Source organism: Dasypus novemcinctus, chromosome 8 (assembly GCF_030445035.2).
Source record: "Dasypus novemcinctus isolate mDasNov1 chromosome 8, mDasNov1.1.hap2, whole genome shotgun sequence".
NCBI classification, from domain to species: domain Eukaryota; kingdom Metazoa; phylum Chordata; class Mammalia; order Cingulata; family Dasypodidae; genus Dasypus; species Dasypus novemcinctus.
Genome location: NC_080680.1, coordinates 108,952,690 through 109,096,868, shown reverse-complemented (window position 1 = coordinate 109,096,868; position 144,179 = coordinate 108,952,690). Strand labels below are relative to the sequence as shown.

The 144,179-nt window shown below is 37.4% G+C and overlaps 1 protein-coding gene across 1 annotated transcript; it reads right to left on the bottom strand.

Annotated features, from left to right (window-relative positions):
- Positions 1 to 31,172: 31,172 nt before the first annotated feature.
- Positions 31,173 to 142,169, bottom strand: SHOC1 (shortage in chiasmata 1). The gene is made up of 23 exons (XM_058302542.1): positions 142,082 to 142,169; positions 136,616 to 136,800; positions 129,277 to 129,442; positions 128,659 to 128,755; positions 127,181 to 127,331; positions 115,050 to 115,151; positions 107,589 to 107,831; positions 103,447 to 103,860; positions 83,561 to 83,680; positions 82,428 to 82,604; positions 70,885 to 70,989; positions 67,446 to 67,624; positions 66,166 to 66,238; positions 61,439 to 61,505; positions 60,411 to 60,583; positions 58,233 to 58,350; positions 57,140 to 57,251; positions 54,202 to 54,323; positions 52,568 to 52,661; positions 50,463 to 50,594; positions 48,691 to 48,840; positions 47,108 to 48,059; positions 31,173 to 31,541 (listed from the first exon to the last, which is right to left on the bottom strand). Exons 1-23 carry the CDS (start codon positions 142,144 to 142,146, stop codon positions 31,441 to 31,443), a joined length of 4,098 nt encoding a protein of 1,365 aa, XP_058158525.1. The 5' UTR covers positions 142,147 to 142,169; the 3' UTR covers positions 31,173 to 31,440.
- Between the last annotated feature and the right edge of the window lie 2,010 nt (positions 142,170 to 144,179).

Genomic DNA, 144,179 nt, shown 5'->3' with positions numbered 1-144,179 from the left:
TACAGAACAATTGACCCATCAAAAACAAAATAAATTCTTCTCAAGTGCACCTGGATCATTCTCCAGGATAGAGTATATATTCGGTCACAAATGAAGTCTCCCAAAAATATTTTCTGACCAAAATGGAATGAAGCTAGAAATTAATGGTGGGAGAAATGGAAATTTCACAAATATGTGGAAATTAAGCAATATACTCTTAACCAATGGGTTAAATAAAAATCAGAATTGAAATTAGGAAATATCTTGAGGCCAATGAAAATGAAAACATAACATACCAAAACTTACGGGATGCAGTAAAGGCAGTGCTGAGAGGGAAATTTATAGCTCTAACTGCTTAAATTAAATCAGACAACTCAAAACTGGAATACTTAGAAAAAGAATAGCAAAACTAATCCTATAGCTAACAGAAGAATGGAAATAAAGATTAGAGCAGAGATAAATAGGAAAAAAAATAGAATCATCAAAACCAAAAGTTGGTTCTTTGAAAGCATCAACAAAATCGACCAATGTTAGCTATACTGACAAAAAGAAGATACAAATAACTAAAATCAGAAATCAAAAGAGGGACATTACTACCAACCTCACCAAAATAGAAAGTACTGTAAGAGGATCCAATGAACAACTGTATATCAATAACTTAGATAACCTAGATGAAATGGACAAATTCTTAGAGATGCTGACTACCTACATTGACTTGAAGAAATAGATCTCTGCAAACCAATTAATAGTTAAGAGGGTGAATTAGTAATCAAAATATCCACCCAGCAAAGAAAAGGCCAGTACCAGATGGCTTCACAGAGGAGTTCTTCCAAACATTACAAGACTTAATTCCAGTTCTGCTAAACTCTTCCAAAATCAAAGAGTCAAGACCACTCCCTAGTTCATTCAATTAGGCCAATATCACCTTTTTATCAAGGGCAGATGAAGATACAAAAAGAAGGGAAGCAGATATGGCTCAACTGACAGAGCGTCTGCCTACTATATGGGAGGTCCACAGTTCAAACCCAGGGCCTCCTGACCTGTGTGGTGAGCTGGTCCACGCACAGTCCTGATGTGCACAAGGAGTGCCCTGCCACGCAGGGGTGTCCCCCACATAGGGGAACCCCATGTGCAAGGAGTGCGCCCTGCAAGGAAAGCCACTCTGCGTGAGAAAAGTACAGCCTGCCCAGGAGTGGTGTTGCACACACACAGAACTGATGAAGCAAGATGCAGCAAGATGATGCAACAAAAAGAGACACACATTCCCAGTGCCGCCAACAAGAATGCAAGTGGACACATAAGAACACAGCAAATGGACACAGAGAGCAGACAGTGGGGCGGGGGGGGGGGGGGCGAGTAAATCTTTAAATAAAAAAGATACAACAAGAAAACTACAGACCAATAACTCTTATGAATAAAGATGCAAAAATCTGTAACAAAATACTAGCAAACCAAATCTAGCAGCATATATTAAAAGAATTTTACACTGTGATCAAGGGGGATTTATCCATGGCATGCAAGGTTGGTTCAAGAAAATCTGTTAATGTAATACACCACATTAACAGAATGAAGGAAAAAACCCACAAGATCATCTCAATCAATGCAGAAAAGGCATTTGACAAAACAGCACCTTTTCTTGATAATAACACTTAGAAACGCTAAAAATAGAGGGAAACTTCCTTGGATTAATGAAGGGTATATATGAAAAGCCCACAGCTAATATCCTACTTAATGGTGAAAGACTGAAGGCTTTCTCTTTGAGATAAGGAACAAGACAAGGATGCCCACTGTCACCACTTTTTCAACAATGTACTGGAAATTCTTCCTAGAGCAATTAGGCAGGAAAAAGAAATAAAAGGCATCTGTATTAGTCAGCCAAAAGGGGTGCTGATGCAAAGTACCAGAAATCTGTTGATTTTTATAAAGGGTATTTGGGGTAAAAGCTTATAGTTAAAGGCCCTAAAGAGTCCAACTCAAGGTACCATAGGAAGTAATTTCTCACACAAAGTCTGTTGCTCTTGTTGACGTGAGATGGCAGCTGATATCTGTGAGGGTTCAGTATTCTTTTTTCCTATTATGACTCAGTGGATCCAGCTTCTTCCAATCTCAGCTGTAGGGCTGACACAGGGCTTGTTGCTCTTCCTGGGGCTCATTTCTTTCTGGGCTCAGCTGCTCTGGTCTCTTCACAGGGTCAGCTGTAGACTATCAGGCTCATCTCTCCTCTGCTGTGTCTTTTTCTGTGTATCTACTTCTCTGTGTGTCTACTTCTGTGTGAGAGTCTGTTTTATCAGCTCACCAAAGGGGCTGGGACTCAATGCTGAGTCACACCCTAATGACATGGTTGAATCAAAACCCTAATCTTAATTTAATCAGACATCTCAGCTGAATCTAATACAATCAAAGGTTTATCATGTCCAGTGGAACAGAACAGTTTACAAACATAATCAAGATCTTTTTTTTGAATTATAAATATCAAACTTCCACAATATCCAAATTGGAAAGGAAGAAGTAAAACTTTCCTTATTTGCAGGTGATATGATCCTATATAAAGAAAATCCTGAAAAATTCACAAAAAAGCTCCTAGAGCTAATAAATGAATTCAGCACAGTGGCACAGTACAAAATCAATATCCCCAAATCAACAGTATTTCTATACACAAGCAAGAATAATCAGAAGATATCAAGAAAGAATTCCATTCACAATGGCAACTAAAAGAAATCAAATATCTAAGAATAATTCTAACCAAGGATATAAAGGACTTGTACACAGAAAACTACAAAACATTGCTAAAAGAAATCATAGACAACCTAGGTAGATGGAAGCACATTCTGTGTTTACTGACTGGAAGACTAAAGATGCCAATTCTGCTCAAAACTAATTATAGATTCAATGCAATCCCAATCAAAATTCCAAAAACCTTCTTTGCAGAAATGGAAAAGCCAATCATTGTATTTATTTGGATGAGTAAGGGTCACTGAAGAACTAAAGCCATTTTGAAAAAGAAGAATGAAGTTGAAGATCACACTTCCAAATCTCAAACTTATTACAAAGCCATAGTAATCAAAACAGTATAGTACTGGCAGAAGGACAGGTATAGATACCAGTGGAATTGAATTGAAAGCTCAGAAATCACCCCTCACAATTTCGGCCGACTGATTTTTAAAAAAAATTAATTTATTGAAGTATATCACTTATACAAAAACATACATAAACAATAAGTGTATAATAATAGTTGTGAACTTACAAAGCAAGCATATATAATATCATACAGGACTTTCACAACTCACCCCACCACCAACATCTTGCATTGTTGTTAAACTTTTTAAACTAGTGATTAAAGAGCATTGTCAAAATATTAACCACTAACCAAAGTATTTTCCCCCAACCCACCTTATTATTTTTATATCATTTATATATGAACATACATAAACAAGTGTGTAGTAAAAGTTGTGAACTTACAAAGCAAACATGTATGACATCAAACAGGGGTCCCATACATCAACCCTCCACCAACACCTTGCATTGTTGTGAGAGGTTTTTGTTAAAGATTATGAAAATATTGGTCAAAGTCTTACTACTAATTATTGTCCTTATCTTACATTTGGTGTGTTTTACCCCCAACCCATCCTATTATTTTTTAAATATATTTTTAAAGACAGAGTTGTAAACCTCTAAAACGATCATGCACATGTACAGACTTCCCAAACAACACCCCTTATCAAGACATCATACTGTGGTGGGATGTTCGTTCCAGATAAGATAATATCATCTGATTGTTAGCACATCCATAGTGTACACTTGGCTCACGTTTTCCATCCTGCCCCATTATCAACACAGAGCATCTTTAGCATAGACACAAGATTATATTATTACCACTAACCACAGTCCATAGGTCACTCCAGTTGTGTTTTTCCCATGCTTTTCCACATTCCCACTACCCTGCAGTAGTGATGTACATTTGCTCTAACTCACAAAGGACACTCTTGCATCTGTACTATCAACCACAATTCTCATCTGCGTCTTGGTTTACTGTGCTATTCATTTCCTAGTTTTTTTCTCTAGCATTCTGTCAGTTGGCATTTACATCCCTAGACTACCATTTTTAGCCACATCCCTATTTATAAACTAGCTGTTACTATATATATGTATTACCATTCACTCTATACATTTCCACATTTTTACTGTAAAGCTAATTAAAACTTCTACATACATTAAATAGCAGTAGTCCATTTCAGTCCTCCTCTTACCTCCTTTAAGAATCCACCACCTACCACCAGGTCTTGAAGCTATTTTCCTACAATTTCTCCCAGAAGTTTTATGCTTCTGCTTTTATTTTTAGGTTTTTGATTCATTTTGTGTTAATTTTTGGATAAGGTGTGAGATAGGGGTCCTTTTTCCTTCTTTGGGCTATGGATATCCAGTTCTTTCAGCAGCATTTGTTGAATGGACTGTTCTGCCTGAACTGTGTGGATTTGACAGGCTAGTTAAAAATCACTTGACCATGTGTTTATTATTTGTATTTAGTTCATATTAATGAGACCATGCAATATTTGTCCTTTTGTGTCTGGCTTACTTCACTTAGTACAATGTCTTCAAGACTCATCCATGTTATCACATATGTCCCAATTTCATTTCTTCTTATTGCAGCATAATATTCCATCATACATATATACCACATTTTGTTTATCCATTCATTGGTGGATGGACACTTGGGTTGTTTCTGTCTTTTGGCAGTTGTGAACCATGCCTCTATGAACATTGGTGTGCAGATGTCTGTTCATGTCATAGTTCTTAGTTCTTCTGGATATATTCCTAGTCATATCATATCATATGACTCATGGAATAAAACCTAGAGTACAGGTTATAAGGAGGTAAGAGGAGGTTGAGAGGAACTATGGATGCTTAATGTACATAGAAGTTTTAATTAACTTGACTGTAAAAGTGTGGAGATGGATAGAGTTGATAGTAACACATTATAGTGAGTAACAACTGGTTTATAAATGGGATTGTGATTGAAAAAGGTAGTCTGGGGAAGTAAATGTCAATAGAAACCTAAAGAATAATCTAGGGACTGAATAACACGGTGAACCCAGAGGCAGTTGAGAATTGTGCTTAAGGGTACAAATGCAAGAGGGTCCTTCTGTGAGCTAGAGCAGATGTACGTCACTATTGTAGGGTGATGGGAATATGGAGAAACATGGGAAAACTACAACTGGTGTGACCTATAGACTGTGGTTAAAAGCCATACTATAATATTCTTGCATCAATGCCAAGCTGTACTGTGTTGATAATGGAGGTGTATGGAAAAAGTGTGCCAAATGTATGCTATAGACCATGATTGGTGGTAATAGTCTGATGATATTATCTCATAATCTGTAACAAATGTTCCACCAAGGTGTGGAGTTGTATGGGAAATCTACACATCTGTATGATTGTTTTGCAAGTTCACAATATCTGTAACAAAAAAATATTTTTAAAAAATAGTATGGGTTGGGGGAAAACACACCAAATGTAAGATAAATATAGTTGGTAGTAATATTTTGACAATGCTTTTGCATAGTTTGTGACAAATGTTTCACACCAATGCAAAGAGTTGGTGGAGGGGCGATGTATGAGACCCCTGTGTGAAGTAATGTTTGTTTATTTTGTAAGTTTGCAATCTTTACTATGCACTTACTGTTTATGTGTGTTCATGTATGAATGATATACTTCAATAAAATTTTTTTTAAAAGTGAAAATTTTAAAGATCACTTGACTATACATGTGAGTGTCTGTCTGAGCCATCAGTTTGGTTCCATTGGTCTATGAGTCTGTCTTTATGCCAATACCATGTTGTTTTTACAACTGTAGCTAGGTTATATGATTTAAAGTCTGGAGCTGAGGGTTCATTTTTCCTTTTTATGATGTTTCTGGCTATTCAGGACCCCTTACCCTTTCAAATAAATTTGATAATCATGTTTTCAATTTTTAAAAAATGCTGTTGGAATTTTTATCAGGATTGCATTGAATCCGTATATCAACCTGAATAGAACTGACATCTTAATGATGTTCTTTCAGTTATTTAGGCCTTTTTTGATTTCTTTTATAACATTGAGTTGCAGTTTTCTGATTACAAGTGCTTTACATCGTTGGTTAAGTTTATTCCTGACTATTTGAGTTTTATCTGTTATATTTTATTTTTACCACTTTTTTGACACTTTTAATTACTTTTATTGATATAATCTTCATTTCTAGACTCTCTTCCAGGCCTCTCTCTCCTGTCTTGTCTTTTCAGGATCTAACACACCATTTACTATTTCCTGAAAAATCTGGTCTCTTGCTTAGAAATTCTCTCAGTTTCTGTTTATCTGTGAATATTCTAATCTCACCCTCATTTTTGAAAGACAGTCTTGCTGGACATAAGATTCTTGGCTGGAAGTTTTTCTCTTGTAGCATCTTAAATATATCAGACCACTGTCTTCTTGCCTCCATGGTTTTTGATGAGAAATCAGCACATATTACTGGGTATCCCTTACATGTTATGCATTGCTTTTCTCTTGCTGTTCTCAGAATTCGCTCTATGTCTTTGGCATTTGACATTCTGATGAGTATGTGTCTCGGCATTGGTCTATTGGGATTATTTCAGATGGGAGTACATTGTGCTTCTTGGACATGGATATCTATGTCTTTCAATAGGGTTGGGAATTTTCAACCATTTTTTTCTTCAAATATTCCTTCTGCTCCTTTTCCCTTCTTTTCTCCTTTTGGAATACCCGTGATACCTATGTTTGCACACCTTTTGCTGTCATTCAGTTTCCTGAGAACTTGTTCAATTTTTTCCCTTCTTTTCTTCATCTGGTTCTTTCATATGTTCACTTTCAGAGGCCACTTCTTCAGGCTCACCAATTCTTTCTTCTGCCTCCTCAAATCTGCTATTATATGATTCCAATGTTTAAAAATTTCATTTATTGCACCTTTCATTCCCATAAGATCTGCTATTTTTCTATGTATGCTTTCAAATTCTTCTTTGTGGTCATCCAATGTTTTCTTAATATCCTTTATCTCTTTAGCCATTTCATTGAATTTATTAAGTAGGTTTGTTTGAACATCTATGAGTAGTTGTCTCAATTCCTTTATGTCATCTGGAGGCCTATCTTATTCCTTTAACTGTACCATATCTTCTTGTTTCTTGGTGTGGATTATAATTTTTTATTGGTGTCTTGGCATCTGGTTTACTAGAGTTTTTATTCTCAGTGCAGTTTTCTCTTTAGTTTAGGGCTTCCTATCCTTTCTCTCTTGCTGGTTGTGCCATAGGAGCCAAGGATTAGTTGGTGCTATAAGCTGTGGAGGCTCAAGCTGCCCTCATTGCCCAGGGACCGATGAAGCTTCTCCCAAATTTCTCTTTGCCAGGGTTTGGGACAGCGTCACAGCTGTGTGGAATGATCCAAGTCATGCAGGCCTAAACTCTAGTTGCCCAGAGAGACTGATGAAGCTTCAGGTCCCTTTTTCCCCTGTCTGGGGTGGGGATGGGGCTGCAGGTGTGGGCAGCAATCTATGCAGTGCAGGTCCGAGATGACTGGTTGCCCGCTAGACTTCTGATTTTTCAGTGTGTGCCAGCCAAAGGTACCTGCAGTTTCCTGGATAGGTTTGTGCAGGGTCTGCCAGCTACTTTCTGCCAGAGGTGGGGCTGAGACCTAGACTAGGGCTGCAGGCCTATATCAGTGAAAGAAACCGGTTCCTACCTTCACTGTGATTTTCAGTCAGCCTGTCTTCTGCTCAAACTGGGGGCAGAGTCAAAATTTCTGTCAGCCTCCGGCCTCTTTCTCACTTGGACAGATTCACACCCCAGCTCTTCCCAGGATTATACCTTTGCCAGCCGAGCGTACCAATCAGTACCCCAAAATGGCAGCCAACCATCTCCTCCTCCCCTGTTTTTGGGAAATGGACCTTCCAATTCCAGCCACAGAACAGCTCCTAGGGTGGCTCGTGCTGCCAGAGTAGGATAATCACTGGCCTCCGGAGCTTGGCAGGTAATTTCCTGGAAAGGCTGGCGCAGGTCCCTGCAGCTTCCTCCCTGCTGGAGATGGCACTGGGGCCTGGGCTAGAGCTGCAATCTGACCTGGATAGAAAGAAGCTGGTCCCCACTAGCCCTGTGATCCTCAGTTCGCCCTGCTTCACCTCGTGCTAGGCACGGAGTTAAGATGGTGGCTCTTGGCCTCTTTCTGACATGGGCAGGCTCAAACTAGCTGTTCTCAGAATTATATTTCAGCCCACTGAATTTACTACTCAGTAGTTGAAGTGGTGCCCAACTGTCTCTTCCTCCCCTGTTTTTGTGAAGTGGAGCTTCCAATTCCAGCCATGGAACAGCTCCCAAGGTGGCTTGTGCCTCTAGTAGAGGATAGGCACAGGCCTCCAGGGCGTAGAGCGCTCTACTTACAAGACTTCTTTGCAGGTGGGCACTCTCCTTCCATTCCTTCAAGGATGTGGCCGGATGCTCTTCTGGCCTCTTGGAGCCCCCAAGCAGATGCTTCAGCCAGCTCCAGATAGCTCTGGGTGTTTACTAACTGCCCTGTAGTAGGAACTTACTCTAGGAGCTCCTTACTCTGCTGCCATCTTAAAAAAAAAAAATTTTTTTTAACTTCTCTCCCCTTCCCCCCCTTCCTAGTTGTCTGCTCTCTGGGTCCATTTGCTGTGTGTTCTTTCTTCTGTGTCTGCTTGTATTGTCAGCAGCACTGGGAATCTGTGTCTCTTTTTGTTGCATCATCTTGCTGCGTCAGATCTCTGTGTGTGGCACCACTCCTGGGCAGGCTGCACTTTTTTCACAAGGGCAGCTCTCCTTATGGGGCGCACTCCTTGCCCATGGGGCTCCCCTACACGGGGGACACCCCTGTGAGGCACAGCACTCCTTGTGTGCATCAGCAGTGCATGTGGGCCAGCTCATCACACGGGTCAGGAGGCCCTAGGTTTGAACCTTGGACCTCCCATGTGATAGGCAGATGCTCTATCAGTTGAGCCAAATCCACTTCCCCTCTGCTGCCATCTTGCTGGTTGTCTCCACCAACTGATTTTTGACAAGGTGGCAAAGACCACTCAATTGGTAAAGAACAGCCTCTTCAATAAATGGTGCTGGGAAAACTGGATCTCCATTTGCAAAAAAAAGAAGGACCACATACCTCACACCATATACAAAAATCAACTCAAAATGTATCAAATTGCTAAATATAAGGGCTAGAACTACCAAACTCCTGGAAGAAAGTGAAGGGAAGCATCTTTAGGTTTTTGTGTTATGCCATGGTTTCTTAGACTTTACACCCAAAGCATAAACAAGAACAAACAACAAGAACAACAATAACAACAAAGGGACCTCATCAAAATTAAAAACTTCTGTACCTCAAAGGATTTGAGAAAGTAAAACGACAGCCTACACCATGGAAGAAAATATTAGGAAACCACATACCTGATAGCAGATATGTGGAAGGACCTGGGTTTGTTCCCTGTGGCCTCTTGGTGAAAAAGACGTAGAAAAATCGTGCCTGCATGGCAAACCAGTGCCCACATGAGAGCCCGCAAGTTGAGCCAGTGTCGGCATTAGTGCCTGTTCGAGTGCCCATGCAGTGAGCCAGTGCCCTATGCAAGTGAGTCACACAGCAAGTTGATGATGCATCAAAAGAGAGACAAGGGGAGAGTCAAGGTGAAGTACAGCAGAAACCAGGAACTGAGGTGTTGCAATTGACAGGGACCTCTCTCCCCATTAGAGGTCTTCAGGATTGAATCCTGGTGAATCCTAGAGAAGAGTAAATGAGAAGAGAAGACAACACAGACAGCAAAAACAGTAGGGTGGGAGGAGGGGAAAAGGGGGAAATAAATCAATAAATCTTTTTTTTAAAAAAGAAATTCTTAAATTTAACAACAAAAAGCCAAACAACCCAGTTAAAAAATGGGCCAAAGAGTTAAGTAGATATATTTCCAGTGAATGATTTACAGCCCCTTTTCTGGAAAAAGAATCCACTATTAGTAGAAAGTTGATAAAATACTTGTCAGAGGGTTAAATAATTATTTATTATAATTAATCAAATGAAACATTTGAGTTGTTTTTACAAGAAAATGGACATTTCTACAAAGTAGATTTTTGGGAAATGAAGCAGGCTAATAAGATAGGGAATTATAGACGGATCTGCAACCTGACAGAACACACGTGGACATCAGAAACCCACAAGATGGCTGCTGGAGGAACCCCACTCCTGGGATTCTGCTACCCAGAACAAAAACTTCCTGAGAACAAGGAAAAGCCTGGATGTTCCCTAGCAACTTTATCATTGGGTCCTTACTAAGGAATTGATGGGTGGGGTAATCAATCAAACAGCTAACAGCTGTAACCCCCTCCCCTGCCATTAGCAAAGGGGTGGAATAAATAACAGTTTAAAAGCCAGGCACAAACTGGAGCTTGGGCTTTTTTAGTCCTGCTTTCCTGCCTCTGGACCTGATCCCTGCCCTCTGTGCACTGCTTTTGCCATTTTTCCTCTGCCATGTGGCCACGCAAGTAACCCTGGGGGATTTATAATCTATAATGGGGAATTATAGCTTGTAAATCAGCCCTCTTCATCCCTTTACATCTCCTTCCTCACTACCTGGGACCCCTGCTCTGTTATTTTCTGTTATTTTCTCCCATTTCTCTTCCCTCCCTACTTGAATAAATTACTGGCCTAACTTAACCGGCATGCTTTTGAAATTCATTTCTGCAGCATACCCAAGAACCTAGATAGAATCTGGTAACAGAAGCAGTACAAATTTATAAGTTTTTTACTTAACCCCACCCTGCCACATATTTAAAAATATTTTAAGATAATATACATGTGTTCTCTGTATTTTAGCTTCTGTGAGGAGGAAGAATGGATACTCTTTGTCTACCACTCTCACCTTTTAGACCTCTGGAAATAATTGCTATTGTGGGAATGGACTCTGCAGTCCTTAGGTGAGCAGGGACTTCTCTAGAAGGCCACTGCCACTTTGTCTGCTTCTAGGTAAACCCTTCACTTTCCTTAGTGGGTCTTTGTTTCCTCATGTCTAAAATTAGGGACCGACCATGTTATCTGGTTAGTCTCTCTCAACTTTTAAGTTCCACAATGCATAAGCAGTAGATGAGAAGACATTTTTGGTAAAGTGTAAAGTATCACACAGATGGTCAGCTTACCTCGATTACAATGGTACCCAGCCTGCCTGTCCTGGGATCACTGAATGGTGGAGGATGTCATGGGGGCTATAGGCTAACACCTAGTGGTTTCTTTTAAAGCCAGAAACAAGAGATATTCCTCTTGAAGAATATCAAACAATAGTACGAGATGGGTGTGTAGGGCATGAAGGAGGAGACAGAGCACACAGTTACCCATAACTGACGTAGTACATTAGGTACCCCTCATTGGGTAACCCCAAAGCGTTTTCCAACTATTTTAGGCAATATTTCTAGTCCACTCTCTGCTTCAGAATGTTTTGTACCTTTTCTCTCCTTTGCATATCATAGCCACCATAAAGTACTAACGATTTAGTCCTTTTGAATTTGTTCCCCTTCATTCCTACTTTCACAGCCCTATCCAGGCCCACATTCCGGCCATACCTTCCCCTCTCCCCAGGCACACACCAAAACAACCAAACGTACTAAAGTTATTTTGTCTCTCCAACTTCAGTCCATTTTGTACACTCATCCCTGATTAATATTCTTAAAATGTCTCACAATGTGGCTGCTCCAATGTTGAACATGAACTTTTCCATTTCTTTCTAAGTTTCTGTGACTTCTGGCCTTAGCAGCTTTGTATTTTCTCTTACTCCCCAGAGCCTTCTCTTCCTTAACTCATTTTCACTCTACACATGTGCTTTGCCTCCTCCTCTCCCTGTGTTGGAATCTCTTCTCCTTTTCTGTGCTATCGTAGGACATGTATTATTCCAGGTCCAGGTCTCATCATCTACACGGAGCCTCTCCCAGTCCTTCCAATCTTTGTCTTGGCTCTGAATTCTTTGCCACATCTTTTGTGACACACAGCCAGTCTAGTCTGTACTATCAGGCAATCCTACTGATTGTTTCCAATGTGTACTTTTCATCTTCTGACTAGAATATATGTTAATATATATTTGTGGTAAGAGAACTTGCCCCAGAGAGAGCTTTCAGACTCATGAATCTGTTCTGTCACTAGATTAGAAAAACGTAATACCCCAAAGTCCATGAATACATAACTCACAAAATGAACAGAAGAAATGTTCAGCCTCAATTGTTAAGATATTAAAAGGACTTGGGATTCCATTTTTCATCTATTAGATTGGGAAAGATAAAGGCCCTCAATAAGGAGCTGTGAGGATGCAGAAAAATAAGCAGTCTTTCTGGTCGGAATATCAATTGCTACCACGTTCTGGAGGATGATTCAAGAAAAAGTTGAAAACTGCTTATACTCTTAGGAATTCTACTTTTAGGAATGCATACCAATCAAATAGAGATGCCCAAAGCTGTATGTTTAAGGTGGCCATCATGGTGTTAAATATTAAGGTAGTAGAAAAATTATGATCCAAGCGGCCATTAAAAATAATAGTTGTAGAGCATATCTGGCTTTTTGACTGCTCTCACTCCCTTCTGGTATCACCATCCTGATATTCCTTTGGAAAAGATCATTCTTCCGCTCTCAGAGTCCACAGGGCTTGGGTGGGTGTTTTAGTTTCTTAGCTGCTTAAACAAATACCATACAATGAGCTGGCTTAACAACAAGAATTTAATGGCCCATGGTTTCAGAGGCTAGAAGGCTTGCTTCCCGGTCAGCAATCTTTGGGTTTCCCTCGGCTTTTCCATCATGTGGAAATGCACATGGCCAGTCTACTTTCTCCTCTGATTCTGTTGACTTGTGACTTCTGGCTGCTCCGGTGGCTTCCCTATCAGTCTAACTTTCCCTCTGTTTATAAAGGTCTCCAGTAATCTGGATTGAAGCCTATTGGGATTCATTTAGGCCACACCTTAAATGAGCAACATCTTGAAGAGATCTCATTTACAATGGATCCACACCCACCAGAAAGTGAGCCAAGACCGAAAAAATGTCCAAATGGGGGTACACAATTCAATCCATCACAGTGGGTGTCTTGAGTTTGGGTTTCCCAAAGAAACAGACTCTGAGACGGAGATTTACATGCAGCAAGTTTATTGAGGTGTGTCCTCAAGATCAGTACCTGGTGGTGGAGGGAGTCTATGAAGCAGGAATTGGGCAGAGGGAGGAGCTGAACTATGATGCAGTTGGTAATAAAGGCTTCAGATGATCCCAAGGGGAGCTCTGGAGCTGTGGTGATCCTTCAAAGTTGTCCTGATTCTAGGTCAGGGGGTTGGGGTTGGGGTTCATCCCTTATGTACACACCCCACATCAACCATTGATGAAGGCTGACACTAGGAGAGGGTGTGACCTTGGTTGGTGGATCTTTGCTGAGAGCTATTTCCAGAGAGGAACTCAGTTGAGAGGCATCAGCTGCCACCACCCTCAGCAGATGGGGAAATGAGTACCTCAGACCTCAAACCGGGAACTTGGGAGTGACGGCTAACCAGCCCCTCCTCCTGCTCTTGGTTTAGGCCGGCTAACCCCAGCATTGCTATTCCACCCACCCCTATCCTCCAATAGTGATTGGTCAAGGGTGGGCACATGACTCCTTACTAGCCAATGAGATCCAATATGGTGATCTTTGCTGAAATAATTAGGAAGAAAAGAGATGCTCTTAGTTCTGTGCCTGCTGGACTGGGACAATGAGAACACTGGGACTTCCTTCACAACACTAGAGAGAATCCATTTTCTTTGTTGAAGAAAAGGAGGCTAACAGAAAAAGCAGGCCAAGAGCTCCGAAGCTGTTGTTTGAACAACTGGTTCCCCAATGTAAAGTCCTTAAACTTTTCAGTTACAGCAAGCAAATATATTACCTTCTTGCATTACTCAATTTAAGTGCGTTCTGAAAAATACAATGGTTTATTATATTATAGAATATTATAAAGAAATGTTCATGATATATTAAGTCAAAAAAGATCAACGTAATTTTACACAGTCTGGCCCCAGTTTTGTAAAATAGACTAATGTGAACATTAAAATAAAAATGGAAATGGAGCGAATAGAAAAAATAGCTATAGTTAAATGGGTATGAGTGTTGTGAACTTAATTTTCTTCTCAATGTTCCGCAAAGATGTCAGGTCTGGGATTTTACCCTACTTGAGAGTTAATAAGTGAGCCCGTTACTGTTTCATGGAAACCCCTGCCCTTGCCCTTCATCTCCCCCAGGATAAGGCCTGAGGCCTTCACGTCCAGACCCTTATTTCTCCAACTCGTTGCACACCTTGGCTCCAGCCCCAGAGAAATGGGTCTCTGATTTAAGAAGAAGGTATCTCCGCTGCCGGCCGGCTCCAACCCTACCGACCCCCCAACTTGGGCTCCTCTAGAAGCCCCTGCAGAAAAGCGGAGGGGGGCGTCCTTTGTGGCCCCCTTACGCAGCCATCCGTCCCCGGCTCCGATGACACAAGCATCGTCTGTATTTAGAGCAGGGATGGTCCGCGAATTCAGGGCTCCCCGCCGAGCGGAGCAGCGGGCGGGGCCGGCGGGGCGGGCGCCGCTGCTTCCCCGCCCCGGGGCGGCGCCCAGCCCGGCCTCGCCGCCCAGCCCCGGGCCCCGCTGCCACCCCGGAGCGCCGAGCCGCCGCCGCCATGTCTTCCGGGGCCAGCGTGAACGCCCTGCAGCGCCTGGTGGAGCAGCTCAAGCTGGAGGCCGGCGTGGAGAGGATGAAGGTGAGGCGCGCCCGAAGCCCTGGTCCGCCGCAGGCGGCGCGGAGCCCCGTCATCCCGCCCCCTCGGCCCCGCGGAGCTGGAGGCCGGCGGCCCCCGCGGCCATGGCTGCTGAGGGGGGCGCGCGCCCGGGGCGGCGCGGAGGCGGTGGGAGGCGGCCCGCGGGGCGGCGGCCGGGCCCGGAGGCGCCCGGGACGGGCGGGGGACGCGGGCCGAGGGCAGGGGCCCGGGCCAGCGCGCCCCCGGGGGCGTTTCTGTCTCGCCGGGCGCGTCCTGCGGTCCTGACGTGGACCGGGACTGGGAGGGAGCGGGGCCGACGCGGGGAGCCTGGCCTTGCGGGCGGCCCGCTGGTGGCCGATTGAATGGAGAGGGCGGGAGGGAGGAGGGAGGATGCTCGGGTTCCCGGCGGGGGGGACCCGGGGTGGCGCTGCCGTTCGCTTAAGGGAGGGGGGTGCGTTTTGAGGGGAACGATGGGTTCGGTTTTGGACGCGTGAGTTTGAGGAGAGCTGAGTAGGTATTTGGCGCTGTGGCCTGAATCTCAGGTTAGGGAACGAGGCTGAAAGGGCTAATTAAAATGTATGGGAATGAAAAGGGGGTGAGAGACCCGAGCACGGAAGCCTGGGATGAGGCACAGCAGACGCCGGAGGGCGCAGGAGAAAGGGCGATGGCAGCTCGGAAGGAGGGGTTTCCACACTTGTGGGGCCTAATCGACACGTCCATTGTTTAGTCAGCTGACTAAAAAGAGGCTTGTATCATTTGCCTAGCGCATTCTGTGTACAATGTATGAATGAATCTCTATTGTGATGTTCTGCGTACCTCAGTAGTGCCTTTTCCATGTAGGTTCTAGAAATACGGCGATTCTGGTGGGGAAGATAAATTATAAACAAATTAACCAATAAAATAATTTCAGGTAAGGGTCATGAAGATCACAAATCAAAATGAGGGGGAATGCAGAGAAATTTCAGTGCATAGAAGATGCTAGTAGGATAGACTTTTTTTTTAAAGGAATCTAATTCTAAAGGGGAAGAAGCTTGTTTTCTTGAGAAGTGAAAAGCCTATTTTTAGTTTGAGGGGAAGGAACACGCCATATTTTTAGGTGAAGGGGAAGAAACAAGTGGAGAAGGAAATTTGAAGGTAAAGGAGACAGAGGGGCTGCTGGAGGCTTGGAATTGTTTGAGGACGGTTTAGGGGACAGGAGGGAAGGAGGTAAGGATATGTGTAAAGACCTGTTTCTAAATATGGGCCTAAGGACTTGTATGATAATGATTTTCTTTGTGAAATAGGAGGCTAAGTTTTCTTTTAGGGCAGGGAAAAAGAAACTAGTAGAGTCAGAGGGGTGGAGAAAGTTGGGAATAGTGGTGTTGGGAATGGGAATGCACCCCAACAGGCAAGTCCATGAACTTGTTGATTCTGAAGATGCAGCTGCCCTTGGATGGGAGACCGATTGTTCTTTTTTTCCCCCTCTGGCAGCATTTGGCCACCCAGGAATCTGTGCGCTGAAGGGGGGTGGTAGTTGATCCAGGTGGTGGGTTAGCAGGGGAGGTATGCCAGAAAGGTGGAGGTGGGGGCAGAGGGCCAGAAAGGGGCTGAACTAAGACTGAATAGAGAAGGAATAAAGCCAGGAGAAGGCGATGGGCGAGACAAAGGGAGGAGCTAGGGCCTAGAAATCTCTGTGAGTTCGGAGAGCTGGTGTCCTGAGAATAAAGGAAACCGACAAGTAGGAGAGATTACCATCAGAAAGTAGGATATTGGAGTGTAAAATTTCAAAAGTGGAGCAGTGTTGGCTGTGGCTATTGATTGGCCTTGAGAAGAAGGTCGCCTGAGGAGAGAAGGTCGGGGAACTGAAACGAGGGTGGTTGAAAATGTTCGAGATGATGTTGGAACCTGAGATAGAGAGGAACACTGTGAGTCAGATACCTGCCTACCCTGTGAAGCAGCTAGGGAAGATACCATCTACATTTAAAAATAATTACACGTGATGAAACTGAGATCCAAAGAATGTGAGTGAATGGCTCAAGGTAGCACAGATGATAAATTTTTTGAGGGGCGTTCTTGCAGTCTGGAGTGCTTGGTGGGACTTCTTTCAGGCAACACCTTAAGGAGTTACAATATTCCAAGGTTTGGGCTGCCTCATTTCAGGCTCAGGGTTGGATGCTCCTGGCCCTCTCAGAGATGTTTCTGCTGTGACAGTCTAGCTAGCTGATAAATACATTTTCTAGTATATAATGGAGAGTATCCCTTCCCAATGATTGGCATGCTTGAAATCCTTCCAGGGATCCCTCTTTTGGAGAAGGCTCTCAGAAGTTGATGGGTGAGCATGGCTTAGACCAAGGAAAGTCACATGGTTTGGGTGGGAATTATCCCACCTTCAAAGGAAGGCAGCAGATTGCTCTGAGTGTTTGGGTTAGTGTTCTCCCAGGCCAGTTTCTCCCTTGATAGCACTGGAGAAATGCTACCCATTTTTGCTCTTCTCTTATTTTCTTTAGATATCCCTTTGCCTTAACTTTTTGACTATGTTCTTTAGGCAAAGGTCCAGTTAGTCCCATATCTGCAGGGGTCCTGGAAGATAGTCTCCCACCTCCACCCCCACCCCCACCCCCGACTGGAGCCTACCTGTTCCCTTGATGCGGGGGTAATAGACATGAGCACAATAAAAGCTTTTTTCATCACAACAATTCCAATGAAAACATGAAAATGTCAGAGCTTCTTTTGAGAGGAGAGTAAGCTTAAACAGTAGTCTGGTAATATTATATTATGTGTTTATATCTGCATAATGTAAAGTAAATTTCTTTGAACCAGAATTCCTGAAGCATTCCAGGAACATGGTAGCAAGTGTCACATAAGCACTTAATTTTCAAGTTATTTAGAGACTTGGAAAATTAACACATACTAGTAGTAATATATGAATAGCAATTGGAATCATTGTACAAAATAATGGTGAATTTTTATACGAAAACACCTTATCAAGGCAAGAAAATAGAAAGTGAGGCAAGCCTTCATGTAGAAATAAGTATCAATGGAGGATAAGACAATAATAATATTGTTTCAGTTTTTGCTGCCTAACAAACCACCCCAAAACTTAGTGATTTAAAACACCATTTATTAACTCACATTTCTTAGGTTGGCAATTGGCCAGATTCAAATGGACAGTTCTGCAGATCTTGGCTGGGCACTCCTGTGCTTCTGCAAGCAGATGCTGGGTTGACTGGTGGCTGGATGATCTAGGAGGGCCTCACTACATGCCTGGAGACTGACAGGCCGGCACTTGGGGGCTGGATGACTGGTTCTACTCCCTGAGATCTCCAGTGTGTTAGCTTGGGGCTCATTCAGATGGTGGTCTTAGAGTTCCAACTGCAGCAAGAAAGGAAGCTGCAAGGAGTCCTGAGACCATGACTGGGCTTGGAACTGGTCCACCCTTCCCCACCTTTTTCTTTTGTAGGTACCAGGGCTGGGAATTAAACCTGGGACCTTGTATATGGGAAGTTGGCCCTTAACCACTGAGCCACATGGGCTTCCCTGAGTTGGGTATTTTGCTGTTTTTTTGTTGTTTTGCTGGTTGTTTGTTTTTGTTTTTTCAGGAGGCACAGGGATCCAAACCCAGGACTTCCTATGTGGAAGGCAGGCACTCAACTGCTTGACTGCTTGAGTTACAACCATTCCCTGGCTCTTTTTTTCCCCTGGATTTTCCAATCTATTGTCTTTTTTTTTTTTTTTAATAGATTTAAAAAAAATTTTAAAAGATACATAGATCATATGAAATGTTACCTTAAAAAATATAAGAGGATTCCATATACCCCTACTCTCCATCCCCCCACTCCTCCCATATCACCAAGTTCTTTCATCAGTGTGGCACATTCATTGCATTTGATGAATACATTTTGGAGCACTGGTATACAGCATGGATTATAGTTTATATTGTAGTTTACACTCTTTCCCAGTCCATTCAGTGGGTTATAGCAGGATATATGATGTCCTGCCTCAGTCCCTGCAGTATCATTCAGGACAACTCCAAGTCCTGAATATACCCCCATATCACATCTCTTCTTCCCTCTCCCTGCCCTCAGCAACAACCCTGGCCACTGTCCCCACATCAATGATACAGTTTCTTCCATTGCTAGAGTTATTAATAATTCTATTGTAGAATACCAGTAAGTCCACTCTAATCCATATTTTATTCCTCCATCCTGAGGACCTTGGGATGGCAATGCCCACTCTGCCTCTAACTCCAGAGGGGGCTTAGATCACATGGCTGATAGATGGAATTCTCCTGCTTGCAGTTGTAGACTCTCTCGGTTCCCTGGTGTGGTGGTTGACCATCCCCATCTCCTTGTTAGACGACATGGGCAAGTCCAACAAACTGGAGAGTAGGTGCTACAACTTAGCTGAAGCTCGAGGCCCAGCTGCACATGGACAGTGCAGAGATTCAAGTCTCTTGAGCATACACCAACATCGGTGCCAACCACAGGTTCAGTAAAAGTGGTAGAAGAGGCATGTGTAGAGAGGTTACATCTGAGTCCAACACCATCACAATCAGGAGCACAAATTGCAAAGTAGGGCCCACTGGCAAGGCACTGAACTCCAGAGCCATGTGTCATGACCGTAGGACCTGGGTGTCTCCATAGCCCTCAGGAGCACCACTGTTTGGTGTTGTGTTTACTTTGGCTGTCTCTGAGATCCTCCTGAGCTGTGCAATAAGTGCGACCCCTTTGATGACCTCCTGACTCACTTTGAAGTCTTTTAGCCATATAAACTCATTCGTCTTTACCGTTTCCCCCTTTTTATTCAATGTCTTTTTCTAGTTGCATCACTAGCTGGTGCTTGGTAGAAATTCCCTCAGTGCCAGGGAGGCTCATCCCCAGGAATCACGTCCCACGCAGGGGGAGACCTGGTCCATTATTTTTGCCACATTCTACTAGTCAAAGCAAGGCACACATTCCAGAGAAGACTGAAGGGGTGAGGAAATAGACTACCTCTAGGTAGGAAGAGTGCAAAATGGTGCAGCCATTTTTGCATCCTGCCACAATATGTTGCTAATTATGATTTTAAGTATTTTACATGTATTAATTCACTTAATTATCATGTCAATCCATTGAGGTAAGTACATTTCACAGATGAGGAAACAGAGGCACTGTAAGAAATTTGCCCATGCTCACAGAGGTAGTAAGTACAGAGTTGGATTTGAGTCCAGGCAATCTGGTTCCAGAAGCTACCTTTTTCGCCAATAAGTTGTACTGCCTCAGATAAGTGGTGGAACTTGCCTTGGGCAGACTGGATAAGACTCCAGCTCAGTAAATATTAAAACAGTTTGCTCAGATGACAAAAGTGGATGTATCAGTGCATGTTTTTTATGTAAGTGAAAATTTGTTAAGAGAACACCGGAAGTAAGCTGTCTTCAGCACTTCTAGTCTTAAAACTAGGATTCTAAATGGATCAAAGATAGGGCTTTTTTTTCCTCCTTTTTTCAAGAAGCTACTTAACCAAGAATATCCCAAATTGACATTTGTAGAAATTGCAACCTTTCCTTTTTGGAGTTATTAGAACTTTCAGCAAAAAGTGTGACCTTTGCCAAGAGTTTTCTTGTTTCCAGAAGATCACACAGCTGTTGGGTGGATCTGTCTGGGAGCAGCCTGGCACGCGCCATCCCTGTTGTTTCAGGTGTCGCAGGCGGCGGCAGAGCTCCAACAGTACTGCGTGCAGAATGCCTGCAAGGATGCCCTGCTGGTCGGTGTGCCGGCCGGGAGCAACCCCTTCCGGGAGCCCAGGTCCTGCGCTTTGCTCTAAGACTGGTAAGTGGCCATACACTATGCCACCTTTGGGCTGTCACAGGATTTCCCAAAGGATTTGGGCAACTGAGTTGAATAGCTGCTGTTCTTGGGAGCATTGAAAAACAAACTAAACAGCAAAATGTACAACTTTGTTTGAAGGGGCCTCTAGTGTATAGTTAGTTACAGCACTAACTGTAAAATACATCTAATTAGGAGAGACTCAATTCCCTTTGGCATTGACTCATGAGATGTGAATACCTAACTCAGTGTGCTTGAGCTCTTTTCTTGAGCCTGCTGGTTATAATTTCTTGACCCTGATCCCACCTTCTCTATCCTGATACTGTCCCAGAGTTGTGATTTGCATCTTGGTGCTGTCAACTACTTTTGCGACTAAAGTCTCCCTAAACAGGGAGACTTGTTTCTGCCACCAACTGTGATTTCTTTCCTAAAGGCTTTCAGAATATATCTCTGTATTTTAATGGGGGAAAGTCAGAGTAGGGTTAAAGACCTTTACAAATTTATTATTGAAATGAAACACATTTTGATGGCATGGTAGATATTTCAAGGGTTCATATGCTTTGTATTGGAGTCGCATTCACTTTTTCACTACTTTATTTTTTTTAAGAGGACAAGGGCATAGATTATTGGAGTCTTTTTGGGCCAACATATTTCAAATTGAGTATATGTTCCAAGGGGTGTCCATACAGTAAGTATTCATCTTAGGTTCTTTATCACATAGTTGCAAAAAGAAGTTGATTTTTCACATTTTAAAAAAAAGAAGTAATCCTACAATTGAGTACTATTGTAGCATTTATTGGAAAATGTCCACATTTATGGTATTGATCGTCTCATATGTTTGCATATCACTTTGCTTTTTACACAGCACTTGGATGCCTTTTGTATTAACCTGTCACTTTCTATCTTGAGACTACTGAAGTGCTCTATGAAATGATGCATAGTTGATATTATAACTAAATCTTACTAAAGTGAAAACCTACCAAACTCTTTCCAGGAGGGAAGAAATTCATTGAGGAATGCCTTGAAGCACAAAGTGATGAACGACTGTCTCCAAGTTTCAAGAAAACACTTCACTAGCCAAACAACTTTTAGATATTTGAGACCTTCTCTGTGTGCGGCCTGGTTCTACAGCCAAAATTCTACAGAAATTGATGCATTTCTGCTCAAATAAGGAAACTGGGTGAAAGAGTAGATTTTTAAAGTAATAATGGCCTGGTTCTTTTGGTGAAGTGCTTTATACTTAAACAAAACTCCTACCACCAAATATACCAGAACATATCTCTTTCATAAGTGAATTACCAGTGTTTCTATACCTGGAATACCAAGTATGTTTTAATTACTGGATGTTTACATTTTAGGAAGAAAAGCATTTTTGGTTTTAAAAGACTGATTATTTGTAATTTGTTGTTCCTAAGATTTTTATACTGTAACAAAATTTGTTTGTCTCATAAATTTAGTTTCTAAATGAAGAGATAAGCAACTATGAAACTGAGGGGAAGAATAGGCTTTATTAAGCAGATAATGTCTTGATTTTTCTAAATGAGAAGATTGTTTTGTTTTTAAACACTAAACATGGGAGCTGTTTCTGACAAACTTTTTTTTGTAAAGAGTAATGTATTATGTAAGAGGTTGCCCCATCCTGTGTATGAAGCAAATTTGATCTTTGTCTTAAGTTCCTCTCTTTTATGGTTGTGCTTTAAAAAATACTACATTATTTCATGTTTTTAATAAATGGTTAAAAACAAAGTAATGTGAAAATACAGCCTCAAAGAATACCTAATGTCACAGTGTTTTATTTTGATGTGCCTTCAGTTTGATTTGGGACACTTTTTAAAAGGCTACTTTATTTGTGTTTGTAGTAATCTCTGAAGAGCTTGGAAATAAAATTTCTGCTTACTTCATCATTCTCTGTGGCAAGAAAATTTTGTTTAAGGCGTAATGGATTTTTGTTCGCTTGTGAGATTGAGTGCTGGAAATAGGAAGTGAAATTTTTGTTTTTTTAAGTCCTTGTAGAACTGTGTAAATATCCTGAAAAACAGATGTGTACATAACATACAAAAATCCCTCAAAAAGAATGGGCTTGTAACTGTTGAAGTCAAACAAACCAAACTTCCAGCCCCTAAAGTGGTATACCAGGAAGCAGAAAGAGAAGACTTCATAGTCCCCAAGGAAGTCACACTTTTAGGGGGCTTAGGAGAATAATGGATAAAGAAGGACTTCTAGTGGACAGAGCTGAGGGTCATGGAGAGCGGAGGATCAGGGTTTTCTCCCAGAGCTGGAATCAGTGCCTAGTCGAGGAACCCCCCTGCCCCCACGGGATGTATCTGCACAGCTGCGTGGCTGAATGTCACCATTGCTGCAGTCCAATGACTGCCGAGCCTCTCGTTTCCCTTTCTGAATGGAAATGTATTTATTGAGGTCGTTAGTCTCTACCCCAGTAGTGTGCATCCTATGTTTGTATAGTGGGGTGGGAGAAATGAAAATCAGTAACTAAAACGTTCATAGATGAGACTTTGAGAAGCCTGAAGGAGAAACATGAGCATTACCTGGTAATCCTGGGTTTTGAGTTGGCCACAGTGACTGGATGGGACTTGGGTTTGTCTCGCTTGAGGTGGGAGTGAATGTGTTCTGCTCTGTGGACGAATGAAATGGATATTTGGTGACCAGATGATGGACTGTGGCAGAGATTGTCTTTCTCTTCACCAAACCTCATTTCTTTTTCTTTCTGGGCATCCAGCCAGACCACATTTCTCGGCTTACCTTCTAGCTAAGTGAGGCCATGTGCCTCAGTTGTGGCCAGTGGGGTAGGAGAAGATAAATTCTCACTTTTTCTCTTCCCTTGTTTGCTGTTTGACTGAAAGTAAGTATCCTGGGTAACTGGGAAACCATTTATTGAAGAAGACTGAGTCTCTGCATTTGTGTGAAGTAGAGAAACCCCAACCAAGCAAGTGATCTTAAATCATCAAATAAATTTCAGTGTTAAGCTGTTGAGATGTTTGGACTTTTCTGTAACAGCACCTAGTCTTACTTGTACAAATACAAGCTGGGAAGATATCCATGATACATTAAGTATAATATATATATAGTGGAATGCCATGTGTTTAAAAAGCAAACAAAAGTAAAACCTCCTCCCCGCCCTCTTGTTCTCTAGTTGCCAGGATAGTTGACCCTTTACTTTTCCTTGGATCATTTAGAACTTCCTTACCTGACTCTCTGGGGCAAACAATTCCCATGAAAAATTTCACAGGGAAATGCTCTCAGAGAAAGACACAATTTCCTTTGCAGGAGCTGACCTGGGCAGTTGGGGCTATTCCAAAGCTTTCATGGAATGGACTGTTTGGGAGACGATCTTGGAGTCTGGACTGACACCTGCCAGCAGGGCACCCTGCCTTTTGGTCCCTAGCAAGGGCTGAGCCAGAACGTGCAGGCTCCTTCTGTGGGCCAGCCCAACCTGCTGGGACAGTTTGCGCCAGGCAGGTGCTCTGCTGGGGCAGAGCTCACCTACTTTGTCCACTGTTCCCAGGCTCCCAACAAAAGACTTGCCTCCCGGGAAGCGGACTTGGCCCAGTGGTTAGGGCGTCTGTCTACCACATGGGAGGTCCGCGGTTCAAACCCGGGGCCTCCTTGACCCCTGTGGAGCTGGCCCATGCGCAGTGCTGATGCACGCAAGGAGTGCCTTGCCACACAGGGGTGTCCCCCGCGTAGGGGAGCCCCACGCGCAAAGAGTGCACCCCATAAGGAGAGCCGCCCAGGGCGAAAGAAAGTGCAGCCTGCCCAGGAATGGTGCCGCACACACGGAGAGCTGACATGGCAAGATGATGCAACAAAAAGAAACACAGATTCCCGGTGCCGCTGATAAGGATGGAAACGGACACAGAAGAACACACAACAAATGGACACAGCAGACAACTGGATGGGGGAATTAAAAAAAAAAAAAAAAAAGACTTGCTTCCCAATACTATCCCTGAGGGACAGTAGCAGGAGAGGCTGCTCCAGGACCAGGCGGGATGTGTCCTTAAACAGCAAGCATCAATGGAGAAATGAGGTCAGGAGGACTTGGATACTTGTACTCTATTTGGTGAAGAAAGAGAGGGAGTATTGATAGCTCGCCCTGAGGGCGGTCCTTGGTCTTTGTCCTGTGCAGAAATTCCTCCAGAAGTTGATCAAAGATGGGATGTAGGAGATCAGCGAGCTGGGAAACCATAGCTCTTACTACCAAAACTGGGCTTAAAGCTTATCTTGAGGGAGTAGGAGTAGCTCAGTGTTGAGTGCCTGCTCCCCATGTATGAGGTCCCAGATTCTATCCCTAGTACCTCTTAAAAAAAAAAAGAACTAAAGAAGTATCTACAACTGCAAGCAAGACAGTTCCATCCATCTGCCCCATGGGATCTAAGCCCCACCTCAGTTGGAAGCAGAGTGGGCATCACCGTCCCCAAATCCTCCTCAAGATTGGGGAATGAACAAACATAAGGGGGGAAAGCAACTATGGATTAAAGTAGACTTATTATTATTCTGGTAATGGAAGAACTTGTAGCATTAATATAAAGGCAGGGAGAGTGGAGGCACAGGGGATGTTGGAGGAATAGCTGTGGAGACTGGCGGAGTCTGAATGCAATTTTGGATTCCTGTACACGTTGTGTTTTCTTCTGCCAAGTTTTCACCTCTCACGAGGCCAAGTGGCAGAAACCTTCCTCCTGGTTTCTGACCTTACCCAGCCTTGAGAACCTCGCCTGTTGGAGGGAGGAACGGTCGTGTGCGTGGTGGTGAGCACTGCTCCCCCAGTCCGCACTGTCTTTTTGGTCCTTTCCAGCCGCAGGCTTGCAGGATCTTGTTTCCAGTCCCACTTTGGCTTAGTCTAGCGATCGGCGGTGGCCTCGGGCAGCCTGAGTTTTTACTTTATGTGCGCCCCCTCACATAGTGGTCAGTGGGAATATGACCACCACGAGGTAGGAGTGGGTGTTCCCGGATGGACAGCAGACCCGGATTCCGCTCCTGTAAACCTGGGTTACTATTTCTTCTCTGAGTTCATTCCTTTCTGGAAAAAACAAAACAAGAGGGCCTGCAAAGGGAGAAGAAGTTGCTTAGTTACCTAAGATCTCCCAGACCATCTTAGTGGCTTTGAGGAACTTGATTTACCTTGGCCAGTTTGTGGCCTTGAGCCCTCCTCACCCTCTGAAGTCTCCTAATCAGACTCCTGAAGCCGAGACGAGTCCGGTTGGAGGCTAGGACTTACTAAGCGTCAACTCTGTGTGCGCCCTGTTCTGGTGCTAGGAATAAATCAGAACAAAACAGACAAAAATCTCCATCATGGTATTTGCATCCTGGGGAGTCCTGGGAACTGGAAGGGGGATAGTGGGAGAATGACAGGCAGTAAGCAATACACAATGAAGTATTTTAGAAATTCCGTGGTAAAAAAAGAATAGGGTAAAGAGGAATTGGGACTGTAGGGGTGAATGCGGTTGTAATCTTAAACAGGGTGGTCAGATAGGTCTTATTGAGGAGATAACATTTAAACAAAAACTTGATGAAACAAGTGGCTATCTGGGGGAAGAACATTTCAAGCAGAGAGAATAAGCAAGTGCAAAAGCTCTGAGGCAGGAATGAATTTGAGGAATAATAAAGAGGCCAGTGTGACTGGAGGGGAGTCAAAAAACGAGAGTATAGGAAATGAGGTAAACCGGGTAATCTGGCCAGGTTACTTGGAGAGAATGAGGAGCAATTGGAAGGTTTTGACTAAAGGAGTGACAGGATGTGACTTACATTTTAGAAGTGCTAAGAGTGGAAGCAATTAGGCTTTTGCAATAGCTCAAATGAGAAGTGATAGTGGCTTAGACCAGCACCTTCCAGGGAGAGGAGAAAAACAGATTATGAATACTGGATTTGTTGATGGATTGGATGTAGAGTGTGACGCAAATAAAGGAATCAAGGATGAAAAAAATATATAAATATATAAAGGCAGTGGTCACCAGAGATTCTGAGGGGAGGGAAAGAGAAGAAAAACATGGGGCATTTTTGGGACATTGGAATTGTTCTGCACAAACAGTGCAATGACAGATATAAGCCATTATACATTTTGGTAAAACCTATAAAATTATACACTGTGAGGCATAAACCATAATGTAAACTGTAGACTATGGTTAGTAGCAATATTCAATATATATTCATCAACTGTAACTAATATACCACACTAATGAAAGATGTTTTAATGGAGGAAAAGTGGTGTGGGAGGGGTGGGGTACATGGGAATTCCCTATATTTTTGATGTAGTATTTATATAATCTAAGTCTTCTTTAAAAGGAAAAAAGGAAAAAAAAAAAAAAAGCTTATCTTAGTTTAGGAGCAATCCTGCCAAAGCTTTAGGAAAGTGGAATAGATTTTCAGAAAGTGGTGTCCACTCCCTCCACACCCAACCAGAAAACATTCTGTTGTATTTCTCCTTTCTGTAGCAGACAGTACCCTGCCCTGCCCCATCTGGCATTTATGACTGGAAAAAGCCACATAACATTATTGCTGTTCACACTTTAAATTCATGATCACTAGCTTAGATGGCCCTTAATATTGCCTGGTAATCATATACTCTATTTCCCTGATCTGTTCACTCGTTCATTCTTCTAGGTAGCTATTATATTTCATACCTTTTTTTTTCTTCAAACCTCCAATACCTCCTTCCTGATCCTCACTCTTCCTCACTTTCATATCATCAAAGTTGAAAATGGTGAGAGTCAGACATGGGTTCCAATTTTTCCTTGTGGGTTCTAGTCTGTCCTCACAATTTCTAGTTTATCTTTTTTCTCCCCATTTTGTGTCTAACTCTCCTTTGTGGCAGCTTTCTCAGATGACCTAAGATGACTTCAGACTCAAATCAGATGCAAAGACGGCAGTCTTGTATAGACCTTTTTTTTTTTAATTGCGGTAACATACATATAATATATATAAAACAAAATTTTTGATGTTAACCATTTTTAAGTGCACAATTCAGTGGCATTAATTACATTCACAATGCTGTGCTGCCATCACCTCCATTCAATTCCAAAAGCTTTTTATCACCCCAAACAGAAACTTGGTATACATTAAGTAATAGTTCCTCCAGTCCCTGGTAACCTCTAATCTATTTTCTGTCTCTGTGAATTTGCTTATTCAAGATATTTCCTAAAAGTGGAATCATACGATATTTGCCCTTTTGTAGCTGACTTCTTTCAGAGCATAATGTTTTCAAAGTTCATTCTTGCTGTATGTATCAGAACTTCATTCTATTTAAGTTGATTAACATTCCATTGTGTATATATACAATATATTTTTAAAAATCTATGTGGTAACACAAAATTTCCTGTTTTAACTACTACTGTATATACAATTTTGTGATATTAATATTTGCAATATTGTGCTCTCATCACCACCATTCATTGTCAAAACATTTTCATCACCTCAAACAAAACTCAAGAGATAACTCCCCATTCCCATCCCATCCCCTAGAAGCCTGTAATCTACTCTGTCTCTATGTATTTGCTTATACCAGGTATTCCATGTAAGTGAAGTCATACAGTATTTGTCCTTTTATATCTAGCTTATTTCACTTAACATGGTATCTTCAAGGCTTATCCATGTTATAGTATGTTTTGGATATTCATTCCTTTTTTATGGCTGAGTAATAATCCATCGTGTGTATGTATGTGTATGTGTGTATTTTCTATATGTCTGTCTTTATAAATCACAATTTGTTTATCCATTCATCTGTTGTTGAACATACTTGGGTTGTTTCCACCTTTTGGTGGAATGATGCTTTTATGAACATTGGTGTCCAAGTATCTTTGCATCCCTGTTTTCATTTCTTTTGGGTATATATCAAAGAATGGGATTGCCAGGTCATACAGTAATTCCTTCTTAATTTTTTGAGGAACCACTAAACTTTTCCACAGTGACTGCACCACTGAACATTCCAAAGAGCAATGCATAAGAGTTACACTTGTACACATGCTTGCCAACACTTATTACTTTCCATTTGAAAAATAATAGCCATCCTAGTGGGTGTGAAGTGGTTTGCATAGACTTTGAAAACTAGCCTCCACAACTGTATAAGGTCTAATACCTATAATAAATCCTTTATCTATATCATTCATAGTGGTTCTGCTTCTCTGCTCAAATCCTGATTGATAGAATAGAAACATTCAGAGGAAAACACCCAGTACAATCAGAAGAGAAATTCTGTATTTGTGCCCATAATCTCACCTTTTCTCCTGTTTCCATGGACAAGCACTTTGTGGTCCTAGCCAAGATTAAATCCTTCCTTTTCTGCACTATGTTGCATTCCCTCTCACCTAGCCCTCTCCAGGAAATCCATTCTCTTCATTTCTCCCTGCCTCCCTCACCCCTTCTCTTTTTCTCACTCTCTCCCACTTAGTTTTTTTTCCTCCTCAAGATTCTTCCCATCATCTTATAAGCATAGTAAGATTTCTCTATTTTAAGAATACTCTCTCTTGATCTCTTCTTCCTCCAGCTAATACCCCATGTTGTCTATTCATCTCTGGTTGTACTTTCTCAGTCTCCTTTTCTTTTTCCTCCATTTCCACCCTTGAACTTGTTCTGTATTCTCTACATTCAACAGTTTGGTAATCTTACCCAACTTCATGGCTTTAAATATCATGTATACATTGATTTATACCTCCAAACTTATTTCTCCCTATTAACCTAATCAAAAAGCCTACTCACTATCTCCACTGGGAAGCCTAGTCCTTGTCCCAAATCAAGTTCCTAATCTTCTTTCCAAATTATGATCCTCTTATAGTCTTCCCCATCAGTACCTAGCAATACCATTCTTCTAGTTTCTAAGGCCAAAAACTTTGGCACTATCCCTGATTCCTCTGTTTTCTTATGCCATACATCTAAACCACACATCTAAACTATCAACTGTACCTCCAAAATACATCGAAATTTATAAAGCAAAGAATGACAACCTTTTTATTCCAACTCTATGTTCCACTGTTAAAAGGTTGGGATGTATCTGTCTTTCAATCTAAATGTCCATTTGTGAGAGAATGGTTAAATAAATTATGTCACATTATATTAAGCAGCTGCTAAGAAGGATATACTTACCGTCAGTACTGCTATAATGTAACCTATGCCTTCCTAAAAATCACCAAGCTATGCAAAATCACAAAATGAAATCCACGGGATTTATGAAAAATGGGGTTAGGGACATAACATATGAAAACTTTGTCAGTGACATATAAAAATAATAAAATGGGGCCATAATTTTATAAATGTAAAATGGTTAAGAAATATATAAATACTATAATATATATAAGGAGGGTGTGGGACCACTTGGCCACTGTTGCAACTTATGAGTTATTGGGAGGTGGTGGAGAGTTATGTGAACTCCTCAGAGGGTTGTAACCCCAGACATGGATAGGTGTGGCTCAGAGTCCTCACGAAGTATAAGCACTTTGTGTATTCCTAACCATCTCATTTCAGCTGGGTATAATTTCTGTGTTCACACATGTAAGAAAATAGAAAGCTTGTATTATGCTCAAATAGTTCTCTAATGTATCAGTTGCTTTGGCACAAATTTGCATTTTCAAAGATTTTTTAAAACAAAAATGGAGTTGTATAATATACAGTGTTTTGAATACTGGATTTTTTTTCACTCATCATCTTATGGACATCCTTTCTTGTCAGAGGACATAGATCATTTATTCATGAACATACATAATAAGTATATAATAAAAGTTGTGAACTTACAAAGCAAACATGCATAACATCATACAGGGGTCCCATACATCAACCCTCCACCAACACCTTGCATTGTCACGAGATGTTTGTTACAAATTATGAAAGAATATTGTCAAAATCTTACTACTATACTCCTTATATTACATTTGGTGTATTTTCCCCCCAACCCACCCTATTATTATTTTTTAAATATATTTTTATGACAGAAGTTCTAAACTTACCAAAAAAATCATGCACATGGGCAGAATTCCCAAACAACACCCCTCTATCAACACACCACACTGTGGTGGAACATTTGTTATGGATTATGAAATAATATCATCCAATTATTACCAGGTCCATAGCGTACATTTGGCACACATTTTCCATACTCCCTCATTATCAATACAGTACATCTTTGACATAGATGCAAGAATATTAACATTATTACTATTAACCATAGTCCATAGGTCACGCCAGTTGTATTTTTCCCATGCTTCTCCACATTCCCATCACCTTGCAGTAGTGATGTACATTTGCTCTAGCTCACAAAGGACATTCTTGCATCTGTACCATCAACCACAATTCTCATCCACCTCTGGGTTTACTGTGCTTTTCAGTCCTTAGATTATTCTCTAGTATTCTGTCAATTGGCATTTACACCCCCATTTTCAGCCACAACCCCATTTATAAACCAGCTGTTACTCACTATAATGTGTTACCATCAACTCTGTACATTTCCACACTTTTACAGTAAAGCTAATTAAAACTTCTGTATACATTAAACAACTCTGTACATTTCCACACTTTTACAGTAAAGCTAATTAAAACTTCTGTATACATTAGTCCATCTCAGTTCTCCTCTTATCTCCTTTAAGAATCTACCATTTACCACCAGGTCTTGAAGATATTTTCCTACATTTTCTTCTAGAAGCTTTATGGTTTTTGCTTTTATATTTAGGTTTTGTATTCATTTTGCGTTAACTTTTGTATAAGGTGTGAGATAGGGGTCCTCTTCTTTTGGCTATGGATATCCAGTTCTCTCAGCACCATTTGTTGAGTGATATGTTATTAAATTTTAATATAGAAACACTGAGGACATCTAAGAATAATTGTGTTTTCTTTAATGTATAAACAAATCTTAATAATTTTGTTACTGGGTTGTCATAAAAAGCAACAGTATATGGCATGTAGCACTGTTCTTTTCCTTTTTCAAAAAAATCTCAGTCGGGTTTGTCCATCAACTCTACCAGGGACTTTTTCATATACCAGACGCCGTTTTTTGAATTGTGGTAGTTGTGAGTACATGAAACCTGTTAAAGAGAGAAACAGCAAAATCATTTTATTGCTGATAGTAATAAAGTGTACCTATTGGGTTGGGTTTTTTTGCTTTTCAAATGGCTCCTGTCTCTTAATCATGTATCTACAAAGTGTTAAAATTTTCAGGCTGGGATGAAATGATGACTATCTAAAAATTGCATTTTTAACATTAACGTACCTGTAACTAATGACTCAGTATAAAAATTTTTAAATATGCATTTTTATTGCTCATGACTTATACAAATACTTAAATCTTTGGATGATGAACTTCAATTTAGGAATATGTTTATATGCATAAATAACTGGGTAAAACACAGGGAATATTAATGATATGACCCTGGGCCCTCACTGTGAAGCCATGAGAGAGGCTGGACTGGCACCAGTAGTGTGCTGGTAAATGTTTAGCAATCAGCTCTCTGGGAATGGGGAGGAAGACCTGATTTGTAGTGTTTGCCCATTTCTGTGATGTAAATACCCCCATCATGGACAATTTCAAGTTACTAATGTGATGGCTTGCTACTGCCAATTCTAAAAATTCTTAAATTTATTTTACTATATATGCCTGGAGGCTCTCCCTTTTACTATATATGCCTGGGGGAATTATTAAGTAGGTGCGACCCAGGAAGGTGTGGAAGTTTGATATTATTTATGAATTCCATTCTAAAAATAGATATTGGACTGTGTTTGTAAACTGGTCTGTTCCTCTGGGCATATTAGATTGTATTAGATTCCAGGTTTCACTTTTACTTTATTAAATCAAGATTAGGGCTTTTATTTGACCATGTCATTAGGGCATGCATGGTTGAGTTCCCACCCCCTTGGTGGGGATAAAACAGACTCTCACAGGAGAAGAACAGCAAGGAAGAGAGACAGAGCTCATTAGACACGGCAGAGGCCCTGGGAAGAGAGATGAGTCTGATAGTCCGCAGCTGACCTTGTGGAGAGACCAGAGCAGCTGGACCCATAAGGAAATGAGCCCGGGGAGAGTGATGACCCTTCTGCCTGCCTATAGCTGAGACTGGAAAAAGCTCGGCCATGGAGCCTTAAGAGGAAGAAGGCTGAACCCTTGCAGACATCACTGGCCACCTTGTCAACACGTGGCAATAGACTTTGGGTGAGAAAATACCTCTTATGGTACCTTGAATTGGACTCCTTAGGGCCTGGTAACTATAAGCTTCTATCCCAAATAAATACCCTTTATAAAAGCCAACAGAGTTCTGGTACTTTATATTAGCACCCCTTTGGCTGACTAATACAGAAGGGTATCTATATATTATTAAATTATAAAACACAAATCCCAAGTTAATTAATACCAAATGTCCTAAGTAGGGAGTAGATGTGGCTCCAGTGGCTGAGCACCTGCTTCCCACATGGGAGGTCCCGGGTTCAGTTCCCAGTGCCTCCTTGAAAAAACAGAAACAAACAACAAGCAAAAAAAAAATGATAAACCAACTCAGGGAGCTGACGTGGCTCAGCAGTTGTGCCAGCTTCCCACATACTAGGTCCCAGGTTTAATCCCCAACCCCTGGTACCTCAAAAAAAATATGACATTGGTGTGGAGAAAGTGGCCATGGTGGCTGCTGGGGGTAGGGAGTGGGACGAAGAGATGTGATATGGGGGCATTTTTGGGACTTGGAATTGTCCTGGGTGGTGCTGTGGGCCAGTTACCGGACATTGTATGTCCTCCCATGGCCCATGGGGTGGACTGTGGGAGAGTGTGGGCTATGGTGTGGACCACTGACCATGAGGTGTAGCAGTGCTCAGAGATGCATTCACCAAGTGCAATGAATATCTCATGATGATGGAGGAGGTTGTTGTTATGCGGGGAGGAGTGGGGTGAGGGTGGTGTGGGGTATATGGGGACCTCATATTTTTTTTAATGTAGCATTAAAAAAATAAAGACAAAAAAAAAAAAAGCCTAAGTAGATTCACAGATGAAACCCTTCTTTCAAATTTTGTTTTATTAGAGAAGTTGTGAGCTTACAAAATAATCATGCATAATGTGCAGTATTCCCATACATCACCCCTCCACCAACACCTTACATTGTTGTGGAACATTTGTTACAGATCATGAAAGAACATGATCAGACTATTACTACTAACTATAGTTCATAGAGTACAGTTGGTATCTTTTTTCCATATACCCCTATTATTAACACTTTGTACACTTTGTATTAGCATTGTCCATTTGTATAGCTCATGAGGGAGTGTGCTCATATTTGTACTGTTAACCACAGTCCATCTTCTACCGCATAGTCACTGTGTTATGCAGTCCTATGCCTTGTACATTCTATCAAAAGTGCACAGAGTGGCCACAGATGAAACAACTCTTGAAGAGACTTCTCCATTTTTGAAGGTCTCTTAAAAATTTTGGATGGTGGTGATGGTAGCACAGCATTGTGAATGTAATAAATACCACCAAATTGTATATTTGAATATGGTTAAAAGGGGAGATTTTTAGGTTGTATATATGTTACCAAAATAAAAATTTAAAAAGCCATAAAAACTGTACAAAACAAACAGTGAATCCTAATGTATACTTATGGACTAAACAGTATAATTATAATATTCTTTCATCAACTGTTTTAAAGATACCGCCCTGAAGATGGCATTGGAATATGTTGGCAGGGCTCAACTCTGTCACACACACACACACACACACACACACAATGGAGGAAGGACAAAAATCTGTCCAAGGAACTTGCTTTGGGGCTCTGCAGACCAGGAGGGTGCTGTGCACCCTCAGGAAGGCAAGGGACAGAGAGACAAAGCCAAACCCCAAACCATGAGTTACTATTAACAACTGCCAGGGAGGGTAAAGGTACCCATCCCCCACCCACCCTCAAGGCAAAGAGCCTGGATAAAACCCGTGGCTCAGTGTAGCCAATTGAGAAGAGGGAGGGTGTGGTGGTGGGCAGAGAATGGTTTCTCTTCAGTGAATTTGGCCAGCAGGACCTGCTTTGAGTCTCCTCTCTGGTGGTACCAGAAACATAGGCAAGTTGAGGCTGAAAGTGGCACCTCCATGGAAAGATTTGCTGACGAGTGCCACCTGCTGGCTGGTCAGGAAACTGCAAGGAGAAAAACTGCTTTTAGGTATCTCTTGTCCTCTTGATCTGGTCTGCACCCCATTAGTGAGGCCCTGACCCTATTTTGATAACTTAAGCTAGGCAATGTTAAAGGCTTAGAATAAGTTGAACTAAAAATCAAAGAAGAGCCATGAAACAAAATCACAAGGTAAGGGAAAGAAATAAGAGTGAATTTACCACATATCTGATACCTAGACATCAGCAAAAAATTACAAATTATACTGAGAAACAGGAAGACATTGACCAGTCAAAGGATCAAACCTGAAATCCTGATGAGATACAGTATTTAAGACAATTAATCAATGATAATCACACTAATTGCTCCTAAATCAATTCAAAGAGTTGAAGAATATATGACTAAAGAGATAAAGGATATTAAGAAGAGTCTGGAAGGGAAGTGGATGTAGCTCAAGTGATTGGGCTCCTGCCTATCACATGGGAGGCCCATGATTCAGTTCCTGGTGCCTCCTAAAGAAGACAGCAAGCTGGCGCAGCAGGCAGGCACAGTAGCTGACCCAACAAAATGATGTAACAAGAGACACAAGAAGAAAAACATAATGAGAGACACAACAAAGCAGGGAGCAGAGGTTCCTGGTGCCTCCTAAAGAGGATGAACAGGGCAGTGAGCTGGTGCGATGGGCAGGTGAGGCAAACTGAAGCAACAAGATGATGGAATGAGAGACACAAGGAAAAACCATAATGATAAATAAATCAAAGCAGGGAATGGAGGTGGCTTAAGCTGTTAGGCACCTCTCTCCCTCCCACATTGGAGGTCCCAGGTTCGGTTCCTGGTGCCTCCTAAAGAAACAAAGAATATGTACAGACACAGCAAGTACAAAACAATGAGGGGTGCAGAGAGAGAAATGAAATAAATCTTTCGAGAAAAGAAAAAGAAGACACTGGGTGAATATAAAGAACAATTTGAAAGCCTGCAAAGGAAAGGAATAGAGCTTATGGAAATGAAAGACAGAATGGATGAGATGAAAATACATTAGATAGCTAGAGGACAGGCTGAAACAACCTAAAAAAGATCTCCTAGGGTTTAGGACACCAGCCAAGGGCCAATTAGGAGAGAGGGACAAAGGAGGGAGATCATGACAACAGAACTGTGAGTTGAAACCAGTGGCTGCTGCTGCTAGCACCATACCCCACACTAAAGACACTTCAAAATTCTCAGAACTCTAGGCCTGTCACTACAAAGGAAGTCCAGGGATCTACCACCCCAGGAAAGGGGAGAGAGGAGGACATAGCCTAAGGCTGACTCAGCTTCTGACCCAAAAATTTGGTCTGCTGAGTCCCACCAGCGCTTACAGGCCAGGTGGGACCACACAGTGGTTTGCTCTGGGAACTGGTGAAGAACTGGAGAAATCTGACCCTCAGTCTTCTCTTCTAGCTGGGACTGATTGTTGAGGAGGCCCATGAAAGGGGAGAGAGAAGGACACAGCCTAAGGCTGACTCCCCTTCCGGGCTGGGTGGGGCCACACCATTGTTTGCCTTGGGAGCAGGCAAGGGGCTAAAGGTATTCCACCCTCCCGATATCATTCTCTACTAACCAGAACTGATTGTTGAGAACTCAGAGTGGACTGGAAATATTTCCTAGCCAGGAGAAAGGAGGCGGCTGCCCAAGAAGGCTGGAGGATTGTCTCAGAGAAAGTTTGAATTACAAGGCTCCTAGCCACCAGACAGGAAACTCTATCAAATTGATCCAGTCTGTATTGCAAGAAATATACTCTGACCAGGCATCGAACTGAGCACTGACAAAGAGTGCCATCTTCTGGCTGACCAAGGAAGTGCATACTAGAAAATTAAAAATAACTAGGAGAGGCTTTTTCAGCCTCTACAGCCTCCCTCCCAAAGGCCCTAGGAAGTGAGTCTACAACCAATTACTGGGTACAGTGCCCAATTTTGAGTAACCACAGAGACAATCCTAACAATCCAGGTCAAGCCAAGAATCAAAGAGCAGGTAACACAGGTTCCTGCCACTAAATCCCTACAAAAGAGAAAAAAATTGAGCATCTGAGTAAACCACATCCTAATCAGATGCCTAAACATCAGCAAAATATTATGAGCTATACTAAGAAACATAAAAGACATGGCTCAAGAAAAGGAATATATCAAAGCCCCAGAAGAGACATAGAATTTGAGAGAACTAATCAGTGAGATGTACACAAATTTCCCAAATCAAATTAATGAGTTGAAAGACAATATGGTTAAAGAGATAAATTACTTCAAGAAGACATTGAGCAAGTGCAAAGAAAAATTTGAAATCTTGAATAGAAAAGTAACAGAGCTCATGGGAATGAAAGACACAATAGGTGAGATAAAAAACACACTAGAGGCATACAACAGCAGACTCAAAATGATAGAAGAATAAGTGATATTGAAGACAGAACAGCTAAAACTGAAGAGAGAAAAGAATGGAAGAAATTGAGCAGGGGCCCAGAGAGTTGAATGACAACACAAAACTCAACAACATACATGTCGTGAGAGTTCCAGAAGGGGAAGAAAGAGTGTTTGAGGAAATAATAGCTGAAAAATTCCCAACTCTCATGAAAGAAATGAACTTACGTGTCCAAGAAGTGCATCGTACCCCAATCAGGATAAATCTGAATAGACCTACTCCAAAACACATACTACTCAGAATGTCAAATGTCAAAGATAAAGAGAAAATTCTCAGAACAGCAAGGGAGAAGCAAACCATCATATACAAGCAACATCCAGTAAGATTTAGCACAGATTTCTCTTCAGAAGCCATGGAGGCAAGAAGATAGTGGTAAGATACAATCAGGATACTGAAAGAGAAAAACTGCCAGTTGAGAATTCTTTATCCAGCAAAACTAAGAGAGTTTGCAAAACAGAATCCACCTTTGCAGGAAATATTAAAGGAAGCCTTAGAATCTGAAAGAAAAAAGACAGGAAAGAGAGGCTTGGAGGGGAATATAAAAAGAAAGAAATAACAGAAAGGATAACCAAGAATAAAAAGACAGACAAAAATATGATATGACCTATGAAAACCAAAGAATAAAATGGTGGGTAAATAGTGCATGTACAGTGATATCATTAATGTGAATGAATTAAACTCCCCAATCAAAGGGTACAGGCTGACAGAATTGATAAAAAAACATGAGCCATCCATATGCTGCTTAAAAGAAACTAATCTTAGACTCAGAGATACAAAAGGGCTGAAAGTGAAAGTTGGAAAAAGATACTCCATGTGAATAGTAGCCAAAAAAAGAGCAGGGGTAGCTATACTAATATCAGACAAAACAGACTTTAAATGAAAAAAAAATTATAAGAGATACAGAAGGCCATTATGTATTAATAAAAGGGACAATCCACCAGGAGGATATAACAGTCATAAATATCTATGCATCTAACCAGGGTGCCCCAAAATACATGAGACAAACTCTGGGAACACTGAAGGGAGAAGTAGACATCTCTATAATAATCGTTGGAGACTTCAACACCCACTCACATCATTAGATAGAACAACTAGACAGAAGATCAACAAGGAACAGAGAACATGAACAATATGATAAATGACTTAGACCTAACAGACATATACAGAATACTGCATCCTAATTCAGTGGGTTATGCATTATTCTCAAGTTCCCATGGAACTTTCTCCAGGATAGACCACATATTAGGACACAATGCAGTTCTCAATAAATATAAAAAAGATTGAAATTATACAAAGCACCTTCTCAGCTCATAATGGAATGAAACTGGAAATCAATAATAGACAGGAAAAAAGTAAATTTGCAGATGTGTGGAGGCTGAACAACACACTCCTAAATAATCAGGGGGCCAAAGAAGAAATTACAAGTGAAATCAGTATATATATTGAGACAAATGAAAATGAGAACACAACTTATCAAAACTTATCGGATATAGCAAAGGCAGTCTTGAGAGGGAAATTTATAGCCCTAAATGCCTATTAAAAGAGAAGAGCTAAACTCAAAGATTTAACTGAACAACTAGAGAAACTAGAAACAGAGCAGCAAACCAATCCCAAAGCAAGCAGAAGGAAATAAAAAATAAAGATTAGAGCAGAAATAAATGAAATTCAGAACAAAAAAACAATAGAGAAAATCAATAAAATCAAAAGCTGTGAGAAGATCAATAAAATTGACAACCCCCTCGCTAGACTAACAAAGAAAAAAAAAAGAGAGAATATGCAAATAAATACAATCAGAAATGAAAGGGGAGAAGTTACAACTGACCCCACAGAAATAAAAAGAATCACAAGAGGATATTATGAGAAACTGTATGCCAACAAACTAGATAATCTAGATAAAGTGGACAAATTCCTAGGAATGCACAATCAACCTACACTGATGCTACAAGAAATATAAGAACTTAACAAACCAATCACATTTACCTATCATCAAAAATCTCAGCAAAGTAAAGTCCAGGACTAGATGGCTTCACAGATGAAATCTACCAAGAATTTCAAAAAGAATTAACACCAATCCTGTTTAAACTCTTCCAAAAAATTGAAGAGGAGGGAAAATTACCCAACACATTTTATCAAGCCAACATCACCCTAATACCAAAGCCAGATAAAGATACTATAAGAAAAGAAAATTATAGACCAATCTCTCTAATGAATATAGATGCAAAAATTCTCAACAAAATACTTGCAAATAGAATCCAACAGCATATCAAAAGACTTATACATCACAATCAAGTGGATTTTATTCCTGGTATGCAAGTCTGGTCCAACATAAGAAAATCAATCAATGTAATACACTACATTAACAAATTGAAGGAAAAAAAAACCATATGATAATCTCAATCAATGCAGAAAAGGCATTTGACAAAATCCAGCAAAAGATAGGAATAGAAGGAAAATTCCTCAATATGATAAAAGATATATATGAAAACCCTCCAGCAAACATCAAACTCAATGGAGAAAGGTTGAAAATTTTTCCTCTAAGATTGGGAAAAAGACAAGGATGCCCACTGTCACAATTTTTATTCAATATTGTACTAGAAGTTCTAGCTAGGGCATTCAGACAAGAAAAAAAAATTACAGGCATCCAAACAGGAAAAGAGGAAGTAGAATTTTCACTGTTTGTGGATGACATGATCCTGTACTTAGAAAACTCTGAAATATCCATGACAAAGCTACTTGAGCTAATAAATGAGTTCAGCAAAGTGACAGGATACAAGATGAACATGCAGTGGTTAGGGTGTCCGTCTACCACATAGGAGGTCTGCGGTTCAAACCCCGGGCCTCCTTGACCCATGTGGAGCTGGCCCATGCACGCAAGGAGTGCCATGCCACACAGGGGTGTCCCCCGTGTAGGGGAGCCCCATGCGCAAGGAGTGCACCCTGCATGGAGAGCTGCCCAGCATGAAAAGGAAGTTCAGCCTGCCCAGGAATGGTGCTGCACACATGGAGAGATGATGCAGCAAGATGACACAACAAAAAGAAACACAGATTCTCATGCCACTGACAACAACAGAAGCGGACAAAGAAGACGCAGCAAATAGACACAGAGAACAGACAACTGGGGTCAGGGGGGAAGGGGAGAGAAATAAATAAATCTTTAAAAAAAAATTAGTAATGTTTTTCTACATGTTCAGTACTGAACAATCTAAGGAGGAAATCAGGGGGAAAATTACATTTTCAATACCAAGAGAAAGACTCAAATACCTAGACCTTAATTTAACCAAAGAAGTACAGGACCTATATGTAAAAAACTACAAAACAATGCTAAAAGAAATTTAAAAAGACCTAAGCAAATAGAAAGACATTCTATTTTTGTGTATTGGAAGAACATATATTGTGAAGATGCCAATCTTACTCAAACTGATTTACAGATTCAATGCAATACCAATGAAAATTCCAACAGCTTACTTAACAGAATTAGAAAAGGCAATTACCAAATTCATTTGGAAAGGAAAGTACACCCAAATAGCCAAAAGCATTCTAAAAAAAGAAGCATGACATGGGAAGAATTTCACGGCCTGACCTCGAAACATATTATAAAGCTACAGTGGTCAAAACAGCATGGTACTGGCATAAAGCAGGCACATCGATTGGTGGAATAGAATCCAGAAATTAAATGCTCATCTATAGTCAACTGGTTTTTGACAAACCTACCAAGTTAGTGTTAATGGGACAAAACAGTCTCTTCAACAAATGATGCTGGGACAACTGGATATCTATAACCAAAAGAATGCAAGAGGACCCCTATTTCACTCCCTATACAAGAATCAACTCAAAAGGGATCAAAGACCTAAATATAAAAGCCAGGGCCATAAAACTACTAGAAGAAAATGTAGGGAAACATCTTCAAGACCTTGTAGTAGGTTATGGTTTCTTGGGTTTTACACCCAAAGCATATGCAATGAAAGAAAAAAATAGATAAATGGGACCTTCTCAAAATTAAACACATTTGCACTTCACAGGACTTTGTCAAAAGGATGAAAAGGCAGCCAACTCAATGGGGAAAAAAAAAATATGTGGAAATCACCTATCTGATAAGGGTTTAATATCCAGGATATATAAAGAGATATGACAACTCAACAACAACAACAACAAAAGACAAATGACCCAATTAAAAAATGGGCAAAAGATGTGACTAGACATTTGTCCAAATAAGAAATACAAATGGTAAAAAAACACATGAAGAAATGCTCAACATCACTAATGACTAGAGAAATGCAAATCAAAACTACAATGAGTTATCATTTCATACCTCTCAGAATGACTACTATTAAAAAGACAGAGAACTATAAGTGTTGGGGAGGATGTGGAGAGATAGGAACACTTATTCACTGCTGTTGGGAATGCAGAATGATACAGCCATTGTGAAGTACTGTTTGACAGTTCCTAAAGAAGTTGAATATAGACTTGCCATGTGATCCTGCAATACCACTACTGGGTATATATCCAGAAGAACTGAGAGCAGTGACATGAACAGACATCCTCACATTGATGTTCACAGTAGCATTATTCATGATTGCCAAAACTTGGAAATAACCCAGTTGTCCATCAACAGATGAATGGATAGACAAACTGTGGTGTATTCACAAGATGGAATATTATGTAGCTGTAAGAAGAAATGAAGTTGTAAAGCATATGAAAACATGGATGAACCTGAAGGCCATTATGTTGAATGAAGCAAGCCAGATACAAGAGGACAAATATCATATGATTGCATTATTTTGAACCAAATATATTGTATGATTTAAAAATATTTATATATATCTTGCAAATTTAATTGAGAAATGTATGGTTTTTTTAAAAAACATTACATGCTTCTAACAGCAGATTTGAATTGATGGAGGACAGAATTAGTGAAATCGAGGATGGAACATTTGACCTTGAAAAGATAGAAGACTAGAAAGAGAAAAGAGTGGAAAAAATGGGACAGGGCCTCAGGGAATTGAATGACAATGCAAAACACACAAAGATGCACATTATCAGCATCCCAGAAGGGGAAGAGAATGGAAAGGGGCAGAAAGAATATTTGAGGAAATTATGACTAAAAACTTCCCAATCCTTATGGAAGACAAATGTCAATATCCAAGAAGGACAATGCACCTGAAACAAAATAAATCTGTATAGACCTACTCTGAGACACCTACTATCCAGAATGACAAATACTGGAGATAGAGGATTCTGAAAGCAATGAGAAAAGCAATGCATCACATACAAGGGAACCTCAATAAGACTAAGTGCTACTCTCTCATCAGAAACCATGGAGACAAGAAGAAAGTGACATGATGTATTTAAGGTACTGAAAGAGAAAACCCGCCAGCCAAGAATTCTTTATCTAGCAAAATTGTCCTTCAAAAATTATGTTCAGGGAAGTGGATGTGGCTCAAGTGATTGGGCTCCTGTCTACCATATAGGAGGTCAAGGGTTCAATTCCTGGGGCCTCCTGGTGAAGGCAAGCTGGCCCATGCAGTGAACTGGCCTGAGCAGAGAGCTGGCCCATGAGGAGTGCTGGCCCGTGCAGAGTGCTGACCCATGCAGAGAGCTGGTACAGCAAGATGATGCAACAAAAAAACAGACACAGAGGAAAGACAATAAGAGATGCAGCAGAGCAGGGAGCTGAGGTGGCGCAAGAGATTGAATGCCTCTCTCCCACTCCAGAAGATCCCAGGATTGGTTCCTGGTGCCACCTAAAGAGAAACAAGAAGACACAAAAGAACACACAGCGAATGGACACAGAGAGCAGACAATGGGGGGTAGGGGGAGGAGAATAAAAAATTAAAAAATGATGTTCAGATGTTTTATCCACAATTTCATACTCAATGTATGTAGAATTTTTAATAAGGTTTATTGTTAAAGTGTGGAAATGGGTAAAGTTGATGTTTACACATTATAGTGAGTATAATTGATATGTCTGGTTTATAAATGAGATTGTGGATGAAAGGGGTAGTCTATGGAAGTAAATGTCAATTGAAAGGAAACTAGAGAATAATCTAGGGTATGTATAACAGTGATTTTGGCAGAGGATGAAGACTGTGGTTAATGTATAAATATGAGCATGTTCTTCTTTAACAAAGTGTTAAGACTGAAAATACATGGGGAAATTACAACTAATGTAATATATATGATAGTTAATAGTAATATTGTAATATTTTTGCAGCAATGGCAAAGAAGATATATCATTCTAAGAGACAACTATAGGAGGACATAAGGTAGTACAGGATTTTTCCTTTTGGAGTAAAGAAAACATTCTAAAATTGACTGAGGTGATGATAGCACAACTCTGATGAAAATGAGAGCCACTTAGTGTACACTTTGAATGGACTGTACAAAACATGGAGCAGTAGAACACAGAGAATCCAGTCATGAAAGAGAGACTGTGGTTAACAGGACAAATATGAGAACATTCTCTCATGAACTCTAATAAATATATAATACTAATACAGGGTGTTAATAATTGGGTGGGTTGGGGGAAAAATACACCAAATGTAAAATATGGGCTATAGATAGTAGTAATATTTTGAAGGTGCTCTTTCATAGTTTATAACAAATGTTTCACAACAATGCAAGGTGTTGGTGATTGGATGATGAATGGGAGCCCTGTATGATGATATGCATGTTTGTTTTGTAAGTTCACAACTTTTACTATGCAGTTATTGTTTCTCTATGTTCATGTATGATGAATGATATATTTCAATAAATTTTATTTCCAAAAAAAAAAAAAAAAGAAATCAATTCTGTTCCATTAGTCTAGTTGTCTATCTTTATGCCAATGTCACACTGTTTTGATTACTGTAGCTTCATAGTATAATTTGAAATCAGAAAGTCTTAGTCCTAGAACTTTGTTCCTTTTCAAAATAGTTTTTGCTCTTTGCACCCCCAATGCAGTTCCATATGAATTTGAGGATCAGATTTTCCATTTCTGCAAAGTCTGTTTCTTATGGAGATTGAATTGAATTGTGGCTCGCTTTGAGTAATACTGACATCTTAACAATATTAAATCTTCCTATCCATGAACATAGGATGTCTTGCTATTTATTTAAGTCTTCATTAAGTACTTTCAGCGGTATTTTGTAGTTTTCAGTGTACAAGCCCTTATCCTTGTTTAAATTTTTTCCTATAGTAAATTTTTACTCTTAATGACTACTTTTGAGGAATAGAAAATCTTAATTTAAATGTTTCCCAATCTGTCATTTGTTCCTTTATGTCTGGCATTTATATTGTCCTAATAAAATTTTTTATTTATTACATGGTCATAAATTTAAAAAAAGGTATCACACTAATGTAAATTGTTAATATTAGGGAAAACTGTATGTGTAAGGGGGTGTATATGGGAACACCATACTTTCCGTATGATTTTTCTGTAAACCTACAACTTTTCTAATAAAAAATTTTGTACAATGTTGCCAAGGTAGATAAAGATTCATCATGAATAAATGGAAGGAATAAATGATAAACTGACCACAATGCAGTTAAATTAAAAATAGGAAAAGTTCAAAAAGTTAGTAATTGAGAAAATCTTACTCTTGGTTCAAATAAAAAATTAAAATTACAAAAACAGATTAATTGGAAAAAAAGAAAATTAGAACACCATATTACAAAATGGTGTTAGGCTCTTTAGCATTCATTCCACAGCTTTTAGTATACACAATTTTAAGATTCTTGTTTTGTAAGTTTTTCCTAAGTAAACCTGTTCCTTAATCCATACCCATGATGTTGTGAAATTTTTCCTGAGCCCTGATGTATAATAGATGGTGATCCTGAAGGGACTCACCTCATAAGTCTGTATTTAGGGAAGCAGTTGTGGCTCAACTGATAGAGTATCCCCCTACCATATGGACAGTCCAGGTTTGAAACTCAAGGCCTCCTGACCCGTGTGGTGAGCTGGCCCATGCACAGTGCTGCTGCACACAAGGAGTGCCCTGCCATGCAGGGGTGTCCCCCGTGTAGGGGTGCCCCATGCGCAAGGAGTGCGCCCCACAAGGAGAGCGACCCCATGCGAAAAAAGCACAGCCTGCCCAGGAGTGGCGCCACACACAAAGAGAGCTGATGCAGCAAGATGACACAACAAAAAATGCGACACAGTTTCCTGGTGCCACATGACAAGAATGCAAGCAAACACAGAAGAACACACAGCGAACGGACACAGAGAGCAGACACTGGGGGGGAAAGGGAGAGAAATAAATAAGATAAATCTTTTTTTTAAAGATTTATTTATTTATTTAATTCCCCCCCTCCCTTGGTTGTCTGTTCTTGGTGTCTATTTGCTGCGTCTTGTTTCTTTGTCTGCTTCTGTTGTCGTCAGCGGCACAGGAAGTGTGGGCGGCGCCATTCCTGGGCAGGCTGCACTTTCTTTTCACGCTGGGCGGCTTTCCTCACGGGCGCACTCCTTGCGCGTGGGGCTCCCCCACGCGGGGGACACCCTTGCGTGGCACGGCACTCCTTGCGCGCATCAGCACTGCGCATGGCCAGCTCCACACGGGTCAAGGAGGCCCGGGGTTAGAACCGCGGACCTCCCATATGGTAGACGGACGCCCTAACCACTGGGCCAAAGTCCGTTTCCCAATAAGATAAATCTTAAAAAAAAAAAGTCTGTATTTAGGAAAGACACATTAGCCTGAAATGTCCTAGAATTGGATGCTTATATAGGTTAATTGATGAAATCATTAAAAAAGTGGGCTAAAAAAATGTTTAAATCACTTTTAGTAATTATGACGTAACCTCATAATTGTAAGAGTTATATGTCATTATAAGCACATTTAAAAGAAATATAATAGGTTCTTATAGCATAGAGATCACAAAAAAACATATACTTATAGGATGAATGGACTATTATTTTGAGGGTATGTTAATGGCTTTGGATAAATTTTCTGGGGATCCATGAGTATGAAGTCAAAATACATTAAATATTAAACAACTTATTTGGAAGTAATGAAATGGTGTAGAAAACCACAGCTTGTAAAGTCAAAATTTTCCATAGTGATAATGAAGATACTGGCATCAAAGACTCCTGTTTCTTTGAGTAAAATTATTTTATGGAATGTAAAAGTGGACAAAAGTAATATTTCTAAACTGATATATTATATATGTGATTTAAAATATGTATTAATAACTAAATGAATTAAATTGTAAGTAGATATTCAACTACTCCATCTATGCAAGTTTGAATATTCAATTTTGTTAAAAAGTGATTTCTGGAATCTTTTCTTTGAGCAAATGGGGATTATCTTACATTTTGGAGGGCCCTATATTCAAGAATATATAGTTGTAAACATCCTTAATTTGTTTCAGAGTGTAAAAGAGATAGAATTTTCATCCAATTCATTTTATGAAATTGGTATAACATTTATCACAAATTTGAAAAGACATGAATAACGGATACAACAGACCAATTTCATTATAAATACAGGTATAAAGATCATAAATAAATATTAATAACCATATGTTAGTAAATTAAATATCTCTGCCCCACAAAAGACTAATTTTACAAAATAGTCTTTTGAATTTTTGTTGATTGTAGCCTTCTGATTTAATTAGATTTGTTCTGTTTTTGTTGTTTGTTTGAGGTACTGGGGTCAGGGATTGAACCTGGGACTTCATATGTGAGAAGTCGGTGCTCAACCATTGAGCCACATTGGCTCCCCTGAGGTGATTTTTTCATTTGTTTGCTTGTTGTTTTTTTTTAGGAGACACTGGGAACCAAAGCTGTTCTGCCTCCCATTTGGGAAGCAGGCACTCAACTGCTTGAGTCACGTCAGCTCCCCTGTGTTTTTATTTTTATCTCTTGAAGTTGAATGTTTAGTTCGTTTAAAGTTACAAGAATTTGACATATTCTATTTTCTTTGTGTTTATATTCTCAACAGTCTATACTAAGAGTTTTGATTTCTTTTTGACCCAAATTTATTCAGGACAGGATTTTTAAAATACAGTAATTAAATCCATTTTTAAACAAATTTGGAAATGGTACTATCTTTTTAAATTATATTTGAGAGCAGTTTCAGTAACTATTGGATAGTGTTACCTGATGATTCCTTGTCTTCTGAATTAGATGAGGATTCAGCATGCCTTTTCTGTCTTAAACATTTTCCAGGTCTTTGATGGAAATAAAAGCTGTTGAATTTTTTCTGATTTACATTAGCATCAGAAGCACAAAATAAATCTAAACTGGGAATAGTGGGTAATTCTTTCCAGGATGTCTTTGCATTTGAACTTTCATATGTGATGCTTTCCAATTCATCTGATTGACATCTTTGCTGATTAGTAAATAAAGTATCTTCCTGAGAGTACCATTTGTCACATGTAGTCTGCTCTGCACCATACTGTAATTTGAATGAGTGATTCTGTTGTTTTGATACATTTTTCTTAAAGTTCCAATGAAAAGGAGATTGAAAGTTCTCTAGTGAAAAGAGAGGGGCAGATACTTCTTTATTTATTAATCCTATTGCTTCATGCATTCCCTTTTTCTGATAATTTAGAAAATTAGGGGCAAGTCTTTTTTGAGTATAAGTAGGTGATATTCTGGTTTCACAATCCATTTGCTTTAGACCCAAACAAAAGCCAGCTGACTCTGAATCATCCTGGTTTAGAAAGGATTTACAAGCTGCTTTCCTTGACTCTCTGTCAGTTAAAGGATTATTCTGCACCATGTTTGGGTTACACCTGGAGTCTTCCCAGTAGTTGGTCCAACTGTAGGAAGTCATAGGTGGTAAAATGCATGGCATTTCTCTTAGTTCTATAGGGGAAGACTTATAATTCAAAGTGGTGTTTGTTTCTTCCTCCACTGTCTCTCCTAAGTTTGAAGAGTGGTAATATCCATTACTTTTTTGAATGACAGAGTCTGAAGAACCAGAAGCTGAACTCTGAGAAATAAAGGTACTAGTCTGATCCTTGTTTTCCTGAGGCAATGAAATTTGAGGCGATTTTGGTATGGAAGAAGAATGGATCTTGAATAAGGAAGTAATGCCACAAAAATGCTAAAAATTAAAATAATTATTAAGAAACAATAATACAATATAAACATCAGTCAAGTAAATATACATAATGATAATTATACATTAGTAAATAAGGTAAAATGTAAATAAGTAGTCCATTCATAGTTTTACTTTGACCCATGCAATAAGAACAAAAAAGTTAGGCTTAATTAGAAGAAAAACACAATTTGCATCTATTCTCTAATTACTTACAATAGACTTTCAAGTCATATATGAGTACATTTTTCTTGATAATTATTTTTAGCAATAAGTATAAAGTTTCCTTTAACTGCTATTGTGATAGAAAGTTGTCAGGATTATTTGGAAGAGGTAAAATAAATTACATGTTACTAGAGTGCATAATTGAATATCTGTGGGCACAGTAATATTCCTAAATTGCCTAAATTGTGGTAAAATGACTGTACTGAATTATCAATACAAAGATAGCTTTAAAATGTACAATGTGATTGATAGCAAATGAGAATTCTATATGAAATTTAGTTCAAGAAAATTATTTCTTTTATGTGAAGTTCAAAACAAATTTAGATGCCCTTTATTTTGAAAAGCCTTCTGGAAAAGATGTACTCAAATGGAAAGGAAATAAACACTGACAAGAATATGGATCTCAACTAACCTTTAACACTTTTTCTGGAACTTCAGGTAGGAGTTCCTGAAGTTGAGGAATAGTTGCTAATAATATCCAGTGCAGTGAAGGTCCCTTATTTAACATAAGCTGAGCCACCAATGGATTAATACATGGAAAATCAAGTAAGTACATTTCTTCCTAGAAAAGAGTTTAAGGAATTCAGTCAGTGGTCTTTTGAAAGTTACCACACATTTTGTTTTACTCACTCTAGCAGATTAAATTTTTTTTACCATTGCACCTATTACTGAATTTGGGATACCTGGAAAGAAAATATGGCCAGGAAGGAAAGAAACTTTTTAAGTAGTAAAGATTTACATACTCTCAGAATTGGAAAGACCTTAAAGTTTGTTAAGTCTAATCACCCATCCAAAAGGATTCATTACAATTCATCTACTTCAAATATCACAGTAGTTTTATCTAATGGTAGATTTTCTAATACGAAAACTTTTGGGGGGCTTAGTTACATACATCAAGATATCTTTTGCTCTCCTTTTTTTTTTTTTCTTTCCCTTTGTGGACCATATATTATTACTGTTTGAGTAAGATGAACCACATTCATGATATCTAAGCAATGATATAATTCCAGGAAAGCCTTGTGAAGAGTTTAGAAAGAATTTCTATAAACCAGAAGGGCATCGATAATCTAAAAATGGATGATTTCAAAGAGATCTCATATATGTCCAGAAATACAGCAGCCATTACATGCCACAATTCCCTTTTTTTGGGGTTACTTTGGCTCTTTGAAACCTTTTTGACTTTCTCAAATGAAAAAATGTGAGTAGATTGAATATGCCTTGGTAATAGGGAAAGTGTACACACATACACTTTTGTCATAGTTAATTATACCTATACTTGTTGAAACTATGCCCTGTGTTAGCACATGAAAGTTGTGACAAAATATCTGTATTTTATTTTATCTATTTTATAATTTCATTTATTTATGTGAACAGGTAAAATAGTCACAGGGTTCAAAATTCAGAAGGTACTGAAAGTTATACAAAAAGTCTCATTCCCTCCCCATCCCCCCAGTTCTCTCTGGAGATAACCAATATTATTGTTTCTTATATATTCTTCTGAGAAATATTTTATTTATTTACAAACAAGTACATTTAATTAGCATATTCCCTCTATTTTGCACTAATAGTAGCAGACTGAATGCTCTGTTCTGCAACCTTCAATTTACACTTAACAATGTGTCTTAAAAAGATCATTCCATATTAGTACATAAACAGCTTCATCTTTTTTTAATGACTTCATGATAGGAATGTATTTTAAAATAAAGGAAAGAGAAACACTGGGTTAATATTAAACTTGGAAATATTTATGCTTATACAAAAATTTTTATAAAATTAACAAGTTTATTTAAAGATTCACAACCGTGTTTTTAATTTCAATTATGTAACTGAATTACTGAGAAATCATTGAATGATAGGATTTGTTATTCTCTTAACATAGTTACTATTTTATATGTTTAAATTCAAGAATTAGAAAAAAGTTTTAAAAATATTAGGTATTGAAGTCAGTAGGTAATCCTATATTAAGCTAAATTTGAATGGCCATTATAAAAGTTCCCATTAAAATCGTTCCATGAAATTGAAAAATACCCATGATCATTGAAAATGATGTAAGTAAATGTTATTGTGCATAATCTTGGAATGCAAGCATTATTAGAGCAAACATATGCTACCAGAAAGAACATTTCAAGTACATGTATTTATATTTGCTTTGCAAAATATAATTTATGTGTTTAGGAAATAAACCTTAGACGGTGAAACTTCGAGCCAGGATTTATCCAACCATTCATGAGGATCCCTCTTCGAGGTCATTAAAATGTGGTCAGCAATTTGTCGAATTATCAGTGCAGTCTCTTCTACTCCTGGTGCAATTATAAGCTAAAATATATATTCTTATATGTTAGGTTATAGGAAATAGTAAGATGTAAAATGTATCATTCAAACATAGTTTGTAGTTAGAAGGAAAAGTAGAAGTTAAAACAAACCTAGTTGATTCTGACTTTCAACACAATTTTAGATACAATTTGTTAATTTATCTATCTGAAATCCAGGACATTTTATTTATGAGGATAACCAATTTTCTTTCCTTGAAATATGACATCCTAATAGTTTCCAGTTTTTTGAACTAAATTGTTTTTCTTCACTTTCATTTTAAGTGCATTTGGCATATAGAATCTTTTAAATATTAATTTGCTGTTATATTTCATCTATATTAGAAGAACCAAAAATTTGAATATCACTAGTAATATTTAATTTTTGTATTGTCCAGATAAAATTAATAGTTCACATCTAAAAGTAAGACTTTTAAAAATATAGTGCAAAAATTTTACAAAGCAAAGTCAAACTAAAAAGAAAGGCTATTTTATACAATGAGTTTGATGCTGCATACAAGAAGAAAAATAAGGTTTTGATTTAATTTAGAGTAATGACCCCAGTTTTGGTGTTTGTTACACCCAATCTTGTCTTATTTGATTTTAAGATACCTCTACCAAAAATGTGTGTGTATGTAGGTATGTATTAAACGTAAGTCTAAAAACGAATTACTATCCCCTGTTTCCTGTGACTTGGTTTTTTCCTTCATGCCATTCTCTCTTCTGAAATACCAAACTTTGCCTTCCCCTCTCACTTTTGTCTTTTTTTCTTCTTCATCTTTTAGTGTTGGTTGAAGGAAAGCTAGTTTATGGTTTAGCAATTTAATATGGACAAAGAAATACTGTCCTAATCAATCATATCTTAGAAATATAAATATCCTGTCCTGTAGTGGAAATTTAAGAACAAAGACTATAACAAACAAATAATCATGAATTTTTTTTCTTTCACAAGAGTAGTAGATACAAAACTGTCAGTACACACTTGGTGAGGCCATGTCAGTCTACCTGAATACAGTATCACTCAATGTGATTACTTCCCAAATGTGTACTAACAGTTTTGTATCTATGTGGCATTTTGCTAAGTTCCAGGAATGGAAAAATGAACAAACATGTTTCCTTTCCTTCAGGAGCTTACAGTCTACAGTGTGAAATTCCCACAGCTTTAGCTCAGAAATGTAATTGGTGTCAATATATTATGATGAATTGGAGTTGGGAAAGAGTAGAAGTAGGGAGATTAGTTAGGTAGCTACTTCAGAAATTCACGTGAGAGATGATAAAGGTTTGAATTTAGAGAAGACTTTTTCTGAAAATTCTGCAGAGTTCTAAAGAGAATTTAGTTATTGATTACTTTGTTTCAACCCTGAAGACTGGCTTAATAGCGATGCCATAAACTACGCTTGGGGGAATATGAGAAGTTGTGTTTTTGACATGTAGATTTGAGGTTTCTATGGGATTTTCATGTGGCTGTTTCTAGTAGACTGCTAGATTATAGGTACAAACTTTAAGAAAAGCCAAGAATAGCTTAAGAATTATACTCAGAAATGAAGCTAAATCTGTGAGAATGTCTGAGTTCATTAAGGAAAAAATGTAAAGTGAGAAGAGAAGAATGCTCAGCCCTGAACTTGGAGGAACATCTAAATTTCAGAGCAGGACATATTCATATGTCATAAGATTTCCATTTTGGAGCAAATAAAAAAGGTACATCTTTATCAAGTGATATTTATTGTTATTCATAACCTGCCATGTTCCAAAAAAATCTAACTAATAATCAAGAGATAAAATAGGAGTTTACATTCATTAAACTAAAAGCTTTTAGAAGTTAAAATGGTAAGAACATTAATTATTAATTTACAAACTGCTCTTTATTTGGCATTTAAGCAGTTTGTAGTTTACCCAATTTTAATCTTTCTTTTCAGTGGGTTTGAATAGAACTTTGGTCTATGAAAAATATTTATGAAAAAACAAATAGGAAAAAAATACCTTTACATCCAGTTCTTCAGATTTTAGCCCGTATGAAACCAAAGCTGCATAAATTAGTGCAAGGTGATGAAGTGTCTTTTCTGTGAGATGGTACCTGAAAAGAATTATATTACTATACTTCTGCTCATTTGGCATCTGATTGTAGTTTTTAAAAAGTCATTTTGTTTTCCACATTTCATAATTCCAAAGACAGACTGCAGCTGAATAATTATATGCATAGAGATAACTGAAGCTATGGCAGTGGAAAGATTTCCACTTGATAGAATAGGAGAAAGAAGAGAACTCACGATAGATATATTTGGAGACTGGGACAAGGAATAAGAGGTAAAGATGGAGAAGGAGTAGTTAGAGCTGTGGAAGCATTAAAACATTAAAGTGACATGGAACTGAAAAGTGTCAAGAAAGAAAGCATTGCCAACAGCGTTAAACACTTCGGAACAGTGAAAAATAAATATTTTTGGAGATGATTGTAATGAAGTTATGAGTGATCTCTGAGATAGAGAGATCAGTGTAGAGGTAGGTAGAAAAGCCAGATTTCAAAGAATAAAAGGAGAAAGTGGAAGCAGTGGGTTAAAAAGATTTAGAGGTGATGAAAAAGAGAAACATTTAATGATAACTTAAGCCAATGTCTTGGCATGGATTTTTTAAAAAGATTTATTTATTTTTATTTTCCCCCCTTCCCCTCCTCCCACCCTACTGTTTTTGTTTTCTTTTGTTTTGTTTTGGCTGTCTGTGTTGTCTTCTCATTTTCTCTCCCCTAGGATTCACCAGGATTCAGTACTGGAGATCTCTGATGGGCAGAGAGGTTCCCTGTCAATTGTACCACCTTAGTTCCTGGTTTCTGCTGCACTTCACCTTGACTCTCCCTTTATCTCTCTTTTGATGCGTCATCATCTTGCTGCATGACTCACTTGCACAGGGCACTGGCTCAACACGCGGGCACTTGTGTGGGCATTGGCTTGCCGTGCAGGCATGCTTTCTTTTCTTCTTTTTCACCAGGAGGCCAAGGGATTGAACCCAGGTTCTCCCATATGGTAGGCAGAAGCTCTATCACTTGAGCCACATCTGCTTCCCAGCATGGATTTTTTTTTTTATTGACTTTGTAATAATATTACATCAAAAATATATATGTGAGGTCCCATTCAACCCCGCTCCCCCACCCCCCCCTCTCCCCCCCCAACAACACTCGTTCCCATCATCACCAGCATGGATTTTTAAACATTTTTTTCAGCTAATTACTTCAATGAAAGTATAGCAACATGCTATTTAGTTGGCATATATGATAAGATTTTAGATGAAAATGATTTAAGAATGACTTCTCTTTTAGCAGACAAATCCAGAATTACAAAGTAATAACAAGGGGAACACTTAAAGTAGCAATTCTTAATGAGTTGGGGGCAGGGAGGATGATTTGCATAGAATGTCCATGGGACTATATATCATCTCCAAATTCCTGATTATTTTCTGTGGAATTTGTTTTCCTATGGATATGTTTCCACTTCCCTCAGAATCCTTGACTTAAAGCAAACTAGATGAGCAAGCCAAAAGTTTACATGACTATGTCTCTTCAAAGAAAAGGACTGGATAACTTAAGAAATATGAACATGACTTTGGATGAAGGAGTATTTACATACTCTGAATTCAATGTTTCTTTGGAATATAAAATTATCCAACAATAGCTGTACTGGAATGATAATGCCATCAGTCTCATAATGATATTGTCAGATGCCTTCTCATAATTCAATTCTTCCAGGTCCTACAGAAAATAAAACAAAAAGATTCATTAGTCTGAACAGTTATGACATTATTGTTACCACATTTCAAGGATTCATGATATGTAAATGATAACTTGAGAAGAAGTCTAGGTATGGGCTACCATTGGATAGAAAAACTAAAATCACACTGGGAACAGTGGAAAATCCCTACAGTAGACATAAAACAGCTAATGATAGTTTCAGCAAGGAGGGCTCATAGATCTCCTGAGGGCCTAGATAAGAAAAATGCAGCCCATAGAGTATCCTTATTTGGGCAATGTCCTCTGTGGAGAAGGACATAGCTACTCTTAAAGATAACAGAAAATATGTTTAAAGACCTATGGGGCAGGGAAGTGGATTTGGCTCAACTGATAGAGAGTCCGCCTACCATATAGGAGGTCCAGGGTTCAAATCCAGGGCCTTCTGACCCATGTGGTGAGCTGGCCCATGTGCAATGCTGATGTGTGCAAGGAGTGCCGTGCCACACAGGGGTGTCCCCCACGTAGGGGAGCCCCATGCGCAAGGAGTGCACCCCTCAAGGAGAGCTGCCCTGCACAAAAAAAGCATAGCCTGCCCAGGAGTGGTGCTGCACACACAGAGAGCTGACGCAGCAAGCTGATGTAACAAAAAAAGAGACAGAGATTCCCAGTGCTGCTGACAAGAATGCAAGCTGACACAGAAGAACACACAGCAAATGGACACAGAGAGCAGACACAGGGCGGGGGGAGGAGGGGAAGGGGAGAGAAATAAACAAAAAATAAATCTTGAAAAAAAAAAGACCTATGGGGCAATCTGTACTGACTGCATGCCTATTTAAGGGCGATAGCAAAAGCAGCTAAAAGGACTTCCTGGGAATCTCTGCCTAATTGCCTTTCTCCCTTTTAAACAATGTTTAAAAACTTTCTTTTTAGATTTATTTTTTATAAGAGAAATTGTAGGTTTACAAAAGAATCATGCAGGAAATCAGAGTTCCCATATAACCCCCACATGCAGTTTTCCCTATTTTAACACTTTGCATTAGTGTGATACCTTTGTTACAATTTATGAAACAGTATTATTATAATTATACTATTAACTGTAGTCCATAGTACATTAGGGTTCACTATTTGTGTTGTACAGTACTCTAATTTAAAAATTTTTATTCTGGTAACAAACACACACCTAAGATTTCCCCTCATAACCATATTCAAATATATTATTCAGTGGTGTTATTTACTATCATAATATTGTGCTACCAACACCAACATCCATTATCAAAATTTTCCGTCATCCCAAATGGAAACTCTGTAACAATTAAGCATTAACTCTCCATTCCCTTGTAACCTGCATTCTAGTTTCTGGCTATGAATTTGCTTATTCTATTTACTTCATATCAACAACACAAGTAATTTCCAATAGAATGACTAATTCAGGAAGTGTCCTTTTTATAACAGTAACTTATAACTGTGGATTAAAACAGTTTTGCCAAACAGGAAAAAAAAAACAATTTCTGAAGAACTTTAAATATGTAAGTCACAATACCTCTTAAGAGCCCATCTATGCATAGGAGCTTGTAACATTTAATTCCTATATTGCAACATTTGTTCATCAAATCAGACTTGCACCTTATCATAATATTTGCCTTTAATTTATATACCATACCATCAAACCCAGTCATTTCTCTCCCACTCCTAATCCATCAAATTAATTATTTGCAATTGGTACTCTAATCAAGGAAACAGGGAGATTCAGGCAAGAATTTCTACATCTTGAATTTCAAACTATATGGATTTTTGAAGATAATTTTTTCATTTTAAAATCCAGCTTACTTGGAGACTCCTTGGCTAAGATCTGTATAAGGCAGACAAGCATTATTGTTTATATCAAATTCTCTACAATATCCAATCCTCAAAATGGAAAGTAATGAATATGACCCTCCTCAGTTGGATAAACGAACCTCCTGTTAGGCCTGCTTCTGGACCCTGCCAGATTCTCATAACATCATTTTATGTAAGTATAGTTACTCAAAATGAATGACATTTATTTTAATTTTATTAATCATCTAATTTAATCTTATTACTAATTATTAATTAATATACTATTCCCATTTAAGAAACATAGTGGCTGGAATTTGATTTTTAATATAATAGACCAATACAATAAAAATATTCCATATTTGCATTGATTTCTTAAAATATGTTAAACATTATAAGGCATCAAAGAAGCTTGGAAGGGAAGCAGATGTGGCTTAACTGATAAGAGTGTCCGCCTACCACATGGGAGGTCCAGGGTTCAAACCCAGGGCCTCCTGACCCATGTGGTGAGCTGGCCCATGCACAGTACTGATGCACTCAAGGAGTGCTGTGCCATGCAGGGGTGTCCCTCATGTAGGGGAAGCCCCATGCACAAGGAATGCGCCCTGTAAGGAGAACCATCCCATGCGGAAAAAGTGTAGCCTGCCCAGTAGTGGCGCCACACACACAGAGAGCTGATGCAGCAAGATGATGCAACAAAAAAGAGATTCAGTTTCCCAACGCCGCTGACAAGAATACAAGTAGACACAGAAGAACACACAGCAAATGGACACAGAGAGCAGACAACTGGAGGGGATGGGAAGGGGAGAGAAATAAATACAAATAAGTCTAAAAAAAAAAAAAAGAAGCTTGAGAACAGTTATATTCCAAAGTGATGATTTTAGCAGTTGAGGCCCATTTGCAATGTTTAGGAAGAAATCAGTAATAGATTATAGTGAAGCTCTCTCTATAAAAATAATAAATTACTTGATAACATATATATATTTAGTATATTGAAGTTTATATTTTTTAATGTATGGTTTTACCTGCAAAATTATGGCAGTGTGTTCATCAACTGTCACTACTACATAGCACTCAACACCTCCAAAGAGTTTTAATGACTCACTGCAGCATCTCTCCACTAGTGTGATACTGTAACTGTAAAATACAGTATTCTTTGGTGAAATATTGAAATGGCTAAGAAAAATTCTTCAAGAGAAGCTATATTACCTAACTGACTATTAAATTACTCGAATTACTGTGCTTTTTCTCTCATACATTAATTTATTTTATAAATTTAAGGAATGAAATTATGAGCTATTTAACATATAAAACAAATTAGTTGTGTATTGCCCTAACTATTTTGCTAAATTTTACTGCATCTAATACTATTACTAATATTACTATTACCAGTATATTCCAGTTCTTTAAATAATAAATGAAATCAATATATTGTGTTATGGGACCAAAACAATGCTGCATTTTAACTACCATTTATAAGGTCATAGTTTTCAGTGAATGCCCCAAGCCTTAAGATATAAAAAAAAAGCATGCAAAACTGCTCTGCATTTAACTAAGGTCACAGCACAAGTATCCTGCCTCGATATGCAGGCCCAATGACCAATATTCCTGTGAGAACTTGCATAGTACAATGAAGTATTTTATGACTTAAAAATGCTTAATGCTGGTGTGACCTTAGAACTAAAGTTTTAAAAACTTGAGAATTCACTTACAACATCATAGTCTTGTTTTCCAAAAAAATGTATAAAGTCCTCTAAACAAGAATATTCATTCTCAATATTATCAGTAACCCAAAGATGTGAACATATAATTTGCAGACAAACACATAAACTGTTCATATTTGCTAGTAATAAAAGAAATGCAAATAAAATATAAATTTAAACAATAAAAAATATCCTTTTGTCCATAAATTACCAAATATTATAAAAAAATATTCAATAGTTATGAGGGTATACTATAAAGAGAGAAGCATAAATTGATATAAACTCTCTGGAAAATCATTTTTGTGTGACATTATCTCAGGCTTGAATAACGACAAATATTGCTACATATATAGCATAATATTTAGCCTATTAAGATATATATACCTTTGCTATAGATACAAAATCAATAACTCACTTGGATTCTAGTAGCTGAAGTATTTCTGGAGTATTAAGAAGTCCTTCAGATGCAAAAAACACATATGGAACCTGAATTTCCAAAATAAAGCCACCAAATCTGTCCAGCAAGGTGCTTCCTAAACAAGAGAAAATTTATAGTTCCTTTTCTTCCCCCCTCATTTGCCAGCATCCTTTCTTTTTAGGTGTATGGTCAAGGAGTATAGTATTTAAAAATAGTTCATATTAACTGTAAAAAAAAATTTAGAAATCAGAATAACGATCTGAAGAAGAAAATAAAAATCATGTTATCCAACTACTAGAAATAAAACAGATTCAGCAGTTTAATATAGACTTGCAGACTTTTTCTATATTCTTGTTTGCCTCTACTCACACATGTATAATCACTTAAAAAGAAAAGAAAAGAAAAGAAAAGCAGAGCAAAGCAAAGCAAAGAAAAAAAAAAAGGATCACCATCCTACCTGAAATGTCAAAGTCTGCTTTATTCACATAAATATATATTGGATATTTTCTGTGTAAACGTATACTGATTTTTCACAATTTAAAATTATACACAATAACCCACTGGTAGAGCATTTTATAGACTAAAGGAAAAGAATAAATACCCCAATAGAAAAATGGGCAAAGGACATTAATACTTTTTTGAGAAAGAATGGCTGTACAAGATTAATTCACATATGAAGAGATACAGATAATCAAAGATATGCAAATTAATAAAACTATAAAATATTTCCTGCATATAATTCTGTCAAAAATTTAAAAGATACCTACTTTTAACACCTAGTTATAATAAAGATATGAAGAAAAGGATACTTATAATTTTTTGCATGAATATAAATTGGGACAGCATTTCTAGAAGGCTATTTGGCAATATTCTTTAATTCTTAAATGTGTGTATACTTTAATAAATCAACTTTATTGATACATATTAATAAAGCATAAATCCATCCAAAGTATACAATCAATGATATTTGGCATAATCACATAGTTGTGTGTTAATTGCTTCAATTATTATTAGAGGATTTTCATTATTTCAATAATAATAATAATAATAATAATAATAAACAAAAAACAGACAAAAAACTCTTCACCTCTCAATCTCTGTGCGTCCCCTGCCATACATAGCTTCTATTCTGTGTCCATCTCATGTTAATTTGTATTTATATTTTGTAAAACAAGTCTTATACATGCAATAACACCCATATTCGTATTTTATATGAGGTTTTACTATGTTATAGAGTCCCATGTGTGTATACTTCTGACACAGCAATTCATTTTACTTTTCGGAATTTGTATTTCTTGTAAGAAGTTCATAAAAATACATAAGAAATATAAATCACTACAACTTATAGTATAATAGTGAAAAACTGAAACAATTTTAACACCCATAAAATAGGGATTTGGTTGAATAAATTAAAGTTCATATTTGAGAGGATGGGAGAAACCTCTAAATACAAACTAGAATACTTACCTTTATTTTTTTTTTGTACCCATGATTCAAGTATTTAATCACATTTACATTCAATTGTATATCACAAAGATTCCAAGGAAACAATTGAGTTAGAATGTTTCAGAATCTACTGAGATGTCCCATTCATGTTCAAAGTGGACAGAAAGTAACTTATGACAAGGGATAAAGGAGAGATGCACTGGAACTAGAATGTATGGGCTTTTAAATGCAATGGATCTGAGAATTAGCAAACTTAACTACTGAGAAATCCAAAAGAACCTAATGCTCTAATAGGTGACTTAGACTTTTTTCCTAAGTATTTGTGGATAATTTTTTGTTGCATATTAAGATTTTTCTGAACCAGTCAACATATTATTACACAACCCCCCCAAAACCAATAAAAAATACTATTGCATAAAAATTTCAGATTAAGATTGGATATAATTATCATAAAATTATTCTTGTAGGTAAAATTTAGAAGTTAGATCTAGGGATGAAGACAAGTATAATTAGAAAAGCTCACTTTACAAATGAGGAATTTGAAGTAGGAGACAGTTAAAGGTCTGCCCAAGATCATACAATCAGTGGTGGGGTTAGAGCTTGAAACTCAAGTCTTCTAATAACATAGATTATTTTCTTTCAATAGAGCATAAGCAGAAAACAGAAAATTTTCATTCAAATGTAACAGAAAAAAAAAAAAAAAGAAAAGGATTTTGTTTATATCCTTACTCAGTGTGTCTGGAAGAGTTGCTTTCAAGGCCACAGAAGGAATATTCAACCTTTCACAGTGCTTAGTCCAACAGGAGTTTTCTACATAATTGTATTCCACCACAAATGAGAAATTACTCCAGGGGAAATCTGCTCCAATATATTGATTGTGCACAACTACACAGGAGGATGTACTAAAAATAAAAGAAAGCCAAGAAAATGGAATTATATATCTATTTACTTGGAATGCTGAAAGATGATGGATTTTTTGAGAATCTACAAAATAAAGTAATATTTGACAAATTTGAAATGGTTTTTTTTTCCCTCAATGGGCTTCATAAGTTTTTCCCTCAATGGGCTTCATAAGTTTTTCTTACTCAGCAATTCCACTTGTAGGAATTTTATTCTACTTCATGAGTGATTTAATAACAAAAAAAGATGGGCAAAGATAACATAGTTTATCTTTCCCATCTTCAAATTTCATATAACATAGGACCTACTGTAACAAAAATTCTCTACTCTTGCTTTTTATTTAGGGCAATATAGAAGTTAAAAATACTTATGACCAACCCTTATAGCCTTACTATTTGCATTATGTCTTCCATTTTTATTATTTGGATCCTAATATTAGAAAAAAAAACATATCTATATAAAATAAGGCAAAGTAAAGACATTTTCAGACAAGACAAAACTGAGTTTATTATTAGCAGGACTCACTGAAAGTTTCTAAAGGATATACTTAAAGAAGAAAAGAAGGAGATGTAAGAAACAATATGCGAAAAACAGATAAAAAGGTAAATCTAAATAGCCACTTCCTGTACTAAATAATAAAAATAATAATGATAACTTGGAGATGCAAAAACAAGATAGAACTAAAATTCTGGACAACAATAATATGTAATACACAAGGCAATTATCTGCATTAGAGTATTATATTTTCAGGAAAAAAGTTGAGATGGATTTTGTTAAACTTTTTATTAATTTTAAAGCTAAATTCTAGGAGAAATTGTGCTTTTCCTGTGGAATTAGGATAAAGAAACACATTTTACCCATTTAAAACACCTGTAGATGCCACAAAATCTTTTCTTTCCTTCGAATAGACAGTCAATGTTAAACCTATTAGAAAAATGAGTAATACAAAAAAGTTTTCAGTGTTCTTGTTTATGTACGTTTTTTGATGTGTAATACATTTCACTATTATAAAAATGAATTAAAGATCTGTCAATGAGGAAAGTGCTTAAAATATGTTTTCCTGGATTATTTTCCTGAATCTGGCATATCAGAAAGTTTGAACCTTAGGCAGTATTTCAGGAATGGGGGTGGGGAGAAGTATATAGAACATGGAAATCCTGAATTTATATGCGAAATAGTAAAATGGGAACAAAAACATGATTTTTAACCAAAATAACCAAATTAAACATTCACCAATTCTATTTAAATAATTTTATTTTGGTAAAAATTATGGTGTTTTACTTTTATTTTTCCAGCCCAAATTTTAGTGTATAACTAAATAGAAAGAGATGGTGTTTCAATATGGTAGGAATGCTTCCCGCCCCCTCCTTTCCATTAGGTGTATAAGAAGTAGAAGACTTATTGGACATCATCTGATCCTTAGATTCACTCCTGCTTCTTAAATATAATTTAAATTTCTTATTTTACTCATTTTTTAACAGAGTATAATAAATTCCAAAAAATTTCTGTACCCACACATACAGTTTACTTTCAGTAGACATCACTAATTTAAGAATAGCTAATTCTAGTTTGTACAAAATTTCTTAGTATACTTTTGTCAACCATAAAGTTCACAAAGGCATAATACAATAATGACAGACTAATGCTTAATAATTTCATGTTCATTTGACATGACAATAGTTTTGGTAGAAATAAGAAGGGTGTGAGTACTATTTCTTCTTTACAGCTTTTAAGGGGATTCAGATTATTTAAAACTTGATGTAGGGAAGTGGATTTGGCTCAATGGATAGAGCATCTGCCTACCACATAGGAGGTCCAGGGTTCAAACCCAGGACCTCCTGTCCCATGTGGTGAGCTGGCTCACGTGCAGTGCTGATGCATACAAGGAGTGCTGTGCCATACAGGGGTGTCCCCCGTGTAGGGGACCCCCACATGCAAGGAGTGTGCCTTGTAAGGAGAGCTACCCCACACGAGAAAAGTGCAACCTGCCCAGGAGTGGCTTTGCACACACAGAGAGCTGATGCAGCAAGATGATGGAACAAAACGAGACACAGATTCTGGGTGCTGCTGACAAATACACAAGGGACAAAGAAGAACATACAGCGAGTGGACACAGAGGGCAGACAGCTGGGGTTAGGGGTGGGGGAAGGGGAGAGAAATAAATAATAAGTCTTTTTAAAAAAGTTAAAATTAACACACACACAAAAACCCCTTAATCTGGTTGAATATTAGCTATGATCCTAAAGCAGATTAATTAGTTGTTAGTGCATTAGTAGGGTCTTGAACACACAATAGACAGATGGAACATTTTTACTTATAATATGACAGAAAAAAAGAAGGTCTAACTAATAGAAACTGATGATAGTTGCCAGCTGAAAAAGAGCAAAAGCATATTTCAGTTTATAGATTCAATATTTTTGTGTCAGCAGATTTTTGTTGAAGTGATGATAGCAATAACAGTGATGATATAATTCCAAATACCAAAAGAAATAGAATGGTTAAGCATGAAGCCTAGATAAGAAGAGATATAGAATAATAATTTGTCTTTATGTCTTAAGTGATGTAAAGGGAGAAGATATCCTTTTATACAGGTTTAGGTATTCTTCTCCATGGGGCAGGAATATTTCTTCAGCTTCTTCATAAAAATGTCCCTTCACTTACCCAAATCACTTTGTTTTAGAAGCTAACATTGCTCAGTACTTTCCTGATTTTTTCTTTTTGTGTTTCCAATGATCTTGATTCTAGATAAGTGTGGCAGGTTCAGCCCTATAATTGTTAACTATTTTTGGTGAATGTAAATTTGGAGAATATGAACTCATTTCCCCAGGATTAGAACACTGAATGAAATAGTCACTAAAATTATAAGTTTGGAAATTTGTACTCTGGACACACAATAAACTCATTAAGAAATAGAATCTTATAAGGCTCTGTTTGAAAGACTTTCTATTCTTACTATAATTTAAGATATTAGTTAACTTTATTAACTGCACTGATGAGCAGGTATTTGTTGCTGTATTTGTATATATTTCAGTTAAATCTTTTTCACTTAGTCAATGCTAGGTACATAGGGAGGCATTCATTGGTTAATTCATTTATTCAATAAGCTTTTATTGAGTGCCTTCTACATTGCAGGCGATTTCTGGGTGCTGGGATACAAATTAGGGGATGGTCCTTATCCTCCAGAAGATGACATTTTAGTGAGGACCACAGACAAGAGAGTAAGTTCTTATAGCCCAGGGTAGTAAGTGGAGCCTTAGAAATATTTACATTATGCCCTTAAAGTACAGAGAAAAATTATTTACATCAAGACTTCCTGAACAAATGTTTCAACTAAATTTTAAAGGATGTGTGGGAGTTAGCTTCTTAAAGAAGGAGAAAGAACATTCTAATGTAAGAACAGGAGGTATAAAGGTATGGAGACATGAAACAGCATGGCAAGTAGTTAAGTAGATCTAAAGTAAAGAAGTATTTTGGGAGATTGAGATGGCAAAAAAAAAAAGCAGTTTACAGAGTGAAGGGAAACAGTAACCAAAGGGTGACATAAGTTGAGGGTGATATTTTATTTTACTTTAAAGACTGGAGGGCTTAAACATTAAGGAAAAATATCACTAGAGATACAGGTTGGCCTAAGAGTTTAATTGACAGAACAGAGTACTTAACACTAGAAAGTAAAACATCGGTCTTGGAAGGGAGAAGATTCACCTCTTCCATAGAGAAAGGAGGAAAGGATAAGAGAATAGAAAGAAATGAAGGCAAGTTTGTAGATGGTAGGGAAGGAAACTGAGAAGGATTATTACCCTTAATTGGGTAACAAATTAGGAGCCATAATTCCTTTCTAAAAATGAAAGGGGGGAAGTGGACTTGGCCCAGTGGTTAGGGCATTTGCCCGTGGTTCAACCCCGGGTCTCCTTGACCTGTGTGGAGCTGGACCACGCGCAGTGCTGATGCGGCAAGGAGTGCCGTGCTGTGCCGTGCCACACAGGGGTGTCCCCCAAGTAGGGGAGCCCCACGCGCAAGGAGTGTGCCCATAAGGAGAGCCGCCCAGCGTGAAAGAAAGTGCAGCCTGCCTAAGAATGGTACCGCCCACACGGAGAACTGACACAACAAGATGACGCAACAAAAAGAGACACAGATTTCCGTGCTGCTGACAACAACAGAAGCGGACAAAGAAGACGCAGCAAATAGACACAGAGAACAGACAACGGGGGTGGGGGTAGGGTAGGGGGAATGAAAGGGCTTGGTAGAGGTTTGCAGTATGGCCATTAGGAAAATAGGAATGGAAACTGGCCAGCAACATATAGAAAGATTATTAAGAAGTATTAAGAGCTCAGATAGTTCAGAATTCATAGGTTTGTAGTGGCACCAATCTACTTGGCTGTGTGGTTTTTCCAGTAGTGCTAAGGAGCTCAAGATAGAAATATAGAGGTTAAATGTCTTGATTCACGTTGAGGTTTAAATGGTAGGTTCCACAGAAGGACAAGATTGATTAAAGTGATGGATCACATCACTGAGTCTGAAAAGAAAAAAATAAAATGAGAGGGGAGTTGACAGATTATAGATCTCTAAGATACTGAGGATCATGAGAGCTGGAGGTAGTTGCAGACACAGAGTAAATACATCAGAAATTAAAACTAAGGCCGATTAGCTCAGTTGGTTAGAGCGTGATGTTAATAAAATTCAAAGTAGGGCAGTTCTGCATTATGGCAAGGTTGATGGCATAGCCAAGGAGTAAATTGAAGATGAATGTCATTTTTGTTGAGAAGATCTATGGAACTATAAAGCTAGGGTGTTGACTAAATCATTCACCTTAAAGGACTAGGAGTGAAGAGAATACCATGATCCAGGTGTACAACTGACCATGGATGATGGGGAATAATCAGGTGGGTAGTAGATGATAGCAATATGAAGTGATAGAGAATGTTGTGACAATATGGCCCAGCCTCAAAGGATGGAGGAATAATGTTTGGGGAATGACAATGAAAAACAAGAAATTATCTTCTCATCCTTTATGAGATATGGGGAGAGAAAATTATCATCTTCTATATGAGGAGGATACAGGGGTAGCAGTATCATCTGAGGAAAGTTGAGTTTCAGTTAAGAAAAGGAGGTGAAGGAGAAGAGTTTGCATATAAGCAATGAGTTTCACAGCACACAGTGGAAGGGGCTAGCAGAGGAGATAGTAGTAGGAAGAAGAGTGAAAGAATGACATTGAAAAGAGAGATCTAGGTTCAAATCCTGATTCCTTATCTTATTACCTGTGAGTTTTGGCATGTTAATTACCTTTATGAACTTTAGTTTCTTTATTTGTAAAACTGAATTAATAAAATCTATTCATAGAGTTGTAAGATGCCAGTATTATTTAGCAACTAAAAGGCAAAGTGTTAATTTTTAATAATAACAAATTCATATAAATACATTGTAGTTTATTTATATTGCAGGTTTATGGATAAGATTGATTTAAAAACTGGTTAGAGTGCACACTTTAGGATAAATTTTATAGTATGTGAATTATGTAGAAATAAAGAAACTGTTTTATATGTGCAAGCATTTGTTATCAAATAAAGCTTAATTCGAAACTTCTCACCTTCCATTTTGTTAAGAATTTTAATGAGTAAGTGTTTTTCACCATCTGAGTCCATTCTTATAATAATCAGTACCTAATAAAAAATAATATGTAGATCTGAATTATTCTTTTTCATAGTTTACTACAATGACAAAATAACAAACTTAATTGGTTACATGAAACTAATGATGATAAAATTACAAAGTCAATATTTGTGTTTTAAAATATGTCAGTGATTAAACACAAAGGAGTAAATTTTGGTAAGATCAAACATCAATGAGGAAATCTTTTGGGGTTGGCCATTCTTAGCATTTTTCAAATATTCCTATACAGGTGACTTTGTGAACAGGTTGTCTCTGCCTGTATTTTTTGTGTCAAATTCAATCCAGGCAAATTTGAATTTGTTGGAGAAAACCAATGAATTGCTGCAATATTGTCCTACTTATCATTACAGGTTTTTGTTTTTTTTAAGGGGAAGCAATAAGTCAATTTCAATCTTAAACTTTTTACTTCTCAATATAACTTATTTTATTGACTTAAGCAAATTACCCAAGAAACTATAAAGCTGGAGATAAAGATATAGAAGAGTCAGGGAAGAAAAAGAAGAAAAAGCCTATACTAAAATTATACCCACATTTTAGTGTAATTTATATGAAATGTTTTTCTGCTTGGTAAGATTTTTAAAAGCATTTTCTCTTAAATCCTTATTAATGCAATCTTACTATGCTTGAGGTTGAGTAGGCAAATAATTTCCATTATAATCCAAAGCATAAATATGTGCTTTTTTTCATAGAATCATATGAGATTCTAGCTCAATATCTAAAAATAAATTATTTTAGTTCTATTATTGTATATAGTTCAAGGACTTATTACATTTTTTTGACAACAGGATCATAAATACTTAGAAAACTGTGCCTAATAAAAATTAAATTACATTACTTTTTAATTTAAGACAAATAATAATGCAAATCACCCTTTTTCTGGGTCTGATTCTATTGTGTTAACTTTCTCTTTTTGTCAAAATTTATTTCAAATTCAATAAAATAAAATAAAATAAAATAAAACAACTCAACAAGTTATGAAAGTATTACTCCTAAAAAATTCTGTCTAGTTAATTTTATCTCATCTAATTCCAATTATTAACTCAATTGCTACCTGTTAACTTTCTTAAAGAGAAAATTCTCAAGGGGTCAAATAGTATGGATTGCTTCATAAATTTTGCATTTAACTTTGAAATTATCTTATAAATTCAATTCTTATTTAAACTAATTACTTTTATTTGCTTTATTTCAATAGTTAACCTTAATTTGCTTTTCAGTTTGCATCCAACTTAGTATCTGACGTTGCAATTCTTGTATCTTGTAGTTAGTTTCAGGCTTTTTCTTCCTAATAAATTGTACAATTTCCAACTGTCTCCAAATGTAATCCAAATAGGAGCCTAAAACGCTTTTGTAGACATCTTTTGCATGTGACAAATATCCTGACAAAAACAAAAGTAGAAAAAAAGTATGTCTTTTTGTCCTTTGAGAAACTCCATCATACAAACTGGAAGGAAATAAGAGTCATAAGAGACAGTTAAAATTTCCTTCAATCCTTTTTTTATTTTGATCAGAAATATTGACTAATGAAAACCTTAAAACTGAGTGAAGCTGAAAAATATGTCCCAAACGTCTCAATTATGCTACATACCACTAATATACCTAGATATACAATACATATTCTCTGAGTATATCCCATCCTTTCCTGCCTCTATCGTTCTTTGAAGGCTACTGCATTCTTTCTAAATTCCAGGGATTATACATATATAAGACTTACACAAGTCTCATTGAAATGCCATTTCACTGGAATTTTCTTAGTGTTTTATCTATACAATTTCTATAGAACATAAAACTTTGTACTTGATTTCTGGTTGTTTATGTACATTATTTAGCAACATCACTAGTCTATAAGCTCTTTCAGGATAGAATCCATGCTATTTATATATGAGTAATTTGTATACCTGCTAAACTTTAGCGGTTAAAACAACATTATTTAAATTCAGAATCATTTAGGCCAACTTTTAAATATATTTAAGTTCTCAATTCATCTTCATATTCAGTAAATTGAAGATTCATAGTGAAGATTTATAGTCAGTAAACCTAGAGTGGAACCCAGGGATTTCTGAGTCTAAAAATCTCTCCAGGCGATTTTCCTGCACAGAAAGTTTTGTAAATTAGTGCAGTAGAACATAGTAACTTAAGGTAGATCTGGTGTCCAAGAATATCTGGGAAATAAATAAAATAATAAAATTTAAAATTGTAATGACATCATATATTCAATATGAATATTCATTTTGATTTTATATTCATACTGCTAGACTGATAGACAATTTGGAGATCAACTTTATTTTTTCTTCCTCCTAATCCCCAAACCTACTACTGATTCTTCATACTGTGATGGGATTTAACCTTCTAAAAGACAAATCTAATCCAGCAGCATAACTGTTTAAATGGCTCCACATCATCTACAGGATAAAGTCCAAAATCTTTTGTGTAGTTTAAAAGGCTCTTCATGATTTGGCTCTTGCTTTCTTCTCCACACATAGCTCCTGTAGTTTTCTACCTTGTACTCTTAAATCTAACTACATGGAACTATTGGCAGCATTGCAAACTGGACCATCCCTCTGAGCTCTTAATTCTACCTAGACTGCCATTTTAAAATTTATCTAGTTGACAAATTCTTTTTTTTTTCTAACACTCAGTTTATAGACGACAGTCTCCATCCTTTACCAACACCAACACTGTATACTATGGTACCCATTACATTACATTGAATTATTTCTGGGTTAAATCTCAGAGAGGAAACTCTAAACTTTGAACCCTGAGACTCTATACCTTGCTACCTTGGGAAAAGTAGCAAATTGAAAGCTGGAAAAAATTTAGATTTCTGGGACGGAACAGGGCAGAGACCTTTCTTCCCCTGGCCACTTAACAGAGAGAAGGAAAGGAGGACAACCTAAACTTGCTCTTTGATTTGGAGAGGTATAGAGGAGTGAGAAAGTCCTCTCCTAAAAATGCCCAAGGCAGCTATGTGATTCATTATAGGTTGGTATATAGAGTTTGAGAATTTAATTTTCCAATGAGAATTTTACTTTACAGTATTACTCAAGGTAGCTAAATAATAATGTCAAAGTATCATTTAGTAAATGCATTTCTTTGAGGGGAAATACAATTCGGTTCAAGTATATACCTCTTGATCTCACTTAATCCTCAGGTAAATTGTAGAGTATTTAAAACTGAATGTCCTTCCAGCAATCCTCCATAACTATTATTTTTGTAAGCCAATATTCTGATATTCTGCCTTCTTATGCTTTAATAGTGATTTAAGCTGTTGGTATGGCGGACAATCTTTTATGAAGCTGAGAAGTATAATGAAGATGGATGACTAGGCATGTGACATCCTTATACTAATTCCAGGTATGATAAATTAGGGATATAGCCCCCAATCCTTACTTGTTTAGGGATGGAAATAAAAAAACCTGGTCCACTATCAACACCAAGTGGTTTAATTGGAGAAGAAAGGAAAAGTGCCATGTTGTGTTGTCTGAAGAATGTTGTACCTCAGTCATAATACATGACCCCAGATGAATGTCTGGGTCATAGTTCAGAGAAAATATTTTAAAATTTGAAATAGACTCTAGAAACCCTAAATTATAAATAATCCTAGAAGCATATCATTATCAAACAAGTCTAAATCATCCTATGACTAGGGGCCTAAAGCAGCAATGTAGTAATAATTTAAAGAGTTTTGAAAAAATTTCCAAAACTTTATTTTCAGTATCTTTAAAATAGTTTGATATTTATTATTTGAGTAATTCATATCCTTATTTGCACATACAACTAAAAGAGAAATTGTAAAAGATATCACTAATTATAATTTAATTATATTTTATCTAGCAAATATTTAAAGCCACAAACATTCAATGAGCACCTAAAATGTATTTGGTAAAATATCAAATCTTACATTAAAATGTAGTGCATAGGGAAGCGGACTTGGCCCAATGGATAGGGCGTCTGCCTACCACATGGGAGGTCCACAGCTCACACCCTGGTCCAAGTGCAGTGCTGCTGCGCACAAGGAGTGCCGAACCACGCAGGGGTGTCCCCCCTGTAGGGGAGCCCCATGCGCAGGGAGTGCGCCCCGTAAGGAGAGCCACCCAGCGTGAAAGAAAGTGCAACCTGCCCAAGAATGGTGCTGCACACACAGAGAGCTGACACAACAAGATGTTGCAACAAAAAGAAACACAGATTCCTGGTGCCGCTGATAAGGATAGAAGCGGTCACAGAAGAACATACAGCGAACGGACACAGAAAACAGACAACTGGGGGGTGGGGAGGAGGGTGTGAGAAATAAATAAAAAATAAATCTTTAAAAAAAAATGTAGTGCATAGTAATGATTATACAATCAAATCTGCCTAAGGTCATTAGGACTCTGTAATTCAAGCCTAGTTCAGAGAACCCTAATATCTATTTTCCTAGGTGGTCAGAGTTGCTAAAGGTATTTTTAAAAGAAAATAAGCAGAATAAAATATATATTTCATTATAATTATGTCAAAATGTATGATTTTGTTTAGTGTATAGAAGTAAAAGAAGGTTATAGAATTTTTTGGATGGTACATCTTTTTCAGAAAAATACAATTTATTTCAGATGAAATAGTACAATTGAGAAGAAAGTTAGAAATAAAATTTTTTTCTACTAACCCAAAGCCGTGTCCAAGCTGCATGTTAAAAGGACATCTCTAATTGTTACCAGAAGGTGTAAAAGAGCAGCATTCTTGAATGCCATTTCTCTTTCATCATTTGTGCCTAAGTAAGCAAAAGATATATAAAAACAGAGAATACATATTAGAACTTTAGAACATGCATCAAAATGCTTAATAATAGCAGCTAACATTTATTATTATTAAGTGCCTACTATGTGTATTTATAAGCTTGTTATTTCATTGAATCCATACAACTCTCAGGCAAATTCCTATCAACCTCATTTTATGGATGAAGGTTGAATAACTTAAGGTTGAATAACTTACCTAAGATCAATCAGTGAATAAATGGTGGAGTTGGCATTTAAATCCAGCTAAGGCCCTTGTTGCTTCAAAAAAACATCAAATTATTTGTGCTTTTGGTGGGAAAAAATTCAATAATTCCCAGTTAAGAAAAAAATTAAATTCATAACATGTGAATGGGTTAAGATAAAGGTAGCAGATCTTAACATAAAGCAGTATCTTATAAGGACTATAGGAACAAGTAAATCATGACCTAGAAGGAATAAGAATAAGACAAAGAAACCAGATTTAGGTAACATGAATATAAAAATGCTTGACAGGCAGATGTGGCTAAAGCTGGCTTCCTACATGGGAAGTCCTGAGTTTGATTCCCAGTGCCTCCTAAAAACAAACAAACAAACAAACAAAACACACCAAACAACAAGCAAACAAAGAAAAACCAACTCAGGGGCGTCAGTGTGGCTCAGTGGTTGAGTGTTGGCTTCCTACATACGAAGTCTGGGGTTCAATCCCTGGCCCTGGTACCTCAAAAAAAAAAAAACCTTGCAACATGAAAACAGAAGTACTCTGACTTCTAATTCAGGTTTACTTAATCCTTAAAAAAAGATTAGCCTTGTCTCAGTTGTGTATACAATAAAAGTATATAAAGTGTAGCAAATATCTCACTTGCACAGGATTATCTTTTTCTTGTCCTCTATTATACTTCAGAGATACATACCTGTATATATTTTACAATAATCACCATTCTACTCAATGGTGTTTAAAACCTTTAGAAGCTCAATCCATACTCAAATAATTTAAAACCTGAGAATTACAAGACTCAAACTATATTCAGTCATGTTTATTTTTTAAAAATTTATTGAAGTATATCACTCATACATAAACATACATAAACAATAAGTGTATAATAATAGTTGTGAACTTACAAAACAAACATATATAACATCAAATAGGACTCTCATAACTCACTCTACCACCAATAACTTACACTGCTGTTAAACATTTTTAACTAATGACTAAAGAGCATTGTCAAAATATTACTACTAAACACAGTATTTTCCCCCCAACCAATCCTATTATTATCTTTATATCATTTATATATGAACATACATAAACAATTAAGTGTATAGTAAAAGCTGTGAACTTACAAAGCAAACATGCATAACATCATACAGGGGACTCATACATCAACCCTCCACCAACACCTTGCATTGTTGTGAGACGTTTGTTACAAATTATGAAAGAATATTGTCAAAATCTTACTACTAATCATAGTCCATATCTTACATTTGGTGTGTTTTTCCCCCAACTCACCCTATTATTATTTTTAAGTATATTTTTTATGACAGAAGTTGTGAACTTCTAAAACAATCATGAACATATGCAGAATTTCCAAACAACACCCCTCCATCAACACACCACACTGTGGTGTGTCATTTGCTACAGATAAAATAATATCATCTGATTGTTAACATGTCCATAGTGTACATTTGGCTCACATTTTCCACACTGCCTCAGTATCAAAACAGTACATTTTTCACATAGATGCAAGAATATTATACTATTACTACTAACCACAGTCCATAGGTCACTCCAGCTGTATTTTTCCCATGCTTCTCCACATTCCCAACACCTTGCAGTAGTGATATACATTTGCTTTAGCTTACAAAGGACACTCTTGCATCTGTACCATCAACCACAATTCTCATCCACCTCTTGGTTTACGGTGCTATCAAGTTCCTAGATTATTCTCTAGTATTCTGTCAATTGGCATTTACTTCCCTAGACTACCATTTTCAGTCACATTCCCATTTATAAACTAGCTGTTACTTACTGCATTACCATCTACTCTATACATTCCACACTTTTACATTAAAGCGAATTAAAACTTCTACATACATTAAACATCAGTAGTCCACTCAGTTCTCTTACCTCCGTTAAGAATCCACCACCTACCACCACGTCTTGAAGATATTTTCCAATAATTTCTTCTAGAAGTTTTATGGTTCTTGCTTTTATTTTTAGTTTTTTTATTCATTTTGAGTTAATTTTTGTATAAGGTGTGATATAGGGGTCCTCTTTCCTTCTTTCAGCTATGGATGTCCAATTTTTTCAGCACCATTTGTTGAATGGATTGCTCTGCCCAAGCTGTGCGAATTTGACAGGTTAGTCAAAAATCACTTGACCAATACCTGTGGGAGTCTGTTTCTGAACCATAAATTTGGTACCATTGGTCTACTGTGTCTGTCTTTAGGCCAATACCATGCTGTTTTACCACTATAGGTAGGTATTATGATTTAAAGTCTGGAGATGAGGGCTCACTTTTCCTTTTTATGATGTTTCTGGCTATTCAGGACTCCTTACTCTTCCAAATAAATTTAATGATTGTGTTTTCAATTTTTTCTTTAATGCTGGTGGAATTTTTATTGGGATTGCATTAAATCTGTATATTGATTTGAGTAGAATTGACATCTTAATGATATTTAGTCTCCCATTCCATGAGCATGGAATATTCTTCCAGTTTTTAGGGCTGTTTTGATTTGTTTTAACACTGAGTTGCAGTTTTCTAAATACAAGTGCTTTAGATTGTTGGTTAAGTTTATTCCTGACTATTTGAGTTTTATGTGTCATGTTTTATTTTCACCACTCTTTTGACACTTTTAGTTACTTTTATTGATATAATCTTCATTTCTAGACTCTCTTCCAGGTCCCTTTCTCCTGTCTTTTCTTTTAAGGCTCTAGCACACTCTTCAGTATTTCCTGAAAATCTGGTCTCTTGCTTAGAAATTCTCTCAGTTTCTGTTTATCTGTGAATATTCTAATCTCACCCTCATTTTTGAAAGACAGTCTTGCTGGATATAAGATTCTTGGCTGAAAGTTTTTCTCTTGTAGTATCTTAAATATATCATACCACTGTGTTCTTGCCTCCATGGTTTCTGGTGAGAAATCAGCACTTAATCTTATTGGATATCCCTTATATGTTATGCATTGTTTTTCTCTTGCTGCTCTCAGAATTCTCTCTGTCTTTGGCATTTGACATTCTGATGAGTATGTGTCTGGAGTTGGTCTATTTGGATTTTTTTGGATGGGAGTATGTTGTACTTCTTGGACAGGAATATCTATGTCCTTCAATAAAGTTGGGAAATTTTCTACCATTATTTCTTCAAATATTCCTTCTGCCCCTTTCCCTTCTCTTCTCTTTCTGGGACATCCATGACATGTATGTTTGCATGCCTTTTGCTGTCATTTAGTTCCTTGAGACCTTGTTCAATTTTTTCCCTTCTTTTCTTCATCTGTTCTTTTGTATGTTCACTTTCAGAGGCCATTTCTTCAAGCTCACCAATCCTTTCTTCTGCCTCCTCAAATCTGCTATTATATGATTCCAATGTTTTTAAAATTTCATTTATTCCACCTTTCATTCCCATAAGATCTGTTATTTTTCTATGTATGCTTTCAAATTCTTCTTTGTGCTCATCCAGTGTCTTCTTTTTTTTTCGTCCTCTCTCCGCCTCAGTTGTCTGTTCTCTGTGTCCATTCGCTGAGCGTTCTTCCCTGTCTGCTTCTGTCCTTATCAGCGGCACCGAGAATCTCTGTTTCTTTTTGTTGTGTCATCCTGCTGTGTCAGCTCTCTGTGTGTGTGCTGCCACTCCTGGGCAGGCTGCACTTTCTTTCACGCTGGGCAACTCTCCTTATGGGACGCATTCCTTGCATGTGGGGCTCCCCTATGCAGGGGACACCCCTGCGTGGCAGGGTGCTCCTTGCGCGCATCAGCACTGCACGTGGGCCAGCTCCACATGGGTCAAGGAGGCCCGGGGTTTGAACTGTAGACCTCCCATGTGGTAGGCGGACGCCCTATCCATTGGGCCAAGTCTGCTTCCCCAGTGTCTTCTTAATATCCTTACTATCTTTAGCCATCTCATTGAATCTATTAAGGAGTTTTGTTTGAACATCTATGATTAGTTGTCTCAACTCCTTTATGTCATCTGGAGGCTTATCTTATTCCTTTAACTGGGCCATAGCTTCCTGTTTCTTGGTGTGGATTTCAATTTTTTGTTGGTGTCTTCACATTGGCTTACTAAGTATTTTTTCTGGGTGCAATTTTTCTCTTTAGGTTAGGGCTTCCTATCCTTTCTCCCTTGCTGGTTGTGTGGTAGGAGCCAACCATGTAGTTGGTGCTGTAAGCTGTGTAGGCTCAAGCTGCCCTCATTGTGCCAGGGACCAACAAAGCTTCTTCCAACTTTCTCTTCTGCCAGGGGTAGGGACAAAGTCACAGCTGTGTGGACATGTTTATTTTATTAATTTATTTTGTAGAAGTCTTCTTTCTTCCATGAAAATCTGCTTGCTAACACTTATTTTTTTCTATCTAGAATAATTATTACCAGAATGCTGGTCCCCCCAAAGTGTTGATCTTGATAATTTTAGTTGATCTCCACTGCTATGCCTTCCTGTGACTCACAGGTATTTTAAGTAGTAAATACCTTTTTACCTTCCTCTCAGTTCATATATTCTGTCTCAGAAATACTATTATGAACTCAAGATTTTGGAGACTAAAATACTTCTTCTCCCTAAAAAAGACTGGGTGCTCTGAAAAAAGGTAAATATGATTTTCTTATTGTCTTTTATGATCTGTTTCATTTCTTTCTTTTTTTTGACAGTTAACCTTTTAAAATATATAGGACATTAAGTTCAACGAATTTAGAAACTGACTCTAAAACTAAATCAAGTCAGCTTTAGGGTACAGCGGAGTAACCACATTCCTCTTTGTTTCTCCCACTGCATACAACTATAAATTTTAGACAGAATAAATGGAATAGCTATCTAAGGACTGTGAAGAGTAAACGTTAACAAGTAGATTGAAGAAGACCAGAATTTTAAAAACCACCAAACAAGCACTGAGTCTCCCATGTTCCTTACCTGCATGGTCTAGAATTTTCTTGCCTGGATTCAAAGGCAGATCCAAACCCAAAAATGTCCCCCAAATAAGTCCTCTATTTATGATCAGAGTAGTGGGAAGGGGGAATCCTAAGGGTTAGAGAGAGTAGAGAAAATTCCTTGTTTTTGTTTATTATTTAAAAATATTTTTTCCATTTTCTCCTGCTTCTGATCTCAGGTAATTCCATGATGATAGGCTCAGTGGTGACAGGAATAGCAATGGAAATGGCATCAGGCAGTTACTAAAAACACTGAATTAAGGGAATTTCACCCTCTGACCAGGGAAGATGTGGTCCCAAGAGCATAGAGTGAATCCCGTTGTTTTATTTTTTATTTTCTCTCTGTGTCCTTCAGGCCTTTGGCCCCAAAAGTAGATGCAGTAATGGGAAAACTAAAACCCTGGCTTTCTGGTAAAAGAACAATGGAGATCCCCAAAGAGCCAGAAAGTGTTGGGGGCATTGTTGATTATTTGGGGTTTTCCATGTAGACAATCATGTCACCTGCAAACAAGGCTGTTTCTTCCTTCACTATCCTTACACTTTTATTTCCTTTTCTTGTCTTTTTTTTGCATTAGCTGGGGCCTCTGATACAATGTTTAATAGGAGTGGTAAGAGGGGACACATTTGCCTTGCTCCCAATTTTAGGGGGAAAGCATCCAGTTTCTTACCATTAAGTATGATGTCAGCTGAACGTTTTTGCTGATGATTTTTATCAAGTTGAGGAAGTCTCCCTCTATTCTTAATTTAAGAATTTTTATCATGAATGTGTGTTGGATTTTGTCAAATGCTTTTTTTTTTTGCATCTATTGATATGATCATATAATTATTCTTCTTTAGCTTATTGATGTGACAGATTACATTTTTTTTTTGGAATGCTGTACTTTTTGACTTGCATACACAAATTCCACTTGGAGATGGTTTATAAGTCTTTTTATACATTGTTGGATTTGATTTACATTATTTTTTTAAATTATTTATTATTTTTTTTTAAATTACATTATGAAAAATATGAGGTCCCATTCAACCCCACCGCCCCCACCCCCCTCTCCCCCCACAGCAACACTCTCTCCCATCATCATGACACATCCATTGCACCTGGTAGATTTACATTATTTTTGATGACTTTTGTATCTATGTTCCTGAGAAATATTGGTCTGTGGTTTTCCTTTTTGGAAATGTGTTTATCTGGTTTGGCTACTAGGATATTACTGCCCTTATAGAATGAGTTTGGAAATGTTCCCTTTACTTCTATTTTCTGAGATAGAATTGGTATTATTATTTACTTAAATGTTCACAAGAGAAACCATCTGGACCTGGTGCTTTCTTTATTAATTATTGAGTCAATTTCTCAAATATATATAGGTCTCATTCAAATTATCTATTTTTCCTTGTATGAGCTTTGATAAATTGTGTCTTTTAAGGAATTGATTCATTTCATTTAGTAATCAAATTTATGAGTTTAGGTTTGTTCATAACATTCCTCTATTAACCTTTTACTGTCCATAGGACCAGTAATGGTAGCACCTCTTTATTTCTGATACTAGCAATTTATGTCTTTTTTTTTTTCTTGGCTAGAGATTTACTAATGTTATTGAACTTTTTAAAGAACCAGCTTTTGGTTTCATTGGTTCTCTTTATTGTTTTTCTATTTTCAATTTCATTGATTTATGCTCTAATTTTTATTTTCTTCTACTTGCTTTAGGTTTAGATGGCTCTTCTTTCTCTAGTTTTCTAAGATGGGAGCTTAAATTATTGATTTTAGATCTTTCTCCTTTTCTAATATATGCATTCAATGCTATAAATTTCCTGCTAAGCACTGCTTTCACCTTATCACAATATTCTCAACTCCTCTCTTATCTCTTATAATATTATTTTCATTCATTTCATTTATCCATAAGCTATAACCACCAAATACATAATGTTACTATTATTTTGTACAGTTATCTATTAGGTCAATTAAGAATAAGAAAAATAAAAGATTTTTTTCCTTCCATTTATTCCTTCTCCAATGCTCCTCCTTTCTTTATTTAGGTCTGAGTTTCTGACCCATATTGATTTCCTTTCTCTCAGAAGAATTTCTTTTAACATTTCTTGCAAGGTAGATCTACTGGTGGCAAATTTTATCAGTTTATGTTTATCTGAGAAAACCTTTATTTCTCTTTCACTTTTGAAGGTTAATTTCACTGTAAACAAAATTTTAGGTTGGTGTTTTTTTTCTTTTGATATGTAGTGAATCAAAATAAAATAGAGACTTTTCATGCCATCATGCTGCCTCAGCATCTCTGACCCTTCCATTAATAACATTAGGGGCTTTTGCATCATTGTAATGCCTTAGCATTTTAGACCCTATTGTTAGATCTCTCAGTGACCACCCCTGACACCTGCTTATTTAAGATAAACACTTCTCCTCCCCATTCCTACCTGGGTTCATGCCCCCTGAGAGTCAAATACCAGCTCTCCAATCCAGACATGAGCCTTTTTAGCGTAAAGCTTTATGTTTATCTGGTTAGGAGTTAAGACTGTGTGAATGTTTGCTGCAGCTGCAGGTGTCAGAAGCTTCAATTTTTCTGTATCTTTTTGTCTCCCTGGTCGTCTTTGGGTTTCTCTATAAACTACTTCTTACAGCCTGAGCCTTGCAGTTCTTTCAACTGTAACTCACTGTTATTATTTTGGAGCCTTGTTGATAAAATGATATGGTATAGGGAGAGGGGAAATACTCTATAATCTTAAGATCAGGTCTCAATCTTTTTTTTTTTTTGTTATTGTTATCTTTTTTTTTAAAAAGATGCATAGATCACAGAAAATGTTATCTTAAAAAATATAAAAGATTCCATATAACCTACTCCCCACACCCCCCACTCCTCCCACAATGACAACTTCTTTCATTAGTGTGGTACATTCACTGCATTTGATGAGTACATTTTGGAGCATTGCTACACAGCATGAATTATAGTTTATGTTGTAGTTTATACTCTCTCCCAGTCCATTCAGTGGGTTATGGCAGGATATATAATGTCCTGCACCTGTCCCAGCAATATCACTGAGGACAATTCCAAGTACCAAAAATGCCCCAATATCACACCTCTTTTTCCCTCTCCCTGCCTTTAGCAACTGCCATGGCCACTGTCTCCACATCAATGGTATAATTTCTTCCTTTTACTAGAGTCGTAATAATTCTACATATACCAGTAAGTTCACTCTAGTCCATACTTTATTCCTTCATCCTGAGGACCCTGGGTGGGTCCATGCCCATGAGCTGTGATCCTCACAAATGCTTTGCAGCTTTTTTCCCCCTTAGGTGGGACAGGAAGGCTAGAGGGGGCTGGAGTTGGGTATTTCCCTTTGCCCAGGTTAGATAAGAGCCTGATAATTTCCCTTGAGGGCATGCCTTTGATATGAAGAACACTCTGGGCTTATTTCAAAATACTTACTTTCTCCCTGGGTGTTCAAAATATTTACTCCCCCTGGCTAAACTAGACAGGATTTTTCTCTGATCTTCAGTTGTGAGAATCTGGTGGGCATCTGGAAGCAAAACTCATGAAAGTGTCAGGTCTCACCTTAAACTGGGCCACCAGGAGTTTCTATCAACTAAAATACACTTAGCTTCCAGAAATTCATTAGTGTTACTGGCTGAGTATTCCTACCAGTTATTGGTCCCACTGGCTTCTGTTCCTGGTATGCTGTGATTCTCTGTATTCCCTTTCTTTCCAGATTTTGGGGGGCAGTTTGCTCTGTAGCCTCATTTCCCTGAAGAATCTAAGCCATTGGTTTTCAGTTTGTTTATTTTGTTTCTTGTTGCAAGGACAACTTCTAAACTATACACGTTGTAGCTGAAATTGGACCAACTATCTCTGAAAGAGATTGAAATATTAAGAAAAATATCTTAGATATTTACCCATGTGGTTATCATTTCTGGTATCTTCATTCTTTTGGGTAGATTCATATTTCCATTTCTTATCATCTTTCTTCTGTCTTAAGGATGTACTTTAACATTTCTTGTAGTGCAGTTCTGCTGCTGCTTTTTGTATGTCTGAAAATGTCTTTATTTCACCTTTGCTTTTGAAAAATATTTTTGCCTGGTATAGAAAACCTGTTTGATGTATTTTTTCTTTCAGTATTTTATTTTTTTTATTTTTTATTTTTAAAAGATTTATTTACTTTATTTCTCTCCCCTTCCCCCCACCCAGTTGTCTGCTCTCTGTGTCCATTCGCTGTGTGTTCTTTTTGTGTCTGCTTGTATTCTTGTCAGTGGCACCCAGAATCTGTTTTGTTGCATCATCTTGCTGAGTCAGCTCTCTGTGAATGCCACGCCATTCCTAGGCAGGCTGTGCTTTTTTCACGCTGGGTGGCTCTCCTTAAGGGACGCACTCCTTGCACGTGGGTCTCCCCTACGCTGGGGACACCCTGTGTGGCAGGGCACTCCTTGCGTGCATCAGCACTGCACGTGGGACAGCTTATCACATGGGTTGGGAGGCCCTGGGTTCGAACCTTGGACCTCCCATGTGGTAGACGGGCACCTTATCCGTTGGACCGAATCTGCTTCCCTCTTTCAGTATTTTAAAGATGCCACCACAATGTCTTTCCAATTGCATTATTCTGACAAGAAATCTGATGTCATTCTTATCTTTGTTCCTGGAATGTAACATATCTTATTTTCTCTGGCTGTGTCTAACATTTTCTTTTTATTGCTGGTTTTGAGCAATTTGATTATGATGTGCCTTGGTGTGATTTTCTTCAAATATTTTTTCTGTCTCTCCCTTTTCTCCTCTTCTCCTGGAACTCTGATTCTAAGATGTTATGATATTTGAAGTTGTCTTACAGCCCACTAATACTCTTCTTATTCATTTGGATTCTTTTATTTTGGATAATTTCTATTGTTAATGCTTTCAAGTTCATTAATCTTTTCTTCTGCAACATGTAATCCCATCCAGTGTATTTTTCATCTCAGACATTGTAGCTTAGTCTCTAAAAGTTTGATTTGGGTGGGTCTTTTCTATGTCTTTAACTTTTTTAACATATGGGACATAGTTATAATAAAGCCTTAATGCTTTTTTTTGATAATTCTAATATCTGTATTAGTTCTGAGTTTGTTTTCATTATTTTCATTATGGGTTGATTTTTCTGACTCTGTTTGCTTGGCAATGTGTCAGACATTGTGCATGTTACCTTTTTGGATACAGGATATTTTTACATATCTATAAATTCCCTTGAGTAGTTAAGTTACCTGGAATCAGTTTGATCATTTAGGTCTTACTTTAAAGATTTTTAGATAGGTCCAGAGCAGTGCTAAGTCTAGGGCTCATTATTCCCTACAAGACTTTCTTGAGTATTCTACCCAGTGCCTCATGAATTACAAATTTTTCTAATCTAGCTGCTGGTAACAGGCATTTTTCTCTGCCCCTTGTAGATGCAGAGTACCATTTCCTCTAATCCTTTTAGGTATTTTGTTTCCCTGACCTTGGATAGTTTCCTCATATATATGTTCTTATCAGAATTTAGGGAGAGCCTCTGCAGTAAAGATCTCTCTCTTTTCTCTAATATTCTATCCTTTGAACTCTAGCTACCCTGGTCTCCTTGGACCCTCAGCTCCATTTCCTCAACTCAGGCAGTCCACTGGTCTCTGTCTCAGGTCCTCCCTGTGCCATGATTTGGCAATGGTTGGTAATAAGATAGGACAATGGTAGGGCCCACCTTATTTATTTCCCATCTCTCAGGAATCACTGCCTTTCATTGCCTTATGTCTAGTGACTTAAAAACTGGTTTCATGTATTTTGTCTGTGGTTTTCTCTTCATTTTTTGGTACTGAACAATTCTTTAATTCTGAACACTTACCTAACCATATAGGTCACTGCAGAGTCAATATATAAATATTGTATCCTATTAAATATTTCAGGTGGGAGGGTAAATCCAGTCCCTATACTCCTTCTTGGCCAGAAGCAAAAATCCAGGATTGATTTTAATTAATGTATATTTTTACTTTCCCCACCCCCCTTCTCTTGGAAGGGGCTATGTGAATAAGATGCTAATAATAATTGGATTAATCTGGTTGATGCAATAGGAATCTGTCAGGTACTATATGTCAACTAGGAGAATCACTAAGAAGCAATTTCTGATGATATTTCTTAACCTTTTTCTCTTTACTTAGCGCATCCTCCAGTATTGGTTTGGTGGGTGCCATATGCTGAATTACAATTATACCTTCATCTATGGCTGTCTAATTTCTACATATCAACACTCAAGTTTAACTAATTCAATATAATAATCCATAAATGTATAATCTTTAAAATAATAGACTTTTATTTGCACTTACCTTGGTGAATAATATCACTTATTACTTTTTCTTGTTCCTTTAAGAGAAACCTTGTTTGGTCAAAGATAACAGTGGCAAATTTCCAGTTAGCAACAGGGAGAGTACAGAGGCCTACAAGTTTTTTAAAAATAGGAGTGGCTGCTGCTTCTAGAAGACAGTATGCTTGGCACTGGCTATCTGTAAAAATAAAATCATTAAAGATGGTGTTCTTATAAATGTGGTATTCTTCTGATAAACCAATTAAATGTGATACTTCACGGAAACCTGAAATTGTATCTGAATTCTTTTCTGAGTTAAAAATAATGAGGTTGTTTAGAGACTTATTTTAAGGTATATATTCTAAATAGACTTGTAAAAACAAAAAAGTTATAAATAGTATAATTTTATGACTATTTTGTTTATAAGGAAGAATTTATTCTTTCTAAAGTACTGTGGTAGGTATGATGAGCAACAAAAAAAGGATCACATAATTTTGCCCCTGTCTCTCTACAACTTCAATTCAAAGTTATAGTAATGACAAAGTGCTTCTAGTTTTCACTAGAATATCATTATTGAAAGATTCATATCTACTTGGAGATCATAAATAAAACTGAACCAAAATAGTGAAAAGATATTAAAAAACTAGTGTCATATTTTCTTTTTGATTTTAATAATGAACTTGATGTTCTAAAACAGGCTATATTTTCAAAGTCCAAGAATATTTTTCGTTACAACAAAATTAAGAAGTTTAACCAATGAGGAATCAGTAGTAATTAATTTATGTCACCCTGATTGAGGGTAAAAGAAGAGAGCAACAATTAGAAGTTCACTTTCCCGAAGGGACAGAAGAGTCTAAGGAGCTGCAGTCTGTTCTTCTCTGGTGAATCTAGGGAAGCAGCAGCAGTTTAAAATAAGTAAGAAAGTATGCTTAGTGGACTATGGTAAGGTGATGGAGAGGACAAAGGCAGTAAATAAGGCATTCTGGGTTTGAAAATAGCTTAAAAATAGGTTTGGAAGGAAGAAATGAAGGTAACTTTGAGCTATACCTGAAACAAGTGAAGAAATTAAATGGAAAATAAGGTATGCCCCAGATACCCAGGGAAGTGATTTTGAATTAAGCAAATTTAAATGTATTTTAAAAGCATATAACATACCTGATGCTTGAATTGGAATAACATTATTTGCACCCCTTTCCTGATTTGTTTCCTCTTGTGTTTTATTAGTACAAACAATAGGACTTTTCTCTTGAAGAGTCAAAGAGCATTCCTTGTTATCTGGAAATTCTAATAAAAATTAATTTGTATTGTTTAGGAGATACTTAATGTTATTTGATTTAAACTGTTTTTTTCCTAAAATATGATCACAATTGCTAAAATTCATCTTTGAAATATATGAGTATTAATTTGAACAAGTATTCAATATCAATGGATCTATGACTATGCTTGGTAAGAAACTGAATGGTATAATGAAAGTAACTTTCAACTTTAGCATCAAATCAGCATTTCTATCTCAGTTCTGATACTAGCCTCAGTTTCCTCCTAAGTAAAATATAGATAAATATACCTAATTTTAATACTGTTACAAGGATTAAATAAACACCAAGTATAGGTCTTGTAGTTCTTGACATATAGAAGGCACATACCATTCTACTTTACTTCTCTGAACCTTTCCACATATGCTTCTTTCTGCTAAGAATTGTCTCCTCTGCCCCAAGCCTCGTCTCCATCCTTTCAGTTATTGTAACCCACCCTTCAGCTCTTAGGCACCTTCTATAAGAAGTCTTATGTATCTGCCCACTCTACTTCCAGGCCAACAAAGTGCCCTATTTTGTTTCCTCAGTACTCTGTGTATATGTCTTTCCTGGCACTTATGACCCTGTAGTGAAATGATCTTTCTGCATATCTAGCCTACTCCATACACTGTAAGTTTCTAAAGGTCAGAGAGAGTATCATATTTATCTCTAATACAGAAGTTAGTGTCTAGCACAGAGTAGTCAATAAATGTTGTTTTTTGCCCCTTTTTTCCATAGGTATTGTGGAAAGCATATATTTATATATATTTATATACATATATATACACATACACACTTCCAAGGAAGATGGAGGAATAGGGAACTCCAGGACTCCAGGTCCCTCTACCAAAACAACTATTAAGCAAGAACTGTCTGAAATAGTTATTTTGAAACTCTGGAAGCCAGATGAACACTGAACAGCATCCAGGGAAGTACAGGAGGAAGAGGATGATAAATTACACTAAAGAACTGTAAATTACTCTCTTCATGTGGTGGTTACTGTGCCCAATCCCTCACTGTTGCTGCAGACCACTGCAGCGTCCAGTTTGCTGGGCCTTTGTGGGCCTCTGGCCTTGTCTGGCTGAGAAAATCTGAATTGAGAATGTTCTCTCTGGAAAAACCCACTTTCCATAATTTGCCCTCCTGGTAAAAGCAGCGTGAGATAATGGTAGAAATGTAAAAATCTATAGAGGCAGAGAGTCTGGGACAAAGGCCTGCAGGCTTCAAATACATGGCAGAAGATGGTCTATTTACTAGGAAAGAGAGGGGACAACCAAACTCCTATAGACAGGGGAACTCCAAAACAAACAGCAAGCAAAAACCCAGGACAAGACAGAAGCACAGAAAGACAGGGGAAACCCCACACACTGCATTTTCCTTGGGCAGACCTTCCTGAAAGGAGGTCTGAAGCTCAGGAAAATCTGTCTTATCACCAGCTGGTTACCAAACCAAGAAACAGACATCCCAGGGACACAATCTCAGAGTTAAGATTTTTTTAACAAATCAATTTTAGTGACACATATTAATAAAGCATAAATCCACCCAAAGTGTATAACCAATGGTATTTTGTATAATCACATAGTTGTGTCACTTCAGTCATCATTAGAGTATTTCCATTATTCCAATCATAATATTAAACAGTAAACAGACAAATAAACAAAAACTTATCACTTCTCAATCTCTCTATGCTTCCCCTCTATAGAATAGCTGCTATTCTGTTTTCATCTCTCTAGTTTATTTGTATTTATATTTTGTAAAACAGTCTTATATATGCAATATTACCCATATTTGTATTTCACATGAGGTTTCACTATGCACAGTCCCATGTTACATTTTTTAGCTTTCCTTCTAGTAATATACATGTCCTTAGGCTTTCCCTTTCAACCACTGTCATACTATATAATAGCTCTACTAGTTACAAACACTATAATGTGCTTTCACCATTTTTACTCATTTCCAAAGATTTACAAATAACTTTTTTTTTTTTACCAATTCTGCACAGATTAACTCTCAGCTTTCCATTCTTTAACCACATTCTGGTGACCTATACTCTAATTATTAACTCCATGGTTTACACAATATGTTTAGTTCATAATAGCACAAACATACAGCATTTGTCCCTTTGTGACTGCCTTGCTTCACTCAACATAATGTTCTCTGGGTTCATCCATGTTGTCATATGCTTCATGACTTCATTTCTTCTCACAGCTATGTAATATTCCATAGTGCATAAAACACAATTTCTTTATCTGTTAATCAGTTGATGGACCTGAGTTGTTTCTATCTTTTGGCAATTATGAATAATGCTTTTATGAACATCGGTGTGCAGATGTCTGTGTCACTCACTTTCAGTTCTTAGTAGTGGTATTGCCGTGTCACACGGCAAGTCTGTATTAGGTTTCCTTAGGAACTACCAAACAGTCCTCCACAGTGACTGTACCATTCTCCACATCCTCGCCAACATTTACAATTTTCTGTTTTTTTAATAGTGGCCACTCTAATTGGTGTGAAATGATGTCTTGTAGCTTTGATTAGCATTTCCCTAATCCCTAATAGGGATGTTGAAGATTTTTTCATGTGTTTTTTTCACCATTTATATTTATTCTTTGGACAATCTATTCAAGTCTTTTGCCCATTTTTTAATCAGGTAGTTTGTCTTTTTTATTGTTGAGTTGTAGTATCTCATTATATGTCATGGATATTAAACACTTATTGGATATGTGAATTCCAAATATTTTCTCCCATTGAGTAGTTGGCATTTTCACCCTCTTCACAAAGTCCTTTGAGGTACAAAAGTGTTTAATTTTGAGGAGGTCCCATTTATCTATTTTTCCTTTTGTTGCTTGTGCCTTGGGTATAAGGTTTAAAAAACTACTGCCTACCACAAGGTCTTTTTTTTTTCCCTCTCCCCCCACCGTTGTCTGCTCTCTGTGTCCATTCACTGTGTGTTCGTCTGTGACTGCTTCTATCCTTATCAGAGGCACTGGGAATCTGTGTTTCTTTTTGTTGCGTCACCTTCTTGTGTCAGCTCTCCGTATGCGCGGAACCATTCTTGGGCAGACTTCACTTTCTTTTGTGCTGGGCGGCTCTCCTTACAGGGAGCACTCCTTGCGCATGGGGCTCCCCTACGCGGGGGACACCCCTGCATGGCACGGCACTCCTTGCAAGCATCAGCACTGTGCATGGGCCAGTTCCACACAAGTCAAGGAGGCCCGGGGTTTGAACCACGGACCTCCCATGTGGTAGGCGGGACACCCTATCCATTGGGCCAAGTCCGCTTCCCTATCACAAGGTCTTGAAGATGTTTTATTACATTTTAATTTTAGGAGTTTTATGATTTTCATGTTTATATTTAGGCCCTTGATTGATTTTGAGTTAATTTTTGTATAAGGTTTGAGACAAGGGTCCTCTTTCTTTCTTTTGGATATGGCTATCCAGTTCTCCCAGCATAATTTTTTTTTAATCATTTGTAGAACAGATTGTTCTGGTCCAGCAGGGAGGGCTTGACAGCCTTGTTAAAAATCACTTAACTATAGATGCAAGGGTCTATTTTTTGAGTTCTCAATTTGGTTCCATTAGTTACTCTGTCTTTGTGCCAGTACCATGCTGTTTTTACCACTGTAGCTAAATGATATGCTTTAAAGTAATGCTTTGTTCTTTTTTAAGGAAATTTTTGACCATTTTCGTTCCTTACTTTTGCAAATAAATTTGATAATTGGCTTTTCCATTTCTGCAAAAAAAAAGCTGTTGGGATTTTTTTTATAGGTATAATTTTTTAAAATTTTATTTCCCGCCCCCCCCCCCCCATTGTCTGCTCTCTGTGTCTGTTTGCTGTGTGTTCTTCTTTGTCCACTTCTGTTGTTGTCAGCAGCATGGGAATCTGAGTTTCTTTTTTGTTGTTGTTGCATCATGCTGTGTCAGCTCTCCGTGTGTGCGGTGCCATTCCCGGGCAGGCTGCACTTTCTTTTGTGCTGGGCGGCTCTCCTTATGGGGTGCACTCCTTGCACGTGGGGTTCCCCTACGCGGGGACACCCCTGCATGGCACTCCTTGTGCTCATCAGCACTGAGCGTGGACCAGCTCCACACAGGGTCAAGAAGGCCCGGGGTTTGAACCGTGGACCTCCCATGTGGTAGACGGACGCCCTAACCACTGGGCCAAGTTCACTTCCCATGGGATTTTTATTGTAACTGTGTTGAACCTGTAAATCAGTTTGGCTAGAAATGACATCTTATGGTAGTCTTCCAATTCATGAACACAGAATGTCCTTCCATTTATTTAAGTCTTCTTTGGTTCCTTTTAGCAATGTTTTGTAGTTTTCTGAATTCTAGCCCTTTATGTCTTGGTTAAGTTTATCTCAAATATTTGGTTCTTTTAGTTGCTATTATAAATGGAATTTGGTCTGATTTCCTCCTCAGATTACACATCAGTAGTGTATAGAAATGCTATTGATTTTGTGTATTAATCTTATATCCTGCCACTTTGCTGAACATGTCTATTAGTTCTAGTAGCTTTGTTCTGGGATCTTCCAGGTATTTCTAGATATAGGATCATATCATCATCGAATGGTGACAGTTTCATTTCTTTCTTTCCTATTTGCGTGCCTTGTATTTTCTTTTTCTTGCCTAATCGCGCTAGCTAGAACTTCTGGCACAATATTGAATAACAGTGGTGACAGTGGGCATCCTTGTACTGTTCCTGATCTCAGCAGGAAAACGTTCAATCTTTCACCATTGAGTACAATGCTAGCTGAAGGTTTTTCATTGATGTATGTTACCATATTGAGAAAGCTTCCTTCTATTCCTATCTTTTTGAAGTGTTGTTGTTTTTTTTTAATCAAGAAAGGATGCTGTATTTTGTCTAATTCCTTTTCTGCATCAATCAAGAGCATCATGTGATTTTTCTTCTTCAATTTATTAATGTGGCTTATTACACTATTGATTTTCTTGTGTTGAACCACTCTTGCATTCCTGGGATAAAATCCACTTGACTGTGGTGTATAATTCTCTTAATGCGCTTTTGGATTTGGTTTGCAAGTATTTTGTTCAGGACATTTGCAACTATATTCAATAGAGATATTGGTCTGTAATTTTCTCTTTTCGTGATATGTTTGTCTGGTTTTGTTATTAGGGTGATGTTGGCTTTATAGAATGAGTTTGGTAGCATTCTTTCCTGATCAGTTTTTTGGAAGAGCTTGAGCAAGTTGTTATTAGGTCATCTTTGAATGACTGGTAGAATCACCTGTGAAGCTTTCTGGTCCTGGGCTTTTCATCTTTGACAGGTTTTAATTTTTTTTAACAAATCATTTTTATTGATATGTATTAATAAAGCATAAATCCACCCAATGATATTTGGTGTAAACACATATTTGTGCAGTCATCACTTCAATCATTCTTAGAGCACTCTCATTATTCCAATAATAATAATAAGCCAAAAATAAACAAACAAAACTCATCACCTCTCAATCTCTCTAGCTTCCCCTGCCAAACATAGCTGCTATTCTTTTTCCTTCTCTCTAGTATATTTGTATTTTGTAAAAACAGTTTTATATATGCAAGATCACCTATACTCATATTTTACATGAAGTTTTACTATCTTATAGAGTCCCATGTTACAGATTTTGCTTTTGGGGAGGTTTTTGATGACTGTTTCATTCTTTTTGCTTGTGATTGGTTCATTGAGGGTTATTTCTTTTAGGGTCAGTGCATCTTGTCCATCTTGTCTATATTGTTTAATCCTTTTTGCATACACTTGCTCATAGTATCCTCTAATGATCTTTCTTATTTCTTCAGGGTCAGTAGTAATGTCCTCCCTCTCATTTCTCATTTTATTTGAGTCTTCTCCCTTTTTTCTTTGTCAATCTAGCTAAGGGTTTGTCGATTCTGTTGGTCTTCTCAAAGAACTGAATTTTGGTTTTGTTGATTCTATTTTTTTTTTAAGATTTATTTATTTATTTTCATCCTCTCCCCCCACTCCCCACCCCCATTGTTTGTTCTGTCTGCCTCTGTGTCTGTTCCTTGTGTGCTCTTTCTTCTTCTTTTTCTTTTTTAGGATGCACGGGAACCAAACCCAGGACCTCCCATATGTGGGGGAAGCATCCAATTACTTGAACCACCTCCGCTCTACTGCTTGTTGTGGTTCTCATTGTGTCTCTTTGTTGTATCTCTTTGTTGCATCATCTCACTGCATCATTTTGTTGAGTCAGCTTGCCATGCCAGCCTGTTGCATCAGCTGTCTTTTTTTTCTTCCCTTCCCCCCTCCCTCCTCCACCCTGCTGTTTTATTTTTTCCCACTGTGCTTTCTTCTGTGTGTCTGTATTTATTTATTTTTAAAATTTATCCCACCCACCCCCTCCGTGGCTTGCTTGTTGTCTGCTCTCTGAGTCTACTCACTGTGTGCTCTTCTGTGTTTTTACTTGTCTCCCTTTTTGTTGCACCACCTTGCTGAGTCAGCTCTCCATGGTGCTTGCAGGCTGGGTGGCACTCTATGGCACTTATGGGCCGGGTGGCACTCTGCAGTGCTTGCGGGCTGGCAGCACTCTGTGGCGCCTGGGCCAGCAGCTCTCCTCAGCATGCAGATGAGCCTGCCTTCACAAGGAGGCCTCGGGACACGACCCCAGGGCCTCCCATATAGTAGACAGGAGCCCAACTGATTGAGCCACAGCTGCTTCCCTGTGTTTGTTGTGTCCATTTGCTGTGTGATCTTTGTATCTATTTCTCTTTTTGTCTTCTCTTCTTGTCTTTCTCCTCTAGAATTCACTGGGATTTGATCCTGGGGACCTCTGATATGGAGAGAGGTTCCCTGTCAATTGTGCCACATCAGATCCTGGTCTCTGCTGCACTTCACTTTGACTTTCCCCTCCATCTCTCTTTTGTTGTGTCAACATCTTGCTGCATGACTCACTTGTGCAGGCACAGGCTTACCACACAGTACTCAGCTTGCTGCGTGGGCACTTGGCTAGCCACGCAGGCACTGGCTCAGGGCACAGGCACTGACTCACCATGTGAATTAACGCGGGCACTTGGCTTACCCCGTGGGCACTTGGTTTGCTGCATGGGCACTTGTGTGGCATTGCTTGGGCACTGGCTCATTGTCCGGGCACTGGCTCACCACATGGGCACTCACATGGGCACTCGGCTCGCCACATGGGTATTTGTGCAGGCACTTGGCTTGCTGCACGGGCACTCGGCTCACTGTGCAGGCATTTGGCTTGCCACGCAGGCACTGGCTCACCACACAGGCATGCTTTCTCTTCGTTTTCACCAGGATGCCCCAGGGATCGAACCTGAATCCTCCCATTTGGTAGGCAGAGGCCTATCACTTGAGCCACATCCACTTCCCTCCTCATTGTCTTGTTCATCGTCTTTAGTAGGCACCAGGAACTGAACCCAGGACCTACCATGTGATACTTGGGTGCCCAACTGCTTGAGCCACTTCCTCCTGCACTCTATTGATTTTTTGTTCTCAATGTCATTTATTTCTGCTCTGATCTTTACTATTTCTTTCCTTTGGCTTAGTTTGGGATTAGTTTGCTGTTCTTTTTCTAGTTCCTCCAGGTGTGCAGTTAGAACTTCAATTTTAGATATTTTTCTTTTTTAATATAAACAATGTAGTCTATAAATTTCCCTGTCAGCACTGTCTTTGTGGTGTCACATAGGTTTTTTTTTTTAAGATTTATTTATTTCTCTCCCTCCCCTCCCATTGTCTGTTCTCTGTGTCTATTTTGCTGTGTCTTCTTTGTCCACTTCTGTTGTTGTCAGCGGCATGGGAATCTGTATTTCTTTTTGTTGAGTCATCTTGTTGTGTCAGCTCTCTGTGTGTGCAGCGCCATTCCTGGGCAGGCTGCACTTTCTTTCGCACTGGACGGCCCTCCTTACGGGGCACTGGACGGCTCTCCTTGCACGTGAGGCTTCCCTACATAGGGGACACCCCTGTGTTGCACAATACTTCTTGCGTGTATCAGCACTGCGCATGGGCCCGCGGCACACGGGTCAAGGAGGCCCAGGGTTTGAACCGCAGACCTGCCATGTGGTAGGCAGACGCCCTAACCACTGGGCCAAGTCCACCACCATCACATAGGTTTTGATATTTTGTATTCTCATTTTCATTCACCTCAAAATATTTACTGAATTCTCTCACAATTTCTTCTTTGACCCACTGATCATTTAGGAGTGTGTTGTTTAATATTGATATATTTATGAATTTTCCCTTTTTCCCTCCATTATTGATTTCCAGCTTCATTTCATTATGAACAGAGAAGGTGTTTTGCAAATTTTAATCTTTTTAAATTTATTGAGACCTGTCGTGACCCAATATATAGTCTATCCTAGAGAAAGATGCATGAGCGCTTGAAAAGAATGTATATTCTGCTGTTTTGGGGTGTAATGCTCTATAAATGTTGGTTAGGTCTAGGTCATTTATCATATTATTTGAGCTCTCTATTTATTTATCCAGTGTTGAGAGTGGTGTATTGGTGTCTCCATAAATTATTGTAGAGACATCTATTTCTCCCTTCAATTTTGCCAGTGTGTGTCTCAAGTATATCGGAGCACAGAGGTTAGGTGCATAAATATTTATTATAGTTATTTCTTCTTACTGAAATGCTCTTTTTATTACTATATAATGAACTTCCTCATCCCTTATAACAGTTTGCATTTTATATCTATTTTTCCTGATGTTAGTATTGCTATTCAAGCTCTCTTTTTTGCTACTATTTGTATAGAATATATTTTTCCAACCTTTCACTTTCAACCTGGTTGTGTTTTTACTTCTGAGGTGAGTCTCTTGTAGACATTCTATCAATGTCTTTTGACTGGGGAGTTAAAGCCATTAACATTCAATGTTATTACTGTAAGGTCATTACTTACCTAACCCATTTTATCCTTTGGTTTTCTGGTGTCATATCTTACTATTGTCTGTCTTTTTAAGTTACCCTTTCTAATAATCTTCATTTCTACACTCTTCTCCAAGTTTCTCATGCTTGTTTTTTCCTTTCAGGTTGCAGCACTCCCTTTAGTATTTCTTGTAATTCTGATCTTTTGGAACATGCTCTCGCAGTTTTTGCCTGTGAAGACTTTAAACTCGCCCTTATTTTTGAAGGACAGTTTTGCCGGATACAGAATTCTTGGATGGGAGTTTTTCTCTTTCAGTATCTTAAATACACTATACCACTTCTCACTTCCATGGTTTCTGATGATTTTGGCACTTAGTCTTATTGAGGTTCCCTTGTATGTGATGATCTGCTTTTCTCTTGCTGCTTTCAGACTCCTTTCTCTCTCTTTTTTTTAATATTTAATTTTTTAAATTTATTTTTCTCCTTGCCCCCCCCCACTGTTGTCTGCTCTCTGTGTCCATTTGCTGTGTGTTCTTCTGTGTCTGCCTGCATTCTTGTCAGTGGCACAGGGAATCTGTGTCTCTTTTTGTTGCATCATCTTGCTGCGTCAGCTCTTCATGTGTCCGGCGCCACTCCTGTGCAGGCTATGCTTTTTTTGTGTGGGGTGGCCGTCCTTGAAGGGTGCGCTCCTTGTGCGTGGGGCTTCCCTATGCAGGGGACACCCCTGTGTGGCACGGCACTTCTTGCGCACATCAGCACTGCACGTGCTCCAGCTCACCACATGGGTCAGGAGGCCCTGAGTTTGAACCCTGGACCTCTTATGTGGTAGACAGATACTCTATCAGTTGAGTCAAATCCACTTCCCAGAATCCTCTTTTTTTATCTCTGATATTTGTCATTCTGAATAGTATGTGTCCAGGTCTAATCAGATTTATTCTGTTTGGATTGTGTTATCCTTCTTAGATATTGATGTTTATGTCTCTCATAAGGGTTGGCAAGTTTTTGGTCATAACTTCCCAAATATTCTTTTTGCCCCTTTTCTGATCTCATATCCTTCTGGGACTCCAATAACGTGTGTTTGTGTGTTTCATATTGTCATTCAGTTTCCTAAGGCCCTGTTCCATTTTTTCCTATTCTTTTGTCCTTTCTTTTCCAGTTCAGATGTTCTGCCCTCAAAATCACTAATTCTGTCTTCAAACAATTCAAATCTGCTGTTTTATGCATCTAATGTATTTTTCTTTTTTGAGGTACCAAGGGGCTGGGGATTGAATCCAGGACCTTGTATGCGGTAAGCTGGTGCTCAACCACTGAGCCACATCAGCTCCCTTGAGTTGTTTTTTTTTTTTTTTTTTTAGGAGGCACCAGGAATTCAACCCAGGATCTCCCATGTGTGAAGCAGGTGTTCAACCACTTGAGCCATCTGCTCTCCATCTCTACTGCATTTTTAATCTCATCCATCCTGTTTTTCATTTCCATAAGTTCTGTTACTTTTCTCTGTAGGCTTTCAAATTGTTCTTTATGCTCACCCAGTGTCTTCTTAAAATCCTTTATCTCTTTAGTCATATTTTCCTTCAATTCTTTGAATTAATTTAGGAAATTTGTGTGATTATCACTGATTAGTTGTCTTAAATTCCATATCTCATCAGGACACTTGGTTTGTTCCCTTGGTTGGACCATCTCTTCCTATTCCTTAGTATGGCTCAGAATTTTTTGCTGCTGTCTAGGCATTTGAATATGTTGTTGAATTTACTTTGATGGTCAATTTCTCTATATTGCCTAGTTGTTTTTTTTTTGTTTGTTTTTTTCTTGTTTGTTTTTAATAGCTCTTCTTTGATTTTTGGTTCAATTTATTCAATGTCTTTAAAATTGCCCAGTATAAGTTATCAATATTGGGCCAGGGACTCACTAATTGGATACAGATATTCTCCCATGGGTGGGGCTTAAGAGAGACCTAAAAGCAGGTTTTCTCTTTGCAATTTCCTGGCCTGGCCAGCAGATGGAGCTCATAGTGAACTTTTCCATGGAGGTACTTCTTTCATCCTCCACTTTCCTGTGTTTCTGGTCTGGCCAGAGTTGAGATTCAAAGTGGACTCTGCTGGCTGAATTCACTAATGAGAAGCCCTCTGACACACTTCTGTCTTCCTTGTAACAGCTGACAGGGAGGAAGAAGTTTGTACCCCTCTCAGTCGGCTGCAGAGAGCTGGGGCTTTATCCAGGCTTAATGTCTTGAGGTGGGAGATGGGAGCCCTTCCTGCCTGCTGTGGGGTTTAGTAACTCACATTTATTGTTTCAGTTTCTTCATCTCTTTATTCCTTACCCTACTGGGAGTTGTGTAGTTTCTCTATTCCTCACCCTCCTGGGAGTTGTATAGCACCTCCTGGTCTGCTGACCCCCAAAGCAGGCCCTCAGACAACTTTTGGCCCTTTCTCCATAGTTTTTGTGAGACAGTTGAGCTCTGTCTGCCTACTCTGATGCCATCTTCCTGGAACACCAGAGTTAAGATTTTAAAATATAAAAATGTAAAGTGTGCAACAAAAGAGTACAACAGCAACAAAGAAACAGGAAATGATGGCCCACCCAAAGGAAGAGGATAAAAATACAGAACACACCAATGAAGAAGTTGAGAATGTAGACATACTGAAAAATGTCTTTGAAAAATTATCTTAAAAATGCTCAGGGTGATGAAGGAAAGTACAGAGAGAGAAATAAAGGATATCCAGAAAACAATGAAGAATATGAGAGTCTAAGTAAAGAGATAGAAAATTTAAAATGGAACCAAACAGGACTACTAGAGTTGAAGATCACTGAATGAAAAATGCCCTGGAGGGTTTCAAGAGAAAAGTGAAGCTGGCAGAAGAATTAGTGAGCCTGAAGACAAGATACTTGAAATGAATCAGGGTGAGGAGCAGAAAGAAAAAAAGAATTACTAAAAGCAATAATAGCTTGAGATATCTATGGGACAACATCAAGTGCACAAATAGATGTTATGGGAGTCCCAGAAGGGAAGAAAGAGAGAAGAGGGAAGAAGGAATAGTCAAATAATGACAGGGAACTTCCCCAAATTACCAGAAGACATGAATGCATATACTCAAGAAGCTCAGAGAACACCAAACAGGATAAACATGAAGAAAAATACTCCAACATATACTGATTAATTTATCAAATGAAAAAGACAAGAAAAGAGTTATGAAAGCTGCAAGAGAAAAGTAACATGTTACCTACAAGGGAGTCCCAATTAGATTGAATGCTGATTTCTCATCATAAACCATAAAGGTAAGAAGGCAGTGTGTTGAAATACTTAAAAGTGCTATAGGAAAACAAGTGCCAGCCAATAATTTTATATCTGCTGAGAATATCTTTCAAAAATGAGGGGGAAATGAATACATTCTCAGATAAACAAAAGCTGAAGGAGTTCATCATCACTAGACCAGCCTTAGAAGGAATGCTAAAGAAATTCTTCAGACTGACAGGTAAGGACACTAGATAGTGGTTCAGAGCAACATAAAGAAATAAAGACCTGCAGTAAAGGAGGTAACCATTTGGGTAATTATAAATGCCAGTATTATTATATTGTGTTATTCGGTATGAACTCCACTTCTTACTTCTTACAGGTGCTAAAATGCAAATGCATAAAAAGTAATGATAATTTTAGGTTTTGGACATACAATGTACAAAGATATAAGTGGTAACTAGTACAAAACATAGATGGGGGACACAGGTATAGGAAAAATATGTGCGCATGCAATTGGAGTTAAGTTATATCAAATCAAACACAATTGTTATATTTTTAGGTGTTAAATTTCCTATGGTAACCACAAGGAAAACACATGAAAAATACATTGAGATAGAAATGAGAAGACACTCCATATGGTACAATGCAAAAAAAAAGCAAATAAATATAAAAGTAGGCTTTAACAGAAGTGAAGGATAAAAAAGTATGAGACTTACAAAGGCTAAACAGCAAAATGATAAAAGAAGGACCTGTATTATCAGTAGTGAGTTTAAATGTAGATGGAGTAAACTCTCCAGACAAAAGGCAGAGATCAGCAGAAATGGATAAAAAAGCATAACCCAATTATACGCTGTTTACAAGAGACTTACCTTAAAGTTAAAGACACAAATAGGTTGAGGGTGAAAGGAGGGTAAAAAAAATATACCATGCAAGTAGTAACCAAAAGACAGCTGGAGTGGCTATATTAATATAAGACAAAACAGACTTTAAGTTCAAAACAGTTATGAGGTACAAAGATGTTCATTACATACTGTAGTAAACATACTAATAAAGGGGACAATTTGACAGGAAGATGTAACAATTATAAAAATATATGCACCTAACAGCAGAGCCCCAAAGTACATGAAGCAAATACAGACAGATTGAAGGGAGAAACTGATGGTCCTACATTAACAGTAAGATACTTTAACACACTACTCCCAAAAATGGATTGAACATCTGGTCAGAAGATCAATAAGGAAGTTCAGGACTTGTGTGTTATATTAAACCACTAGACCTAAAAAATATATCGCATACTGCACCCAACAAAAACAGAATACATAGTCTTTTTTGAGAGCACAAAGATCATTCTCCAGAAAACAATGATCATTTGGGTCAATCAATGATATGCTGGGTCACAAAACAAGTCTCAACAAGTTAAAAAATATTGTCATCATACAATATATCTTTTTTGACCAAGGTGGAATGATGTTAGAAGTAAAAAAGAGGGAGAAAAGGAAAATTCACAAATATGTGGAAATTAAACAACATATCTTAAACAACCAATGATTAAAGAGGAAATCACAAAGGAAATTAGAAAATATCTGGAGACCAAAGAAAATGAAATCCAACATACTAAAACTTATGGGATATAGCAAGGGCAATGCTAAAAGGGAAATTTATAGCTCTAAATACTTACATCGCAAAAGAAAAAAGACTTCAAATCAGAGACTTAACCTTGAAACTGGAAGAACTAGAAAAAGATGAGCAAACTAAACCCAAGGGAGCAGAAGGAAGGAAACAACAAACATTAAAATTGAGATAAATGAAATAGAAAACAAAACAAAACAAAAAACAATAGAGAGAATCAACAAAATCTAAAGTTGATTCTTTGAAAACATCAAAAAATTGATAAACTAGGCGAGTGGATGTAACTCAAGTGGTTGAGCACCTGCTTCCCAGTCCTGGGTTTGATCCCCAGGACCTCCTAAAAACAAAACAAGGAAACAAATGAAAACAACAACTGTCATTGGGGAGTGGATGTAGCTCAGTGGTTGAGCTCCTGCTTCCCATGTACAAGGTGTGGATTCAATCTCCAGTACCACATGGAAAAAAAAATTGATAAACTTTTACCTAGACTGACAAAAAAAGAGAAGATATGAGAAACAAAAATCAGAAGTGAAATGGGGACATTACTGTGGTCTCTGCTGAAACAGAAAGGACCATAAGCAGATATTATGAACAACAGTATGCCAATAAATTAGATAACCTAGATGAAATGGACAAATTCTTAGACTCACACAAACTAACTACATTGACTCAAGATGAAAATATATGATCTCAACAAACCAATTACTAGTAAAGGGATTAAGTCAGTAATCAAAAACCTCCCAACAAAGAAAAGCCTAGGAGTAGATGGCTTCCCAAGGAATTCTACCAAACATTCCTATAAAATTTAACTCCAATTTTCCTCAAACTCTTCTAAAAAATTGAAGAGGAGGGAACACCCCCCAACTCATTCTACAAGGCAAACATCTCATACTAAAGCCAGATAAAGATACCACGAGAAAAGAAAGTACAGACCAATATGTCTTAAGAATATAGATGCAAAACTCCTCAATAAAATACTAGCAAACTGAATCCAAAAGCATATTAAAAGAATTATATACCATATTCAAGTGGGACTTACACCTGGCATGCAAGGTTGGTTCTACATAATAAAATCAATTAAATGTAATACACCACTTTAACAGAATGAAGGGGAAAACACACACACAATCATTTCAGTTGATGCAGAAAAGGCATTTGACAGCACCCTTTCTTGATAAAAAAAAACTAGGAATAGAAGGAAACTTTCTTAACATGATGAGCAGCATATACAAAAAGGCCACAGCTAACATTCTCCTTAATGGGGAAATACTGAAAGCTTTCCCTCTGAGATTAGGAACTGCACAAGGATGTCCTCTGTCACCACTGTTTTTCAACATTGTACTGGAAGTTCTTGCCAGAACAGTTAGGCAAGAGAAAGAAGCAAAGGCATCCAAATTGGACAGGAATAAGTAAAACTTTCCTTATTTGCAGTTGATATGATCTTATACACAGAAAATCCTGAAAACTCCACAACATAGTCCCTAGAGCTAATAAATGAATTCAGCAAAGTGGAAGAATACATGATCAACACCCCAAACAAGTAATGAACAATCCAAAGAGGAAATAAATTAAAAAATTCCAATCACAATAGCAACTAAAAGAATCAAATACCTAGGGATAAATCTAAGCAAGGATGTAAGGAACTTGTACATGGAAAACTACAAAACACAGCTAAAAGAAATTAAAGAAGACCTAAATAAATAGGAGGATATTCCATGTTCATGGATGGAATACCAAATTACATTAAGATACCCCAACTACCCCCAAGCAATTTATAGATTCAATACAATCCCAATCAAAATTCCAATGACATTCTTTGCAGAAATCATCAAATTTATATGGAAGGGTAAGGGGCCCTGAACAGCTAAAACTTTTGTCACAAGGACAGACATAGAGATCAATGGAACAGAACTGAGAGCTTAGAAGACAACACATTTATGGCCAAATGAATTTTTACAAGGTTGCAAAGACCACTCAATTGGGGAATAATAGTGTCCTTCAACAAATGGTTATGGGAAAATTGGGTTTCCATTTGCTAATAAAAGGAGGATGATCATATATAAAAATCAACTCCAAATGGATCAAAGAGCTAAATATAAGAGTGAGAATTACAAAACCCCTAGAAGAAAATATAGGGAAGCATCTTCAGGACTTTGTGTTAGGCAATGGTTTCTTAGACTCAACACCTGATGCACAAGCAACAAAAGAAAAATAGATAAATGGGATCTCATCAAAATTTAAAAAAAAACCTTTTGTTCCTCAAAGGACTTTATCATGAAGGGAAAAAGGCAACCTACATAATGAGAGAAAATATTTGGAAACCATGTATCTGATAAAGGATTAATATCCAGTACATGTAAAGAAATCCTTCAACTTAACAACAAAAAGAAAACCCAATTTAAAAATTGGCAAAAGACTTTAAACAGACATCCCCCAAAGAAAATATATGAATGGCCAAAATGTACAGGAAAAGATGTTCAACCTCATTAGTCATCAGGGAAATGCAAATCAAAACCACAATGAGATACCATTTTGCACCCATTAGAATGCTGCTATTTAAAAAAATAGAAAATAGGAAAACAAGATGTGGCTCAACAAATTGGGCTCACACCTACCATATAACAGGTCCAGGGTTTGATGCCCAGGGCCTCCTGGTGAGAGTAAGATGGCTCACGCGGAGTGCCGGCCCATGCGGAAATGTCACCTTACGCAGGAGTGCCACCCTGCATGGGAATGCTGTTCCACACAAGAAAGCCTCCCTGTGCAGGAGTGCCATCCAGGATGGAGAGCTGGCACAGCAAGATGACACAACAAGACACAGAGAGAAGAGAAAATAAGAAGATGTAGTAGAAGAGGGAGCAGAGGTGGCTCAAGAGAGTAATAGCCTCTCTCCCAATTCAGAAGGTGCCAGAATCGGTTCCCAGAGCCATCTAATGAGAATATAAGCAGACACAGAAGAACACACAGCTAATGGACACAGAGAGCAGACAATGGGGGTGGGGGGCAGGAGGGGAGAAATAAAATAAATCTTAAAAAAAAAGAAAATAACGTGTTGGAGAGCATGCAGAAAATAGGAACACTCATTCATTTCTGGTAGCAACGTAAAATGGTGCAGTCACTGAGGAAGACATTTTTGTAGTTTCTCAGAGAGCCAAGTATAGAACTACCATATGACCCAGCAAACCTACTAATAGGTATATACCCAAAAGAACTGAAAGCAGGGGCTTGAACAGATATTTTTACACCAATGTTCATGGCAGCATTATTTGCAATTACCAAGGGATGGAAGTGGCCCAACTGTCCATTAACCAATGAATAGATAAATAAAATGGTATATACATACAATGGAATATTATTCAGCTGTAAAAAGGAATATGACGTTATGGATGAACCTTGAAGACATCATGGTGAGTGAAATAAGCCAGACACAAAAGGACAAATATAGTATTATCTCACTGATCAAAACAATTAGAATATAAAAACTCAGAGTCAAAATCTAGAATATAGGTTACCAGGGGACAGAGTGGGGAAAGGGAATGGGAATTTAAGTCTTAAAATTTACAGGTTTCCTATTTAGAAAGGTAGAAATGTATTGGTAATGGATGGTGGTGATTGTATCACATTGTGAACACAATCAACAACACTGAAATATATAAATCTGAATATGATTAAAAGGGAAAAGTTAGATTGTATATATGGTAACAGAATACAATTTTTAAAAAAATCCATGGAACTATACTACACAATCAGTGAACGCTATGTTAATCCATGGACTTTAATTAATAGCACAATTATAAAAATATGCTATCATCAAATGTAACAAATGTTCCACACCAATGCAAGGTGTTGGTAGTAGGTGGTAAATGGGGATCTTGTATTTTATACATGATTGTTCTGTAAACTCACAACTTCTCTAATAAAGAAAATAATGTAAAAAAAAAAGTAAATATATTTATATATGTATAAACTCTCACAAATATACACACACATAAGTATTATTCTAGCTACATTAGGTAGTAATGTCATCCTTTAATAATGTGATTATAAGACAATAATTTTAGAAACACATTACCAGTTTAAAATTTTAAATATATGAGATTTAAATACATAGTATAATATACAAAAATGGAGTAAATATTCTCAAGTAGATTGTTATTTTCAAATAATACTTTTAATGTACTAAAAATAACTAGAAAAAAGTGATCAAATAATATTAATTATTGGGAGTTTCTGAAGAATCCTAACAAGTTGAACATTCTTGCCCCTGAATGAGTAAAGCAAGACAAGCAGTAGAATGTATACCAAGTGTTACCTCTATTACTAATAAAGGCTAAGTTGAAGAATGGAACTTAGTTTGAGGGTGAAGTGAGTCTGCTAACTAAACACTAGAATTAGATGACACACCTTCAGTCACAGATTATGTGGGACTGGGACAGGATTCCACTAGTGGGGGAGGAAAGGAGGCCCAAAAAACAATGCCTGTTCCTTGTGGACAATTCATTCCCACAAACTTATGCCCAATTTATTCTTTCCAAATTTACCATTCACTTAATTCATTCCACCTCCCCTGGGTAGAACGCATAAAAGGGCAAAGTGTTACAAAGGAATGTACCACTAATTGAGGAGACATGGGTAAAGAAGTATCCCCCACCCCAACATTAACATTCATTTACATTCATAACATTCATAAGCAATAACAATTATTTAGTGAATTAATGGCTATTTTCCCATAAGGAAACAATCTATCTTTTTTGCTTTCTCTGCTAGTTTCTCTCATTTTCTGGTGTCAACATACTCTATTACAAGCCATAAATGCCAGTAAGGCAATCAGAAAAGGATGTCAGTGACAATTTTAGAGAGGATTCTTTTTTTCACTCCAAATATGAATAGAAACTGAAAACACTAACAGATCTGAAAACAATAATAAGTCTTTAAAAAATTTCTTTTTCTATCATGGTAACATAATTCTTTATAATTTTGCTCATTCTTTTATGCAGAAGTTATGCTATTAATTATAGTGCAAATATTGGTTAGAGAGATCTCTGTTACATATAGGATTGTCACCTAGCAATATAAGTTATAAAGGGCTCTAACTGTTACATAAAAAGCAGTTTTATGGTGAACATATATAAATAAAAAGAATCACAAAGTTCATGAATCTTTAAATACTATTGTGATTTTTGTGGAATTGTTCACTGAAAAATGCACTGATTGACAAAGTAATGTAACTTTAAGTAGATCTAGAAAAGGCTGTCACACTTATTGTAAAACTATATGCAACTATCATGACATAAAGGCGTGAAGATCTTGTGTACCCTGATAATATTTATGATAGTAAGACCTAAGTATGCTGTAAGTTTCATATGTAAATATGTGTGCATTTATTTCATCAGAGTATGTCAAACTTATTCTAGAAAGACTATTCTTTACCAGAAGTGAAAGGATGTGACATTCTTCCACATATGATGTAAGTATAAGGAGTAAAACAATATTTTCAAACAGCAATTCTTTGGTAGATTAAAAAGAGTAATAAGCAATTAAGTGGGCTTATTTAATTATTTTGATCATGGAGAAACTCCTTAAGTACACATTAAAATATAAGTTAAAATACTGAGACACAACTGTCATCTAAAAGAGAAAATAGAATGGCAGAATGAACAATAAAAGTTAGAAATATTACACTATGAATCTGTATGTCCAAGTTATAGGAAGTAAATTTCACAAATAGTGGTTTTTATTATACCACTTTTAACAGTATGGACAGTACAGATCTCTTTATCTCTATTTCACAATAGAGATATCTAAATTTCTAAATATCTAAATTTCACAAATAGTGGTTTTTATTATACCACTTTTAACAGTATGGACAGTACAGATCTCTTTCTCTATCTCTATTTCTACCTCCATATACATCAAGACTCATGAACCAATGATATTTTCTTTGAATATGAAAATTAATAATTCTATCCATAAGTTTTATTTCTTTGCCTTCTATAATAAATTATTCATTTAGTCCTTGAAGCTATATCTATACCAAAATGTTATTGAATTACTCACCATCTTTTTTATTACAATTTGTGACTTCGGTCTTTGAGGAGCAAGTTTTATATTTATTTCGTAGCATAATAAAGTCGCTCAAAAGGTCCAAATCATTCTCTGTTTTTTCACCATGTTCCAAAGATGCTTTTTCAGTTCCTGAAGAACATGATTCAATAGATGGCTCTGTATAGTCAATTTCAAAATGATCTTTGTTTTCTTTCTTTTGGATTATTCCATGAAGGAATTTTGGATCATTCTCTGTTTTTTCTTCTTTAGCTGGTCTTTTAACAGAGATACATTTATCAGGTAAACACAGATCTGGTACTTCTTTTGCCATAGATGGGTTCTTTTGTGTTAGCGTTAAATGATCATTTGTAGATTTTTCATTAATAAGTATAATAGGTGAAGAACAACTTTTATGTTCTAGCGATGCTGAAAACAGAAAACAACAACAAAATACTCAAATGACTTCCACGCTGAAATGAGTGTTCCATTAGGTTACTTTTTTTTTTCTTTTTTAGGTCCCAGGGCCAGGTATTGAACCTGGGAACTTGGCTTGCATGTGGGAAGCCAGCACTTAACCACTGAGCCACACCAGCTCCCCTGAGTTTTTTTTGTTTGTTTGTTTGTTTGCTTGTTGTTTTGTTTTTAGGACCACTGGGAACCAAACCTGAGACCTCCCACGTGGGAAACAGGTGCCCAACCGCTTGAGCCACATCCACTCCCAGGTTAACTTTTAATTGTGTTCTCTTATTAATATAACTTCATCCTTAGGAGTATTTTACTGCTTTGAAAATCAGTCATTGGTTTGTATAAAATGACTTTTTAAAAAAGTATAAAAATTCAATCCCTCCTTTTCTTATTACAGGACATAGGTTACCAAGCAAAGAAGGAATTTCAGAAAAGCCCTATTTGCCAATAGGCTTACAATAAATCTTGTCTTGGAAGTAACAGTTATTCCAAGACCCAAAAGCTACATACCATGCAAGCCACAGACCAGGAGAAAATAATTGCAATACATCCAACTGACAAAAGACTGCATCCAAAATATATAAAGAACTCTTACAACTTAATATAAAAAAGCAATTCAATTAAAAGTGGGTAAAAGATTTGAATAATGCTTCATATAAGAATATATACATACGTTGGAACATGAATGAACCTTTAAACATGTGAAGTGAAAAAAAACAGCCATGAAAAACTACATATTATATGATTCCTCCTATATGAAATGTCTAGAATAGACACACCTATACAGAGAGTAGATTAGTGTTTACCTTGGGCTGAGGGAACGGAGATGGACAGCTAATAAGGTACATAGGGTTTCTTTTGGGGGCAATGAAAATATTCTAAAATTGACTGTGGTGATGATTGCACAACTCTGTGAATATATTAAAAACCATTTGACTTGTATACTTTAAGTGGGTGAACTGCATGGCATAGTTCAATAAGGCAATTACAAAAATTTAAAAAAAGGTATACAATGACCAATAAGCATATAAAAAAGATGTTTATCATAATTGGTTACCAGGGAAAGGCAAATTAAAACTACAATGAGATACCACAACATATCCATTAGAATGGCTAAAATTTGAGACTCCCAATACTATAAGTGTTGAAAAGGATGGAGAGCAACTTGAACTCTCACACAATGTTAGTGAGAATGTAATAAGTCCCAACCATTTTGGTAAAAAATTTAACAGTTTCTTATAAACATACATCTACCATAAGACTTAGCAATTCTGCTCGTAGATATTTACCCAAGATAAAGGATAACATATGCCCTCAAAAAGACTTGTATACAAATATTCATAGCAGTTTTCTTCAAAATAGTAAAAAACTGGGGAAAAAATCCAGGGGAGTGAGTGAATAAACAAACTGTGGTACAACCAGACAATGAAAAATTCCTCAGCAACAAAAAGAAATGAACTGCTAATATATAGATCACGGATGAATCTCAAAAAATGTTATGCTAGTGAAAGAAGTCAGATACAAAGAGTTCATACTGAATGATTCCATAAATGAAAGTCTGCACAGGGGAAACTAATGTATAGTGACAGAAAATAGACCAATGGGTGCCTGGTGCCATGGGGTAAGGCTCATGGTGGGAGGGATGAAGGGAGAATGACAGCAAAGGGGCACAAGGGAACTTTTCAGTATGATGGAAATACTCTGTATCTTACTTGTGGTACTGGCTTAATGGATAAATACATTTGTCAAAATGCATTACACTTCTGCTTAAAATGGGTGCATTTTATTATACGTAAATCATAAATTGGTTTGAAAAAATCTTAAATGTCCCTAGGGCCAACTAAATAATGTAAATGAGTGAAGTATATACCTAGTGTTTAAATCATAATCTTTGGGTAGATAGATTTGTTATTCTTTTCTTCCAAAGTATTGTCTATATATTGCATGTTTGTTTTTGTTTTATTGGAGATATGGGTATAAGAAATATTTTTATTTTCCTCTTAACTCTACATAAAACAAAAATGTTAGACTAATGATAAATGCCAACTAATACCTGACATCAGTTTGTGGTGTGCAGGGAATTAGGGTAAACTAAAGATTGCATGCTCTCTTTAAATGGTGAGCTGCTATCAGGCTCAGTCAATTGTAACCATGTGAGTCCAGTTTTTGTCATTTTAAAGATAAGCTCACAAAACAAATCATTTATGTGAAATCTACCAAATTTAAAATTTTGGTAAATAATTAAACCAACCAAATGTGCTAATAATTTATAAGCTGAACAGGACCTGAGTACTATCAATTTGTAACATCTGAGATAATATCTTGAGCTATACTGGTATGTTTAGCAGGTAAACAGAAAGTATTTATACTTTCATTTCTCTCTAATTATTTTCCTCTATTGTTCTCTAACAACTCCTACCTGACAACTTGACTATGCGTTCCAGATACAGTTATTGCATTTTAAACTTCAGAATTACATTGTTAGGTTTACTGTATATCAATGTGAATTATAAGCTTTATTTTAACCTCAAAATAGTTACATATCATAATAAAAGCTTTGCATAAATTTAATAAATTATCTGGATATTTACAGACCCTTAAATCTTCTTTTCCCTTTTCTTTGTCTAGTAATCTGACCTAATCTGTTCTAAAATTCTTATTTTTATTCTAGAATGGATAACCATCTAGACCTTAGGATAGACTGTGAATGTGCATTTGCCTTATATAATTTGCTTACCTATTCTCCTTCCTTTCACATTCAAAACCTTCTATGCCTTCTGTCTTGGAAACATTTCTTGCTAGTTAAAATTTTCACCCCAATTTCTAAGACTATTGCTATCATCTTAGATATTATGGTACAGAGAAATAGCCTTGATTACTTTTTACCCTAAAAAGGGATATATCTTAATTTATGAAGGAACTGAAGTAGCACATCTTCTTAGTATTATTACCTGTATTATCAGTTATATTACTCTATTATAATATCTACTCAGATCATCCTCCCAACATATATAATTTAAAAATTCACTTTTAAATATATTTATTACTCTATAATAAGCTAAATGTAAACAGTCCAAACTACTTTAAAATCTAAGTTAGTTATTGCAAAAACTAATTAAAAACAAAAAGGTATAATTCAAGCCAAGGATGTTCCATTCATTATAATGGCATACATAATAGCCGAAATAACTCAAAAGTCAGATACTCAAAAGACATTTTCGATTTCTTAAATTTTATCTAAATTAATGCTAAATTACTAAACTTTTCATAACAAAGGAAGAAATTCTAATATTGAAGAGAGATTGCTAGATGTTTTTGAACACTCAAAGTTCAGCTGTCAGGGAAAAAAATAAGAATGAAAAATGCTGGTTTTGTTACTATGCTGATATGAACAGAAACTCAGCCAGCAATTAATCATTTGGTTGAAAATGACTAGAAATGTAAAAACAGACTACAGAAGTTTAGGGCATAAAATGATTTTAGAGATAAGCTAGCCAAACTCCTTTTTATAAGGAAGTAAATAAGGTTTAGAGAGGTACAAAATCGTAAATTTTGGCAGAACCAGAGTCAGTTTCAAATATTCAACTTAGTAAGTTTTACTTTCCCAATCATCTAGTGGAAACCCAATATCTAACATTTTCTCATTCTGAAAATGTTCACACAAGTGATCATTACTATTATGTACTTACATTCAAATTGAAGCAATTTTATAGGTGAAAATACTTCCATTTTAGTATCATTAGAAGATAGATAATCATGACACAAATCTGTATTTAGATGTTCCAAAGTTTCAGTCCTTGTTAGATTTAGTCCTGCTTGTTTCCACCTCTCTGCCTTTAACTGATTAATCACAAGGCTTTCTTCTTCAATAGAGAGCATCTTTTTAAAATCTGTAACTGAATTTTGACTGTTAGCCTCTTGAGTTCTTGGCCCTTAAAAAAAAACAACCAAAGAGCAAATAGTCAGAAATAGTCCACAGGACAAAAGAGACAAAAATCTGATAAACAGTGGAAATTCCTTAGCCTAAATATATTTTCATGCATTAGGGGGAAAAAAAGGGAAATGAAGTTATATCTAATATTTTGTCTCCAAGATGCTAATATTTGGAAAAATCTAAAATACTGAATCTCATAAATGATATATTTCAATCTTTGGAAATATTGAGAAGTTAAGATTATTCAATATTTAGTAGGAGAAGGAACCATTATATTCTTTGACCATTTTTAATTACTAAATTAATGCATTTGATAATATTTTGAAGAATTGAAAGATTATATAAAAATTCCAATTTATTATGAGCCTAAGTAAGAAGACATATTTGATCAGGTTTTATGATGATCATCTTAGATATTGTGGTACATAGCTTTCTGCATGATTACTTTTTTACCTATACAGATCTTAATTTATGAAGGGACTGAAGTAGCATAACTACTTAATTTACTTGCTGTATTAATCAGCCAAAGGGGTGCTGATGCAAAATGCCCAAAATTGGTTGGTTTATAAAGGGTATTTATTTGGGGTAGAAGCTTACAGATACCAGGCCATAAAGCATAAGTTACTTCCCTCACCAAAGTTTCTATTCACGTTTTGGAGCAAGAGGGCTGCTGATGGCTGCGAGGGTTCAGGTTTCCTGGGTTCATCCCTTCCAGGGTCTTACTTGCTTCTCTCTGGGTTCAAGTTTCCTTTCTTCCCAGGGCTTGCTTCTTCCTGGGCTCAGGGTTCCTCTTTGAGCTTAATTTCCAAGGCTCCAGCTTAAGGCTTCAGCATCAAACTCCAACATCAAAAACCCTCCAGCATCAAAAAGCTCCAACTCTGTCCTTTGTCATGCCTTTTATCTGTGAGTCCCCCCCACTTGGTGGGGACGCCCTAATGACATGGCCCAGTCAAAGCCCTAATCATAACTTAATCATGCCCAGGTTCACATCAGTTTATAAACATAATCCAATATCTATTTTTATTTTTTATTTTTTTAAAGATTTGTTTATTTTATTTATTTCTCTCCCCTCCCCCCCCTTTGTCTGTTCTCTGTGTCTATTTGCTACATCTTCTTTGTCCACTTGTTGTTGTCAGCAGCACAGGAATCTGTGTTTCTTTTTGTTGCGTCATCTTGTTGTGTCAGCTCTCTGTGTGTGCAGCACCACTCCTGGGCAGGCTGCACTTTCTTTTGTGCTGGGCGGCTCTCCTTACGGGGCACACTCCTTACGCGTGGGGCTCCTCTATGTGGGGGACACCCCTGCGTGGCACAGCACTCCTTGCACGCATCAGAAATGCGCATGCGCCAGCTCCACATGGGTCAAGGAGGCCGGGGGTTTGAACTGCAGACCTCCCATGTGGTAGACGGACGCCCTAACCACTGGGCCAAGTCTGCCACCCCCAATATCTATTTTTAGAATTCACTGCTATGTCAAACTGCTACACTTGTATTATCAGTTTTATTATTTCTATTATTATAATAAAAATCATTCCCAATATTAGGATTATAAATTTTTAAATCAATGGTGCTTTTTATAATAATAATAAAGGTGCTAATATTAATAGCTATTATTTGCAATGACACTGGGCACTGTGCTATATGCTTTATATGCATAATTTTCAATTAATCCTAAAATAATTCTAAAAAATAGGTATCATTTTAACAGCTTTTTTTTTTTTTTAGATTTACTTTTTATTTATTTCTCTCCCCATCCACCCACCCCTCGTCTACTCTCTCTATTCATTCGCGGTGTGTTCTTCTGTGTCCACTTGCATTCTCGTCAGGCAGCACAGGAATCTGTGTCTCTTTTTGTTGCATCATCTTACTGTGTCGGCTCTCTGTGTGTGCAGCACCACTCTTGGGCACGCTTTTGTTGCGTGGGGTGGCTCTCCTTTCGGGGGTGCACTTCTTGCACATGGGGCTCCCCTATGCGGGGGACACCCGTGTGGCACGGTACTCCTTGTGTGTGGCAGCACTGCACGTGGGCCAGCTCACCACACCAGGCAGGAGGCCCTGGGTACCAAACCCTGGACCTCCTATATGGTAGGTGGATACTCTATCGGTTGAGCCACATGCACTTCCCTTAACAGCTTTATTAAGGTATAACTGACATGCAAAAAACTACACATTTAAAGTGAACCACTTACTAAGTTTTGACATATATATACACTCATGAAACCGTTACCACAATCAAGATAATGAACATATCCATCATCCTCCAAAGTTTACTTATGCCCTTTATAATACTGCTCTTCCACTTCTCCCCATTCTCCCAATCCTGCCTCACCATTCTTTGTTACTACAGATTAGTTTGCATTTTCTAGAATTTTATATAAATGGAATTATATATATGTACTCTTTTATTTTTTGGTCTGACTTCTTTCATTCAGTGTAATATTTTGAGAGTAATTCATGTGATTGTTTTATTAGCACATTCCTTTGTTTATGGAGATAATTATTGGTTTGAATGCAGTTGTAAGAAATAATACAGAGCAATCCCTTGTACACTTGACCAATTTCCTCCAATGGTAATGTTTGAAAAACCACAGAAAATTATAATAACAAGGATATTGACAATGGACACAACCAATCCAATGTCCACATAGAAGAGGTGGCATTGGATTGGGAAAAGTGGACATGGTGGCTGATGGGTATGGGGAAAGGCAGGAAGAGATGAGAGGTGGAGGCGTCTTTGGGACATGGAGCTGCCCTGGATGGTGCTTCAGAGGCAATCACCGGACATTGTAAATCCTCACAGGGCCCAATGGATGGAATGGGGGAGAGTATGGGCCATGATGTGGACCATTGACTATGAGGTGCAGAGGTGCCCAAAGATGTACTTACCAAATCCAATGGATGTGTCATGATGATGGGAACGAGTGTTGCTGGGGGGGGGAGAGGTGGGGTGGGGGGGTGGGGTTGAATGGGACCTCACATATATATTTTTAATGTAATATTATTACAAAGTCAATTAAAAAAAAAAGGAAAAAAAAAAAGGATATTGACAATGATACAATACACAGATCTTATTCAGATTTCCCAAGATTTACTTTTACTCATGTGTGTATGTGTGTGTGTGTGTGTCCATTAAATTTCTATTCAGGTGATGAACCTGTGTAGGTTTATTCATTATCCACCACCACAGTCAAGATACTGATCAGCTCTAATACCACAAGGATTCCTCTTATTGCACTTCTATAACCACACCCAACTCTCTCCTGCACCAGCCTCTAGATCCACAACCCAAGGCAACCACTAATCTGTTCTCCATTTGTAAAATGTTATCATTTCAAAAATGTTATATAAATGGAAGAGTTCAGTCCCTTTTCCTGCTATTATTCTATTACATATAGTTTATCCACATACATGTTGTGTTTATCAATATGCACTCCTTTTTCCAAATGGAGATAATTGTAAATGGACACTTGTGTTTCAGCTCCTAACAATTAAAGTTGCAGTGAACATGCATGTATATAAGTCTTTGTGTGGACAAAGGCTTTAAAGGCTTTATGAAATAGATAATATCATTATGCCTGTTAGACGAAGAAACAGACTCAGAGGGTGTCCTGGTTTGTGCAAGCTGCTATCACAAAAACCACAAAATTATTCTGGCTTAAACAACAGGAATTTATTGGCTCACAGTTTTGAAGCTAGTAGAATCCAAAATCTAGATATTGGCAAGGCTTGCTTTCTCCATGAAGACTGCATCGTTCCGGTGTTGGCTGCAGGCAATCCTTTAGGTCCCTCGACTTTACCGTCACATGGAAATGTCTTCCTTCCTTCCTGTTCTTCTGGTTCTCACTGACTTCCAGCTTCTGGCTCTTTATAAAGCCTCCAATAAGACCCACCCTCATTCAGTTGGGCCATACCTTAACTAAAAAGAACATAATCCAAGCTACCATAAAGGGGTTAAATAATCTGTTTAACATTATGGAGCTAGAGGTAGTAGAGATGGTAAGCAAGCTCTTTCCTTATTTTTTATTTTTTCATTTCTGTACTATGAAATATGTCATACATATAAAGCAGTATGTGTAAATATTAATAAAAACATTAAATAAAAATAATAAAATGAGCAACTACGCACCCAGAGCCCAGAAAAGAAATAAAATATTACTTTCTTCCCAAACTATATAAGAATTTCACCCAATGCTGATCATACTCCCTTTTCCAACCAAGCATTTTGTCCTTAAAAAGATCATAGCAAATCTTATTTTTACTGATGTATAGTGTCGGTGCATTTACGTACATATGTACAATTATTTTCATTTATCATTCCTTCTCATGTCTCAGACCTTCCATCAGAGATCTCTTTTCTTCTGCCTGAAGAGTTTCCTTTAGTGAAGGTCTTTACTGGCAAACTCTGAGGTTTTATTTTCTGGAAATATTCTTAATTTTACCCTCATTCTAGAAAAACTGCTGGGTATAGGATTCTAGGTTGATAGTCATTTACTCTTTTTAAAAATATATATATATTTAAAAGATACTTAGATTACACAAAATGCTACACACAGAAATATAAGGGATTCCCATATGCTCCACTCCTCATACCTCCCACCCTTCTCCACATTAACAACTTTCATTAGTGTGGTACATTCATTGCAATCTATGAACACATTTGGAGCTTAGCACATTGAAGATACTATTCTACTGTTTTGTAGCTTTCATTGGTATCACTGAGAAGTCACTTTTCAGCTTTCTCTTTAGTGCTCATAAAATCATCTTGTTTTCACTGGTATTGTGCAGAGTCACTATGATGTGTCTAGGAGTGGTTTTTATTTCATTTATCTTGCATGGAACACAATGGCCTTGGTGGATCCAAGGATTAATGTTATTCAACAATTTTGGAATGTTCTTAGCCATTATCTCTTTTTTTTAAATACGTTTTTTATTTATTTTTAAAGGACACATAGATCACACAAAATGTTACATTAAAAAAACATTACCTCTAGACCACTTTAGCAACTCTGGGAAACATTCACAGGTACATCAGTTTGTGAATTTGGGAAGGGAAAATGAGGTTTTATTAAAGTTTATTTTGACTCTGGGAAACAAACTTTGTGAACCGTATATCCTCATCTTTAAAACGCAAGTAGTAGGGCAGGTCAAGATGGCATCAGAGTAAGAGAACCATATCATCGCTCTTACAAAATAATGGCTGAGTGGGGACAAAATCCTGCCTGAGTGAGCTGTTTTGCAGACCCACAAAGCAGGAGGCTGCTAGATATCAATCCAGAAAGAGCAGAACAAGAAGAGTTATAGCTCAAGGTAAAATCACGGGTTTCTGCCCATCCCCCAGGGCAAGAAGCCACAGCTTTGCCTGAACCTCGCCTTCACACAGCCAGAGGAGAAAAACTCCAAGAGTGGGAGGGCCTGGTGAAGGGTGGAGAGGGGTTTACAAGTGCGGGTTCAATTGTTGGATGCCCCCTTTTTGAGCTTTGAGGAGCATACCAGCTCACTTGAGAAACCAGGAAGAGAGGAGAAGTGAATCTGCAGAGGCACTCCAATTTACCTAACCACTGTGGGCTACCTCTGGGAGAAGGTGGAGCCAGGTAATTAACTAATCCTGTGCAACACACCTAAGGGAGGGCGACAATAGGAAGTGCTTGGTAGGCTTCCAAGAGCATATTTTGGGTTCCAGGCAAGGTGTGGGTGCTCTCTCTCAAAGAGATTGACTCATTATTTTCTGTGGTGATTTGGTTCACCAGGGTCCTATTTGAGTTTCTGAGGGGAGCTCTCACACGGGCTTCCTGCTGCCCTGGGAAAGAGGGAAGTGAGAAATGGAGAAAGGGGAAAGGGCAGATTCCTAATCAGTTTATTCAATTGCAAAGAGTCTATCCTGCCCCTGGAAGGGGACTTTTTTTTGAGGAGCAGGTTGACTCTGAAGGAAGGTTTGGTTTAGTGGAGGAGTTTCAGCCTTGAATGTGCAAGATATCTGGTTCAGTTCACAGCTCCTCTTAGAGTAGTGACCCATGGGATATTAGTTGATACTTTGAGACAGGGAAAATATAGATAACATACTTTTATTAGCTTCCCTTGGGTCTCTTATTTTCCCTAAATTAGAGCTTAAGGGAAACGGATGTAGCTCAACCAACTGGGCTCCTGTCTACCATACAGGAAGTCCAGGGTTCGATGCCCAGGGCCTCCTGGTGAGGGCAAGCTGGCCCACATGGTGAGCTGGCCCATGCAGAGTGCTAGCCCATGCTGGAATTCTGCCCCATGCAGGAGTGCCCCCCTGCATGGGAATGACACTGGCATGGGAAAGCCACCCCGTGCAGGAGTGCTAGCCAATGCTGAGAGCTGGCACAGCAAGATGATGCAACAAGAGACACAGAGGAGAGAAAATAAGAAGAAGTAGCAGAACAGGGAGTTGAGGTGGCTCAAGAGAGTAATTGCTCTCTCCCACTCCTGAAGGTCCCAGGACTGGCTAATGAGAATACAAGCAGACACAGAAGAACACACATTAAGCAAATGATATTAATGGAGAATAATTCTTCACCTTAATGAATCTGAACTCTAGTTGGCCTGGTACAGAGTTATATATTCATGTGATCCAGCTTCAAAAACTAATCCTCACTTATTATTCACACTGACTACTCTGACTCCATCATGCTAAAAATACAGAAGTCAAGTTCCAAAAAAGACTATTAATCTGATCCAATTATAAACATAATTAAGTAATAGTTTCATCCACATAGGTAAAAAATCAGTTCTGTTTGGCATTATACTGGAACAAAAGATGACTCTGAAATTCCAAATTTTGTAGGATATCATATTAACAATAATAATGGATCAGAGAATGATAGGATAGCTTTGAGGGATTAAAGAGTTAAATTTTAAACAAATGTAACAAAGGTCAGTGAGACTGCTAGTACTAAGATAAACATAATATTTATGTTTATTGAGCTATAATATTAGGAGATTTCTATTTTTAGTATTAATACTATTTCCTCTGTTGTTTTTCCTAAAGTTTTATAACTTCCCTCTATATATTATTCAGTTTAAGTGCTGGCAGGATTCTGAGGCAGTGATAGTAACAAATATAAAGGAGCAGATAAGAGAGTAAGAAACAACTTGGACTGCAGTAATCACATTTTGAACATGAAAACTGCCTTACAATAGACTATTTGATATCATAGGTAACCCCTGGGAAACGCAATGATTTAGACAATTTTACTACCTGGTTCACTGCACTCTGCTTCACACTTGCTTTCAATGGTCAAAATCTCTGTGGATCTGCATTTTATATCCTCAATGTCAATTCCATGCCTGGTAGTAAGATCTTAAAGAAAACGAAGAAATGCTACCATCAGCAAAAGTACCAACTTTAGTTTAACCTTGTATTCAGTGGCTTTTTCATTCTAAAGTGTTTTCATTGTTTTATTTTTGATGAATTCCTTTTAGAAAGTAGTGGAGATTTAGATTTCTGAGGAAAATGCTGACTTAACAGGTGAATAACTATTCTCCATGCACACTCTCTGCTACTTTCCCAATTATCATTAAAATGACTGAAGGAAAATAAAAATGGGATCTGCGTCATCATTGGAAGCTAAGATAAAGTGAGCAATCCATAGGCCACACACTTCAAAGAATAGGACAACTTTAAAAGATTTACTCTTCATCATTGTAAGATGACTTTCTATGTTCCATTTAATGGTTTATGGATGGAATTCTACTTGTCAACCTTAGTAATGACATTTTGATTACATTTTTGCTTTTTTGCTACTTGACACACTTTGTTCATCTCTTTTATTTTTTACCTTTTGGTTTTATTTTTAAAAAGCATAACTCTTACGAACAGCATACATGGTAATTCCTTGATCCTAAGATACAGTTTTTTATATTTTGTTTCTGAAATTGTGATGCATCTTATAATCAGTTTATACATTTAGAATATATTTCTTCTTACCTTTTTTTTTTTAAAGATTTATTTATTTATTTTTAATCCCCCCCTCCCCCGGTTGTCTGTTCTCTGTGTCTATTTGCTGCGTCTTGTTTCTTTGTCCGCTTCTGTTGTCGTCAGCCACACGGGAAGTGTGGGCGGCGCCATTCCTGGGCAGGCTGCACTTTCTTTCGCGCTGGGCGGCTCTCCTTACGGGTGCACTCCTTGCGCATGGGGCTCCCCTATGCAGGGGACAACCCTGCCGTGGCAGGGCACTTCTTGCACGCATCAGCACTGCGCATGGGCCAGCTCCACAGGGGTCAAGGAGGCCCGGGGTTTGAACCGCGGACCTGCCATGTAGTAGACGGACGTCCTAACCACTGGGCCAAGTCCGTTTCCCTCTTCTTACCTTTCTTATAAATTTGATTATGTGTCTTGCAGTTGGTGTGATCTTAGAATCACAGAAGTAAGGTAAATGGATTTGCTTTTTAATTTAATATAAAAATCTTTCTCTTTTAATAGAGAAGTTTAATCCATTTACATTCATTCAGACAAAGGTAGTACTTTTATCATCTTATTTTACGCTTCCAATTCCTCTTGGTTGCTTCACCTTAAATTTTTTATTTTTCACATAATTTTATTGCTTAGGCTTTCTCCCCCTCTACTGGTTTAGAAATTACATATCTTATATTTAAGTCCATGCATTATCATTATTTAAAAATATATACATATTAATATTATTTTCCTTTCAATCAGAAAGAGGTAGAAGTTCAAATCTCCTTTAACTCAAGAAACTTAGCACATTTTTTTCCATCAAAGTTTTATCCTTTCCCCCAAGATCTCAGTTTATATTATGTTAATATTTGATTAAAATCAGAATTTCACAATTTCTTTCAAAATCATATTTATGGCTTCTGGCTCAAGATAACAGAAAACATACATATTGGCTCTCCCTTTCCAAATCCTATTAGAATGACAGAAAATTTATCTGTAGACCAGTGTTATTAACAGAATTCCAGAGGATGAAAGAATGAAAAAGGGTTGATATATAAAACAGAGATATATAAACATTCTTGCAATGGTGGAATAGCTCCTATTGGACTAGTCCTTCTATAGTTACTAACTATAACTCTGAACAAAATATGTAAAACAACAGTCTGTAGGTATTACAATCCAAAGCAGGCAGAAACTGGAAAAGAGTTGACACTGGATTTCTCATTTTTACAGCATTTCATCTGAAGGCAGGCTGCAGTGGGTAGTACCTGAGGCAGCCAGAACTTGAATAAAAATCCTTGGTCTTATTGTCTCAAAGAGCAAGAGGATAGAGTTTGGGCTACTATAGCAGCTAGAAAAGGGGGTGGGGATAGGTGGAATCCAGAAAAAGAGAGAACAACAGAGGGGTATTCCAAACTGCATAAATTAAACACAAATCCCTGGCTTACCTCTGAACTACACTTGTGCAGGGCAGATTCCAAGTATGTCAGTCAAGACTAAAATAACTGAATAGTGATTTCAGTTCCTCATTATCAAAGGGAAGATAAAGTTTGCAGTTTGAGTGTACCAGTTTAATTGCCTACTCAAACAAATAAAATCAACACTCTACAGAAGAACATAGCAGAATCTAGAGTTTCCATAACATATCAGGTACAATGTCCAGAAAACAAACCAAATAAAAAAATGTTTTTTATTATTATTTATTTATAAATAATAAAAACCAGGAAAATATTATATAAACAGAACAAAAAAGATAAAGGACTAGTAATGAGATGACTCAGATTTGAATTAGTAGACAATATTTTAAAGCAGCTATCATAACTATGCTAAAGGATGTAAAAATATGCTTATAATGAATAAGCAAATAGGACATTTCAGCAGAGAAAGAGAAACTATAAAAAAGAACTAAAGGTAAATTTGAAGACTGAATATCTGAAATTAAAACTCCCTTGATGGGAAGCAGATGTGGCTCAAGTGAAAGAGCTTCCACCTACAATATGGGAGAACCTGGGTTCATTCCCTAGGGTCTCCTGGTGAAAAAGAAGAAGAGAAAACATGTCCTCACAGCAAACCAGTGCCCTCATGAGTGCCTGTGTGAGTGTCTGTGTGGTGGGCCAGTGCCCCGTGCAAAGATGAGTCATGCAGCAAGATGATGATGCAGCAAAAAGGGAGGCAAAGGGAGAGACAAGGTGAAGCACAGCAGAAACCAGGAATTGAGATGGTGCAATTGACAGGGAACCTCTCTCCCCATTAGAGGTCTCCAGGATTGAATCCCAGTGAATCCTAGAGGAGAGAGAATGAGAAGAGAAGACAACACAAATAGCAAAAACAGGGTGGGAGGAGGGGAAGGGGGGAAAATAAATAAATAAATCTTAAAAAAACTCCCTTGCAAGGGGGTAATAGCAAATTAGAGTTGACTAAAAAGTCAGTGAACTTGAAATTACAGCAATAGAAATTACCCAATCTGAAAAATGATGACAAAAGGATTGAATATAAATGGAGAGCAACAGTGATCTGTGTGACAATATAAAAAGGTCTGCAAGATATACAATGGGTGTCCCAGAAGGAGAAGAAATAATGGGCAAAAAAAGATTTAAAGAAACAATGACTGAAACAGCCCTAGGGCTGTGGGGTGAGGGAGTTGGTCAGTGAAAGCTTAAGGGGTGTGAGATTTCTTTTGGGGGTGATAAAGATGTTCTAAAATTGATTGTAGTGCAAAGTGCATAACACTGAATATACTAAAAACCATTGACTTGTGTACTTTAAATGGGAATTTATGGGTTGTATGAATGGTATCTCAATAAAACTGCAAACAAAATAAAAAAACAATGAAACGGGGAAGACTTCTGGGGAAGATGGCAAAGTAGGGAGCGCCAGGACTCAGTCCTCCCACCAAAACAACTATTAGACAGGCAGGAACTGTCTGAAACAACTATTTTGAAACTCCAGAGGCTAGAAGAACACTGTATAGCATCCAGGGTAGAGTGGGAGGAGAAGACAAATTACAGTAAAGACCTGGAGCCCATCCATCACTCTTATGGCAGACTGCCATGAGATTTAGTCCCTGGCAAGATGCTGATTACAGAAAGGGACATAAAAACCCTCTTTCCAGAAACGGACTTTGGCCCAGTGGTTAGGGCGTCCGTCTACCACATGGGAGGTCCGTGGTTCAAGCCCCGGGCCTCCTTGACCCATGTGGAGCTGGCCCATGCGCAGTGCTGATGCGCGCAAGGAGTGCCGTGCTACACAGGGGTGTCCCCTGCGTAGGGGAGCCCCACGCGCAAGGAGTGCGCCCCATAAGGAGAGCCGCCCAGCGCGAAGGAGGGAGCAGCCTGCCGAGGAATGGCGCCGCCCACACTTCCCGTGCCGCTGACGACAACAGAAGCGGACAAAAGAAAACAAGACGCAGCAAAAAGACACAGAAAATAGACAACCAGGGGAGGGGAGGGGAATTAAATTAATAAATAAATAAATCTTTAAAAAAAAAACAAAAACAAAACCCTCTTTCCTAGGATATATCTCCTGGAGATGAGCCTCCCTGGCACCAAAGGATTATTACCAAGTGCCAACTAGTGATGCATTTGGAAAAAGGCCTTAAACAAAAAGGGGGAAATATTAAATACAAATGAGTTTTTATGGCTAAGAGATTTTAAAGTGAGTTAAAAGGTCATTCCAGATGTTAAGCTTATGTACATCTCAGCAGGATCTCATTGACTGCCACAGTAAACACTGCCTCAAAAGTTGAAGCTCCTGAGGCCTCTAGAGGTATCTAGATAGGCAGGACAGAGAATCTCAGGAATTTGGCACCCAGCCAGGGGACCTTACTTTGGAAAATATGCTCTCCAATGTAACAGAGTTAGACTCATTTACAATTTCCCTATACATGACTCTTCTGCCCCTTTTATTTGACCCTATAATTAGCACTATACTTGTTAATATATATCCCAGAGACTTAAATCATTGGTCTGTTCTTAGGCTGGTTGAACCCTGAATCTTAGAAGGGTGGCAGTATCTACTCTCCAGTTCACTGGACTCACCCAGGACAAAAAACAAAAGGCTGATGATGGACAATGCCCATCCCAAAAAACAGACAGCAAGAAGACAGTTCCATCCATCTGCCCCATGGGATCTAAGCCCCCTCTCAACCAGAAACAGAGTGCGCACATCAAACCCAAATCCTCGAGATTGAGAAATGAACAAACATAAAGAGGGAATGCAAATATGGACTAAAGTAGACTGATTATTATTTTAGCAATGGAAGAACTTATATCACTGATATAAAGGCAGTGGCCACAAGAGGTTTTGAAGAGAGAGAAAGGGAAGAATTGGTATAAAATGGGGGCATTTTAGGGACACATTGGAATCATCTTCCATGGTATTGCAATGATAGATACAGACCATTATACATTTGTCAAAACCTATAAAATTGTGCAGGGCCAAATGTAAACTATAATGTAAACTATAGTCCATGATTAGTAGCAAAGTTTCAATTATGTGTTCATTAATTGTAACATGGGAAGCGGACTTGGCCCAGTAGTTAGGGAGCCCGCCTACCACATGGGAGGTCCGTGGTTCAAATCCCGGGCCTCCTTGACCCATGTGGAGCTGGCCCACTCACAGTGCTGATGCGCGCAAGGAGAGCCCTGCCACACAGGGGTGTCCCTCGCCTAGGGGAGCCCCATGTGCAAGGAGTGCGCCCCGTAAGGAGAGCCACCCAGTGCGAAAGAAAATGAAGCCTGCCCGGGAATGGTGCCGCACACACAGAGAGCTGACACAAGATGATGCAACAAAAAGAAACAGAATCCCGTGCCACTGACAACAACAGAAGCAGACAAAGAAGAACACACAGCAAATAGACACAGAGAACAGACAACTGGGGTGGGGGGGCAGGGGAGAGAAATAAATAAATAAATAAATCTTAAAAAATAATTAATTGTAACAAATGTACCACACTGATGAAAGAGGTTGTTAATGTTGGAATGTGTGGGAGGGGGAAAGGGTGTGGTATATGGAAATCCCCCTATATTTTTGATGAAACATTTATGTAATCTAAAGCTTCTTAAACAAACAAACAAAAAATTCTTCTCCACAAACAGGAGTGGGCCTGGGCAATTGCTGATTATGGCTTTTGGTTAGTGAATTTGGATTGCTGGGTCCTGACTCTGAGGGTTGCTATTGTTTCAACCCACCTTGGACAAAGGTGGCAGCAGCCATTGTTTCAACCCTGCTCTGTCAAAGGCAGTGGTGGCCAACAGTTTCAACCCTCCCTGGAGAGGAGTAGAGGGAGTGGAGATATAAAGATGCAGCACTTCCTCAGAGCTTTGGGGACAGTTAGATGAAGGGCTACATTTGCTGGAGAGGCCAGGAAATATTAGATTGGAGAAGCTGCTGGTGCCCTTGATGATCTCCTCCCCAGGGTACTCTGGTGCTGGACTGTAGCCGTTTCATGGGTTCCTGGCCATGTTTGGCTGGGAAAGACTAACTTAGGGAAGTTGTCTCTGTGGTGATCCATCCTACCAGATTTTGCCCTCTAGGCAAAAGCAGCACGAGACAACAAAAAGAGCATAAAATCTATAGAGACAGTTTGGGACAATGGTCTGCTAGCTTCAAACACCTGGGAGAAGGAGGTCTATCTCCTAGGAAATAAAGAGGACAACCAAACTTCTGTAAACAGGGGAACACCAAAACAAACAATAAGCAAAGCCCAGGACAAGAGAGAGTCCCAGAAAGAGAGGGAAAAACCTGTACATTGCATTTCTTTGAGTAAACCTTCCTCATAGGAAGGTTGAAGCTCAGGAAATTCTCTACCTCATTACCAGCTGGCTACCAAATCAAGAAACAGACATTCCAGGAAATTAACATTTTAAAATATGAAAATGTACAGTGAGGGAAAGATGTGGCTCAAGTGATAGGGCTTCCACCTACCCTATGGGAGGACCTGGGTTCAATCCCTGGGGCCTTCTGGTGAAAAAGAAGAGAAAGCATGCTTGCACAGCAAGCCAGTGTCCGCGTGGTGAGCTAGTGCCTGCACGGTGTTCTGAGTGGCCACGCAGCAAGAGTGCCCGCGTGGTGAGCCAGTGCCTGTGCAAGTGAGTCATGTGGTAAGATGATGACACAACAAAAGAGAGACAAAGGGGAGAGTCAAGGTGAAGCGCAGGAGAAACTCAAATCCTGGTAAATCCTAGAGGAGAAAAAATGAGAAGACCAGAAAGAGAAATAGATACAGAAGATCACACAGCAAATGGATATAGACAGCAAAAACAGCAGGGTTGGGGGAGGCGCTGGAGAAGGGGGGGAAATAAAATAAATCTTAAAAAAAAAATGTACAGGGAAACGGACGTGGCTCAACCAACTGGGCTCCCGTCTACCATATAGGAGGTCCAGGATTCGATGCCCAGGGCCTCCTGGTGAGGGCAAGCTGGCCCATGCAGAGAGGCTGGCCCACATGGACGGCTGGCCCATGCGGGAATGTCGCCTTGTGAAAGAGCACTGCCCTGCATGAGAAAAATGCCCAGCACGGGAAAGCTGCCCTGCACAGGAGTGCCGGCTGACTTGGAGAGCTGGTGCAGCAAGATGATGCAACGAGACACAGAGGAGAGAAAATAAGAAGACATAGCAGAACAGGGAGTTGAGATGCCACAAGAGAGTAATTGCCTGTCTCTCATTCCAGAAGATCCCAGGGTTGGTTCCTGGAGCAGCCTAATGAGAATACAAGCAGACAGAAGAACACACAATGAATGGACACAGAGAGCAGACAATGAGTGTGAGAGAGAAATAAATAAATAAATCTTTAAAAATTAATGCTCAAGAGATGAAGAAAGAATTCAAGGATATTAGGAAAACAATGAGCAATATGAGGGTCTAAGTAAAGAGAAAGAAAATTTAACAAGGAACCAAACAGAACTACTGGAGTTGAAGACCACAATAACAGAAATGAAAATATACTCAGGATACCGTTTTGCACCCAATAGAAAGGCTCTTAACAATGAAAAAGTAACAGGTATTGGAGAGGATATGAAGAAATAGGAATACTCATTCATTGTTGGTAGGAATGTAAAATGGTACAGCCACTGTGGAAAAGTTTGGCCATTCCTCAGAAAGTTAAAAGTAAAATTACCATTGTGTTATATGAAATAAGCCAGATGCAAAAGGGCAATTATTGCATGATCTCACTGATATGAAGTAATTAAATAAGAAATTTCATAGAATCAGAAACTAGAATATGGTAACCAGGGATCAGGGGTTGGGTGGGGGTGGGAGTAGGGAAGAAGAGTTAATACTTAATTGGTATAGGGTTTTTGTTTGGGGTGATGGGAAAGTTTTGATATTGATGGTAAGACAACATTGTGAACGTAATAAATCCTTGAATTATGTATCTGAAAGTGGTTAAAGGGGGAAATTTTAGGTGGTATATATATTGCTAGAACAAAAATAAACAAAAAAACAACCATAGGACTGTACAACACAAGAAGTAAACCCTTATATAAACTATGGCCTACAGTCTGAACCCTAATGTAAACTATGAACTACAGCTTGAAATCTAATGTAAACTATAGGCTAATAGTACATTATAATAATATTCTCTCATCAATTGTAACAAAGGTAACATGCTAACGCAAAATGTTAACAATGGGGGCAGGTATATGGCAACACTGTATTTTGTGTTTTCTTGTAAACCTACAAACTAAATTTTTAAAAAAGCAAATGTTGTCAGAATGGATAAAAAGACAAGATGGGAGATGCAATTTGAGTATAAATACATGGGTTAAAAGAAAAATGATGGGAAAAGATGTACCATGCCAAGTAGGCTAGAGTGGCTATATTAATATCAAATAATGTAGGCTTCAAGACAAGAAAAATTATCAGAGATAATTTAGGATATTTCATAATCACAGCAGCTTTATCTATAGTAGCCAAAAGCTTGGAAAAATTCAGGTGTTCATGAGCAGAAAAATAGATAAACTGTGATATATTCATCCAATGGAATAATATGCAGCAATGAAAAGGAATGAACTAGTGGTTTGCTCAATAATATGGATAAATCTCAAAAACATTACATTGAACAAAAGAATCTTTACACAAAGAGTACATAGTACATTATTTCATTTCTATGAAATTTGAGAGTAAGCAAAATTAATCCTATTGTGGAAAAATCAGAATTGTCGTCACCTTTGAGTGCTGAGTGAGGCAAGAATGGGCTGGGAAGAGGCATAAGGCAACTTTCTAGAGTGATGATAATGAGTACATCTTGAAAGGAGTTTGGGTTACAGAGGTGTTTGTGTTTTTCAAATCAAATCAGATGGACCGTACATAAGATTTTCCATTTCACTGTATTTAAACTTTATCTCAACAACAACACTAACAGTGAACCCTACTGTAAAAGATGGGCTATAGTTAATAGCACAATTAATAAAAGGTTCTTTCATGAATTGTAACAAAATATTACACTAATGCAAGGTGTTAATAATAGTGTGGCATATGGGATCTCTGTATTTTATGCATGATTTTTCTGTAAATCTACAACTTCTCTAATAAAAAAAAGAAAAACAAAAGAACAATGAACAAATGTTGAACACTAGTGATATAGAAGATAAAATTCACATAAAATTCACCACTGAAGTGTACATTTCAATGATTTTTAGCATATTCACAATGTTGTGCAACCATGACCACTAATAGCAGAACATTTTCATCACCCCCTGAAGAAACCCCATAAGTGTAAGTAGTCACTCCCAATTCCCTTCCGCTCACCTCTGGCAACAACTTGCTGTCTCTGCAGATTTGCCTATTCTGGGCATTTCATAAAAACAGAATGATATAGTATGTAGCCTTTGTCTCGTTTCTTTCACTTTGCATGTTTTCAAGGTTCATCCATTTTGTAGCATGAATCAGTACTGCATTTCTTTTTAGGGCCATCTATTGTATGGCTATATCATATTTTGTTTATCCATTCATCAGTTGTTGCAACTTACTTGCAATTTTTTCTTTTTCTTTTATTTTTGTTTATTATTGCTATTTTTTGCAACTTATTTTTAATAATCAATGGATGAACACGGGTAATACATGGTTAACTACGTGCTAAAGAAATATAGTAAAATATTAAGTTTAGAATATAGATGGTATATATGTGTGCTCACTGTGTAATTCTTTCATTCTTTTCTCTATTATTGTAATTTTTCATAATAAAATGTTGGAAATGAAATGAAAGGAGTCAGACTGTTCAGAATCTTCCCAGGACAGGCTACAGCAAATGTGGAAGTCAATCTTTTGGTAGAACCCTCCAGACTCAGGATCAGGAGATGGAGAGAGATAACGTAGTTTGGGGGGCAGAAAATGAGTGATTAATCAAAGGATTATCTATATAACAGCAGTTGTGAATAGGAAGCCCTTCTTACTTAACCCCTTTATGAACAGAGAAACTGGCAGCTTGCCATTTTTTTTAAGGCAAAAAACTGAGTAGTCATTATGGGTATTAGAACCCTCAAAGCATAGGCTTCTTGATATGGCATTTGGAAAGGCATCTACCTAAGCTGGCTAGCTTGCCACTCTGCATTCCAAGAGAAATCTTTTAGTGAATATACTCCACTAAGGTATAAAGGATTCTCAGCTTTCCCCATCTTGGTAAGATACCTGAATGATTCCAGGGATTTTCTTTTTTTTTCTGAATTCCAAATTTGCACTAAACCATATTTTGGTGTGGGTTTCTTTTTAGTACTTTTCTCTACTTAGAGATTGATTTGATTTTCTTTTACCTCAGGAAAAGTTACTTCGATTATTTATGGGACTATTGCTTCTTCTCAAATGATTAAAACAATTTCTCAAATGACTTCTGATTCTAGAGTTTCTATTTTATGTATTTTGGATCTCCTATACTCCATGTCTCTTATACAAAGTCATCATCTTTATCTCTTTTTTTTCTTGTATTTTCAGAAGAATTTTAAAAGAAATTTACTGAATCGTTTTCCCACAACACTCAATTGACTGTCAGCTGACTCCTTGTTTTCTCTGCTTCTTAAATAGCACTGTTTTTCATCTGATAGTTATCTTTCCTGATTTCATTTTTTAACTTTTCATACATGCAAATTAAATAAAAAATAAATCAGTATGGTCTCTCTCTTTTGAACTGTTATTTCTTCAAATCCTGTGATTTTTCCTTTATTTACTTATTGTAATGGAAGGAGATCTATGTTTGCAATATTAAGAGTTGAGTTGGATTCTCTCAGAAATCAAGTATATCCTTGTTCTAATTTTTTGATCCAAGACAAAGAGAAAAAATGTTTTATATTTTCTATAGTATTAACCATGGGAAATAGGGATGGCACTATTGCTTGAGATACCCTTATAGCAGGTAACTTTATTGCTGTACTAAACAGTTTTGTTTTTACTGTTGTTACAAACAAAGGATACTGTCCTACCAATAACTTGAATAATTTCCTTTGTTAGAAGTCTTTTGTGGCAATGCCTCTGTTTTATTTGTTTGTTTGTTTACTTTATTTTTAAGAGGTATTGGGGATTGAACCCAGGACTTCATACACGGGAAGCAGACACTCAACCACTGAGCTACATCTGGTCTCCTCTGCTTTATTTATTTATTTAAGTTTTTTAAATTTTATTTTTAAAATTTATTTACCACTCCCCACCCCACAGAGCCAAGTGAAAGCTGGGAGTGTAATAGCACAGTCACTCAGTAAAATCACTTTCCAGTAGTTGAGATTTGTGTCCTGAGCCAATTGGCAGTTCTTAGCTTTGATACATTTTCAAGTTCTGGTATAGCCTTATTCAGTTTGGCTTTTCATTCTTTTTCTTTGAATTGTAGACTGATCAGTAATTTCCTCAAGTTGGTCCTATTTGTGAGAATTCAAATAGGACTAATTTCAAGTCTGTGGTCTATTAATGGCAAGCATCCTTCTTCTCAACAGATATCCCATTTCCCTCCTCCCTGACATATTTTTATAATTTCAATTGGAATTTACGGGAGAGGGGTTAAATAGTTGGGCTTAAATTGTCATTAAAATGGTTCAACAATATTTGCTAAGGATAACTAGGATGAATTCATCTAAAATCTGCCTTATAACCCTCCCAGGCATCTGATTCCATACTATTACCCTGACCTTTTCCATAGCTAACTAAAGTCAGCATGAAAGTTACTAGTGAAATGTCATTATGCATAAGAAAACAACTCTTAAAAATGGTTTAGGTGCTTTAGCTTTACTTGTATATCATAACTATCTTGAAAAAGATCAATTTCAGAGAAGTTTAAGGTCTAGAAGCAGTATAAAGAGTAAAAGTCTTATTAATAATAATTCTGAGATTTAAATATGTAATTTATAGAACAATATTTAAAAAATTGCAGATTTAGAAAAAAGTTTAATGAACAAGATCCTGTGTAACAAACATTAGTTTTTACAAGTAATAAATTTTTAATTAATTCTCACCTCCTTTGAAAAGCGTTTCATTTTCATCTATATAATTTATTACTTCTGGCGTTAAGTTTAATGATTTCTTCAGTTCTGAGAATGATGGAATATCAATTTCTTGTTTGAGGGTTGTAGACACTAAGAATTCACACCCCATAGGTAAAACTGGCTGAAATAATATATAATTAAAAGAAGTTTTTATGGTGGTTTTCCAAATAAATATTATGAATTTATAAGTGGATATATTTGCTAAATGATGTAACAAATTTCAAACTAAACTCATACTCAAAATTCTTTATGCTATATGTACATTTAAAACACAGAAGTATAACAATCAAAATTATATAATGAGCAATGTTCTCTCTGAGTAATGTCTTTTATTTTCACTGAATACATTAGTTATGTACAAATATCCCTAAATGTAGAAATATCTTCTGGGATAACAGAAGTTTTAAAAATTCTAATGTAGTAGATGAGAGATGGTGAATGGGGAGAGGTGAAAAAGGCAGATACAACAGAATGGATCTTTACTGCGCTACATGGAATGCATTCCTCTTTCATTTCTACAGAACCAATTTCATAAATAAATGAGACTACATGCACAACTAATTTCCAAGGTGATGGGCAGGGGGTGGGGAGAGAAGGGGCCAATGGGTGAATTAATAATTTTGCCATGCATTTTAAAATACTTTAATACTAAGGAAACCTTTTAAAAGTCTTAAGTCCATTTTATATATGTCCTTTGAATGTTTTAAGAGCAAATGTCCATTTTCAATTGTCTTAAGAAAACTTAACTAACATTGTAAATGCATCTAACCTAAATGGGCCTATATTTTTAAGTTCACTAAACTGCAAAAAAAGTATTTGCACTCTCAATTGTTGTGATTCTTTGCATACTAATACTATAAAAACAATATTGTGTGCTTTGGGAACTGTAGGTTAAAAAAAAAGAGGTGCTGTCTTTGAGAAGTTTGAAATTTAATATGCAAAGATGCTATCTTCTTTAACTTATTAACCACTGGTGGCACCAAAAATTCAGTCTTGGATCATCTATACTCTTATTCATCAGGATAATATCAATTCTCCCACAGTTCAAGTTCTGAGTATAACTCACAAATCAATATTTCTAGCTCCGGTCCCCAATTCTTAAATTAGACATGACCATTTATATCTTATACCAAGTATAGTGATTAGAATCACCTAGAGAGATTTTAAAATTCCCCACACATGGGTTACATGCCAGACCAATTAAATCAGAATATATTTGGGTAGGATCTGGACTTCAGTATCTTTAAAAATTTCCCAGATAATTCCAATGTGTAGCCAAGGTTGAGAAACACTGTTATAGAAGTAAATTTGACTCCTTAATTGATACGTCTTCTTAACCTTATAACTATAGGCAGGTCAATGTATATTACTAAAATTTATAGAAGTGTGCTTTATTACTTTTATAAAAAACTATTGAAAGCAAGTATTACAACTTCAATTTAACCTACTGTATTCTCTAGTTTCTCCTGACAAAATTTCTCTTCATCCATGTAAAAATCTTCTTTCTCACAAATTTCCAAATCCTCTTGAAGATGAAAACAGTCCCTTAAAAAATATATTTAATTAACATTTACCAAAAGCAAGGTTTATATTAAATGTTCAATACATATTTGTTGAATGAATGAATAAATAATGCACATGGTCCTATTATCAAAGATTGAGCTGTCTATTGTCACATTATAATAAGGAACATGCCAGATAAAATTTTAATGGAAATTCTAAACCATTGGAAATAACTTTTAAAACGTCATTATTCGATTACTTTGAGCACCCAGAAATGGCAACCAAAACAACATGGCTTTACTACACCACATATCCAAGTTCTGGCTTTGAAAATATAGTCATCATAATTCTACTATAAAGAGTTAAAAATTATTAAAGGCAAATATCTTTATTATATTGAATTTTGCTGTCTCTGCAACATATACATCTAGATTATTTATAGTGAGTAAAAGACAGGGTGATAGTCCAGCACCAAACTAAGATGCCAAAATTCAGCTTAAATTTAATATCACAAAATAAAGAAATAATGTGTCAAATAATTACAGTATTGGAAAATTAAGTACCTGGAAAAATTAGCTTCTGTGAAGATCTGTTCTTTGAAATCTAAAAGGGGATCCTTTATCAAATATAATTTTAGTCTACTCAAGAGAGTATGCAAAGTTGGTAGTTGACTTCTATAGGACATCAAGTTATTTACAAAAATTATTTCTTCATCATTAATAAACAAATCTGAAAATAAATAAGAAATGTAAAGAAATCAGAAAAAAAATCTTAAGGAGTTGTACAAACAGATCTAGGTAGTAACTGCAGTCAGCCATAGAGTTGGGTTTTCCAAACACATTCTTAACTCTTTAGTTCTTCATTGTACTGTGCATATAAATGGTGTAGCATACCACTAGTACATAAGTAAAAGCTTAATAAATTTTAATATTAATTAGTAAATCATAAAGTAGCAAAAATAGCCTGAAAAAGCTAGAAGAGTTTCTATTTTATTAACAAAGATTAGTTTCATCAATGGAGGAAAATATCACATTGCTTTAAGATTTAAAATAGCCTGGGGTAACCCAAGCAAAAGCATAAAGAAATAAAAGCATTTGACTTTTGCTGCCTCTAGTCTTTTCTGCATAATATTAACTCTTAAGATCTGCAATTCATTCTCTAGAGACTCTGACATACAGAGAATAGGAACCTACAATAAGACCAATTCTGATTCTATCACTAAAATTATTTACATATGGTTGCTATAAAGTTAATAACAATGAAAGTTATATATGAAAATGTTTACTTGAGAAGTTTCTTATATATTTTACATATTTAAGAAATACTGCTGCTAAAGTTAATCACTTAGATAAATTTCTACATTCTAATCTCACCCTGCCATGTTTGCGTTACTTCAGAATATTGGCTAACAGTGCCAGAGCTTTCTTTAACAGTTTCTGAACCAAATGAGGGGACATAAATCTTGACCCCATTCTTCAATAAATTCCTGAGTGAAAAGAAAGAGGAAGATGCAAGCAGGATCCCAAAAGTGAAAGCCACCTTGAAAAGGAAGTCAAGGTCTCTTGTTCCGGGCAGCAGCCTTTCAGTTCAGTGATGACAGAATGGCATGGGATAGTGGTAAGTATGGAGTTTTCATGGAGTAACGTCTTCCATGGCCAACTTCATAATTAGTGTGCATGTGCCTAATAAATATGTGGTGTTAGGCAGGCACCCAGGGACATCCCTTTGACTGGTGCTAACTTAAAGTGTCAAAAGAGAACTTCTGATATAAACTTGCTTTCTAAGAAATAGTTCATCTGAATCTGTTAAATCCCTAATTACCTCATGGCCAAGGGCTTCTATGACACATCAAAGAAAGTTGGCCAATCAATTCTATGTTTAAACAAGGCTTGAGAGAGTTAAAGATGGCTCATTTGTTAATCCATCCTGTATTAATGAAGTCGAATATTAATAGAAAAAACTCAAACAGCATTGGTTTATAGCCCCATCTCTACCCTCCACCTGCAAATACAGACGCTCGGACCATCTTTCCTTTGCAAAGCCTCATCTGGGATTTCTGGGAGTCCATGAGGCTAGCATGTCAACTGAGGTCATGTTTGCCAACTATGTTTTTTGATGGAGCCACTTGAGGGCAGCATCTTACTGCAACCAGTGCTCTTCACAAAGGTTCTTTCAAGATTCTTCATAATACGCTCTTCCAAAGATTGCTACCAAGGGAGCTACTTCCTGATAGTCTTATGGTTAAACAGCATTCCCTGAAGTTCTTACTTTATTACAGCTATTATGTGTACTACACTCATATGAGGAGACTGTTTTCCTCTATTGTAAGAAGAGTGCTAAGTTGTCACTAGTAAACAAAAGTTTTGGCTGACTATGAAAAAAGGCAGAAAAATGACATCTACTGGTTGGAAAGAAGATGGGTTTATTATTTTTTGCAGAAGATACTTCCGTCTTCCTAGAAAACCCAAGGTATTAAATGAAAACAAATAAAAGAGCTCACTAAGGTATCTGATTAAAAAATATATAAAATGAATAGTTTTCCAACATATAAAAACCTGGTCATAAAAATAATAAAAAAATCCCATTCATAATGGCCAATAATATATGAAATATTTAGGAATAAACAACCAAAATGTGCAGCAAGTATATGAAGAAAACTACAAAACTTTATTGAGGATTAATTAAAAAATAAAAGCAGTTTGAAGAAAAGGCAAGATAAACCATGTTATGTTCCTGCTAGAAAGAAACTATGGTAAAATTTTCAAAGGATCCCCAAACCATTTCATTTTCTCAAGAGATCTGTTTTGGAATTTGAAAAAGTAATTACAAATAAAACTGAAAGAATAAAGGAAAGATGATAGGAAAAAACTTAAAAGGAGTAACGAGAAGAGACTATTAATACATTATAATTATATACTAATAGTTAAAATTGTATGATACTGATACAGTAACAGGCAAATCATTAGAACATAAGAGAAAATCCAGAAAAAAGCTCTAATGTGGATAAAAATTTAGTATATGAGGAAATTTCAGTTTCTAATCCATAGGGAAAGGAATATTATTCTATAAATGATACTGCCAAACAACTGCCAAAACATTTGTTGAATCCAGTTGCCTCTAGGGAATAAAAAAATGGAAGTAGATGAAGAAGTCAGGGACCTGCTGCTTTTTATTATAAACCTTGTAGACCTATCTGAGTCTCTAAACTATATACATATATAACTTCTATTTTTAAAAATAAAAAAGCTACATATAGGCAAGAAAAGCAAAGGCATCCAAATGGGAAAGAAAGAAGTAAAATTTCCCTATTTGCAGATGCCCTGACACTATACAAAGAAAATCCTGAAAAATCCACAAAAAGCTTCTAGAGCAAATAAATGAATTCAACTAAGTGGAGGGGTATAGGATCAACACCCCAAATCCCTACAATTTCTATACACTAGCAAGAAACAATTGGAAGAAGAAATCAAGAAAAAAGTTCCATTTACAATAGCAAATAAAAGAATGAAATATATAGGAATAACTCTAACCAAGGATACAAAAGTTTGTACACAGAAAACTACAAAACATTGCTAAAGGAAATCAAAGAAGACCTAAATAAATGGAAGGACATTCTGTGTTTATGGATTAGAACATTAAAAATTGTCAAGATGTCAATTCTACCCAAAGCAATCCCAATCAAAATTCTAACAACTATCTTTGCAGAAATGGAAAAGCCTATCATCAAATTTATATGGAAGAGGAAGAGGTCCCAAATAGCCAAAACAATCTTGAGAAAGAAGAACGAAGTTGGAGGACTCACTCCCAGTCTTAAATTTATTACGAAGCCACAATAATCAAATGTCTATATATGCACAGTACTGGCACATATAGAACAATGGAATAAAACTGAGAGTTCAGAAATCAACCCTCACTTTTTGACAAGGGAAGATCAGGCAATTGGTAAAGAATAGTTTCTTTAACAAATGGTGTTAGAAAACTGAATCTCCATTTGCAAAAGAATGAAGGTGGACCCCTACATCAAACCTCATACAAAATAACTCAGATTGGATCTAAAGACCTAAATGTAAGGACCAGAACTATAAAACTTGTAGAATAAAACAGGGAAACATCTTTTGCACCTTGTGGTAAGCAATGGTTTCTTTGTTCCAAAGAATAAGCAACAAAAGAACAAATAGCTAAATGGTACCTAATCAAAATTGAAAACTTCTGTGCATCAAAGGATTTTAATATGAAAGCAAAATGACAACCTACTCAATGGGAGGAAACATTTGGAAACCATATATCTGATAAGGGTTTGATATCTAGAATATATAAAGAAATCCTTCAACTCAACAAGACAAATAATCCAATTAAAAAATGGGCAAAATACTTGAATAGACATTTCTCCAAAGAGGATGTACAAATGCCAAAAGGCACATGAAAAATTCTCAACATCATTAGCTTCACTAGGGAAACGCGAATCAAAACCACAAGTAAAGGAGTGGATGGAGCTCAGGTGGTTGAGTGCCTGCTTTATACATATGAGGTCCTGGGTTCAATCCCTAGCCCACACCTAAAAACAAAACAAAACAAAACACACACAATAAAATACCATTTTATACCCATTAGAATGGCTATGATTTTAAAAATGGAAAATTAGAAGTGTTGGAAAGGACATGAAGAAACAGGAATAGTTAGTTATTCATTATTGGTGGCAATGTGGAATGGTGCAGCTGCTATGGAAGAAAGTTTGTTGGTTCTTCAGAAGGTTAAGTATAGAATTACCATATGACCCAGTAATCCCACTTTTAGGTACATACGCAAAAGAATAATTGAAAGCAGGGATTCAAACAGGTATTTACATACTGATTTTCACAGCACCATTATTCACAATTGCCAAAAGATGAAGCAACCCAAGTGTTCATCAATTGATGAATGGATTAGCAAAATATGGTATATATATGCAAGGGAATATTATTCCATCATAAAAAGGAATAATGTCCTGATACATGTGACAACATGGGTGAACCTTGAAAATATGTTAAGTAAAATAAGCTGGACATAAAAAGACAAATATTGTCTGATCTCATTGATACGAAATAATTAGAATAAACAAACTCAAAGTCAACCTAGAATATAAGTTACCAGGGTAGGTGTTAGAGTAGGGAACGGGGAGTTAAGACTTAAAATATATAGAGTTTTTTATTTGGGATGATGGAAAAGTTTTGGTAATGGATGGTGGTGATGGTAGCATGACATTGTGAGCATAATTAACAATACTGAATTATATGAATATACTTGAAGGTGGTTGGAGGGAAATTTTAGGTTGTATATGTTGTATTAGAATGAAAATTTAGAAAGGGAAGGTCCACAGAACTGCACAGTGTGGGCAGTGAACCCTAAATTGAATCATGGACTGTGAAGAGAAAAAAGAGCTGTATTTACATTTGCTTAGATATTCCCAGGTTGTCTAAAAAAAATAGACAAGAAACTTGTTATATTATTAACAAATAATAAATAAATTACAGCTAATTTTTCTATAACAACAAACCAACAAACAATAAAAGGAAACCACCCACAATTTTTTTGTTAAATAAATATACAGGGAAGTAGATGTAGCTCAAGTGATTGGACTGGGCTCCTGTCTACCATATAGGAGAGGAGGTCGAGGGTTTGATTTCCAGGGTCTCCTGGTGAAGGCAAGCTGGCCTGCCCAAGTTATGTGATAGGCTAATGTGTCAACTTGGCCAGGTAATGGTGCCCAGTAGTTTGGTCAAGCACACACTGGGTTAACTGTAATACAAGGGCATTTCATGGGCTTTAATCATCAGTGAGTTGGTTGTATAGATGGCTGGTTACATCTACAATCAACTAAGGAGAGTGCCATCAGCAATGAGTGAGGTCTCGTCCAATCAGTTGAAAGCCTTAAAAGGGGAAGTGATTTCAGCATTCAGAGAGAGAATTCCCATCTCTACTTCAGACAGTGCGTTCTCCTGGGAACTCATCAAGGACCTTCATTGGAGCCCCTAGTTTGTAGCCTACCCTGCAGAATTTGGACTTGTGCATCTTCATGGTTGCATGAGACCATTTTATAAAATCTCATATTATTTACAGATACCTCCTTTTGGTTCTGTTTCCCAGAGAACCCTGACTAATACAAGTTATCTACAAATTTGGCAGCAATCAACATAACTGCAAAGAAAATAAATGAAATTACAAATCTAACTTTATAAGGTAACGGCTAATGACACAGGACCCCCGAGGAAATATAGGATTTAGACATACTGATATGTATTTGGGAAATTCAAGCATATTTTTTTCCAGTAAATAGTAACAGTAAACTAAAAGACAGTTTAGGGAAGCAGACTTGACCCAATGGATAGGGTGTCCGCCTACCACATGGGAGGTCCGCGGTTCAAACCCCAGGCCTCCTTGATCTGTGTGAAGCTGGCCCATGCATGCAAGGAGTGCCCTGCCACGCAGGGTGTCCCCCACTTAGGGGAGCCCCACGTGCAAGGAGTGTACCCCGAAAGGAAAGCCGCCCAGCGCGAAAGAAAGTGCAGCCGCCCAAAAATGGAGCCGCATACACGGAAAGCTGACACAACCACATGACTCAACAAAAAGAAACATAGATTCCCGGTGCCACTGATAAGGATAGAAGCAGTCACAGAAGAACACACAGCGAATGGACACAGAGAGCAGACAACTTGGCAGGGGAGGGAAGGGGAGAGAAATAAATAAAAATAAATAAATCTTTTAAAAAAAAGACAGTTTAAACAGCTTCTGATTCTAGCTGACAACAGATATTATGAAATTTGCAAACAGTAGTTTCTAGTTTGCCACATTAACAATAGTAGCTACAAAAAAAGAGAAAAAACAATAGCTATGTTTGTGTTTAGCCTGTTGCTCTTTACAAACCATATCTTTAGAGATATGTATTTTTAAAAGAAATTATAGAAGAAAGTTGAAAAACAAAATTTTTAATGATTTCCCCCAAAACTGTACCATTTTGTAAGAGTGTATTTGGTCTGAAATTCAAATCTTCTCATTCCAAATTCAAGCTCTTTCTACTATATAATGCTCTCAGGTTTAGTCTTTAATACAATTTCCCTCTTTCATAAACTATAAGAGAAATTTATTTGTTTATACACATCATCACACACCTGTTTCCTAACACTAAAAACCTTCACAATTTATGTCCCTACATAAAAACAATAGTAAAAGAACCAAATTATTTTTCATGCTTCAGCTATAGCACTTTTAAATGGTAGCAGCAATTATATAACGAAACCTTAAGTTTTATAATTAAAAAAGGGAATAGGTTGTAATACATAGAAGAAAAGTAGTTCTCAAAAATTTTTTGTATGTTGAAAGAATTCAGCACCCTCTAAGATGAGAGATTTAGAATACAAGTTTGGGAAAAAATACTTTTAATCATTATTACAGTAAGTCTGTAAAACTGGATAAATTTCCTAGCCTAATACTATTCTATTTCTACATTGAGTTATGGTTTTACATAAATTAGATAAGATTGAAAATCTTTAGCATATTTTAAAAAGTAAAATAATATCATTACTTCATAATCTAGTAATTTAATGTTATATTGGATTGCTCTGTTACTAGATCTGTCCATAGATGTCAATATCATTAGAACATTATTTTGGGAACATGCTATGATCAAATTTCTATAGGGTGTTTTGACGCCCGGCAAATTTAAGCTCCAAAAACAACAATTTACCAAAAAGGAGATTATTTTTAAAAAGTAAATATTTCTCCAATGTGGCAAAGTTTAGAATTTTAATTTTGCAAGTGGATATCTTTAATAAAATTTTAAAAATTAAGAACAATTAAATAAACTCACTGAAATGAAAATCTATAAATTAGTAAGAAATATAACAATAGAAATAACAAATGCTTTACCTTTATTCTGTGCTTGAATTGCTGGACACTTTTCTGAACAGCTGATATGTGTAAAGATTTCACGGTAGTCCTTATGGATGTATAAGCTGGTTTCTTCTACTTCAGTTTGGGAGTTTGGGTTTGAACTTGGAACAACTTCCTCAAATTCACAGTTAATCTGGGTCACCATTCTAGGAACTGCTTTCCTGTGACATCACAAAATTACTGATTTATGTATGTCTTACTTTCATTGTAGAAAAATTACCAAATTCCAACAGAGAAAAACAGGAATATCACCCTTAGCTCTACCATCCCAGAGATGAATATAAAAATTATGTGAATTTCTCAATTCTTTCTGAATATTTAAAAACAAAAATGGGTTTACATACAGAGTATTCTGTAACCCACTTTTTTCTGCTAAACAATGAAGCATGAGCATGTTTACATGTCAATCAATGCACATTCACATAGTATTTGAGCAGATGAACAGAATCCCATTGTGCTGGTAAATCATAACTTAGTCCCTGTTGTTCCCTATGGTTGGAACTTTTAAGTTTGTCGTGTTTGCAATTATGAGCAATAATGCAAGGAACAGCTTTGTGCACTTGTCTAATTGTTTACTGAAAATAAATTTCCCCAAAACAGAAGTGATTAGGTTATATACATGAGGTATACACATTTTCAAGCTTTTTGCCATGTATTGACAAACTGTCCTTGTGCTGGATATTCAGTTTGCTCCTCTAGATAATTCTCCAATCTTAATACTCTATTCTGTAGCCTAGGAGATTGATCTCTGAATCAGCGAGGCTCCCTTACCCTTTGGCTACTGGTTGGGTTCAGTGAATAGGAAGCACTTGGGGGCAGATCAAAGCTAGAAGGAGAAACAGGTTGGAATATTATTTTTCCCAAATCCTTCTCTGCTAGGCTATAGTTAGGAACTGGCTGCCCTCCTCTACCACAGGTTCAATCTTTTGCCAGAGAGGCCCTCTCCTATAGCTACAGTCTGGCTGGGTTAAAAACTGCTCAGTCCTCTTTTTTTTTTTTTTTTTAAGATTTATTTATTTATTTCTCTCCCCTTTCCCCCCATTGTCTGCTCTCCATATTCATTTGCTGTGTGTTCTTCTGCGCCTGCTTGCATTGTCAGAAGGCACCAGGAAACTGCATTTCTCTTTTTTGTTGCGTCATCTCTTTTTTGTTGTGTGTGTGGTGCCACTCCTGGATGGGCTGTGCTTTTTTTACACAGGGTGGCTCTCCTTGTGGGGTGCAATCCTTGCACGTGGGGCACCCCTACACGGGGGCACCCCTGCATGGCATGGCACTCCTTGCATGTGGTAGCACTGAGTGTGGGCCAGCTCACCATATGGGTCAGGAGGCCCTGGGGATCGAACACTGGACTCTCCATATGATAGGCAGATGCTTTATCAGTTGAGCCACATCTGCTTCCCTGCTCAGTCCTCTTGATCCTCAAACTTAGGGTCATAACAACTTACTGCTGTTGCTAGTTCTAGGGTGCTTCACCATCTTTTATTGGTTCCCTTATCCTTATCCATTCTTCTGTTTCCTGATTGATACAGATATATTTGCCATTGTCTATATTATTAGGATATTTGGCTTTGCAAAAGATCTTCCTAATGAATTTTCCAAAAGACACAGAAGTCAGCATATTTAGGATAAGTACTTTACTGGCAACTTTGCTAAGCATCCTTACATGCTCTTTTTTCTGATATCCTAAAAATTATAGCCTTAATTTCCTCTATAAACCAAAACCAATATAACTCCTCAATGTTAAAAATGAATATGCCATACCTTAAAATCTTAAGGAGAAAAACTTCTAAAGTTTTTTGTTTGCTCTTTAAGAAAACACAGAGTACAAGAGAAACATTTCAACTCTACCATGTCCACATTACTCTATTAAGAGCACTGATTCCTATTTGGATCTTTATAGATTTCTAAGTTTAAAGTTTATACAGCTGCTTTTTTTTTTTTTTTTTAATAAATGTTGCAAACAGAATGAGCACTCTGTAATAATACTTGGTACTATAGTTTAAAGAAAATCAGTCAACTCTCTTTCCCTAGATATAAATGACCGCTGAAGACCAGTGTTTCCTAACTCTCCTCCTACATCCCTGACCAATATTGTACATTCTCTTTTCCTTGGTGCCTCTTCCTTTGCCTATCCTGTAGATACTGGTGTTTTTCAGGTTTCCAATTTAGATCATCTTTGCTTTCATTCCATAGCATTCTTTTTGGGTAAACTTTGCCACTCTTACAAATTAATTCCTTCACTTAAAAAAATATTTATTGACTGTCTACAACGTGCTAACACTATTCTAAGCACTGAGAATGTAGTAGTAAACAAAATAAAGTCTTGCTTTCATGGAGCTTACTGCTAAAGGGAAAATAGACAAATATACAACAAACCAACTAGTGAATAAGTGTGACAAATAAAATAAAACATAGTATTAGGATATCAGGTAACAGCCAGAGGGGTGCTTATATTTTAGAGAAGCAAACTTACTTTTTTTTCTTTTCCATTTTGCCCTTGTCTCCATAAATAAACAGCCCTAACTCCTCCTTGTAGTCTATCTACTAGGCTATATTTACTTTTCTCTTTAAAGTCCTATATTTATCCTAATATCTATTAGGAATTTAACATGTCTTTTACACTGTACTGGTTGGTTTATTTTTATTAGTATAGTTATTAGTTATGCTAGTGTTCTGTTTGAAAGTTGCATAGTTTTGGCTACAAAACCTCTTTTTCCTGAATGCTTTATTTTTAGTGTGCAATTTTGCAGAATATATGGTTTTTAAGGAAAACAGCAGAAACGGACTATACATGCTACATCACAGTATACCAGTTACTTAGCAAAAGTAAGACTTGAGGCCTTAAAATCAATATTGAGAAGTAACAAAAGGTACAAGAAATAAAGAAATGTGAGAAAGAGCAGAAAAGCAAGATTTAGGAAATCCAGGTAGAGCTAATGCTCAGAACATTTATTCTAAAGTTCCACAGGATAACAAAACTGTATTGATTCCTGAATTAATTAAAATTAAATTTTACTGTATGAGAAAAAAACAAAATTAATAATAGCTTAAATATACACAAAAAATCTTGATGTCAGCTATTCATGGCTGGTAAGGCAGTTCTACAATTTGTCAGGGACTGAAGCTGCTTTCACCTCCACTCTGCCATTCTTAGATTTAGTTCTTATTCAGGATGATTGCAGGAGTGAGACATGATATCAGTCTCCCAGCAACAGGAAGGAGAAAAGTGAAGGAGAAGAACCTGCTTCTTCCCTTTAAGGACATTCCCCAGAAAGTGCTTTCTACTTATTTCCCATGGAGGAAAATTTAGTCACATGGCTATGTTTGGCTACAGGGAAGGCTGGAAAAAGTGATTTTTTTTACTCTGGGTGATGCCAGAGGCCTCCATTCCTTCAGGGCCTACCATTACTATCATATATGTATCTTTCAGGTAAGCCAAACTAGCCTAATCATTGCTTTCATTGCATACTCATTGATTATTCCTGCTTCCATGCCTTCAAATATGCTGTTTCCTCTGCCTGAAATGTTTTCTTTCAAGTCAGTTTCTCCTTCTATGCTCAACTCAAGTTCAATTACCACTTCTTTGTGATACTGATCTCTCCTGCTTATAAATTCACTGTGCTGCCACTCTAACTCATAAAGCTAAAAGAGATCTTAGAGATGATCTTTTATCTTGTTACTCAAAGTAGGTCCTTGACTTAGCAGCATCAGCAACACAGAGGGGCACATTAGAAACACAGAATCTCAGGTCCTACCACAGATCTACTGAATCAGAATCTGCATTTTTAAACAAGATCCCTAGGGGCTTCATATGTACATTAAAGTTTGAGAAGCACTGATCCATCACTCAGTATATAGATAGAGTAAGAAATAGAGAGATAAAATGACTAGTTAAGAAGTTATAGTAGAGCCAAGGCTTGAAATCTACATAGAGCTCTTTTTTTAGATTTATTTTTGTTTATTTCTCTCCCCTTCCCCCTCCCCTAGTTGTCTTTTCTCTGTGTCCATTTTGCTGCATGTTCTTCTTTGTCCGCTTCTGTTGTTGTCAGCGGCACGGGAATCTGTGTCTCTTTTTGTTGCGTCATCTTGCTGTGTTAGTTCTCTTTGTGTGAGGCGCCATTCCTGGGCAGGCTGCACTTCCTTTCGCAATGGGTGGCTCTCCTTACAGGGTGCACTCCTTGCGTGTGGGGCTCCCCTACGCGGGGGACACCCCTACTCAGGGGACACTCCTGCGCGGGGGACACCCCTGCTTCAGGCAGCACCCCTGTGTGCATCAGCACTATGCATAGGTCAGCTCCACACGGGTCAAGGAGGTCCGGGGTTTGAACTGCGGACCTCCCATGTGGTAGATGGACGCCCTAAACACTGGGCCAAGTCCGCTTCCCTACATAGAGCTCTTTTTACTGTCTTTCTGTTTCCTCACTCTGCTGGAGTTTAGTCATGTGACAGATAATCTGTGCTGGCCTTAAACCTTGTGATAGACATTATGTTGGTCATCTTCTATTATTATTTAACTCTTTAATTCTCACACTGTTAAACTTTTCCTTTGTGTATATATGTATATTATCTTTCTAACTTGACTTTTAAATTCATAGATGATAGAAATGGTATATTGAGCTTCTCTTTATCCATAGTGTGGACATATTTAAACAAGTATTTGTTTCTTCCAAGAGCAACTAAGTAAAACTTAAATTACTACAATTTTGAAAATGTGAAATAATAACTAAATCCTTTTCTGGGTTTGACCAGTACTATATGCATGAGATGAAGCAACAAAGTAGATATTTGCATTTGCCCTGAAATTTCTAATTTACATTGATATTAACAATGTCAAATAGGTTAGATGTTCTTCCTAATATTATGCCTATATTATTATACTTTCTCCATTGTATTGCAATTATTAATTTATTTATTCCTTATTTGCTTGAATTCTTTGAGAGTACAGGCTGTGTCTTAATCTTTTTCTATATGCTATTGCCAACACACAGGAGATAGTTAATAAATAATTGATCAATGACTATACTAATAATGAATAACATTTTTGGCAAAATATGTAAGAAAATAGCCTTAAATCTGCATTTATACAATAGGAAACAAGATTGATTTTAATACAAAGAACTTTCAATAGACACATTCTACAGGAAGTTTAATTATTGATTAAAAACATAACAACATATTTGCTTTATTTCTCCATGTCTTTTGGAACACAAATGCATAGAAAACAGTTAAGATATGATAAATGAGGAAAGGATAAAAAGAGCATGTATATCACTTCTCTTAATCTCTCCTTTGGAATTCAGATTAGGGCTTTTTGCTCAGATTAAAGAAGAATATCTGAGAGGAGATAAAGGAAGGCATTTTTGCTCTCCCAGGGAGCTAGAGAACTTATTCTTTATTTTCTCCTAGAGGTAAAGGGAGGAATTTGAGGTCAAGGGTACATACTTTTCAAGGAAATCGTCCACAAACAGACTTGCTTTCCATTGATCCAAAACTGAGATATCTGTCATTTCCCAAAGTGAAACAGGTGAGGCTAGAAAAACAATGGTAAACATTAGCCTTGAGAATTTTATTTTATACTTAATGCAAGGAAGCCAAACATTCAGCTTTTACACTAGGGCATTACCTTTATTTGTTTCCAAACATAATTTTTCCCAAAGTGATATCTGAGTCCAAGTATTTAAATGCGCATTCTTAATTATTTTAAAAATGCCAATTACAGTCAGAACAATATCACCTGAACATAACATCCTCTTCTACAGCCTCTCTTTTGCTTATACAGCACTACCATCCCAGATGGTCCTATTCAACTGCTCGTCTTATACCTCATAAAACCTTTCTTAATCATTCCAGCTAATTATGATATATTCCCCCTCGAAGGGTCATCATGTTACAGCACTCGCTCTGGCACTTAATCATATAGAATCTTTTATTGCTATTTAAAAATTGCGTGTTTCTATAGCTTGTCTCCTAAATTAGATCCTTGGTTCCTTAAGGAGTGGAATTATGCATATAGTAATGTCAAGGATAAGCAACTGAGTTAAAAGTCAGAGGACTTGTATTCCACCCGCAATGTCGTTCCTTACTAGCTGTGTTGCCTTGAACAAATAAATCACTTAATATCTGAGTTTGTGCCTCATTAACAATACTTAGTGGTTAAAAGTACAGGTTCTGCTTATTCATTGTTGGTGGGAATGTAGAATGGTAACAGCCACTGTGGAGGACTGCCTGGCAGTTCCTAAGAAACTTGAATATAGACTTGCCATGGAACCTGGTAATACCATTGTTAGGTATATACCCAAAAGAACTGAAGGCAGTGACACAAGTAGATATCTACGCACTGATGTTCATAGCAGCGTTATTCATGATAGTCAAAAGTTGGAAACAACCCAGGTGTCCATCAACTGATGAATGGATAAACAAATTGTGGAGCATACACACAATGGAATAATATGCAGTGGTAAGAAGAAATGAAGTCATGAAACATACGACAACATGGATGAACCTGGAAGACATTATGTTGAGTGAAGCAAGCCAGACACAAAGGAAAAATACTGTATTATTGCTCTATTATGAGCTAAATATATTATGTGAAATATAAATGTATTATGTGAAATACGAATATGGGTAGACTTGTATATATATATATAAGACCATTTTTCCTTGAAGCTGAACAAGTGTAAATTAATACTACATGATGTTAATATCAGACAAAGAAAAACATTATACTAAGTGAAGGAGACCAGATACAGAGTGCAACATATTGTATGATTTCATTTATAAAAAATGTAAATATAAATCAATTCATAAAGATGAAAGATTAGTTGTTATGTAGGATTGAGGAAGGAATGCTAAGGGGTCTGGAGTCTTTCTGTTTGGAGTAATGAAATTGTTCTAGAATTTTTAGGATGGGAAGTAGATGCAGCTCAACTGATAGAGTGTCTGCCTACCATACAGGAGTTCAGGGTTCAGTACTCAGGGCCTCCTGGCCCATGTGGTGAGCTGGCCCACGTGCAGTGCTGCCACGTGCAAGGAATGCCATGCAATGCAGGGGTGTCCCCTGCATGGGGGTGCCCCCCACACAAGGAGTGCGCCACACAAGAAGAGCTGGCCCGGGCGAAAAAAGTGCAGCCTGCCCAGGAGTGGTGCTGCACACACGGAGAGCTGATGCAGCAAGATGACACAGCAACAACAAAAGAGGCATAGATTTCTGGTACTGCCTGACAAGAATGCAAGTGGACACAGAAGAACACACAGCAAATGGATACAGAGAGCAGACAATGGTGGGGTGGAGTGAGGGGGGGAGGGAGAGAAATAAATAAAAATAAATAAATCTTAAAAAAAAAAAGGATTTTTAGGATGATAAATGTACAACATTGTGATTGTACTAAAAGCCATTGATTGTACACTTCGGATAGAACAGCTAGAAACAGCAGCTATGTACAGTGGGGGAAGCATAGAGAGATTGAGAGATGAGGAATTTTCTTGTTTGTTTCTTTGTTTTTTTGTTCATTATTATTAATATTGAAATAATGAAAATGCT

Coding starts and splice junctions, on each gene's coding strand:
- SHOC1 (XM_058302542.1), bottom strand. CDS start 142,146: ATGACAGATATCTCAGTTTTGGATCAATGGAAAGCAAGTCTGTTTGTG. Junction 127,332..128,658: donor AGGAGAAACTAGAGAATACA/GTAGGTTAAATT, acceptor ATATTATTTCAG/CCAGTTTTACCTATGGGGTG. Junction 31,542..47,107: donor AGAAGACAAGGAATCATCAG/GTAACACTATCC, acceptor TCTCTTTAACAG/GTTTCATGTACTCACAACTA.